Here is a 144,179-nt window from a genome sequence, read left to right on the forward strand (position 1 = left end):
TTTTATGCCAAAAGCTAGTTGAGAATCTTAGCGTCGGCTGAAACTGGGACCCTAAACTAAAATTATGGCTTCGACATTCCCTAGTTCTCAAAATTATCTTTCTTTCAACACAAAAATCATGAGAAAATCCGTCGAGTGGTTGATTCAGAATCGTGAAATAAAAAAACACTGTTTCGTTTTAATATTATAGACGAGCTGTTGGCCCGTCCTACGTACGGGAATCAAGTAGTCCATTAAAACTGTACAGTATATAGTGTGTCTATTGCTAATTCAGGCATAGTTTAAGCAGTACAAAATTGATAGTAAAGAAAAAGCTTCCAAGATGAATTAAAACATGTGATCATTGTTATTTCCCCAACCTTTCCTCAAAAAGTCGAATAGTAAAACAATTTTCATAAGCTTTCTTTTGAAGATTCGTGAGCTTCGATTCGTATACAGCAATGGTTATAGAATCTTACTTACTTCCTATAATCAATGACAAAATCTCAGAGTAAATAAACTAACATCATAGAATATTTTTTTAATCAACCAGCTGTTAGTTATAACAAAAATTATATTTTACTAAAACAAACTAAATATTTTAAAGGCTGCTCAAAAAAATAAATTAGAACATCTATTATTTTACTATGTATATTTAAATAAACTCTCACCATCTTACCGATTAAATAAACGTATCAATGGTTATAGCATTACACATAGTATTAATAAGTCAATTCTACGTATGTCATTTCATTTTCATCCAAAAGCTGAATTTGTGTCGAAAAACGCGGAATGTTTACAGCTGTTATTATACCAAAAGCTAGAGTAGAAATGTTAGCGTTGGCTGCTTGACTTTTTAAAAATTAAAACTTAATTTCTAAAAAAACTGGGGCCCTAAACTAAAATTATGGCTTCGACATTCCCTAGTTCTCAAAATTATCTTTCTTTCAACACAAAAATCATGAAAATCCGTCGAGTGGTTGATTCAGAATCGTGAAATAAAAAAAACACTGTTTCGTTTTAATATTACAGATTACTGTGCAAATAATAACAATCCATTGTAAAGTATTAAGTTTAAAAGTATTAAATTGTTTGTTCAAAAGATTTTATCTAATTTTCACTTTGTGTTGTACTTCACTATCAATTTTACAATAACAAAATTATGCACATTCAGGTGTGGTTATAATTTTTTTCAATTTATATAATCACAGCTGTGTTTACACAAAATAGAAAGACATAACATTAGATTCCCATGTTATTTAAATGTGAATTATTTTATTCCGTAACAACCTTTTGGTGTATAATTAAGAAAAATGAATAATTTTCCCCAAAACTTCATAACCAGACCTTTAAAATGAGACCCCTCCCAGCTTTCTACGCCCTCCCGTTCGCTCACAATTTCATTGTACAATTTTGGGCTTACGGAATTAGATATATAGATTGGATTAAAACTCAAAAAATGGAAATACTGGATACAGCACAAGGACCGACATTCGACGAGACTTTGTGGGAAAAGGAGTATCACACGCACAACCCCTACGCGTCGTCAAAATTGAATAATAATGATGAAATTAGAATTCCTATACAACAACAGGATATTTACACTCTTCCGTGCGGAAGTTATCTATATATTGAAGGAAGAGTAACAAAAAAAGATGGAACAGCTGGAACCACTGTTCCTTTTATCAATAATCCAATGGCATTTTTATTTGATGAAATTTGGAGTAACTGTGGATTCTACAAAGAAAGTAGGTTTAACAAGCATATTAAAAGGATTAGCATCTTTGACACAAAACGAGAAGAATTTGTTAAGAATTGGAGGATGGGTTGCACCCGATAAAGACACAATCACCCCTGATTCTGTAGGGAACTTTGATTTCTACATACCATTGAAATTATTTCTAGGCTTTGCTGAAGATTACAGAAGAGTAATAATAAATGTGAAACAGGAATTAGTGTTATTAAGATCATCAAATGATAAGGATACTATTTGCGCAGCAGCTGGAACCACTGATGCAAATTTAGACTGGAATTTAACTTTAGACAAAACCGTTTGGAGAGTACCACATGTGCGATTAAATGACGAACATAGAATAACACTGTTGAGACAACTGAAATCAGATAGAGATATTGTAATACCATTCAGAAGTTGGGAATTTCATGAATATCCAGTTTTACCTAAAACACAAAGACATACATGGACTGTAAAAACATCTACACATTTGGAAAAAGCAAGATATGTAATATTTGCACTACAAACCAAAAAAAGGAATATTATACTAGCTAATGCCAGTTTGAAGTTCATTGTTGGTGATGGTGAGTTAATGTTGTTCAAAGATTTATTGCGGACATTTTCCATCACGAATGTAAAAAAAAAAAACAATACACAACGTTTCGGGATCTGGAATCTGATCCCGTCCTCAGGTGAAAAAAACTTAACTAACACATTACAACTAACAATACACAAACGCCCAACCTAAGTTGGAATACACTACAGAAGGTAGCAGTCAAATAATATGCACTGTAAAAGCAGTCAAGTCATGATATAACATGCAAATAATAACCAATCACAAAACACTATAATCTATAAAAGGTGTAACTTAAAAAGCTCACGCAATGGAACACTAATAGCACCGTTCGCAACGACTCCACCAGCAGGACGAGTTGCTAAACGTTGGTTTAGTTTACAGAACTCTAGTTCTGTAAACTAAACCAACGTTTAGCAACTCGTCCTTTTAGCAGGCATAACTATTCAGTTGCATACAGAACTAGCAACAACCTTCAACGTAAGTTGTCAGCTCCACGACAAAGGGATACTACGCCTATACTAGAGAAGTCAGGCGTGTATAAGCTTAAATGCGGAGAATGTGATTCCTACTATATCGGACAGACTGGTAGATGTTTTAAGACCAGATATAAAGAACATATAAGTGCTATCAAGAAACCAAATCCTGTCTCAAATCATGCAGAACACATCCAACAGTATTGCCACGACTACTCTGAAATTATTAATAGTTTAGAAATACTCCACATTGGTAGCAAAGGTCACAAACTTAATTGTATTGAAAATTTCCACATTTACACCAGTACAGCTAAAGAACCGAACTTAATAATTAATTCCCAGACTAATTCAGCAGCCAATCCAATTTTTGAGAAAATAACACAAATCAAACAGGACAAGGTATAATTTGAGCAGCTATGTTGGTACACGTGTTATCAGCTGTTCCAGTCGTCCACCAAACCTTTGCAGTGATAAAGTTCGATCAGTCGGTCGTCAGTTTTTAGCCGTGCACGTGCCTTAATGTTTTCGTGTCGTGTTCTTGTTTTGTGTTGTATGTACTATTTATTAAACTTTGACGCAATGAAAATGAAGAAACCACGTAAAAAATGTAAATATGTAAATAGCTCAGATTAGTGTATAATGACTACGCACCCGACGATGGAGTTATCTCCGAAACGGCCGTAGTGCTCAATTAACAGGATTGCGAAGACTGTAAGTAACCTTTATATTTATTTTCACCATATTCAGTGGAACGAAGGATTGATAAGCTATAAGCACTTGAACAATATCATGTATCATTTTTCTAACAAGTTTTCCCATATTTATACAAGAGGATCGGAAAAAAGACAATGGATACAACGATACACATATCATGGTTTTCGACATAAGGATGGGCAAGGATCATCAAATTAATTATGGACCTATTTGTACTTTAACAGATCACTCTTATGTAACAGTAACACAATGTGCACTACAAAACGCATACCGATTAGCTAATTTTCTAGTTCTTCACTATTGGGATAAAAATAAATTCAAACAGCAACAGTGGAAGTATTACGAAGGAAATAGCAGTGGAGGGGGGGGACGTGTGCTATAAATACAGTGGACAGTCTCAGGATCATCATCAGTATTACTCCAGACATCGCAGAGGCAACATCTCACAGACGAAGACCTGCGAGGTATTCAACCAGGATCCCTCTATTTGGTATCACACGGAGTTTGCGGAAACAATTCCACTGAACTATCTCTACACATCACCCATCAATGTTAGTTTTAAGTTTTTTTTCTGTAAATAACCGTCTATGTACATATGTTTGTAACATGTTTATGTCATTGTAGAAAAATAAATAAATAAAAAATTAAAAGAGGAAACAACATATCAGAATATAATTAATTCTATATGCTGATATGTTGTTTCTTTTTTTTAAATTCAAACAAATGACCTTGAAATTTTTACTATAAATAACAGGTCTTACATGCAGTTGCTCTCAGTCTTGTTTCAACAATTCATCGAACATCATGTCACAGCGTAAATACAATTTACCTTTTGTTTACAAATCCAAATACGATTTGGATAACTATTGTTGTAATTTAAAATGTTTTAGAAAGCCTGAAAGTAAAGTTGATGGAAAAGCTTGTAAAAAATGTGAGTCTGTTGGCTATTGCATATGTAGGTGTAAAACATATCAAGACAAGCATCAAAATTACATACATGATCTAACACAAATAGTTAACCTACTCTGGAAAAATGTGGACTAAGATGTATAAGCATATATACTGCCAGTGCAACTCCTAGGATCTTGGATCGTGGATCAGATCGAAAAACCCCCCACCACCGCTCCGTGCCGATGGCGTGACGTCAACCATTACTGCAACGATACGGAGATGAGTCATGAGCCTGGTGGTGTAGTGGATAGCGTGCCGGCATTGACTATAAATCCTTAAGGATTTATAGTCAATGGTGCCGGGCTGATAATCCGAAAGTGCCGGGTTCGAATCCCGCTGGTTGCACTAACTTTTTGTCAACAATTTTTTTCATATCAGCAAGTTTGGTTGGTTTGGTTAGGTTATGACCGTTTAATTTTATAATTAAAAAATTATAAAATTGAATTTGAGACATTTTTAATTTTATTTTTAGAACAGAGCTATTTTTTTCGATTAGTAAACCTTCATTCGAGTTTATCATTATCAGCAAGTTTGGTTAGTTTGGTTAGGTTATGCTAGTTTAATTATATTTGATTTAAATTTAACCTACAAATTATACGCTTTGACAGCGACATTGATACAGATAACAATTTTCCGCGAACAGTTAGATAAGCTATGCTGATGCGCCGGTATGATTCGGAAGCGTACGACATGGTGCCGTGGTGCCACAGCGCCTCTCTGATCCACGATCCACGATCCTCGGAGTTGCACTGGCAGTCTAGACGCTAGTCTAAGATGTGGCGGATGCACGACAGCTGCAGGCTTTTACACTATAAATACAGGGGTGCCCATCCCCCCCCTAGACTCATGACGCACCCCCCTCCCCCCAATTGAGCAACATCCCCCCCCCAACCATAAATGATGTACACAACAAATGAGAAACATTATTCCCCCGCCCAGCACTATTTGTAAAACTATAAAAGAAGTTTTATAACTTTTTTTAGATATTTAAAATTCAAACCCAGTTAATCTATATAAATTAAGTTATAGTTATGCCTGTACATTGCTCAGAATTATACATATTTTGGGTTATTTATGTTTTATACATTGAAGAAGTTGAAACATGTCTTTTCTCAATTTATGTCCGTCTGGCACGGCCCAGAAGGCATTTTATGCAGCCTACTCTAAAGAAAACTAGAGTACCGATTATGATTCTAATGGTTTAATTGTATCCACAGGATTGGCGAGAGAGTTCTTATAGCCATTAAAATATGGCCTCACTATTTTGGAAATAAAATAACGGACGATCAAAAACCCAATTTTGTGTGATTTTTCTAGTTTATTTTCTCCATGTTTACTACATACGTCATTAATTTATGAAATACTAATAATCTGTTAAGAGAACACGTCATATATGAAATTACGAACAGCTGTTTTAATAAAGATTCCTTTTCCTAGCTGTCACTGATATGTTTACATAAATGTTGTTTACGAATACTGTGTAGGCCCTAACCATTTCCGATCACGTTTGTAAGCAAATCCAAAACCAAGTGAGATTAATAACCGTGTGGCTTTGGCTTACATAACGGGTTTGATTTATCACGGGTAGTAGTAACTGCAAATTAAATTAAATAACTAGCCATTATCCAGATCGGGAACCGGAGATTCTGTGTGTATCAAGTTGTACTTGAATTTTGATTACAGGGAAAAGACCGTGAATCAGTGTTCTACAGGACTGGAAAACTTATCTTTCTATTAAAAATAAAATTAGAGTTTTATAAGTCACCTTAATTTAAGGAATTTTTTATTGTTAGAATATCCATATAGCGTTCGTAACCTCTGCTTAACGAATTGTCAGCGTCTTTCTCGATATAACGATCCCCTCTCCCTCCCTTTAGAAACATCACAGCTCCTTTGATGAAAATGAAATGGAAACAACGCTTGCGACAACAGTCGTCTGCTCCGTTTTACACTTCTGTCTGCTGTGCGCTATGTTACAACAGATTTAAGATACAACAGCTGGGGAATGATGACGATATAATGCTTAGTAAACTGTGATTGAGTGATTAGTAGTTGAGTGATTGTTTTTTTGATGGTAACTTTAGTAAGACTGTGATTGGCCAATGAGTAGGCCTAAATATGGCGACTTGTTGAATTTGTGTATGAATTGAAGAGAAACCTATTAAAGAACAGAAGAACAAAGAAAAAGAATAACAAGATTGTTCTCGTTACATTCTTTTTTAAGAGTGTTTTAAATTATCTCTAAATATAATTTTACACTTTTTTATTACTTATGTATCAATTCCTATGCTTTGATCCAGCACCTATCGGTAGCCTATCCGTCTATCATGAACAGTACCTTATATAACACTTCCTAAAAGTTCCTTTTATATTTACGTTATTTATAGCAATGCAATGTATGGCTAGTAATTAGTTGAGTTTGAGTTAGCTACAATTTTAAACGTTGCCGTTTGTACAACTGAACCAAGATAAATGATTTGAAATTTACAATAATAACATTATTGCACAATAATAATGATTGTGCAACATTGAATTTCGTTTATAAAAATGCAAATCGTGACGTTAATGGCTGTTTACAGCGTTTTAATGAGTTTGCCATCTGTTTTTATACTATATTGGATTAACCGTATTTTTTATTACCCCCCCTCACCCTATTAACTCAGGTAATCGAGTATCTACACAATAGTGTAAAGTATTGTAGCCTATGCTACTTGATTGTATTTTAACGAGCTTTATGTCAACAAAGCGTTCTGTGCTAAGTCGCGGTGTAGCTGGACGTGTCTACCACGCGTTATCTTTATCTATCACAGCTCACAGCAGTTGAGCTATCCCGTGCGCTCCCTTAGATCTCACGTCTTGCTAATCTTAAATCATAACTTTCTACACGAATTCTAAACTACCCTAAAATCCAATTTTAACTAATTTAATTCAATAATATAACTATTGTCATTAATGAATCCACTTTCTATCTGGCGACTTCGTAATATATTTTGGATTGTCGTCACGTTGAACACTGTTGCAATTAGCTTTAGCCACCCCCCCCCATTTTAATTTTTTTAGCCCCCCCCCCAAGAATTTCAATGACGCAGTCTGCGTCACAGCCCCCCCTTGTGGGCACCCCTGTAATAAATAGCAGCTCACAACACATTGCTTTTCATTCTTGTTTAAAAATTCAGTCGAGCAACATCTCACAGTGTAATTCCAATTCATCTTTTGATCACAAATCTTTAAAATACTATTGATGTAAGATGTAATCTAAAGTGTTTTAAAACACCTGAATATCAAGTAGATGGAATGGCTTGTAAAAAATGTGAATCGTTCTCCTATTGCCAATGTAATTGTAAAACGTATCAAGGAAAACGGAAACATCCCTCACAAGACAAAGGACGTAGAATCAAACTACTTTTAAAACGTATGGAATGATACCCGCATAATGCTCTCCCCCACCTCTACTACTTTCCCCCACCACTACTGCTTTAGCTCCGACCACTTCGTCAGGGACCTGCACTTCTTTACACGCAACAGTCACTTCGCATCCAGCTCTTCACCAGTCAACTCAACCTTTCTCGTTTACTTTGCACAAGATGGCCAACCTACAACAACAACAGTGGACAAGCAATATTGAAGACTCTGACCTACACCAAGCATGCATCAAGGCAGAAGAGCAGGAGCGAAAACGCAAGGAAAAACTACTTCAACTGCTAGAGGAGGAGAAAGAGCTTCAGCACAAATTTGATCGTGTTTGGTGCACTCAGCCTCGAGACAACATTGAATGGGCCGAGCACAATGCAGACATGCCAAGATGGAAAGAACTCCATAATACAATAGAGGAGTTGAAAAAGTAAACATATTTTTTTTAATAAGAGTTATTATCATTACATATTCCTCTACTTGCTTTTCTTTAGTTTTCAACCCAATGTCAACTCTGTTTCTAATGTTTTCCATTATCTTACCACTCACACACACTGTTATTCACATATAAATTATTAATTGTAAATAGTATGTAAGTTATTGCCATTCCTCATGTTTTTTATACAAATAAACAATACACAAAACAAGGAAGCTATCCTACACTACAAGTGTAGAATAGCTTCCTTTTTTTAAAACAGAAACCTATGACCTTGAAAACCATATGATCACCCTCATACACCCCAATTATCACGTCACCTATTACGTCAGCTCAAATACGCCATAACTACGTCATTTCCGCCCCTATCACTAAATCATTCACAAATCTACAAAACAGATGTTGGTGATGTTATCATTTCTGACGCATTCTAGCCTTGTGTGGCTCAGGATTAGCAGAATATTGTTGCCGCAACCTAGCTCTGCGAGGTTCAGGATTATCACTGTACTGCACACGTTTTCTTAACCTCTCAGTTTCAATATTAGCTAGATAACGTTTTCTCGCTTTGGATTTTTCTCCTTTAGCATGTTCAAGGTACCAAGCTTTAAAAGTAGAACTCTTATTAGTGGATTGTATGCTAGCTTCTTCTGTTTTTCTTTTTTTTATAGCAGGGGCGTTATCTAAATACCATTCTTGTTTTCTTTTTCTTGCCAGTCTTTCTTTAGAAGGCATACTGATGATAGATTAGATTGATAGATGGATTAGAAAGAAAGTTTAATGCAATTAAAACATAGCCATGGTATCTTACCAAATGGTCCTAAGAAATGTTCTCAATGTTCTTAAACTAGATCTCTTCACTACACATAAACAATGCTGCTCTTTTTGTAAACATGAAAAAGACAACAAACACGTTTTATTTACAGCTGTTAAAATTATTAATACAATGTTAAAAGACTTAGTTAAATAATTTAGCTAGTATCCTAGTATATAATTATATAGAAACATATGTATAAAATGTGATTGCATCTGGTGGCCTACTTAGCACCAATTTATAGTTGACTTAAAATTCGGGGAGATGAATATATTTTATTCTTTGTACTTTATATTTCATTGCTAAGATTTAATTATGATTTAAATGCTTATTGTTGTGAGTTCAATTGTAAATAAAGGTGTTGAAAGTAATAGCCCTCTGTTTTAACGTTTTTAAAGCTTTTACCAACTTAAATAGAATTCAACCTAATATTGAAGTGAATTCCAACATTACTGGCAATGCGTTGGTGTTACATAAGTGTTCTGATAATTAAACCCGTATATCTAAAGACTAGTGTAAATTGAGCCCTTGGGTGACTTTCTACAGCCAGTTTTAACGTCTAGAACTGTGTGCAAAACCTCCCATTTCCCCATTTTTATTTGTCATGAATAAGTAGAAATTTTAATACTAACTATGACGATTGCATTCATAAAATCTCAAAACATATTGTAGGCTACGGCAATATTGTCCTAAAAGCTGTTTACTGACTTTCTAAAGCCATATTAATGTATATAATTGTGTCCAACTAACTAACTTTCAATTGCGTAATATTGTTTTATTTGCTGTGCTATTGTCCACAAAGTTGATCTATGTGGAACTTAATACTACTCCTGCTATCGCTTATTAATTAAGTTTAATAAAATCTACATTGATGTGTGTTTAAGACATTGCGTGTTTTAAGGACGAAATGTACGTTTAAATTTATTTTTCCAGGGTCCAAGGAGGGGGGGCTTTAGCCCCTGTAGCCCCCCCCCTTGGAACCGTCACGGGGGGAATATCTCTGCTCTAAGTAATTTTATATAGTAAGTAGTTCAAATCATTCGGTATACCTGAAAAAATACTTTATAAAAGTTTTAAAATAATTATCAGCTGTTCCTATAAATTTCTCTAACATTTAAATTTATTGATATTTAATCGCAGCTGGTCCTTCTTTTTATTACTTTCTCCCCCTATACCATAGTATATGGAGAAAGTATTGTTTTCGTCAAAATTTTCGAGTTTGAGTTTTGAGTGGATATATTCGTTTTGGGTCCCCCTGGACCCAAAAAAGTGGATTTCGAAGTGATGTCTGTGTGTGTGTGTGTGTGTGTGTCTGTGTGTCTGTGTGTCTGTGTGTCTGGATGTGTACAGAGCTAGAGACCACACCTGTGGTCCGATTTTGATGAAATTTGGTATGTAGGTTCTAATCCTTGGTATCTCCAGGCGTTTTTTTCATTTTTTTGAAGTTTTGATTTTTAATGGGGATTTTCCCATAAAAACCCATAAAAAACTGGAAAAATCGAATTTTCTCAAAAACGGCCCGAACGATTTTGATAAAAATTTAGTATGTTGTAGCCCTTTTAATTCTGAACAAAATGGTACAAATCCCATATCTGTAAAAATTATGGTTCAAAAGTTATGGTCAAATATGTTATTTTCCCATAAAAACCCCATAAAAAATGAAAAATAGGATTACAGAAAAAAATCCAGCTTTGATTTAACATTATATGTTATAGTCCTTACAGTTTTGATAGTCTTTTTTAATTTTTTTAGAAATTTTTATTTTTAATGGGGATTTTCCCATAAAACCCCATAAAATAACGGAAAAATATGATTTTCCCAAAAATGGCCCGAACGATTTTGATAAAAATTTAGTATGTTATAGTCCTTTATATTCTGAACAAAATGGTACAAATCCCATTTCTGTAAAAATTATGGTTCAAAAGTTATGGTCAAATATGTTATTTTCCCATAAAAACCCCATAAAAAATGAAAAATAGGATTACAGAAAAAAATCCAGCTTTGATTTAACATTATATGTTATAGTCCTTACAGTTTTTATAGTCTTTTTTAATTTTTTTAGAAATTTTTATTTTTAATGGGGATTTTCCCATAAAACCCCATAAAATAACGGAAAAATATGATTTTCCCAAAAATGGCCCGAACGATTTTGATAAAAATTTAGTATGTTATAGTCCTTTATATTCTGAACAAAATGGTACAAATCCCATTTCTGTAAAAATTATGGTTCAAAAGTTATTGTAAATTATGTCATTTTCCCATAAAACCCCCATAAAATAACAGAACAATCGGATTTCCCAAAAATGGCCCGAACGATTTTAATAAAATTTAGCATGTTATAGTCCTTTAAATTCTGAAGAAAATTGTACAAATCCCATTTCCGTATATTTACTCTCACCGCTTACACTTGATAAAGGTTGTTGACAAACTTATGGGAGAAAGTATGTGTCAGAATGCTGATACCATTTATTTTGATTTGTTTTGATTTTAATCCCATGTTATTTAAATGGGCCAAAATCGTACTTTGAGGGCTTGCCAAGGGTTTATGGGTCAACGTACCGACTTGAGACCCTCAAAAGGCACATCTACACGCTAAGGGCTTTCACACAACATAAAGAACATTAAAATTGAGCCAGTGGTTTGGGCTGTAGGTCCGTCAACATTTAAGGAGAAGAAGGAGAACACGGAAAATTTGTGAATTTTCAAACTAGTTTTTCTTTGCTCAAACACAACCGTTTTTTAAATTCTTTTTTAGCGAATTTCCCTATAGGGAAGTAGCTATTACCGTAGGTCTCATGGTAAGACTTAGGCCCGGGACCGATTTACTTTTTCATTTTGATGTCCCCAGAGGCCAAAAACACCATTCGTTCAAATTTTTATATATGTATATATATATATATATATATATATATATATATATATATGTGTCCGTGAACACGATAACTTGAGTAATTTTTATCCGATTTTGATGAAATTTGGTTTGAAGGTGTAAAGCGGGATAAACTTGAATGAGTTCGCGATCCAGCATGATCGGACCATGGGAACAGGGTTTTATGGGGGGTTTTATGGGGTAAAAATTGGTTTTTCTCACTTTTGACCCTCAAAACTCAAAATTTCCCAATTTTTCTATAAACCTTCTTAAAGAGCTTAAAAAAACAAACAATTCAGTATATCAAAGTGTTTTTGTACGGTTATTGGTTACGGAGAAAACTAAAAAAATGGTAAATTTAAAATTCCCATGTTATTCTTATGGAGAATATTGTAAAATGTTGTTGTTTGCTTGTTTATGGATATATTTTGATCAAACTTGGCAAATTTATTTATTTTATAGTAAGCTATCAATATTTTACTAAAAACACACTTTATTAGTTTCCTTGTAGCAGCAAACCTAGGTACTCGTTAAACCTAATGTTATTTAAATAGATCTATTGAAAATCAATTCAGCCAAATGGAAATTCGCTTAGACGGCAGGTTTGCTGCGGCGGGGGTATTTTATTTTGTTGAGAATGATTGCCCCTATCCAGTAGATGAACAATTATTTTAATAGCTTTTGTTTCTTCAGAGCTATAGACGAGTAAAAAAGCCACTTTGTCACGTCATGTATATATACACTGCAGCAGCTGTGTACCGCTGGGGGACTTGGCGGGGCGGAACGCTGCCGCGTTCCTTAATAAAGCATTTTTACTTTCTCCCCCTATACCATAGTATATGGAGAAAGTATTGTTTTCGTCAAAATTTTCGAGTTTGAGTTTTGAGTGGATATATTCGTTTTGGGTCCCCCTGGACCTAAAAAAGTAGTTTTCGAAGTGATGTCTGTCTGTGTGTGTGTGCGTGTGTGTGTGTCTGTGTGTCTGGATGTGTACAGAGCTAGAGACCACACCTGTGGTCCGATTTCGATGAAATTTGGTATGTAGGTTCTAATCCATGGTATCTCCATGCGTTTTTTTTCATTTTTTTTTAATTTTGATTTTTAATGGGAATTTTCCCATAAAAACCCATAAAAAACCGGAAAAAAAGGATTTTCTCGAAAATGGCCCGAACGATTTTCATAAAAATTTAGTATGTTGTAGCCCTTTAAATTCTGAATAAAATGGTACAAATCCTATATCTGTAAAAATTACGGTTCAAAAGTTATGGTCAAATATGTTATTTTCCCATAAAAACCCCATAAAATAACAAAAAATAGGATTTTAGAAAAACATCCGGTTTTGATTTAACATAGCATTTTAGGTACAGTTTTGATAGTTTTTTTTTAATTTTTTGGAAATTTTTATTTTAATGGGGATTTTTCCATAAAACCCCATAAAATAACGAAAAAATATGATTTTCCCAAAAATGGCCAGAACGATTTTGATAAAAATTTAGTATGTTATAGTCCTTTATATTCTGAACAAAATGGTACATATCACATTTCTGTAAAAATTACAGTTCAAAAGTTATTGTAAATTATATAATTTTACCATAAAACCCCCTTAAAATAACAGAAAAATCGGATTTTCCCAAAATTGTCCGAACGATTTTGATAAAAATTTAGCATGTTATAATCCTTTAAATTCTGAACAAAATTGTACAAATCTCATTTGCGTATACAGTTATTTACTCTCACAACTTACACATGATAAAAGTTTTTGACAAACTTATGGGAGAAAGTATGTGTCAGAATGCTGATACCGTTTATTTATAGTTTGATCATTGGATTTAACATATGGACCAACACGATCCGGGTGACATTTTATTGCGAAGCATTTGTTTTGGCTTGAACTGTTAGATACTGTATTTCGAAGGTTTATATAATAGCATTGACTATTGGAGTTGTATTAATAGTCAAAGATAATAGTTTTGCCAGCATATCTGAAAATATGCAAACCAACTGCTGTTCTTATAAGAAGGTTTCAACTGACTACGATAAGATCATCGTGCGTAGAACGGGCACACAGCTAGTGTGATAAAAAATGGATGAAAACTTGACATAAATCGCACAAATCTGCATTTTTGAAAGTCCGTAATTTTATTTACAAAGTAGTGAGGCCATATTTAAATGGCTAAAGACACTCTCGCCAATCCATTGTATACATTAAAATGACTTGGACATTGATAGGTACCTACTCTCGTTTTCCTGGAGAAGATAGCGTAAAATGCCATCTTGAGTGTTACAGACAGACAGAAATAGAGATAAGACTCGTTTCTGCTACTTTAATGTATAAAACGTAAAAATAACCTAAACATATATAATTCTGAGCAATGTACAGACAAAACTCTAATTTTATTTATATAGAAGGAGAATAAAACATACAGAACTGAAAACCGAAACAATATGAATGAAAAATCTATATCTGTATATCATAAGCGGAGTCAATATTGTCATAGTACAGTAACCAAATTTTCGTAAAAATACAAATAGGCCTACCATAAGCTGTTCCCAAACAAAACAGCTGTTACAACACCACTTGCGACGTTACCACTTCGAAGGCCACGGCCTGGAGTTAAAGGCGGCCGTGCATCAGCTCATTAATTCACACTTTATTGATTGAAATTTAAATTTATAAACATAAATTTATAAAAATATTGAAAATAAAACATACAGAATTGAAAACCGAAACAAGATGAATTAAAAATCTATATCTGTATATCTATATGGGAACTAGGCTTTTTAATCTTCTACCAAACAATCTAAAATCAATAACTGACACTAAAAGTTTTATTAAATCACTAAAAAAATATTTTGTTTGAGTTAAGCCTCCGAATCACTGATCAAAACGTGTACTGGTGAAATTACCTGCTGTCAAGTGATCCTTTTGACCTTGAAAGGCGACCGGTTTCGATCCTCACGGGATCATCTTCAGGCGGACGTCGTCATCGTCTTTTCGTTCTTGCGAACACGTCGTTTTTTAAAAAAACATTGAGGTAACCGTTTTTAACATTTAAAACACAAAAAACACAACACGAAAAATGGCCATTAACTATTATGGGACCGATCGGTGGAGCGGCGGGCGACACGGAAGTTGAGTCTAGACTGACCGCTGCAAGCCGGTGTCATTGTTTACTTGCCCCTCCCCTAATCTTTCTTATCAGGTGCACGCTTTTGTTTGTATCCATTTTCAACTATGTTTATTGCTGTGTCGAATATAATGTTAGATGCGAAAGAGAGCTTGTCGTTCAAAACATTTTGTGGGTCATGTTTTACGGCTTTGTATATTTCGAACTCCTCAATTGGCCCTTTATTGCATTTATGGAGTATTTCTAAATTATGTTCGATGTTACTGTAGCTGTGGTTGTAATCAATCAGATGGTTGGCATATGCTGAGTTTGATTTTTGTCTTGACTGTTTTGGCAAATGTTCCTTAAATCTGGTATTAAATGACCTTGCGGTCTGGCCTATGTAAAAACTAGGACAGTCGTTACATTTCAGTTTATATATTCCGGTTTGTTTGTTATTTTGAGGCTTATCTTTGAGAATACTGGCTAGTTTGTTGGATGTTTTGAAGGAGAGTGTGATGTTATTTTTGGACATTTCATTTTTAATTACATTATTTAGTGAGACTCCATATTCCATAGAAGCATATTTTTTCCGTTCATTGCCTGGTTTTGTACCCTCGTGTTTTGTGTGATGTCTCTGGATCATTTTGTCGAACATTTCGCTTTTATATCCGTTGGATACAGCTATAAACTTTATGATATTTATTTCATTTTGGTAGTCTTCTGGGCTTGTAGTGTTATATAGTCAATGCTACAAGCCGTATCGTTGCGGTAATGGTGTTCCCTCAGCCAATAGAATGCTCTCATTTTGACCGTATTAAAAATACTGCAGCTGAAGCTGAAATAAAAATTCTGCGACCGTGCGACCAGGCAGGACAAGACCTTACAGACCTAGTGGCAGCTGAAGTGTTATTTTAATTTTATTATTATTATTGATTAAAGGCCTACATACATTGAAACTAAGTTAATTTTAAATCTTAGAAAAGTTTATTTTGGTCATGTCATCTAATTTGAGAGCTGAAGATGTTTTTAGTCGAGTTAGAGATGAATTAAATAGAGATAAAATACAACTATGGTTAGATCCTTTTTATGATGAAAAAGATGGTGTTGGAATTAACCAGAAGCAAGCCCTCCAGGTAATATAAATATAGAGATTACAACTTTGTTTTCTATAGGCTTAGGCTATGGCATTTGTTGGTTAGATCTGATAGTAAACAAATCAGAAAAGTGTATTGCCAATACATAACAAATTATGTTAAGTTAGGTGTAGGCCATCAGTTACAATCGATAGGGAGCCTAGCTCCATAACTTAAGCCTAGCAAAGTGCTTGTCTTAATACGTTTGCTGCTGACGACGTCGATCGGAGTCATGCCTTACTGGCGCAGCGTGCGTATGACTCCAGTTAGAGTCACGGTGCAGTGTTATACAAGTTTTTCTACTGTGACCTTCACATTTATCGGGGATTAACTAAACTAGGGATGTCAGCATGTTGTACTGAACCTATACTTTAATTTGGTGTAGGGCCTAGTTTGGGTTAAGGTTGGTAGTAAAATTTCCCATTAAATCCCTTCTGGCAACGCTTTTTGTCCCGTTTTCAGGGATTTTCTCTCTTCGAGACACATTTCAATACCACTGGTTACTGATCCAGGCCGTGTTGCTATCTGTACGTTTTTCAATGAACAACGTGCACTCTCGGGGTAACACAGCACCATCACAGCCACTGTTTTGCCGCTGTCAACAAATAGCCTAGAAGTCTCTATCTTAAAAATTTGGATTCAATTCCATATCTGTTGGCACAAACAACCAAATGAGTAATATTGATTACCGTATTCGATTGTTTAATTCGACCCTATATCGTTTGGTTGGTTAGGTTAGGTTAACCAAACGATATTAAGTTTATCGAATAATCGATTATAGCCTATCGACCGATATTTTCATTTGGTTTTATGTGCCAACAGATATGGAAGTGTACCCACAGTTTTGATGACAGTAAAAGTATCCTAATATTATATCACAGATTAGCTTGATTTTAAAAAACTAACTTACAACCATATTTTTATTTAGGCTACTCTCTGTAAGAGCTCTTTGTTTGGGTACTGGTAGTTAATATAACTTATTTATGCTTTGGTTCACTAATTCATGCCACCGGTAATGAAAAATATGCATTCTTAAGTTATAACTAGGCTGTTTAAATAGATAGTGTAGCCTAGATACTTGTACGAAGCCTGAACAAAAAAGTACATTAAGGAATTAACTGCTTTCCTATATAAGAAAATGCGCTAAGAGTTACACAGTAAGCTTAATGGCAGGTTAAGCAAGTAACATTTTGTAATAGCTACGGTACCTAGCCTAGCGTTTTGTGTTTACATGATTTTCTTGTTGATTTAACTTAGTATGTTATCAGCCTACTCATTAAAACAGATGTTTAAGACTGTAGTTATATATATTCCAGGTCCTAAGTAAAAGAATCAGCGAAAAATTAAACATAGATGAAGGTCAGTGTTTACCTACACTGATGGAACTTCAAAATCATGCTCTTGACCGCCTTAAATCGAATCAAATCTTCAAAGAATCTGGAATTGCAAATCTCAGGGTGAAAGTATCCAGTGATGTATCGACAACTCTGTCAGTGGACATCTTGTTGACAGTAAACACTGACGCTCTAATTCAAGAAGTGGCAACAGCAACTCATTTGCCTCAAGAAAGGTAGGCAGACATATTTATTTAAATTTTATTTCAACTACAAAGGCTGTCTGAGGAATATGGTAAGTTATCCAACAAACTCCAGTAGCAGCTCAAATCATAAAAAAAAATGCCTTGTTTAATTCACTGACTACAATTCTAGACGGTTCCAACCCCCATGCGACGATTAGCCTAGTCTTGTCATAGTAGTCAATAATAATTTGAAATTTAAGGTAGGCCTATTCCAATATAAATACCCCCACTTAAACAACCCTAACTTATAGACTAAGCAAATTTCCATTTGCCTGTTGATTTAATTTTCACTAAAACATTTTATTAAAAATGTCGCATTGATTCCCTTTTTAAATAAGTTAAGTTAAAACTAGTGTACCTGTTGCTCCAATTCGAGTACGGTAATTGCTAAGTATTACCTAGGCGTTATTTTAGAATGAATAACAGTCATAGGCCTAATTTCCGATGACTTTAAAAGAGTCTAGTCAAAGATTATGGAAATACTCACAATGTACATAACACTTCAATATTTAATCAATATGTCTTGTAATGTTGTAAATACCTACCTATCTTATTATTCAAAAGCTGATCTTGTTTTTTAGTATTTTCTACAAATGTTTCTTACTCATAGCCGCATTAGGTTGTCCTTAGTAAAGATTATAAATTATTAAAAAAAAAACTATTATTTTTATATTTCTTCTACTTGGTGGTCTTCTATGACTTTCCTATGTTTCCATGGTTTTCAAATCAGCTCTTTCATTGCTCAAGAAATGCAGCAGAGTTAATTGAAGGGTTCAGGGATGAAGGGGTCAAGTAACAATTTTGTAAAAATTGAGTTAAATGTATGGATGAAGGGTACGTAAGTGATGTTCTATTTAGTACACTGACTCCCATAGTCCTAAGTATAATAACAGCTGAGTTATTTTTTAACTTAGGGGTTAAGTACAGGAAATGCGCGCAAATGGAGCGTATAAAGGTGGTAAGTGCTTCACTTGCCCCCTTCATCCACTTTAAGTTTCACTTACACCCTACATCCATACTCTCAGTGTGCTTCACTTGCCCTCTTTATCCACGTAAAGCTTCACTTACACCCTTCATCCATAACTCTTTGTGCTTTACTTGCCCACTTCATCCACTTTAAGTTTGTTTTCTTGTAAGGGGTATTATACCAGCAAAAATTGACAGGAAAATTGCAAAATTAAATAATCAGAATCATATGCAGTACTGTTTGTTTATTTAACCATTTCATCAGGATTACCACTGTCATATACTTAAGTTTGCTGTTTAGATCAACACTGTACTTTTCCTGTCAATTCATAAATGTTTTGCTCTGGAGAGGACGGATAATAGGCCTAATGGCTCGACTGGCAACCCTGTCCGTCTCAGCCTGCTGTAGTGAATACGTACATAGGAAACAACAGTCGTCTGAAGCGTGCTTTTATTACATTGAAGTTTTTTTTTTTTTTTTGCATGAATTGCAATTAAATATACTACTTAGATAGAGCCTAAAAAATATACTCATTCAGATTTTTTTTTAATTGGGCTATTATTATTTTATTAGCTTTATTGTTTTTGTGTATAGTTAAATGTTTTCATTTAGCCTAATTGTATAGCAGCTCTTGTAGTTTAAGCCTAGGATACAACTTACAACATCAGGTTATTACAACATCGGTAATAACCCGTTCCAATCTTTGATGACGTAAGATCCAGACATTATTACTAGCCTACATTTACTGCTAAGTTTATTAATTTTGTAATTTGTTTAGGCTTAATGCAAAACATCTGGTTACAGTATCATAAAAGACAACCCCCACAATCATGAAAACAATATCAAATCAATGTGTTACTAAACTTTCTAAAATTCATTTTCATAGCCCCAGGATTGCGTAATATGACATATAATGGTTAAAACATACCTCGTCAGACAATCCTTAACATGTAGTGTCGAAGTTGCTACATATGTTTCGGCGGTTATTTACTGATCTCCGCCATCGTCAGGCAAACAAAAGGATCCACTTGATGTGTCGTCAGAATAAATAAATAAAACACACATTTTACAAAACATTAAAACGAAAATGATAGGCCTAACAATTACACACACTGCCGTGGACATGGCAGGAAGCAGACTGAACATTATGTTGTGATGTGACTTGACTCCGGGCTGTCGTCTGCGTTATCAACAGCTGATATTGGTCTATTGTAGTGACGGAGGAGAGTATTGAAAATATAATGAGATTCATAGTTGAGTTTTTCATTCAAAATTTGTGTGCTGTCCTTGGTTTTTATGTCTTTATATATTTCAAATTCTTCCAGAGTGTTTAATAAATTTCCTTTCCCACAGTAATGAAGGATGTCAAGACCATCATTTATATCTAGCATATCATGTTCGTTGTCGATGATGTGTTGAGCGAATTTAGATTTCTGCATTTTTAATTTAGGGGCTGGTCGGTGTTCTTTATACCTGGTTTTAAAAGGCCTCCCGCTTTGTCCTACATAGGTGCTCGGGCAATCGGCGCATTTTATACGGTATACACCTGTCTTCTCATACTTATCACCTTGCGGGTGTTTACCTTTAGATACGTTTCGTAGCCGATTGGAAGTTTTAAAAGCCAGTTTGACACCATGTTTACTCAGATCTTTTTTCAGGTAGTTGTTTATTTGGTGGTTATACTCGACACAGCAATATTTTATTCTGTTATTATCATTATTTGTTGGCTGGTGACATGTATTGTTCTTTTTCTTTATAATGATTTTGTCCACCATATCGGATTTGTATCCATTGGCCACTTCAATGTGCTTGATTACATTCAGTTCTTTTGTGTAATTTTCTGGACTTAGTGGGACATTTAGAAGTCTGTAGATCATCGAGTTGTATGCGGCCAGTTTTTGTGAATATGGGTGATAAGATGTGCTATGAATGGTCTGGTCTGATGTTGTGGGTTTACGGTAAATACTATATACAAATTTATTGTTATGTTTCTCAACAGTGAGGTCCAGAAAATTTATTTTGTTGTCTACTTCCTTTTCCACAGTAAACTTAAGATTCGGTGACATGGAATTTAAATATTGGTGGAGTAAATCAAGTTGCCGGTTGCTGCCATCAAATATTACAAAAGTGTCATCTACATATCTAAAGTAATTCAGTATTCTATTTACATGTTTGTTTTTGTCTGAAAAGATAAGTTCATTTTCTATACTGTTTAAATAAATTTCTGACAGGATCCCTGAGAGAGGGGAGCCCATGGCAAGACTACAAATTAGTTTGGAGAGAAATTGCAAAGTTTCTTATTTTTAGAGTCAATAATGGGAAAACGCATTTCATCCCATAAAACCCCCTCAAAACAAAATAAACGGTAGGCCTAGTAGCAATCTGACATTTAGTTTTTTCAATTCACTTGTCAACAACCTTTATCATGGGTAAGTGATGGGAGTACCGGTAACTATGATATTTTATAGGGAAAAATCTCAAAATTTGCACAGTAATTTTTACAACAAGGGGGATTGCACTATTTTGTTTAGAATTACAAGGACTATAAAAGACTATCTTTAATCAGAACCGACTTTTTTTTTTAGAAAAATCAGATTTTCCCTTATTTTATAAATTAAGTTAGGCCTAGTTTTTTGTAGTAAACCCGCATACAGAACACAACGTTAACCTTTAACCCTCCGAGTGTCACGTGTTTTGGCCTTAATGTCAGCCTATTTTTTGCTCATTTGCAAGGTTTTATTAAAACTGATCTGAGAAGCTTAAAAACAATGTTAATTATACTGTTCTATATACCATTTCGTTTGGAAAATCTTGGGCTTCAATATTATATATAAAACATAAGGAAGATTTAAAAAAAAAAAATTTTTTTAGGTAAAAAAATGTATAATTTTGAAAATTTTCAAAAAAAAATAAGTTTGCGCTCAATGAAATTGTATAAATTATAGGCCTATAAATATTTGAAAATAGCCACTTTGTTCTAAATTTTATGAGGATTACAAATCTATAATAATACAAGGAAGTAGATTTGCAAATAAAAAAGTTATGGGCAAAAAACAGATTTCAGTACATAGCGTTTAGCTAAGAATGCATAGCCCAACCATAGCTAGGAATCTGGCTGATAATTTACATCAATATCACTACCTACTTCTTCAGGATCATCAACCAGCACTTCAAAACCACTTAAATCTTCTTATAATGCACCACGTATATCACTACTTTTGATTTTTAACACTAAAACAATGATAAACGTAATAAAACACATCAGACATCGGTCCGAGGGTAACCTAGCTGTTTACAAATACACGCACGTCAGCTCAGTCAGCTGTCTGCCACAATATTTTCGGAACTAAAATGAATAGTGCTTAGAGACAGACCTCTGGAGAAAGCTTAGAATATTACGGACAGAACGATACCTAACTCAATCCAGTACAGTCCGATTCAGTTAGTCATAGAGCCTTCGCCGTAAACAGTGTTCGCGAGTCGCTGCAGCGACGCACGACACTATACAAAGTGCGTTACGCGTCGCTGCAGCGACGCATGACACTCGGAGGGTTAATAACGATCTAATACTGTTCACTTGTTCAGTAAAAAAACATACACATATCGTTTTGGGTTAACACTGGTTATGAAAATCATAATCGGTTTGAGAGTCGCCTTATTTGATACCTAGAAGCATCCGTCCACCCATATGATATCATAGATCCAAACTCACTGTTTAATACAACTTTTTACTGTGGGTAAAGTGCAACCGATCGGGGATAGAAGCACCTACACATGAACTGTTGACTTCTAAGGCCGGAAACTAAACATTCAAGTTGAATCCTGTTGAAGGTCATCCGCCCGTGACAATATGACTCATCTTCCTGAGACCGGCCAGAAAATTCGCTGGCCGAACTAGAGGGAGTCTACTGTATGCGCTCAGATTTAAACATGCGAGAATCCATTTAGATTTGATGGTTAGTGTTTTTCTTGAAAAACCAAAAAAAAATGTTGAAAGCTGGAAAATGTAAGAATCAACAAACTGTTTTGCCATGGATAAGTACTGTTTGGTATTGTATTGAAGTAAAATGCCTATATGTATATAATTTTAATTTAAATAACTATGATTTAAAAAATATAGGTTTATTATCTCAATTGTTAAAAATTCAAAGTAATGATAGGTTTATTTACCTTTTTGTCTGTCTTTAGAATTTAATATAGCCAAGGGTGACTAATTTCGGTTCAATGACCCATTTTCAAACACACATCAAATTTGTTGGTTTATGAATCTGAGGGAAGTCTTCGTTATAATACATAGATAACACGTCGACACATAAAAGTTCACAATTTAACACAAAGAACAATGACGGTAGGCTGGCCACATTTATAGGAGGGACCAGTGCAAGTACTGTAGCACAGAATTGTCGAATTGTTGGGTCGAAACTAGTCACCCTTGACTATATTAAAGACTGAAGATGGACAAACAGGTACGTAACCTATCATATCATTCGTATATATCAGTATTGGTGGCAAAAATGTTAAAACTTAAAATTAATCAGTAAATAATGGAGGAGTTAAAAACAATGCTCTTATAAGTATAATTGTAATTTGCTGTTGTTAATTAAGTAAATCTTTAATATGCATTTTTCAAAATTAATGCGGCACATTGGGCTGCATGAGTAACCCTAACAATTTCTTATCAAAGCAATGTTTATTGAAGACAAATCACGATTGTATTTACTTAACAAAATCTAGGCCTACTCAATACTCATGTCATTAGACATATTGATGATGTTTTCTAACATTAGGTCAACAATAGATAGTAGAGATGAGACTTTCAGATCTCCTTAGTGGTCCCAATGAGTCAGTTTCGGTCAGTACCGTTCAACTGATCTGGTAGGTCAGTTGTTTCAGTTGGTTCGTTAGTTCACCAGGTTAGTTTAGAGCGTTCACGTACAGACGGACACTTGAGCTTGTCATACGCTTGTGTCAGTCATCCCTGGTTTTTGTGAAAACTTGTGATTTGATAGAGTGAAACACTGGCAGGATTTTGGTTAGTAAAAATGAAAATGATGAAAAATACACTTTAAAAAAACTAAAATATATCGACATGTTTAGTATTAATTATTATAGGCTATATTTTGTTCATATTTTTGTACCAAATTAAAAAAGTCCTACTCATTGATATTATTCTTGTGCTTGGGAATTACGTAGGATTTTAATCTTCGTGTAAATTATTTACTCTGTGATTAAGACATTTTGTACATTGATTTAATTAAAAACACAGATAGTTGGTGTTCAGTTCATCGTATCTCAATTGCTAAGACACCAAGTGCTCCAATTTTTTGTAAATATTTTACAATTTAATTAATTTTTATACAGTCCACTCACAAATTTCGAAGTGCCTTTTTAATTACCAATTTACCACAAAACAGTTGGTAATTCTGAGCAATTACTTGGTCAACCCCAATTTTTTTCATACTTTACTACGGTCATCAGGATGTTCTTAGAAAACAAGAAATATATAATTAAGCCCCGCAAGGTTAAGTTAGGTTAGGTTAGGTTAAGTTAGGTTATGAATTAACCTAACCTAACCTAACCAAACATAACGGTACTGTCGCAATTGGCTTTAGAGATGTATGTGAAACTAAAAAAAAAAAACATAATTCAGCCCCGGAAAGTTAATATATGTTATATACAAATAGAAATTACCTCAGTAATCGCCGGGTTCTTCGTCCTCATCCGACATCCGAGTCAGCTGCAACTGGATCAGTGTTCTGTTGCGAAGGTTCCCCGTTGTAAACTTCACCGATAGCCCAAAACAAATGGTGTGGACTCGATTATATTCCAACAGTTAAACATGTGTTTTTCTTCATTTAACGTCATCGACCCGCCACATTGTGGACACACTTTGGTACGTTGCAAAACGCTGTGTTCGTACAAAAAACGTGTTCACTTTTCCTGATCTTCACTTAAAACCGTGAAACTAAGTAACGTGTTTCACCCGTCACATAAAAAAGGATTATCGGAGGAACCACTAGCCATAGCCATAACGGTACTGTCACAACTGGCCTTCCGCGCGTCTCCCGCAAGCCACTGTTTTCGCTTGGAATTTGAAAGTTCTTATCACTCTGCAACCTGTACAATGGCCTTGCGGGGCTTAAATTACATGTTTCTTGTTTTATAAGAACATTCTGATGACCGTAGTAAAGTATGAAAAAAATGGGGTTGACCAAGTAATTGCTCAGAATTACCAGATAGTTTTTTGTTTGATACTTTTTTCTCAATGGAGTTGATATCAGAGTATGCTATATTAAAACAAACTCCTTTTGGTAGAGGCTTAAAGAAAAATGGTAGTACCTAATGCACAAACCAAACTAATTAGGTGCTTAACTTAAAACCAACGTTAGCATCTATGGTAAGAACATCAAATCTATCTTAGCCTATAAGATACATTCAATATTTGAAAAAAAACTACCCTAACATTGTTGGCTCATATGGATAACTTATAAATAATATCCAACTCAAGTACTATTAAGCTCATATATAATAGCCTGTGCGTGTGTTTGGTTACCTACAAACATTTTAACCCTTCCCGGACTATAGGCGGATATATCCGCTAGCATTTTGTGCATAGCGGACAGTAGGCGGATATATCCGCCTATCTATTGTGGCTCCGCGGACGGTAAGCGGATATATCCGCCGATTATTGTGACATCTATTGCTATAGCCTAGTTCATCTATATATATAATACGCTAAGCCGATTTTTGTAAACAGAACTCCTCCCTCATTTTTGGTCCGATTTTGATGATTAAAGTGTCAAAAAAATGGCCCTGATCTGTAGTTTTGCAAAGTGTTTTTGGTTTTTTGAAATCTTTATTAGTTTGAGCAGGATCTTCCATCAAAGTTGGGTTTTCTCCCATAGGATTAACATGGGGGATTCTAAATATTTAATTGGAAACTTTGTCTCCACTAATTTGAAAGAACGGCTGGGTGTAGAAACTTGGTAGAGGTGTCCAAAGAAAGGTCTTGGTCTGTAGATCATTTATCAAAAGAAAAACGAAGTAAATTCCTTTAGGGCTCTGCCCCAGAAGCCGTTAAAGATCCCTCCACAGATTTGTTTACATTTTGCCCATGTGGATAATACTTTTTAATGAAACAGCTGTTCATTTTTAAATTGTAATCCAAACAACACACATTTTTTGGGAGTTACTGAATTGTCCAAAATAAGTATTTGCAATGTTATTTTCAGATTTTAAAATTGATTTTCGTCTGTATCATGTCATGTTTTGCATTATAACGTTCCACTACGATATCAGTGGAAAATCCGTTTAAATTATTTCTTATTCAACTATCTTATATCCATTTTACGGGTTGGTGTCTGCCTTTTTCACCACTTTTGCCTATATTTTATCATATTATTCTAGACAGATTGTCATAGGTTCATGAGATTATTGTCATACATGTTACAAACATTTCAAAATATTTGTGTAGAAATCTGTGTTACGTCAATATTTACCTAACAGCCAATTAACATTTTTTGCTTTTTGGAAAAGCCAAATTGCTATGTTATTTACATTATTTGCTGCCAATGAAGCCGCACGACCATATAAACGAGGAGGCCCCAGTTCAAGAATAAAAGCCAACTTCACTTCAAGTATATTCCATTACACCTAACATTCCGTAGAGAGATTATATTGACAACTTTATGTAGGTGATTGATAAGGCTGAGACAACTAACTGACATCCCCCCTGTCAATGAATTATATTTTTTAACAGTAATCTCACAACCAATTTCTCAAAACTATGATAGAGGGTTGTTCGTTGGCACAAAAGTACGATATGAACTGACCCGACGTGACGAAGGAAAAATCAAACTTACACTGTAACGGATATACCTCCCTTTGAAGTTAGAACGTGTCTTCCCAACAAACAGATTTTTTTTTCAAATAAAATCGTAGATTAATCTGCATTACACTGATGAAATCGCGGAAGTGTTTAACTACAAAAGATCCACCAATACGATTTTAATACTATTTAAAGGTGGTATGGGAAATATTGTATTCGTTGAATGATCAACCATTTTTGGTAACTAACGCAATTAATGTCATTATTGTTTTTACACTAATTACTCTTTAAACAAAAACAATGCTAAGTGCTCAAAATATGTATAATTTCACTCAATTTATCGCAGTTAGATGAATTAGCGTAAGCCTTGAAAGTAACCGTCGATTTCGACGGGTTTCACCTAGTTATATGTATAACAACATTGATCTTTGTAAAAATGTCCTTTTGTTCAAATTATATCTTTAACCGATGTACAAGGAATGTTTTACTAGAAAATAAGAAACTTAATTTAAACAATTTTTAAAAATGTGAAAAAAATTAAAAAAGGATAAAAAAATTATTTTGGGCAAAAGTAATGCATAGGTTAACTATTTTCAACATTCCATAAATTATAGATAGAAAAAATATAGTTTTTAGTTTCTATCCAAATATAATAATTTTGCTGTCTGTTTAGATACTATAGGCCTTCCGGGAAGGGTTAAATCATACTTTACACATTTAAGAGGTGAAATATGCACTCATTGTTTAAAATCTAGTTGTTAACTTAAAAATAAAATTGTGGAGACTATGAACGGCTTAAACATTTACGCCAAGTTTCATTCGCTTCCGTTTTTATGTGGACGAGGTTCCAATTTAATCACATATCGAATACTCATTTATCTTCAACATTATAACTATTGGGTCAGTTGGTTCTTCACTCCTCAGTAAGTTCTAGTTATCTTGGTCTCCGGATCTTGTCGAAAAAATTGAGTAAAATGGCAGGCAGGAATGGATCTTTTGGGTCGGACTGATTGGAACCAGATCCCTTATTTACTTTTACTGAATCAAACAGGGCTTGATAAAACAACCTACCTTGAATACATAGTAACAGGTTCAGGATTTGAAAACATTTCCTTAAACATCCCACAAATCTTTAAGTTACGGTATATTATGAGAACAGTTTTAATATTGAAAATACCAAACAGCTGATCAGGTAAGGTTTAATAATCTAAGGGAAATGGAGTTGGAATTTAAAAAAAATCAAATAAAAACAACTGTTAGTTTTGACAGACTTGGTGAGATAAGTCAGTCCACTGTGTGCCACTTTTAATTTTAATGAGGATTCTGACTATTGGTAAATCGAATATTCTAGGGGTATCAATGTTTGTCAAGAATAATTCAAATATGCTTTCTTCCTGTCACAGAAAAAAAAATACATGATCATATGACTAGATTTAGGTTTAAGTTAGATCAACCAAGATTTAGGTTAACAACATTTCTAAATTATGTCAATTTAAGTGTAAAACTTTACAGTTGTTGAATTTTAATTTTAGATTTCAAACATTCTGTGATTTTTTGGTGATATAATGTTGCTCAATTTGATGTTGCAAATCTATCAATGTAAATAATAAATGATGTTATGTTGTCTCTTGCAAATTGTGTAATTATGCTGAATGACAAATAAATGTCTTATTTTGTATTATTAGAATAAATAATAGAAGAATGAGTTTAGAGAAACAACTAAGACAAAATAAATGTTAATCTGTATCCTTCTCTTTTCTAAATTTTGGTTCTAGAATACAATGTATGTGATGAACAAAGCATTAAAGATATAAATTCTGTACCTCGCTTTTTTTACTACTTACATAACAGGTTAAGGGGAGTTATTGCAAAAATACATTTGATAACAGTAGTTCTGTTACATGTTCTGCTCAGGATCAAGTTAATCTCTAGAGGGAGAGTATTGAAGAATTCTGAGACATTGGCAGACCAAGGCATCAAGAATGGAACTCAAATAATGGCTGTAATACTGGCTGTTGACAACAATAAACTTAAGGTTAGTTTTTTTAACGAATTTCCCCACAGGGAAGTAGTTATTATTGTAGGTGGCACGTTAAGAGTTAGGCCCGGGACCGATATAGGCCTACTTTTTCATTTTGATGTGCCTTGAGACCAAAAACAGTATTCGTTCAAATTTATATACAAGGCATGTTTTTTTAAGTAAGTGCCGTATTTAAATTTCTCTGTTCCAGCGCTGCAATTAGCATTTTGGATATTTTCGCTGTGTATGTGCATTCTATTGGCAAACCTGCACCGGAAATTTGGCAACAATCGGTTGTGTTTATATCCGGTTTCGATCATTAAATATGGTGCCACCAATTAAGACTTCCGCCGACTGTGAAGTGCACGCTGTAATTAGATTTTTAAGTGCTAAAGGTCTGAAAGCAATTTAAATTCATCGACAGATTAGTGTATGGCGAGAACATAATGAGTGACGGAATGGTACGCAAGTGGATAAGGGCATTTAAAGACGGCAGCACCAATGTTCATGATGAGCTACCTGCTGGGCGGCCATCTGTCATTACTGATGAATTGGTTCGTAAAGTCGATGAAAAAGTGAGAGAGAACAGACGGTTTACGATCTCAACATTATCTGATGAGTTTGCTTTAGTTTCGAGTAGTGTCCTTAATGAGATTGTGACTGAAAAATTTAAGTAGGCCTACCGAAAATTGTGCTCACGCTGGGTGCCAAAAATTTTGACTGAGGTGCACAAAACCAAGCGTCTAGGCAGTGCATTGACTTTTCTTGACGGCTACAAGGAGAAAGGAGATGATTTGTTAGGTCAAATTGTTACAGGTGATGAAACATGGGTGTCTTATGTTACGCCATAATAAAAAAACAATCCATGGAATGGCAGCATATACATTCGCCAAAGAAACTGGAGTTTAAGAAAACAACGAATTTTGCCTCGTGGTGACACAATTAACTCAATATCATAATGTGTAATGTGTATCATAATGTATGAACCTGGGAAAAATTGCACCGAGTTATCCAAAACAAGCGGCGTGGAATGTTGTCCAATGGGGTCATTTTGCTGCACGACAATGCCCGTCCACATGTGGCTAATCGAACGCAAGAACTAATCGAATCTCAATTCGCTGGGAACAGCTTGACCACCCTCCATATAGTCCGGATCTAGCGCCCACTGACAACCACCTTTTCCCATATTTAAAGCAACATCTTGGTGGTCAGCGCCTAGACACCGATGATGAGGTCAAAACGGCAGTGACACTGGCAGTGGTTATCCAATCAGGCGGCAGAATTCTTTGAGAAAGAAATGCAAAAGTTTGTAGAACGATATGATAAATTCCTTCATATTGATGGAAACTATGTCAAAAAGTAGATTAAGATACTGGCTTTCAAATAAAAATATAATTATTACAATAAGTATACTGGGTTGTTTAAAACTTAAAACAGTACTTAAACATGCCTCGTATATCCTATAATCTAATACGAGCTATCTCTATTTGTCTGTAATATATATCTCGAAATCCAGTGGCAGGATTTTGACTAATTTTTGGAATTAGGGACTTATAGCCCTAAAAACGTGATTAGTGACAGCCACTACCTCAGGAAAATTCGCATTTCGCTACACAACTCATTTGAAAATTAAAAAATTTAACATTGGCCTTATGGGCTGCTAAGTACCTAAGTTGGTTGAACAAAATAACAAGAAAAAAGTAAACAAAAGAATTGTCACTACTCACATGTGTTTATAACAAGCTATCCACAGTGTACTAGCAAATCACAAAATATAGTAAAAAGAGAAAAGCATCAGTTGTATCTGATAACTGCTTCAGTATCTGATAACTGCTTCAGTATCCGAAAGTCAATGGTGTTACCCGACTGACAAGTTCATATGTTGTAGATATTGAGGTGTCCAACAGACACGGCCAACTATATTGAGCAAAGATAAGACTGAAGATTACTCGATATAGAGGAAAATAGTTCCGATCAAATACTGATAATTATTTTACATAGCCCTCTCCCACTAAAACTTAATCCCTAAAGGACTGAGGCGTTCTTGAATTAATTACATCTGAGGGGTTTAATTGGCATAAAATATTACCCTCTGCTAATTTCCAATAAAAAAAACAGCCAGAATCTAAATTTTTTTTAAAAGTAGTATCGAAAAAGTGAAAAATTGTTGTCACAAGCTATTTTGAAACTAATGTGATTTTGTTTAATCATATTTTTATCTGCTCGTAAAAGTCGAACAACAGGTTTTAATGACTAGAGGGGGGAAAAATTCTGTACGAGTAGCACTTAAACATAAGCAAGATTCAAGGTACGTTCTGAAAGTAAGTTCCTGTAAACTTATGGTTTGGTTTTTAAACGTTTAAACTTGACGTTAAAAGTTAAAAATAAAAATGACACCTAAAGTGGATTAGCTCAGTAAACTCGCTTGGCAAATAGTGAGAATACTCAGAAAACTAATTGAACTGACACACTGTATGAGTTACTAAATTGTATTGCACTACTAACTCTAATCTACAAACCCTTTACGAAACACAAATATATATATAGGATGTTTCAGAATTCGTGTCGGACATTTTAGGGTATTGTTCCTGGGTTAGAAACAAATCCAAATATCATATTTAAATTTACCGGAAGTCCTTAGTTACTCACACAGCCGCCATTTGGTTTTTTTCGCTTATTAATTGTTTCCTAAAAATGGTAAGAGATACGGAATTGAAACTTTGCTAAAACATTTATGACAACATGTTGTTGATTCAAGAACGGGCAAACAGCTAGTCCGTATATAAATTCCAAAGTAACCATGAACTTTTGATGTTTAAAATGTTTGTCATGACGAGAAACCTTGTGCAAAACTATCCATTATTTCATAAATTTTGCCCTTTAAGGTCATAATACCTTTCTAAAGGGAACTTTCCATACACCTTTAATGTTAAAAATACCTCAGCTGTACTTATTGGTTTGTTATTCTTTCAATTTATTACCTTATTAAAATCAGGTCTGATTATTTGTTTGTATTACTGTATTCTGTTTTGTTTATTTCAGCTTAACTTAACCAACCAAGAGTTTTATTAATACTTATGAAGTCAAACGGGGTGAAGCCCATGGGTAACAGCTAATATCAATAAAATATCAATAATCTACCTCTTTGCCGTTTGGTCAAAGTTCATTTCACAAAACTTAAAAGGAGCAAATATGATCTTCTATGAAATCAATACACTTTTCAAACAAAGACTACAGTAGAACCTCTTTAATCCGAACTAATTGGGACCGGGGGTAGTTCCGATTATTGAATAGTTCTGATTACAGAACATATTGTTGTTTTTACATAACAATTGCTAGGGAAAAGTGAAAAATGCTTGTAAAATACAGTGTTTATTTAATACAGTAGTAAACATAGGGAATAAACAGTATGGTACATTACAATAGAAACAATTACGGTGCCTATACCAATAAATACAGTATACAATGAAGAACTACTGTTCTGTGTACGATCAATGAGGGGTTCAGATTAGTGGACGTTCGAATTACGGGGGTTCGGATTAAAGAGGTTCTACTGTATTAACATTTAGCAAACTACCAAAAAAACACGTTTGAAAATGAATTACTAAATGATAACTTACTTATATTAATTACAATATTATACAGGTTTAACCTTCAAGGCTTCTGTTGTTGTTTTTGTGTGACAGAAATTATTTATTTATTATTAAACCAAATTGTTTACTACTAAATATATTGTTTGTTTCCAAGAAATTATAAATTTGGTTATAAGCAATTTTTTCTAAAAATATTGGAAGAGAAGGTAAAAGTGATACAGGCCTATAATTGTCGGGATTATGCTGTTCACTTTTCTTAAAAAGTGGCTTGAGTTCTTCATATTTTAATATTTTAGGAAATATGTTTTTTTTTATGATTGGTTAATAATAATTGTGAGAGGTTCAGAAATAGAGTCTATAACTTTTTTAATGAGATCAACCGAAATTTCATCCCATCCCGCAGATATTTTATTTTTTAGTGATTTGATTACTTTGACTACTTTGAATCGAAATGAAATAGTTGTTTGTTAGTCATTAAGTTCCTTGTCATATTAAGTGCCTCAAATTCACATGGCGATGTTCCCATTTCCTTGGTTATATTGGTGAATTTTTTATTAAAGAGTTCAGCTATTTCTTTTACATCGATAATGGTTTTATTTCAGAGTTTAATATCAGGAAAACTATTCTTGACTTTTTTACAACCTAGCTCTGATTTAACAACACACCACGCAATTTAGTTTATAAATAAAATGACCGGTAGGAGTGAAACAATTTTAAGGCATTTTCAAAGAACCAACATTGTCTCTTGCATACTGACCCCGTTGCAAGGCAGGAGTACAGCCGCTAGTAATTAAAAAATATACAGTAAGTTCATAAGTTCAAATAAATAATATTCAAACATTGGTTTTCTTTCTTGTTATAATGTAACATTTTACTGTATTATTTTTTTTCTGAATGCCATTCATATATAGGCCTAATCAAATTTGTATATTTATCAATGGCTGTTTAACCTCATGTATATTTATGAATGGCTAAGTTAGATTTGTTCAACAGATATTTGAACTAAAATAATATATTTCATTATACCTGTAGGAGGATGAGAAACGTATCAAAACTTTGGAAAATACCAAGAAGGATGTTGAGCTTCTTGCAGGAAGGAGCAATAGTGCAAGCGGACATTACTTGCAGGTTAGTTGACCATTAGTTTTTTTTTTTAGTTTTGTTTAATCTAGTGCCTTATTATACAATCATTTCATAGTATGGCGTCAACCAAAGTGTAAGTGTTTAGAAACTGTATGTAAACTATGATTTGGAAACTACCACTAAATGTATCATAGTTAATTACTTTTTTTCCGCATTAATAATGGTTAATTACCCTTTGAACTAGTTGATTTGTTATAAATGTAAGCATGAATTTAACATGTAAATTGGTTAAATGTTTCAATAAGAAATGTGTATGTGAGTTCCATTTGGCATTACAGTTGTAGATGATTAATTCCAATAATTAACTTGAAAAACAAAACAAAAGAAACTTCTCATTAACTATGCTGTAAAGAGTTGATTATCCAAAACAATTGGGCATTTTGGTTGTTCAGATAACTTATTTTTCCGATTGTTGGTCATTGACAACAAAAATTGATTAGATACAATATTGAAATTTTGATTAATAACATCTATACACTTAATTCATTAAGGATTTTCTCTGTAACATCCATTTTTCAGCTGTTCTAATTTTTACGGTCGATGTGTCATTTTATAGATTATGATTTAATGGAGGGACAAACAGTAACTTAAAAGGTAATTCACTTCAAGACATTGCCCCCTTGTTTTTGATTTATTCATAGAGTCTGCTTTCAAAGATCTAGTGATGCAGACCAACTTTCTTTCCATCAGGTTAAATGTGAATTGTAATTTAACAGCTGATATTTTTCAGTTGAATTTTTAACCACAGTGAGATTGATAACAATACAATAACAAGAGTCGAAACAGTCATGATAGTGGTTTTTTTTTTATAACTGCAACCTCGGTAGGTAAATCATCCTTTATGGTGTGGATCTACAATCAGCAAATTTAATAAATTATAAATTAGTAGTTTTATTCACCTAATAACTTGAACAAACACAATCTTTGAAAGATAAAAGGGTACTGCATTGGATTCTTTTTTCCTTGGAAATATGTTTTGAACCCTAATAAAATGCTCATTCCACAGACGTTACCCCTAATTCATATTTATTTCATGCTTAAATTGTGCCCTCGATCGTAGCAACACCCATAAGCCTATCTTGCAGTCTCAGCGACACCGGTAATTTTCTCCTGCTAGCACGGAACACCCATGAGCATCAGTCACTCGTTCAACTTGTGATTTGCACAGACTTTAATTTAGATTATTTTATTTCTTTCTTCTTTTACTGTAGTTGAATGTAAGAGGATTATTTTAGTAACAATAAAAGTATTGATGAAATTAATAACAATTCATTAGTTGTAAATTTACAAATAAAATATACAAACAAATCTAACAGCCCACCCTCTCAGAGGCTATGTAACATTCTATGAACTACGATTGTTTGTGTACTCTACAATAGGCAATTTTGTATTCTTAGGAAGAAAAAAAATATGTTATAACATTTTCAGATTGAGAACCAATCTGGAGAAATAATGAACTTGCCATATCATGAACAGAAGGCCATAGTTACTGCCATGACTCTGCACGAAAAGGGACGTGCAGCTTTGAAGAAAAGGGACTTCTCACTCGCCTTGGTATTATTTCTAGAGGCTGACAAGAAGTACAGGTACATCACTAGAGTTAGTTTGTAAAGTTAGCTAATACAATGGCAGGTGCTATTTGTACCTAACAGTTAAAATTTACTTCAGATGATTTTTTTAACTAATTATAGTAAAAATGTACCTTGTCAAACAATTCTTGACATGTATAGTAGTGTCGAAATTTACTTGCTATGTGTTTTGAAAATTTATAATTCTCATACAGTATTATGATTGTAAAATATTTATCTATATCTTTTGAATAATAACAGTTATGCTGATGCAGTAAATTCATTTCAAATATAAAAAATAAGGTTTTTTTAAATTTCATTATATTGAATTTTAGCCTCCTGATCACATTTATATACTAAATAATTGGTGTAAATACATGCATTTATGTGATCAACTAATTGCTAAATTGAAACCGGTTTCAACTCACAAAGAATTCATCGTCGGGCCAGTACAGATGTCTTCTTGCTTCATTTGAAGGTTGTCAATTCATAATAAATAAATACATTTAACACGCATACGTACACGAATATAAAAACGAAGGTCAGTGATGATGTCGTGCCTGGATTTTCCGATCAGCTAATATCTTCATTCACAACTGTCCCTTGCGCTAGTATCTTGATTGCAGTGTCGTAAATGTAATTTGATTCAAATTACATTCTCTAATCAATTAATTAATTAATCTTGTTGTTGATGATGTTTTTGCTGTCAAATTTAATGGCCCTATAGATTTTGAATTCTTTCAAGGTGTTTCTATTGAATCGATCATTTGAGAGGTGTAGAATTTTCATGTTACCATCAATATTAGTGTAATAATGTAGTGTTTCTCACAACCACAATTACACTAATATTGATAGTAACATGAAAATCCTACACCTCCCAAATGACCGGTTCAATAGAAAGAAACACCTTGGAAGAATTTGAAATCTAAAGGGCCAATCAATTATTTAGTTTTTTTAATTGTTGGAATCCTTATATATATTAGGTGAAGGCCATTTCTACGAAACACTACTCCTCCGTTAATAATGGACGGATTTTTACAAACGATGTGCAATTTGTGTATTTATAATAAAAAGAGGAAAAGGTCGAGGTTTTGGTATAAAAGAGTATAATTTAATTAAGAGCAAAATGAATACGTGATGTTATGAGCGGTGATTCGATACGAATGAATGCAACAATGAAAATTGACATATGGTAATGTGATGGGAATTACAGATGGACTGTTAAAAACAAAGACACATAAAATTAATACAAAAAACAAAGGCAACTTGACTGAACATACCGCCCCCTTTGAACCAACAAGGTTCAACAAAAGAGAAATTGAAAAAATATAAAATGTTTATGAGAATAGACCAGAGTGGGTTGAAAAATTATTTAAAGAATGCAGCTTAATTGTATGAAGACACTTTGAATGATGGTCTTGAATGAGGATCAGCTGGTCTGTAGCTAGGAGGAGCTGGTGTGTTTTAGCAAACAGGGTCTACACATTGAGGTTTTCTTTCTTGAGGTTCCACTTGAAACAACGCTGATGAGGGGTCTTAAAATATTCTTGACTCCAACGGCAGCATAGACTTTGAGTGATGTCTTGAGGTATTTTATCAATAAGAGGTGAGATCTTTGTTGGGTCAGGAACAGTTGTCAGAGAAGATTTGATAAGAAAATGGCCAAGAGTTACAGCTGTCAGTTTAGAAGGTTTTGAATTTGCTATTGCTTCTTTTTGTTCTTGGTTGGAGTGATTTCTGTTATCAGCCATAGGCTTAGTAGGCTTCCAAAAATGAAGGAGTGTGTGATGAAGTTTCAAACAGGTCTTACAAGTATTAGTAGACTTGCAGCGTTTAGCAAAGTGATTACCAAGACAATTTGTGCAGTGTTTTAAGTCGCGGACAACTTTAAGTCTTTCTTGAGGGGTTTTACTATTAAAGACAGGGCAACTGTATATTTTGTGATTTTTATGGCAGAAAAAACATTTCAAATCATTTGAAGTACACATCAAAGCCATAGGAGGATGTTGAAACTGAAATGATTCATCAATTTGACGTGGAACTTGGTGAGGGTCGGATATTTGGAGAGGAGCTGCTTGCTGACTGTGACATAGAGATGCATCTTCACTGTTGTTACAAAAGTCTTAAGGAAATTTGATTATTTCACTTGCTTGAGGAAAATCAGAAGAATTTATGCGTTTTGATTCAAAAACTTGACAGAGGTTGGAGTTCATTTTTCGTAAGATCAACATACTTAATAGGTAGTTGTCTTCCATGACATTATAGTCAAGAACACTAAGAGCTTGTTCATTTTCATTGAACTCATTTAAAAATGATCTGAGGTTTTTGATATATTTGTCAGTTCTATTGGGCAAATCGACAATTTTACTGAGGTGGACAGAGATTAGCCTACGCTTCGAGTGGTATCTTTCCCGTAAAGCATTATAGGCTACTGTATAGTTGCCAGACGAGATCGGTAGGGATTTGATTAAGTGTAAGGCTTCGCCTTCAAGTGAACTTATCAAGTACTGGTGTTTTTCAACAAGGGATAAGCTACTATTGTTGTGGATAGTAGTATCAAAAAGGTTAATGTAGGATATCCATGTTTTAGTGTCACCATTGAAGGACTTCAGTTCTAGCTTAGGCAATTTTACAACGCTATGAGTAGGCCTAGAGGTTGGGTTTGATGTTACCGAGTTAATTGACAAGTGTTCATCATTAGAGTTCTGAATAAGAAGAGAAATTTTGGTTTGAATGTTAATTGATAGTTCTGTTATGTTGTTCTGGAGCTTTAAAATAGCTTCTTCATTGTCAGAAAAAACTTTAGTATCGTCATCAACGTCAAGAAGCTTATCTAGGTTAGATTCAAAATTGGCAGAAATGGTTTTAGCTTCGTGCAAATAAAGGTTAAGTTTAGCGGTTTGAGCTTCTGTTATTTCTGATGGACATGATTGAATATACTCACTGATCGTATTTAATTTATTTAATTGCAATTTGCATCTATTAGAAAATGTGGAAAATCTCATTTTGGAAATTAGGCCTAGATCGTTCAATGAGTTCAGTAAGTAGTCTAGATATTGTAAATGGATGGAGTAATTTGAGGATAAGGACGACTGAGGAATAAAATCAGGGTTTCTTTATTATTTTCATGTTGATATTGATTTATTTTGATAACTTACGATGAGATGCGGTGCGTTGTCTTCGAAGTACAAACAAACATAACCTTACTTCTCAATTTCTTGACGTTTGAAAGAAGTGAAGTTGTAGACGAAATGAAGTTGATGATGAATGCGAAGCGGAACTAGCAGAGCAATGACGATGTTGAACACTTGGAATGAGAAGAGTGTGGACTGTAGCGTGACGTAGACGTAAAGTTCAAAATGGCGATGCGGTGTCCTTGGCGGCTTCACGTTGGATGAAATACGTTCAACCGATATAATCCGCGGCTCGATAGGACCAAAAATGTGCGGTGTATTTATAATAAAAAGAGGAAAAGGTCGAGGTTTTGGTATAAAAGAGTATAATTTAATTAAGAGCAAAATGAATACGTTATGAGCGGTGATTCGATACGAATGAATGCAACAATGAAAATTGACATATGGCAATGTGATGGGAATTACAGATGGACTGTTTAAAACAAAGACACATAAAATTAATACAAAAAACAAAGGCAACTTGACTGAACAATGTGTCAAAATTAAGCATTTTTTGTGTAGACGCCCCCTTTCACCAATTCCTGTAATAAAAGTACTCGGGCTTTGCCCCACAGGCCATCAAAATCCCAATGTATTTCTTATGAAGAAAAGATTTTGTTTACTTAAACAGACGAATAGTTTGTATTAATTACAACTGTTTATAGTAAACACATGATACACCCAACAGCGTTCGTTTTCAGTTTCGATAACTGGAGTGGAGTGATTGATTACATTATCTTTAAGTTGACTATTTTAAGCCACCGGAAATTATAACTGTTATCTGTTTTGAAATAACGCCTGTAATAATTTGCAACTGCTCGGATTCGAGCAACAGGTGCACTAGTACTAATTATTTATTGCTTGAATATTTATTTTTATTCATACTGTATGACTTCTCAAATTTTTAGAAAGTGTTACCTTTTAATGATACAAAAAAGCTCAGCTCAATCAAAAATCTCATGCTCGCACACCTTTAAATACATTATGTTAAGTTTTAGCTTTGACTATTGATACAACTAGACATTCCATCCATCATGTTTGCCACTGACAGATTGTGCTGATCTAAATGTCTAGTTTCTGTCGAATACACAAACTTTTTTACTAAGTCAAACTAATGGAATGGCTTATTTTAAGCTGTATCAACTGTTTTGGCCCACCAACTCAGTCAGCAATAAAAATAAGGTAGTAAACAGAATTTTAGACACTATTGCATTTTATGACTGGATCTTTGACTGGAACTTATCACAACTAAGTTCTATTTTAATAAAAACTAGAGGTCGAAAACTCGACTAAAACTATGTAATGTACAGACTTCAAGGTTATCTTATAAAAAGATAGGGCATTTGCCAGGAATTATTAAGGTTCTACTTTTAATTTTGTGATGTTTTATGTGTCTCTATGGACTTATTTAAAGGTATTCCTTAATAATGTACAGACTTCTCTATTTTCACCCCACGTTGTAAATAAAATATGTGATAGGGATTTCTTTTGAAAGTGTCTTGAAAAAGGCATTTTGTATCAAGGACTGTAAAACAATTTTGCCTATGTGGCAACATGATGTGAATGCCGTCGTATCACGTTGTGTGGCTTGGGACTGAAAGTGTTTCCCATAGCAAAATCTGGATCCTAAGTTCATAAGTCCAATGTCTGAGCCACAAAACTCCCAAGGCATTTCTCTTACACACATTTAAAACTAAACTATCTATCAAATTTGGTATAATTACTAGATCTTGTTGATTAACTCTCATATTAGGCCTATAGAGACGGTTACGGTTTCTTCTTTCAACCCGGCCAGTCAATGTTCGCCATAGAGGCATTTCAGAATGATACTTGAAAGTCACTCAAGTTTATAATAAACAAATACAGTAAAATGATCGAGATTTCACTAAACAAAAAGTAAGTATATAATAATAATTATGTGATTGGAATTTCTTTCATTTGTTTTGATTTTCTGTTTATATTGCATTGTTATTTCGTCACCAGCATGACAACCCATAAGACCCATGTTAATTTTTTGAAATTTCTAATTCATTTTTGTGCTTATTTTTGAGCCTTTTTAAATTTATAAAGAGATTCTGCACATCTACAGGTAAATATCTTTCTAACAATATGCGTAGATTTTCTCTGTGATGCACATGAGTTGAGAAGAAAGGTTTTAAAAAAATATGCTTGCCTATTAATATACGGGGTGTCCCACGAAGGGGTTTAAACGTTTGATTTTATATTACGTACCCATTCATGCATCGAGCTTTTTTAAACTTTACACAGTTTAAGAAGTAGGATATAAAAATATTCTGGAAAAATTTCAAATCCCTAACCTTAGTAGAAACAAAATGGCGGCATATTGAAAAACGATGCTTTAAAAACATTAAAGAAGGTATTTTTGGTTTTATAAAATATTTTTATTGTTACTTTCCGGGGCAATATGACTTAAATAAAAAAAACTAGAACATAGCCTAATGGAAAACCTTAATGTCCAAAATTATTCAAACTGTAACCCATCCACAGCAACACACTGATAACAGCGCGTAAAAATTATTTGTAAGCTCTTACAAAGAAACCCTGCGGTATCCGGAGAAGTTCCTCTTCTATTGATTGTTTTAGTTCCTCGTCATTATTGAAACTATGGGAATAAACTTGTTCCTTCAAGAAACCCCATAAAAAGATGTCGCAAACAGTTAAATCAGGTGACCAATCTAAAAAATCATTTCCACGACCAATCCAACGGCCATGAAGGTTGCCATTTAGTAATTGCGTGACAGGATTTGCGAAATGAAGCGGTGCACCATCTTGTTGAAAGATTGCTTGATAATTTCTGGTACCGTCAAATGGGGCAAGACCTGTTCATTTAAAACTCATTTTACAATCAAACAGCTGTTCTTCAACAATGAGCGTTAGAACCGCAAAGTAGTAAACAAATCAGATAATAAATCATGAAAGTTGTTTTTATAGAAAGCAAATTGGTAAATTTTTCAATATACCGCCATTTTGTTTCTTTGTAATATAAAATCAAACGCTTAAACCCCTTCGTGGGACACCCTATATAGATTGGCAACAGCTGTCCATATGGATAGGATGTCTAGTCTACTTCAGTGTTCCATAGTCATTAGTTTTAGTATTGCTAAATGCAATCATAAAAGTAAATGTAAAACCTTCCCTTTTATTTACTTGATTAAAAGTGTAAATGTAGCCTATTACAAATAGCTTGCAATTGGGTGGCTTACTGCAAACAAACTTCCATTACATAAACATAAGATCTTTGAAATTTAATGATGCAAAGTTTTGAGGGTGGATTTTATTTCAACCCATAAAAGAAATGTCTAGGGCATGGCATGGGCATAGGCAAGGCCACTCTAAAAAAAAGGCCGTAATGCTCGTCAAGCATGACTTCACGATAGAAGACGGCAATGACGTAATGTTTGCCGTTTGTGATCAGCTGTTTGTTTGAATCTTTCCTTGGAAAATAAATAAATAAATACCTACGTTATTGCCGTCTTCTATCGTGACGTCATGCTTGACGAGCATTGCGGCCTGTTTTTTGTGGGGCCTTGGCATAGGGTAGGGCATCCCTTTAACTTTGTTCTAAATACGATCATTTAATTCCAGTTGTGTAAGTGGTCAAAAAGTTATCTACTTAGAAATCATGTTAATAAAGAAGATAAATAACTAGATACTTGCATTTTAAAGTGAATGCACATCTGAATTGCTGAAATCTGTTGACAATTACGCACTACTGCATTTGGACATAGCGTGGTGCTACCTGTGTTTACGGAACCCAGCTCAGATACCAGACGCAGACCAAAGACTGAGCATGTGTGAACAAAACTTTCATCGTACCTATGGACCTAATCTTGAACGCCTCATCATCATAAAAGGAACCACAGGTATTTTTCCCATTGAATAAAGTAAATTGAAACTTATTACTGTACACAGCTGTTACACTTAATGATGTGGGTTGGGTAAATACCCAGTAAGTAGAGTACGTATCCCAGTCCTGGGTAAATACCAAAATAAAAAGTATTTATAAAAAGTATTAACACAAGCAGTGTTATGCATAGCTTATCAGATTTGTTTTGATAAAATAAGTAGAACATTATGAGAAAAATGGTAATTGGTTTGCTAGAGGGTATAATTATTAGTGATATGGTGAATTCCAAAACACTTGTAAAAAATATCCTATCTCAAAAAAATTAAGGGATTTATGATTGTTTATTGTGATGTGTCAATACCGAATCTCAAATCTCAAAACCACCAAAACTTATGTCAACTCTCGGTTTTGAGATCTATGTTTTTTTTTTATATGTGTTAATATGTTTGAAGTTAGAGTTAACTCATTCATGTTTTTGCAGTCAGTTTCAGGTGTTTGTTTATTTCTGTGTTTAAATTTGAACTATGAAGAGTTTTGAATCATCAAGAGGTTTGATTTATCAGGAGAAAAATAAACCATTCAAATTACATAGAGTTCGTATTGTCGTAATCAATTTATACACAATTTACCCTTGGTAATATCATGGACTGTGTCAGTAATAAAATTCAATGACAAAACTAAGATTTACTCAACACAATAAAATGAGCTTGTTTTCTCCACAAAGCAAAACAACAAACTTAACTTGATTACATTTTTTTAAACAATTAAAACAAATGACTATAAATTTGAATACCAACGCCGCAGCAAACCTGCCGACTAAGCGAATTTCCATTTGTCTGAATCGATTTTCAATTAAATCTATTGAAATAGTATTAGGTTTAAAGAGTACCTAGGTTTGCTGCTACAAGAAAACTGATAAAGTGTGTTTCTTGGTAAAATATTAATAGTTTAGTTTAAAATAAATAAATTTGCCAAGTTTGATAAAAATATATCCATAAACAAGCAAACTACAACATTTTACAATATTCTCCATAAAAATAACATGGGAATTTTTAATTTACAATTTTTTAATTTTCTACGTTACCAATAACCGTACAAAAACACTTTGATATACTAAATTATTTGTTTTATCCAGCTCTTTAAAGAGGTTTAGAGAGAAATTGGGAAGTTTTATGTTTTTTAAGGGTCAAAAATTAGTAAAACCAATTTTTACCCCACAAAACCCCGATCCCATGGTCAGATAATGCTGGTTCACGAACTCATTCAAGTTTATCTCACCTTACATCGGACAAAAATTACTCAAGTTATCGTGTTCACGGACACACACAATATATATACAGGGTGTCCCAAGTAAGGTGTCTCAAATTGATTACGGAAAAACGGCTTAACGTACAAGGATGAAATAAAATTATTTCCCACTAAATCGACCCCAAGGATTAACGTAAAAATATTTTTAACTTTTTCCCGATACAGGGTGTGCCAAAAACTGAGGGTCACTAGTTTGAATCTCGGAATTTTCAAATGTAAGCATATGTCAATGTTATACATCATTTTAGAGGTATTTAGTAGACAAACAGTTTAGCCAAAACAGAAATCATTTATAATTTTCCGTTTCAAATAGCAGCAGTTTATTGGGAAAAATCAATATTTTTTAATACTCTGTGTTTCCTATACCAATGCACTTAGCCCTTCTCCGGTTGAATTTTCTTACTCGTTATGAAATTAGCTTTACTGTGATACCCTATCCTGCAAGTAAAGTTTTTTTTTTTATAATAAAAATCCCAAAAATTTTATTTTAGAAAATTTGAAAATGCCCATTTTTCAAAATGTTTAAATAGCAACATGTCACACCATACATACCACACATGAAATAGCACATCATTCTATGGGTTTTTAATTCTTAACAACTTTATGATTTAAACTTACTTCGTATCTCTTTTAGTTTTTGTGTAAACAACAAAAAAACCTAATTTTCCTATATGAAATGCATGTTATGTGGGTTTAACACTAAATTAAATCGGGCCATTAGTGGCGCAGAAATCTATGCTAGTAACCTAGTTACCGGGTCTGCTGGTTGTGGTAGCTCTACCAACTGGGTATTTCCTTTTACCCAGTAATAATATTTTACTAAATACCCCCGCCGCAGCAAACCTGCAGACTAAGCGAATTTCCATTTGACTGATTGGATTTACACTGAAATGTCTACTTAAAAATATAACATTTATTCCCTATTTAAATAGAATTAGTTTAACAAGTACTTAGGTTTGCTGCATCAGGGAGGGTAAAACAGTTTTTTTTGTAAAATGTTAAAATATAGTAAGAAATAAAAAAATTTCCTAATTTGATCAAAATATGTTCATAAGCAAGCAAACTACAACAGTTTACTTATTCTCCATAAGAATAACATGGAAATTTTAAATTTACAATTTTTTGGAATTTTCTCCGTAACCATTAGGCGCATAATAACGCTTCAATATACTAAATTATTTGTTTTTTTAAGCTCTACAAAATGGTTTGGAAAGAAATTGCTAAATTTTATGTTTTTTGGGTCAAAAATGGGAAAAACCTATTTTTACCCCATAAAACCCCCGGTAAACCCCCGTTCCCATGGTCCGATCATGCTGGATCGCGAACTCGTTCGAATAAACGTAGGTTTACACGTTTGTACCAAATTTCATCAAAATCGGATCATTTTTGCTCAAGTTATCGTGCTAACGGACACATATCTATCTAATATATAAAATTCTCGTGTCACAGTGTTTGTCTGCAAACTCCTCCGGAACGACTTCACCGATCGTTATGAAATTTGGTGTGTAAATTCTGTAGGTATGCGAATCGGACGTAAACTATTTCCCGTTTCGAAATTATTAAAAGGGCTCCGCCCCAGTGGCTCTGGAGTTTCCCATGTTAACCTTATGAGAAATGGAATTAATGAATCTTTAACAGCTGTTTCAATTAAACAAGTTGGTTCTGTTCTATGATGTTCAATAGCATTAAAGTTACAAGGATTACCAACAGGGTGCAGCACTATTATTTCTTTTACATTTATGACAACAGCTAATTTGCAACCAAAAGGTGAGTGAGCGTAGCGAACGAAATTCAACCTGGAGGCGAGTGAGCGTAGCGAACGAGCTCCAACCCAAAGGTGAGTGACCGTAGCGAACGAACTTCAACCAGGACGTGATTGAGCGATGCGAACGAGAGAGGCGAGTGAGCGTAGCGAACGAGCTAACCTGAAGGCAAGTGAGCGCAGCGAACGGGCTCCAACCTAAAGGTGAGTGAGCGTAGCGAACGAGCTCCAACCCAAAGGTGAGTGAGCGTAGCGAACGAACTTCAACCAGGGCGTGATTGAGCTATGCGAACGAGATCATCTTGAAAATTAAACGTAACGGTACTTTCTTTCCATCGGTCTGTCTTAGGGGAAACCTATAACTTAGGCGATACGAAGTTCGCCGGGTCAGCTAGTCCATATATATAAAAGGCAAAGCCCTCACTGACTCACTGACTGACTGACTCACTCACTCACTCATCACTAATTCTCCCACTTCCCATTTACCTAGGAGGCTGAAATTTGGTACACTGATTCTTTATGCATTAAATAGAAAAACTAAGTAGTTTTTATTCTGATCGGACTCTCGGGCTCCGCCCCAGTGGCTCTGGAGTTTCCCATGTTAACCTTATGATTCTTCATATTTAAAAGGAATTAATAAATCTTAACAGCTGTTTCAATTAAACAAGTTGGTTTTATTCTATGATGTTCAATAGCATTAAAGTTGCAAGGATTACCAACAGGATGCAGCACTATTATTTTTTAAATTTATGGCAACAGCTAATTTGCAACCAAAAGGTGAGTGAGCGTAGCGAACGAACTTCAACCTGGAGGCGGGTTAGCGTAGCGAACGAGCCAACCTGAAGGTAAGTGAGCGCAGCGAACGAGCTCCAACCTAAAGGTGAGTGAGCGTAGCGAACGAACTTCAACCAGGACGTGATTGAGCCATGCGATACTTATGAAGTTAAACGGGGCAAAGCCAGCTATACAGCTAGTATATATATATACAGCTAGTATATATATATGAATTTGAACGGATGGTGTTTTTGGCCTCTAGGGACCTCAAAACGAAAAAAAAAATCGGTCCCGCGTCCAGATCTTACCATGAGTACTACGGTAATAGCTTACTCCCTATATGGGAAATTCGCTAAAACACTTTATTTCCCTCCCTGTAGCAGCAAATCTAGATACTTGTTAAATCTAATGTTATTAAAATAGATTTAATTGAAAATTCCAATCAGGGAAATGAAAATTATCTTAGTGGTATTAATATTATCTGTAGGTTTTTTTAACACTAACCAAGTAAAAAAGTGTTGCATTTGGGTATTGATATTTGAGATTTGATTGTATAAGTTTGGGTTTCGGCATTGACTATTGGATGCAGAAGTAGACATCCCATCTATATGGACAAGCTGTTGCCAGTTTTTTATTAAAAAAGAACATAGTTGTGTGAGCCGGGCACAGAATGCGCTAGTGTCTGAATTTCTATTTTATACCTTATTTTTGGTTGCTGACCAGGTTGATGGGTCATAACAGTTGCTATAGCTCACCATAAGTCATTCCCTAAGGTTGACTTGGTAAAAAAGTTTGTGTATGCCACAGAATTTAGCAATTTAGATCAGCGCAATCTGTAGGTGGCTCATATCAACTGCAACAGTTTTGATAAAAAAAGCTGGCTACAAATTTAACTTGGGGATTAAATGTCTGTTTCGGTTTCAAGATTCAAAATTTCTAGTTTTTCATCAATTTCATCACTAACTTTTAGTACCGTAGTTAACCATCAGTTTTTGGATACTTTCTGGAGGACTTTAAAATAGTCAATTTGTCGAAGACTGCTCATGTATATGTTGTTCACAGGTAGTGAAGCAGCCTTGTTCATGAGACTACATCTGCTACAGGGAGTGGTGGCATTTCATCAAAACAAACGTTCCCAAGCACGAGCACTGCTTGAACGCGCTCAACATGAACTTAATGGACTGAAAGTGAATGATGAAAGTATATGCCTTCTACTTGAACTTGGTAATGATTACTCTGGACATCAGGAGTGGGGAATGTATGATTGATGTATGATTAGCTTACACACTAACACACTGGAACACATAGTTAAAGGTGGAAATAACGGGGTAGCGGATTTTTATCCCCCTGGAATTTTGCCCCCTGGGCAAACGTGACGTCACAAACCAGGGGGTAAGATTCCGGCCGCGAACTTTTGAGCTTCGCGACATCAGCTCGATGGATTAAACGCTGAATTAAACATATATTTTCACGGTTGTGAATTTAATCAGAACACATCAAATTATAAAAACCTAAAGTGTACGACACAGATTTTTACCCCCCGGAATTTTACCCCCTGGCCAGATATATAAATTAGTGAGAGTGATTAATTATCTTCATTCTGTTTTAATTTAAAGTAAACATTTTATTATTAAGTAGCCTACTGTATATTAATTTATTTGTAACATTAACTAATCGAACAAGTTTTTAATTTTAATTTAGAGATTCTAGTATTAGGATTCGATTTTTGAAGCCAACAGTTGGTTAATATGACGTATAAACAATCAACTTAATGATAATTGTTTCGAACATTATTACAAAATAAATAAATAAAGATAGGCTACTAAATAATGAAATGTTTACAATAAATTAAAAACAGAAATAAGAAAATAAAAAAAAATAAAAAAAAGAAAGGTTGGCCATATCCTAAGGAGAAAGGAGGAGAGTCTACTGAAGATAGCACTCAGAGGAAATCCGAGGGGAAGAAGACCAATAGGTAGACCGAAAGCCAGGTGGTGGGGTCAAGTACGAAAAGATTTGGAAAGGATGAGGCTTGTAGAGGAAGATGCATGGGACCGAGACTATTGGCGACAGCGTGTTGGCGAGGCCAAGTACCAGCTAGGGTACAAGTGGCCATGGCAGTAAGCAGTAAGTAATAAGAAAATCAATAATTAAATTTCTAAAATCGGCCAGGGGGTAAAATTCCAGGGGGTAAAATTCTGGGGGTAAAAATCCGGCCTGTACATCTTTAGTTGTCTAAACGCTAGTTATATGGACAGGGGGTAAAATTCCGGGGGGGTAAAATTCCGGGGGTAAAATTCTGGGGGTAAAAATCCGGCCTGTACATCTTTAGTTGTCTAAACGCTAGTTATATGGACAGGGGGTAAAATTCCGGTTTTTATCGCTAATCTAATTAATAAAGCTCTGGCTATTTTCATTAGACTTCCAAATCCGCGGGGGTAAAATTCCGGCCGCGAACAAACTTTTGGCCACTCAGGTTCCTACGTCATAGTGACGTCAGCTTTGCCCAGGGGGTAAAATTCCAGGGGGATAAAATTCCGGCGACCCGAGATAACCATAGACATAACTCCTTATTTATTTTTAGGGGTCTGGAGTACAGAAAATTTAAGGTTGGTACGGTTGGTTACAATACAATATTTTGTACTTCGGTTCTCAGTAAAAAATCGGTATGGTATACAGCTACCAGTACTTTTGCCGTTTTCTTCTCAGAATTGTATATAAACCATTATTTTAAATTTTAATACATTGACATTACTATGTAAATTGATGGTATCCTACATTTATGGTTTTCTTACAACAATTAATTACTGTACCACATATTAGATAAAGAAAGAAACACAGTTAAGATAAGGACTACCTATTTTACTACTAAGGCTACGGCCACACTTGGCGACTTTGAATAAAGTCAAAGTCGCGGCGACAATGAATGAAACTGCGTTGCATTAAATTAAATGGAGGTGGCCACACTAAGCAACTCGCGACCAGGACACACAGGCGACAGAAAAATAAATGAAACCGGGAGCGTTTTTTGGTCGCGGCGACAAATACGCTCCCCATGTTATATTACGACCCCAGCCACTCTAGGCGACAAGTCACTCGCTCACAAACCCATTACTTCTCATTTTTCATATCTATATTGTTGTTTGGATTTGCAATTGTTAAATATGGAAAATATCCCTTTGAGTGCCGCAGCGTCTCGCTCCGAGACGCACCATTGTCGTAGCTTGAGTGCCGAGCGTCTCGTAGATAGACGGTCGAGATTGCGTGAGAAATGCCGGCGTTTTATTGAAATCACTTCATACAGTACCTATCACATTTCAATAAAGCTGGCTGCAAATCACACAAAATGTGACAGAAGGAGGGTTGGCAACAACTATTTTGCTTTATTATTGTACAATTGAACTTAAAAATATGGTCAACCAATCAAAAACCATTACGCAATAGTAGACGGCTTTACACAGCTGTTTCGTCTGTGTTGTTCTGACTGTTCTAGTAAATGTTTGTATACGAGTTGTTTTGGTTATAGAATTGCAGTTTATGGTCATGAATCGTTGAAAAATAAATTTTAAACCTTTAAAAAGTTATAATACTGTTATGTATCTTGCCATCCTATATATTAAAACGAAACAGGATTTTTTTATTTCACAATTCTGTATCAACCACTAGACGGATTTTTATGATTTTTGTGTTGAAGTTGAAAGAAAGATAAATTTGAGAACTAGGGAATGTCGAAGCCATCATTTTAGTTTAGGGTTTCAGTTTTTTAGAAATTAAGTTTTAATTTTCAAAAAGTCTAGCAGCCGACGGACGAGTTTAAGTCGTTTTAGTGGTGGTTTAACTAACAGCTGGTTTCTAACTGTCATTGAAATGTTTATGTTACAAGTTGTTTGTATACAAAAATATTGATCGTCAGAGTTTGCCTACACACTATTTTACTTTAAAATGCAGTTTATTTTCTACCGTAAAAGATCTATGTTATCAGGAGATTGTGTAATTTTGAACTAAACATTTTAAACGTATAATCAAGTTTTGTCATAAATGCAATCCGTTTAAGTATAAGTGCTTAATCCTTTAAGATATAAGTGGTTTACGTGTTAATACATCTTTTTCTAGATGTTTGAATATAAGTATGACTGCACACAGTAAACATTTTATTCATAATGAAAATGTCAACCGGTGTATAGGTCTCCAGAAAACTGACCAGCAAGCTGCAGGGTGTCAGTAGAAACCAAAATCGATTCATACCATAGCATAACCATCCCAGTAGTACTGTATGATTCAGAAACTTGATAAAGGGGTACATTCCAAAAGTAGACCAAAAGGCTCGGATCTCGGATGGGCTGGGCAGGCTTTGCATGGCGGAGAGAAGATACTTCAACTTTTAAAATTGTATTACAAGGAGTACTACAAGGTAGATGACCACTTGGAAGACCAAGTAATAAAAGACATCTTCAGACTGGTATCTTCCTGTCTTCCTGTCATCCAGAAATGGCAGGGGATAGAAGAGAACGGGAGGCCAGGATCATTTAAGAGGTTTCAGTGGCCAAGTTGGTAAAATAAGGTACGGTAAGTGATAGTAGGCCTATGCAGTGAAAGGTGGTATGTAGCTACTGTACTCAAAGCCAGTGTGTGTGAATCGGCCACCAAGTTGTAAACTAGCTGTTCTGAATGAAATTCAGTTTAATTGACTACTCGATTCCCGTACGTAGGACGGGCCAACAGCTCGTAACTATAATAATTATTCATTGGGAAATGGGAGCTTGAAAATAAGATGCTCAGTCATTGGAGGCTAACATGAAAGAGGGTTTATTCCTGTTCTCTATGCTAGGACAAGTAGTAGGCTATTCATGACATAGAGTACAATATTGTAAGACACAATACAAATGTGTATATATATATATCTATATCTATCTATCTATATCTATCTATCTATACTATTATAAAGAAGAGGTGGTGTCTGTGTGTGTGTTTGTATGAGCTAATCTCAAAAACTACTGGTCGGATCGGGCTGAAATTTGGCATGATGATAGCTCACATTCCCGATTAACATATAGGCATATTTTTATCCCAAAAAATCCTTCGGGGCTCCGCCCCAGTGGCTCTGGAGTTTCCCATGTTAACCTTATGAGAAATGGAATTAATGAATCTTAACAGCTGTTTCAATTAAACAAGTTGGTTATGTTCTATGATGTTCAATAGCATTAAAAGTTACAAGGATTACCAACAGGGTGCAGCACTAGCACTATTATTTCTTTTACATTTATGACAACAGCAAAAGGTGAGTGAGCGTAGCGAACGAACTTCAACCTGGAGGCGAGTGAGCGTAGCGAACGAGCTAACCTGAAGGCAAGTGAGCGTAGCGAACGAGCTAACCTGAAGGAAAGTGAGCGCAGCGAACGAGCTCCAACCTAAAGGTGAGTGAGCGTAGCGAACGAACTTCAAAAAGAACCGAAATTTCTTAAACCATCTCCTCACTCATAACTGCTATAAGCATTTGATACTTATATGCCAACCCCGTACGAAGGACGGGTACTCTGCTAGTATATATATATAACATTACTCTCTCCTAAAAAGAAAAACCATTACTTTTATAGAACAAATAATTCCTCCCTCTAAAACAAAAATTATTACAAACTTTAAAATTACATAAAAAGAACAATTTCACTTGAATTTAAACAGTACAGAGAATAAAAGTTGTCTTTAGAACTAACCCAGCCTAATTTAAAAAAGCCTCAACATTTTAAAAACATTTACACTTTTTTTTGTGAACATTTTTTTTACAAATTAAAATTTACATTTCTTACAACCCTTTAATTCAACAAACTAAGAAATTGTACCCAAAATGGAAAGTAAATTAAAATAACAGTATAGGCATAAACACAGTAACTTAAGGCTAACATAAAAAATAAATAGGCCTAGTTTAACTAGGCATTTAACTATTAGACATTTTAAATGTCATAAAAAAAATGAAATATCATTGGACAAACAAAACATAGGTAGGTGAACATTGGGTTTGTTTACAAATCAAAAGGTTTCTTAGGCACTCTTGTTCTCAAGGGATACTGTATCGCCTTTTGGGAGTAGAACTTAAAGGACTACTATCGCTGGAAATTATAGGTGGCAGATTGGTTAGGACTGACAGCACGATTGAACATAGGACTTTTTGGACTGGCGCAAACAGGAGTGTTTGGTTTAGGCGAGGAAGGGCTTAGCATCAGACTTCGCCTATATACAGGTCTACTCACATCTTCACTTGGAAACTAGGCCTCAGGCCTAACAGACTCCTTTGACCTTGAAGTCACAACATCATTTGACACTTGGTTTTTAAGTGGCAACATTTGATTGCAATGTCGTTTCCAGGCTACATCAGAATTACATAACTTAACTAAATAAGAAACAGGACTAAGACACTTGACAATTTTTGAACTTTTGCCTTTACCCAATTTGAGGACTGAGAAGTGCGGTAGTCTTTTACCAACACAACTTGATTTGATTTTCAACAAACAGAATATTTCTACCTTTAACATTTTCAGAAAACCCTGATGAGTTTCTTTGAACAAATCTATCAGGTCGCAACAAATAAAACCTGGTCCTCAACTTCCTACCAAACATAAGTTCTGCTGGTGACTTACAAGTTGAACAATGGGTTGAGTTTCTATAGTCAAACAAAAATTTTAAAATAGCCAAGTTAACATCATTACCTTGCTTTAAAGCAATCTTTCCACTTTTCTTTATAGTTCGGACTGCACGTTACGCTGCTCCATTTGTCGCAGGGTGGAACAGTGCTGTAAGACAATGATTAACTCCATTCAGTTTGAGAAAAGAGGCAAACTCGTGAGAAGTCCACGTAGGACCGTTATCTGTTACAGCAGAGTGCGGTAAACCGTATCATGCAAAAATCTGTCTCAACTGATAGATGACAGAAACAGCAGTGATTGAGCGCATGGGAACGACTTCAATAAATTTGGAATAAGCGTCAATCACTATCAAATACATCTGATTATTAATAGGTCCAAAGAAAGCCATTTGGATACGCTCCCATGGACCATGAGGAACGTTCCAGTTACACACCGTCATTTTTGGGGGGGTCCTTTTTTTGATCTAAGCATAACTCGCTCGAGTTTGCGATTTCTTCAATACACTCATCTAACTTAGGCCACCAAAAGGTTGACCTGGCAACAGACTTCATTTTAACCATTCCTAGATGAGTAGTACAATGCAATTCACTTAACAAACTTATTCTCAGACTGGTAGGTATTACCACACGGTAACCCCAAAGCACACAATTAATTGTTTTCAACGTTCAATTCTGATCTTTTCAAAAAGAAAGGTCTTAGATCACTAGACATACCTGAATCATTTGGCCACCCATGAAGTGTATAATCCAACACTTTACTTAACACAGGATCCTTTGCTGTTTCCTTATTAACAACTTTAGAGGATATAGGAAAACAGGTAGTTTGTATAAACTTAAAAAAATCTAAATGATCAACAATTTCATCATTGTTAGAACACTTGATTGGCAACCTAGACAGAAAATCAGCATTATAATGTTTAGATGATTTTACATATTCAATATCAAAATCAAAAGCACTCAAAAAATGAGCCCATCTTTACAGCCTATTTGCTTTGCTGCCATCTGAGGGATGCCTTTCTTTTTACCAAAAATGGTCAACAAGGGCCATGGGGGGGGGGGGTGATCAGTCAACAAAGTGAAATGACGTGAATAAAGATACGCTAAGACGATTGCCAAAGACTCTTTCTGTATCTGGGAATAACCTATCTCACTCTTGGAAAGCACACGAGAAGCATATGCTATCGGTCGCTCTGAACCATCAGGAAAAACACTTGAGAGAACACACCCAAGACCATAGCTTGACGCATCACAAGCTAACCGTAAAGGCAAACTTGAATCGTAATGTGCCAAACATGGGGCTCGAATGCATCATTGCACTCTCTTGACCAACACCATTTGACATCTTTTGGTCAAACTGGTCCCGCAAGGTAATGTCCCGATTTTCAAAATCACAATCAACTGCTGCTCGTTTTAAACATAGGACAAAATAAGAGATACTTTGAGAACCACCTTAAGTTATTTTATGAAACTTGTAGCGTTCTGAGAGAACTGATGGTTTAAGGTTTAAATGATTTTTTATTAAGGCAACAAGTTCAGAATACGATTTAGAATCTGGTTTATCGTGTTGACACATGTTTCTGAGCATATCACAGCACTTTTGTCCGATAAACATAAGTAAAAAATGTTTCTTCTTAGCATCAATATCATTAATTACAAAAAATTGCTCTATACGTTCAATATAACTTTCCCAAGATGTTTCTTCTTCGTTAAAAGGTTTAATTGAGCCTAAATACGGTGCCCTGAAGGTACTTACGGCGGCTTGCGTACCTGAAGATCCACCTCCATTACCTCCTTTTCCTTCATTTCCCGTCATATTTCAATCACTTTACAAACAATTACTGCACTGTGCATTATTTTAAAACGTTAAAAGCAACCTCCTCGCCATTTCTGTTATGTATCTTGCCATAACTATAATAATTATTCATTGGGAAATGGGAGCTTGAAAATAAGATGCTCAGTCATTGGAGGCTAACATGAAAGAAGGTTTATTCCTGTTCTCTATGCTAGGACAAGTAGTACATAACATAGGACAAGTAGTAGGCTATTCATGAGATAGAGTACAATATTCTAAGACATAATACAAATGTGTATATATAACAAATACCACAACTTATTTGTGTGATTTGGTGATAGTTTGTGGCTAACCACATAAAGTGTACCCCTAACTGGACTTGGTAACTTAGGCCTATAGGTGCATGATTTTATTTTGACCATTTGTATATTTTGTTTATGGCTTCTAATTGTAATTTGAATTATAAACATAATAATAACAACATAAAATACAGTCAAATGTAAAATGATATAGTTTGATTGAATGATATAGAACATGATTTAGGTTGTTTGTTGGTAGGGCCTAGAATTTTTCAAGACCTCTTGGTGGTAAATGTTACATATTTTTTTAGACATCTATATATTTAATACGCTAGGCATATTTTTGTCATATTGTTTTGGAATGGTGGTGCTACCGATAACCATGTCCATGTCAAGTTAGAAAGATCGTCGATACGACTCCGCGGTCACGGCGCGATTGTCGAAATGACTTCGCCTCCTGCGTTCGCGGAACTATCGTGAACATCTCTCATGTTAGCGGCGTCATCGTCACTCGCGAAGCGGCAAAATCGCCGACAATCAGATCAAATCCTGTCCTGAAAATCGGGAATATTTTTTCCCTGAAAATTTCCCGAAATTTCGGGACCTGTCCATCCCTAGTTTATCAAGATAAAAACACTGAAGTATCCCATAAATACAATACAAGGTGGAAAAATCTTACTGTAAAAAGTCATCATCGGCTGAAACTTACAAAAATGAAGCCTTCGTATATCGGCAATTTATTCATAAGAAGTTTGCCTGCCTTACTAAAAAAAAAGATCAAAACAAACCCAATTTTTTTAAGAAATTAAAATCATTCTTAATTAATCTGGCTCTCTATAGTCTAGATGAGTTTCTAAATCAAAAATAAATTAGCTATCCATTCTAAAATAATTGTCAAATTGTATGGTTAAGTGTTTTAGATTAAATTGTATAACCAATTTTGTACGCTTTGACACTATTCATGCATGTAAAATGTATAAAGTGAATAAAGATAATTTATTTGATTTGATTTACAATGTAAATAAGTCCAACAATTGATTGTCTATCAGGTTATTCAAGTTCTGAAGCTTTCATCGCATTAAGGTCAACACAGGGTAACGTAGAACTGGCTGAAGAGTTCATCAATCAGAGGCGCACTGAGAGGAAGAATGCTCGAGAGAGAAACCGCTTGAAACTCCAAAATGAAAGGTCAGTTACTGTTTAGTGAGGGGTTTTCAACTGTTCAATTTAAAACTAAGAACATTAGTAAATAATAACTAACCCACAATGAGTGTACATTTAGCCCTTTTTGACTTATTGAAAGGTTGGATGTAAAAATTCTGTAATGTATTGTTATTTAACTCATTTATGCCAAATAAAATAAACGTACAAAATGTATCTTAGTTATGAATAAGAAAATGAACTCCACATTGTCAAAGACTAAATAAATTACATGCCCCCAAAAAATTCACAATCATATAGCATTGAATTCTTTTAACAGGGCAAGTACCTACATTGTAACTAAGGGTCTCAATCCCAGGATCCCGGTCGGTTTTCGATACCCACAAATCCTGTGATTAGAATCTTAATCCCGGGCTATTTCATCGAACAGCAATATTTGTGGTAGGAAGATTAGGTTTATGAATTCTTGAGCTATGAATTATCTTTAGTTCTAAACCGCGTTAACCCTAAAGCATAACATTCTAATTAGTTTTCATTAAAACAACAATCATTACTTTAAAACTACATTACATTACTCACAATTTAAGACCAAAATGGTGATTATAGGCCTAACACATTGATATTAAATTTTGTCAAGTTTTATAAAAGAACCATAATAAGAAATAAAGTAATTTATTTCATCTCAAGAACAGATTGTGTTATACACCTTCTTTTATGGAAATAAATCTACAGTATCTATCTACATAAACACACACGTACATTGTTACAATAAATGGTTCTCGGGGATAGAACACAGGCCTGTGACGAACGGTATTTATTTCATTTTATTGCCGCGGGAGCCGGTTGGAGTAAACTTAGGCTTAGGGCGACTGTGTCTGTGATTAGATGATCCTTGTACCTTTGGACATGGACTCGTCCTGTGGAGGCATCAGTTGATGATTGACTTGTATGACTACTTGAAACGTTTGCATGTGTGAACTGTAATTTAGTTTTTCATTCAATTGAGGTAAGGGTAATGGTGAAAATCAATGTGTGAAGAAGTGCTTTAATTCTTCATCCGATTGCTTCAGAACGCATAGCCTGTGAAACAGTGTGACGGGGTCAATAGTCACCTTTATATTGCCAACAGTCATGGTATTAACATCAGAAGAAAGAGATACTACTTTATTCTTCCTTGTGTATCTGATTTATTCATATTTTTCTCATAAAACTCTCAACATCACTTCTTTGCCAATATATCTAGCCATATGACAGTTGACAGTTTCCTTCCAACAAGTCAACTGCTTAAGAACATTATAACATCAGTATTAGGGAATGGAGGGTGACGAAGTAACCAGTCACACAGCTTCCCTGTATTCGCTTCAACTCGAGTGACTCGTGAGGGTCTCATTTCTACATGCTACTCAGTTGTATGTGCCTTAACATTACAGTAGGCCTACTCCTCAACCTCAGCACTTAAATTCTACAGATAAATTATATCATTCCTACTGTCCATCAGGTGAGCACGGTGTCAGTTATACCACGGTCCCGAGTCAAACCTACATAGCTTTTCATTAGGCAAATAAACACCTGCTCTATAGTCATGTCCGTCCAAACACCCGTCTAGAACTTTTCAGAACGCACAATGGCGATAAAGAACCCGTTGGTGGTAAATAACTGGTGTTTATTGAAATCCATCTTGTTTCCTAATTTAAACATATCCTGCAGGTACAGATGCGAAAACTTGGCATAAAAGAAGTAATATATAGCATGGCAGAACGACAGCAAAGTTAAAACTTGTTTTCACTGTTGCCTCTTCATTCTTTATATCAATTCCTCTTGATAGTATAAACATTTTAATTACAATAGATTTCTTCCATACAAAAATAGAAAAAAACGTATAATATGTTGTTGAAATGAAATAAATTTGTTTATATTCTTATTATGGTTCTTATATAAAATTTGACCAAATTGGATAACTTGAATCTTAAAGTACAAACCTTTATGGAAGGTTTTATAAACCTTGAAGAGGCATATCTCTCAATGTGTTAGGCTTATAATCACTATTTTGGTCTTAAATTGTGAGTAATTTAATGTAGTTTTAAAGTAATTATGGTTGTTTTAATGAAAAATAATAATAAAGTTATGCTTTAAAGCCAAACTTTAAACAAATTCAAAATTTGGTCATTTTAGCCGTTGTTTGCGGAGTCATATCTTGAAAACTATTAGGCCTGTAATAGCCATTTAGGTCTTAAATGATAGGTAATTTATAGCTATTTACCTTACAAGTGTAGTAAGAGCGTTTTTACATCACGCAGGTGAAGGTTGTGCAACGAGCGGAAGCGAGTCGCATAATTTACCTAAGTGATGTAAACACGCTCTTGCGTAACGTGTAACGTACAAGATTTTACCTGACCCGACAATATACAGGAGGTTACGAACAATATTAATCATCATCCATTTCGACCATTTCACTCATCTTCTAACAGTAAACGTTCATTTACAAACAAAAGCTAGGTTAGGAAAATTCTTCAAAACATAACAATAAAATTCAAGAGCACAGCTGATTTCTAGCGTTGAACGTCGTTGGCTCCATAGAGGAATTTTTTAAGTTAATCACTCAATGTTATTTAAATGGGTTTCATTACATCACCGAGTGAGTTTTTGATACTTTACATCACTCGAGAAGTAAGGAAGTTGTATACATCACGCTTGGGATAGGGAAGTTTAACATGGCGGGTTAGGTAAATGTACTTTAAAAATGGTTGTGGTTGTTCTTTATGAAAAAGTGATGCTTCAGGGTCAAAACCGGACAAACGTTTTTTGGAGGTGATCCGGAAGGTCTCCGAGGTGGAAAATTTGGATTTAGCATCTCGGTACTATTATTAACAACATAAAAAAGAAACCCACTACCCCATTTCATGCAAGGTAGACCCTGATTTTTATAACAAGGTTACTGGGTTATATGTCAGTCAGTGACAAGCCATGTGGTAATTAATATGCCTTGTTTAGTTTTATTATGTACTCTTTATTGTTGGGGTCTCTTAGTGCACTTTATCTCTCCTTTGACAAATTTTAAAACTCATTATTTTTGTTTTAAAGTTTTAACTGACTTTTAACATTGATACTTTTTTTTATTGTAAAATGTAAATTATTAAAAACTATTATTATGTATGTTATGGCTAAGTTGTAACTGGACAACTGATAACCAGTTAAAAATGTTGATTTGTTTCTTGAAGGGAGCGCATAGCCCTCGGATTATGTGCCGACCAGAAGCAGTACTGTGAACCGGAGTTGGTAAAACAACTTGTAGCAATGGGGTTCGACCGTCGGAGGTCCATCTCAGCTCTAAAGCTGGCCAACAATGTATTAAGTGCAGCCATTGACATTCTGCAGTACCAGCCCCATCTTCTGCCCTCCTGCTCCACAACTGTCCCTGAGGAACTGGTAGCTCAGGTGGTCAGCTTAGGAGTACCAGCTGATAAGGCTCGAGAAGCTCTATTGAAAATGCCCCAACTGGAAGAAGCCATCAGAAAATTAAACAGTTTGATCAGAGGTGTGTTTTTCTGCTTTACAAAAATATTCAAATAAGGAGCTCAAGTTGATTTGTTTCTTATCTTAATCATCAAAACATGTGTCCTATCAGTAAAAAGTTATTCTTTTTTAAACAGGAACTGCAATAATTAGAGTTTTAGTATGATATCAAGACACCCTAAAATAATGTGAAAAACACATTTTTGGCTCACTCTAATAGCCTCCAATAGGTTACTTAATAAATAATAATCATATAAAACAGTTGAATCATATAAAGCAGTTGTATGCCGTTATCTAAAGTTGTCACCTAACAATATGAAGCCCCGACAATAATTACTCATTATTGCTGTTGATTAGAGATCAAATATCAAATAGTGTTTCAAGTTCACCTTAAGTTTCTGCATCCTTGGAATGAAACTTTGCATGTGCCTGGTCCTGGTTGGTACATGTCTTAGGATATTGTTCGATCTTGACATTGATTAAATGTATTAGGGAAGAACTGTCTTGAGAACAGTTTCCAATGATTATCACTGCTCTTTCTCATAATGGTGTTTGTACGTAGTGTTCTTTACACTGACCTTATTAATTATTCTACGGACTGAAAGTAGTTGTATTTCAACCATTTGCCACATACAATTCAAGCTTTATTGACTTATGAGGCTGTTTTTTCTGTGTATGAAATCAGCTAAAGTAAAAAAAAAATTAAACTATAACGAATTTGCATTCATAAATTTTAAAACATAAGCCTATGTAAAGAAAAAATAAAAAGAGATGCTCTTCTACTTTTATATATTTAAATAATATATTTAAATATATTTACTCCTTGCAATGCTCTCAAAGTGAATTCTTTACAAATCTTGGTTGCCCCTAGGTTGGAAGAACTTGGAAAATAATAATATAAGACAGAGCTTTGGCAGTGGAAGCTTGGCGTTAAAAAATATTTAAGTGGGCCCTGTAAAATAAATATTATCCCCAGAAGTCCTTATAAGACGTCCCTGGTACTGTTTGAAGTTCTTCCTGATTGAAATACCTTTAATATGAAGCTTAATAAACAATCTTAATCTACACTGAATTTAATCTGCTCACTTCCACACAAGTATTTAGTGTTGCACTTAAAAGGTGAATCTTTTGTAGTGGCCTATGATTTACTGAATTATACCTTTATTGCACTGGTAAATAATATTGCTAATAATGAATTACCAAGGTTATTGAGAACTAAAACGTGAGTAACAATTTGATTTATTACACAATACTTATGAATGATACATTTGATTTTGTATTGACAATTACTTATTTTGTTTGTGTGATACTGAATGACTTTGAGTGCTACAATCAATTTGAAGTCTTTTGTTTAAGAATGTAAAATGGACCTGTCAAAAGGGAAGTTACGGCGCGGTTACACACTGATCACGAACGTGTCAACAGAGGGGTGATATTTAATTTAACGTTTGAGATGACCAGTACCAAGCAAATCCTATTCGTTGGCCAACGAATTAAAAAATGAAGGTCGAGTCTCGTAGTCCAACTGATCAAACAATGTTGCGTTTAATCGTAGTAGTATGTAATAGAATATTGCTTATTATTTTATGGCTAATTAGGTACTTTGGCGGTTCATCTATTAACAAACTGTTACAACCTCCAATAACACTTCCGCATCTAGTCGAACCAGCTACCTACTCCCACTTTTGATATTATTTAAATTTTCCCCAAATAAAATACTGACTGTGGCACTCTTAAATTACCTCTGTTTGATACTTAGGCAAAATTAAACAATGACTGTTACTAATCTGTATAAGTAGAATAATTTGCAATTTACATTCACTATGAGTACAAAACCCTATACAATTTAATTTATCCTATATATTTAGAGAGTCACAATATAATAAACGATGCAGATTGATTTACAGTACAATAAATGGATATTAAAAATACTGATGGAAGCTGCAACCTGAGAACATGTGCTAGTATAACAGGAAATGACAAACTATAACAAGAAAATTGTACACATGTGCGACTCACTGAAACCTAATATATAACAATAAATAACACAAATTACTTACAAATTTCGGACGTCCACAAAAAACACTGACATAGATACAGGGATAGGAATGGGGAACTGTAACTAGACGGTTTTCCGAAAAACACGATCGATTTGATTTCGTGTGACGAACGTGAAATTTTCAAATGGCGGCTCGTGTTGGTCGGTAAAAACAAACTTTTGACACTTGTTTCGCAAAAAAACTGATTTTATTTTCCACTCGCGTTGCAATTATATCCCTTCGGGATATAGGCTAAACGATATTTATTCGACCAACACCGCGAAATGAATTTAATTTGCATGATACATGTTGTGAATAACTGAACCTTTTTAGAAAATAAGGCTTTAATAAACTTAAATTCTTACATAGCTGGAAAGGTAAACAAATCTCTAATACAAACAAGTAAATAAATACTTCAGCTGATTACTAGAGACAGGAATTCATAACATTCTCCCCCTCAAAATTTAAACAATGTAATCAGCGAGGTAACTTGGTGGTTTTCTTGATCTTTTCGGCCTTTCTATAGGTTGGTTTTCTTCAGAGTCTTGTTCAGGAATGAAGTTTGGTTGATTATCATCATTTGGATAATCATCATGGTCTTGAATATCAAATGGAGTGACATTCTGTTCTGGGTTCACATTTGGTTCTGGATTGATGTTCGGCTCTGGAATGACATGTGGTTGTGATTCATCTGTCACCAGTTGAGGATTATCTTTTAGCGTTGGAAGGCCTTGGTTTTCTAGTAGACTTACATCCCCCCTTGGAGATAGGTGCTTGAGGGATACAGTTGACTTTCTTCCATCATTGTGTTTAACCAAGGCATAATGAGGATTAGCATCCAACAGCTCGACTTCCTCAACTAAAGGATCAAATTTTGATGGTCGAACATTTCTTTTTAAGAATATCGGTCCTGGTTTCATGAGCCAAGCTGGTAGTGAGGTGCCATTGAGGGATCGCCGAGGATGAATGAAAAACCTTTCATGTGGTGTACTGTTAGTCGAAGTGCACAAAAGAGATCTTATGGAGTGCAATGCATCATTGAGTACAACTTCCCATTGTTCTACCTTTAGTGACCTGGACTTCAGAGCTAACAAGATTGCTTTCCACAATGTTCCATTGAACTTTTCAACTTGGCCATTTCCTGCTGGATTATATGGAGTTGTTTGACTGGTGGCTATTCCTCTTTCATGAAGGTAGTCTCTGAGTTCTTTTGAAAGAAAAGATGTCCCTCTGTCTGAATGAATGTAGTTTGGCATTCCAAATATTGAAAATAGATTTTCTAAACAGCGAACTACTGTGTTTGAGGACATATCACTGCATGGATATGCAAAAGGGAAGCGTGAATATTCATCGATTATTGTCAATAGATATCGATTTTGTGTGCAAGATGGCAAAGGACCCTTAAAATCTACATTAAGTCGCTCAAAAGGTTTTGTGGCCTTGATAAGGTGAGCATTTGTAGTTTTATAGAAACGAGGTTTAATCTCTGCACACATTGGGCATTTGTTTGTCATTGTTTTAACATCCTCAACCGAGTAAGGAAGGCTTTTACTTTTTACCCAGTGGTACATCCTAGTGATTCCAGGGTGGCAAAGTGACTGGTGAAGTGCAAAAAGCTTGTTATCACAATTTATGTTTGTGACAGCTCCACAAACGCGTGAAAATGCATCTGCGGTAACGTTTTCTTTACCTGGTCTGTACTGTATGTCAAAAGAATAAGGTGACAACTCAAGACGCCATCTAGTGATTTTCTCATTCTTTATTTTACTGCCGACTGTTGAACACAAACGACAAAGCCTGCTGATCGGTGATTAATAGAAAATGTCGCCCAATGAGGAAATGTCTCCACTTCTTTAGAGATTCGACTATGGCTAGGGCTTCCTTCTCAATAGACGAATGATGTTTTTCACAATCTGTCAATGTTTTTGAAAAGAAAGCGACAGGTCTACCCTTTTGACTTAACGTGGCAGCGATAGCGAAGTCTGATGCATCTGTTTCCACAACTAATGGAGAATTATCATCAATCAGAGGGACATCTTTTCCAAAATCTAGGTTCACTGAAGAATGCAGTTTTATTAAATCATGACCAACCAATATGTCAGTGCACAGATTGTCAATAACAAACAGTTGTACTCTCTCATAGTTATGGTCAGAGAACTCTAAGTTCACAGAAACATAACCTTTGATAGGTGACTTAAGGTTAGTGGAAGCCATAGATACCTGTTTCCGTTCTGGAATTACATGAAAACCATTTTCAATTACCACAGCTCGGTTTATAAAACTATCGGTACTTCCAGTATCAACCAAAACTTCAACAGGAATTTTATTCGCATAACCCCGCACAACTGCTTTTGACAGTCCATTGGAGGCAGCTGCACATGAAAGTGTGGTTACTACCAAAGAAGAGGCATTAAAGGTCTTACCTTGAGCTTTCATCAACCTGCATACCTTCACTAAATGTCCCCTTTTCTTACAACCAGAGCAAGTAGCATCTTTGGCAGGACAGTCGTTTCGAGTAAAATGACGCCGGCCACCGCAGTAGAAACACTTCTGTTTAAAGTTTTTCGCTACAGCTGCTGAAGTAGGAGACTCTTCAGGATCTATATTTTCATCCAGTTGATCTGGTAGTGTTGACGAAGTGTTGCAGTATGTAACTTCAATTTGGTTTGGAGATCTATATGCTTCACAGCTCTTCTGTGCAGACTCAAGTGAACGTGAAATGTCCTCAGCTTCTTTTAATGTCAAGGACGGGTTTTCTAGTAGTCTTTGTCGAATTTGGGGGTTCATAATTCCACTTATAAAGGCATCTCTAACGGCTTCATCTCGATAAGTATTTCCATCTATGGCACGAAAATTGCAATCCTTACTTAGAAGTTTAAGCTCTTGTAGATACTTGTCTATGTTTTCTTCTTTCTTCTGCTTACGGTTTGCTAGCATGTGTCGAGCATAAATTTCATTCTTCTTAGGATTATAAATAGTTTGCAAAATTTCAACTGCTGACTTAAACGTGGAACATTCAGAAATATACTCGTAGACATTGTAAGAAAGAAAATTAATCAACACGTTAAGTTTCCTCTCTTCAGTAACTTCTGAGTCAGATATGAAATTTTTAAGTGTCCTGAACCAATGTTTGAATGCTCTACTTGCAGAAGGATTTTCAGGATTAATATCAAACCTGTCTGGTTTTAAAAGTCTTTCCATTTTGATTTTGATTATTTAATTATCTTGATAAGTTTAAGTTTATTAAATTTGTTGTGAATAACTGAACCTTTTTAGAAAATAAGGCTTTAATAAACTTAAATTCTTACATAGCTGGAAAGGTAAACAAATCTCTAATACAAACAAGTAAATAAATACTTCAGCTGATTACTAGAGACAGGAATTCATAACAATACAAAACTTTTCCCGACTAGCTACAAGGAAGACAAAGGACAGACAGACTCGTTGCTGGCGGCTGGGGCCCTACCCCTTCCACTTGTGTGGTTAGATAGCATTGTGGGTACCTTATTGTCTGATCAGCTGACTGTTTGTAGCGTCTGCTACATTACTTCGTTGTATTATACGACGAATCGGTACAAAATGCCCCCTAGCAGAAAAAAAATGATCCGCGCGGCCTAAAAGGACAATTTGACTAACATTTCATCTCGGAGCATTTTTGACCCAGCCAAGAGATCACAACGATAACACATAACACATAACACAATTACAATTAACAGCAATGACAACAATATTTGGTAACAACAGTATAAATTATGGCAATATCAATATAACAATGGATGTTTGGAGTGGACTATTATGTACGAAGGCCAGTGTTCAACATACTTCAACATCACACAACGGCGTCCCGCGCACAGAACTACACTTTGATGTACCACCTAGGTGATAATCAGCAGAGCATGATGTCGGAAGTGTCAGACAGCTGGGCTCGTAGTAGTCCATTGTTGTGGTGAGTGGCACTGGTGTAGTGGGTCAGCGGCGTAGTGGGCCAACAGCTGATGGCAGGCGAGGCGGGGAAGGGTGGGGTGGGGAGCGCTCAACAATGGTAGACAGAGAGCGGCGATAACATTGTTGTGGTCAGTCCAAACGTCGCACGGCCTCCCTGATCACATCACCAGACACAACACTCGTTGATTCACTTCACTGATTTTTCCCTCCAAACTTATTTCTAATTACAATTTTTTTACAAGTTACCACATTTAAATATTTAAACACGCCTACTGCTGATAATATTTTTTCAACTGACACACGTGAACTACTCGATTTATACTGGGATCCTCGACTAATTCAATTCTGACATTGACTGGACTTAATACATTTGTTACAATGTAAGGACCTTTCCATGTTTGAGTCAATTTGTGCGATATTTCGTTGGCTTTATTACTTGGTACGAACCTTTTATATAACACTAAATCGTTCTCTTTGAACGACGAAGGATTCCTATTTTTATTATATCTGGCGCTACTTTTACGATGGGCTAACTTAATATTTTCGACGATTTTCGCGATACAATCCTCTGTGACGTCAGTATCGTTTTCCTGATCAATGTCCCATTGCAATTGTAATGGATGATTGATCTCTCGTCCCAGGAAAATTCGCGCAGGCGTCGCTTTGGTTGTTTCGTGGACGGCTGAATTTAAACCCATATTTAAATATGCGATATTTTCATCCCATCGCTTTTGTGTTTGGGAATGGAATATTTTTAACGCTATTTTCAAATTGCGATTGACTCTTTCTGACTGGTTTGAATTTGGCCTAGCTACTGAAGTATTTATATGTTTTATTCCCAAGCTGAACAAAAAACTTTTAAACATTTCTGACTTAAAAATAGATGCGTTGTCTGATACTATTATTTCTGGGAAACCATGTTGGGTGAAAATTTTTTCCCTTAGCGCCGCTATAATCGTTTTGGTATTTGCCTTCTTTAATGGAATAATCCAACTGAACTTGGAAAATGTATCAACACAAACCAATGCATACATATTTCCGTTGGCGGTTCGTATCAATGGACCAAACAAGTCGATGTGCAGTCTCTCAAAACATCTTTTGGGAGGTTTAGAATTCATCAGGCCAATATTTAACGCTTGAGCTGGTTTAGACAGCTGACAAAGGTTACATGATCTGACAAATTGCTTAACCTCGTCAAAAATTTTATCCCATGTGAATTCGCGTGTGATTCAAGCTATAGTCTTTTTTATTCCCAAGTGAGCAGATATTGAAATGTCGTGAAAATATTTCATTAACATTTTCCTCATTTGCTAAAATCTGGGGTTTTTTTGATATCGTAGTATACCCTTTTTTATAAAATAATTCGGTACGTCGATTCCATCTTCAATGCTATTTATAATATTAAGAAGTTGTGGGTCTTCGCGCTGTTTTGAACTCAATGACTCAAAGGTTTCGGGGAAGTGTTGTAAAAAGAATACTTGTTCGGGGGCAACATCATTTTGTGGTACGGGAGTTTTAGTCTGTTGTGGTTCATTGACTTCAAACATCCGGCTTAGAGCGTCGCTTACTATGAAATGAAATATTCCTTTATTGTCACAATACATTTCAAGTTTTTCAGCAATGCTGATGAAACAGGTGACATTGTCCATTATTAAAACTAGATTTACAATTCATTCCTATAAATTAAATAAATATGTAATAGAAAAATGTTTAACTGTTATTTAAATATTTCATATATAACTATATTCTGCGTGCCTCGACAATGCTCGATTTTTTCGCATGGAAATTGTGAAAACCTTAGCTTCCAACGCGCTAACATACCAGTAGTCTTGTCTGAGCCCATAACATATGTTACAGCCATACAATCTGTTTTGAGGATGAATTGATTATCAGTGAGATAATCTTTAAACTTTTCCAGGCCGAACAGTACAGCTGCGAATTCCTTTAAATACATGCTGTATTTTAATTGAGCACCTGAGAACGTTTTGCTGGCAAAAGCGATTGGAACATTATTGTCGTTAATTACCTGTTCCAAGACCACTCCGGCGGCGCTTTCGCTTGCATCACATGAGAGAATGAATTTTTTGGACCAGTCTGGGAGATGGAGTACGACGGGCAAGGACAATGTTTGTTTTATTTTATCGAAGCTGGATTGTTGATCCGGACCCCACCTGAATCTTACGCCTTTCTTCTTTAAGTAGTTCAGTGGTCTACTGATTTCAGAGAAATTGGGTATGAACTTCGCGTAATAGGCAGCCATGCCGATAAATCTTTGTACACCTTTCAAATTGCGAGGTCGTGGGAAATTACTGATGACCTCGGCCTTAGTATCGTCTACGTACAGTTTGCCATCCTTTACGATGTGTGACAAGAAACGCATACCTCTTTTTGCTAAGGTGACCTTACTAGGCTTAATAGTAAGTCCGGCGGCTCTCAGACATTCCAAAACCATTTTTAGATCATTATAATGGTCCTGTGGGTTCGCGCTATAGATACAAAGATCGTCGTCAAAATTTATTACACATTTGAATTTTAAATCTCCTAGCATTTCGTCGACTATACGTCCTAGCACCTAGCTACCGATTTTTATCCCCTGTGGACAAGTTCGAGGCTGATATAGGGCATAACCCACGTTAAAAGCTGTGTACTTCCTACTGTCAGGGTGTAAGAGGCATTGGTAATAACTATTGTTCAGATCAAGTGTAGTGAAATAACGTGCATCTTTAAAATATGGAAAAATTTTATCTACTTCTGGTTGTAGGAAACTATCCATTTCAATGAATTTATTTAATTCTTTATAGTTAACTACTAGTCAAAATTTCCCAGGTTCCTTTTTTGGCCTTAGGAAAGCGCTAGAACTTAACTCTGAAACGATTTTCTCTATCACCCCTTCATCTAACAATTGTTGCACTGTTTCTCGCATTATCCTCATCTTGTCTGGTGGAACGTGGTAAGGTCTTTGTCGGAATGGCACAATATCCTTACTAAAACGAATTTTGTATGGCTCAGTCTTTGCTAAACCGATTCTATCTGTGACAACGTCCCTGAATTGTCGAAGCAGATTGTCGAATTTATTTCGTTCGCTGTCTGTGAGCGGTGAATCACCTAAATCGGGTTTATCACAAGTTGGGATCTCTCCTTCTCCTATCAAACAATATGATCTATTACTCTCCCCAAACTTAAACTCCGCCGTTGAATCACCTAAATTCACTGACATTCGCGCAAACTTCATAAAATCGTACCCCAATATTAACTGTATAGGAAGTTGATTAACTACCCAGAAGGTGTAGTCCCATGACAGATTATCTATCTTAAAATGAACCTTGACCTCCGTTCGTACAGTTATTTTCTGACGATTTGCGACTTCCACAGATTGATTAATTTTATTCGACTGTTTGATCAAATTCGCACACTTTAACTTGTTAAAAAGTGTTTTACTGATAAGTGATCTACTGCTGCCAGTGTCTATCAGCGATAGGCAATCTATATTTTTGCCAAACAATACATTAATAAGCGGTAGTTTTGCGGATACATCTGTTGCTTGCATGCTTTTACTGGGCAATAATTTCACAGTTTGACGTTGTGTGCCCGTAACAACGTCGGAATCTAGTTTAAAGAAACCCTACAGTTCCTAGCGATATGACCTTCATTTTGACAACGATAACACTTTAAGATCCTTTCCCTGGGCCTATTGCGTAAATCGTTTGATGACGTTGTTGGATTATGTCGAGTTTGATTCACAACCCTAGACGACGAATTGATCAATGGCCGTCGATTTGCATCACCAAAATATCTCTCTTCGGCTCGCATTGAACTAGTGATTCGATTGGCGAATGATTTCAGCTCGAATAGGCTTTGTGGCATCTGACCAAACGAAAAATGGCTTCGAACAATCGGATTACATTTTGTCAAAGCAATCTCAATCACCTCGCCTTCTGACATTGACGATTTTAATGCAAATGCGATGGATATGATATGATCGACGTATTCTGAAAAAGTTTCATTAGGTTGTTGTGGTCGATCCAATTCAAACAATGCAATCTCTCGTTGCCTAATTGACGGAATAATTCTGTGTAATATTTCGTCATGTAAGTCATTCCAACGTACGTCACCTGATACGGCTTCTAAAAATAATTGGAACATTTGACCTTTGACCTTAGGGATGATGAGTTTAATGATCTCTGTGTGACAATTTGGAGAAATATCAAATATTGGCTTAATATTTTTGAGGAATGAAATTAATTCAAGTTCATCTGTGCCGTCTACTGTATTTAATTTGTTTATTAATTCAATTACTACGATCTGATCTGTTTTAGTGAGAGTCTGATTAATATTATGTGAATGAGCATGAGCATGTATGTGGGTATCATGTGCATGTTGCGTATATGTTCGAGTGTCAGGTTGTGTGAAGGTGCGAGCGTGTGGTATATGTGAAAGGTCAGTGATGGTGTGGTGGTGTACAGTGCAGAGCATATTTTAAGGGATTTCCACTGGGCGACAGTGGCGCCAGACTTACTGGGGGTATGGAATATTCCCCATCAAAAAGGGGGGTCTGGGGAAATTTGTGCATAAATTAAAGTGAAAATCACACATTTCTACGTATCTTTTAATGAATTTTTCGATTATATTTGCTTTTAAATAGTCCTTATAATCTCACTTAATTAAGTATTCTAGAACGTTGTAACAGGCCAAGAATCCCTTCACAATCTCTTGGGCCAAAAATTATAGCTCAATACTCTAAAATATTTACAAGATGTATTTTTTTAAATACTTTGTAAATTCCGATAGATTTAAAATGAGTATCAATAAACAAAATGTGCCGGCACCACCTATAGCCACTGGGCGACAAAATCTCAGCACTGGGCGACACTTGTGTCACCTAGTTAACATGTTATTTTATGCCATGTACAGTGGCACGGTTGTTACTAGGCAACGCACCAGCCGCTGCCAGAAACGACATGCACTGTGGAGCCACTATCTCCATCTCTCTCACATGCTCGTTCGAAGGTTGAATGTCTACATACGATGAGCTATTTGCATGACTGTTTTGATTTGTATTCGACGTACTAGATAATATTTCTGTCAATTCGTGGTTGTCTAACTGGCGATGGTTCGTCATCGTTTACAATCGGTAAACGACAATCGGGATTTTGTCTACCTAAATTAATTCCATTGTCATTTGGTGGAATTCGTTCATTGTTTTGGTTGATCGTTGCATTTAAGTCGATTAATTCCTCTAAATTTCTCCTCGACATACGGTCAAGTCGGTCATTCGCGGTCGTATTATACCCAGGCCCAAATTTTCGGTGCATTTCTTCGCCAGGAAAAATAATTCAATTGACGATAATATACCTCTGTTTGACAAAAAACCGAATATTTCACGACGACATACAACGATTACCAACGATTCACAGCACAATACACAATGACAATAACAATAACAATAGAATTTCTTATAATTTAAACAATTTCAGTGAATCGCACAGACACAAACAATACCAGGAAATCACGCGATGATATCATTTATTTGTAAAGAAAAAATAAAAAGAGATGCTCTTCTACTTTTATATATTTAAATAATATATTTAAATATATTTACTCCTTGCAATGCTCTCAAAGTGAATTCTTTAAAAATCTTGGTTGCCCCTAGGTTGGAAGAACTTGGAAAATAATAATATAAGACAGAGCTTTGGCAGTGGAAGCTTGGAAGCTACAATCAATTTGAAGTCTTTTGTTTAAGAATCTCAAATGGACCTGTCAAAAGGGAAGTTACGGCGCGGTTACACACTGATCACGAACGTGTCAACAGAGGGGTGATATTTAATTTAACGTTTGAGATGACCAGTAACAAGCAAATCCTGTTCGTTGGCCAACGAATTAAAAAATGAAGGTCGAGTCTCGTAGTCCAACTGATCAAACAATGTTGCGTTTAATCGTAGTAGTATGTATTAGAATATTGCTTATTATTTTATGGCTAATTAGGTACTTTGACGGTTCATCTATTAACAAACTGTCACAACCTCCAATAACACTTCCGCATCTAGTCGAACCAGCTACCTACTCCCACTTTTGATATTATTTAAATTTTCCCCAAATAAAATACTGACTGTGGCACTCTTAAATTACCTCTGTTTGATACTTCAGCAAAATTAAACAATGACTGTTACTAATCTGTATAAGTAGAATAATTTGCAATTTACATTCACTATGAGTGCAAAACCCTATACAATTTAATTTATCCTATATATTTAGAGAGTCACAATATAATAAACGATGCAGATTGATTTACAATAAATGGATATTAAAAATACTGATGGAAACTGCAACCTGAGAACATGTGCTAGTATAACAGGAAATGACAAACTATAACAAGAAAATTTTACACATGTGCGACTCACTGAAACCTAATATATAACAATAAATAACACAAATTACTTACAAATTTCGGACGTCCACAAAAAAACACTGACATAAATACAGGGATAGGAATGGGGAACTGTAACTAGACGGTTTTCCGAAAAACGCGATCGATTTGATTTCGTGTGACGAACGTGAAATTTTCAAATGGCGGCTCGTGTTGGTCGGTAAAAACAAACTTTTGACACTTGTTTCGCAAAAAAACTGATTTTATTTTCCACTCGCGTTGCAATTATATCCCTTTGGGATATAGGCTAAACGATATTAAGAAAATAAAGATTCTATTCGACCAACACCGCGAAATGAATTTAATTTGCATGATACGAAACTTTTCCCGACTAGCTACAAGGAAGGCAAAGGACAGACAGACTCGTTGCTGGCGGCTGGGGCCCTACCCCTTCCACTTGTGTGGTTAGATAGCATTGTGGGTACCTTATTGTCTGATCAGCTGACTATTTGTAGCGTCTGCTACATTAATTCGTTGTATTATACGACGAATCGGTACACCTACTGTAGACTACGAAGCCATACCTCCTAAAAGCAGTTTGGTGACTTTATAAAGCCATTTTTAATGTCTAGAACTGTGTCCAGTTGTCCTGAGACCTCCCATTTCACCTGTTATATGTCATGCAAGCAAGTAGGACATGTTTTTTAACCTTACGTTTTTCTCCATTCCATAGATCTGTCACAATGTGTATAGTATCAAATTCAGTCATAGCATTGACTATATAAACTTAAACACTAATGTTTATATAGTCAATGGTAATAGGCTACTGGTGCTACCGCTGATGGCTGATGCCTGTGTAAGTTAGTAGATCTAGCAGATAATTTGACCGCCTTTGCCCTAGCATGTCAACGGCTGACTGTTGTAAAAATTGGATGATGGGTACAACTTTCCATAGCGTAATATTGTTTTATTCGTTGTGCTATTGCCCCACAAAGTTTATTAATGTGGAACTTAATACTACTCCAGCCATCGCTTATTTAGTTTAATAAAAACTACATTGATGTCTGTTTTATAACATCTCGTGTTTTAAGGACGAAATGTATGTACAGATATCCATTATAAGTATATGTTCTAAAGGCTGTCAAAGTTTCATGACGATTAGATTTAGTTTTTTTGTTATAAAATTTTAAAGTCGCCCTTTGTTAGAAAAGTGCCGTAAAACGTGTACTATTTTCATTCAACCCGCAGAAAGGATGGGTTGAAACTGCATAAAAAATTGTTATCCTGGTAGGAATAAATTTGTAAAATTATTTGATGTAATTTGTATTTTTCTAAGTCAACTGGTTACGTTGCAATAAAAGCTCAAACTCAAGTATCTATACTTTTTGACCCGACTGTAGCACCTTCGTTTGGATTAGTACTCTTCCCAAATTTAGTATAATTTTTTTAACAATGCAATGCTTTATGACGATGTTTGTGGCATCGATAACATATCACGTCAGAACGTTTAGTGTTCTGTTTTGTTGCCACGCATTTCCATTTAAACTGTTATGACCAGGACTGACATTCTTTAAATTATCTTGGAGTAATTTTTTAAATAATGCAATGCTTTATGACGATGTTTGTGGCATCGATAACATAGAACGTCAGAACGTTTAGTGTTCTGTTTTGTAGCTACGCATTTCCATTTAAACTGTTATGACCAGGACTGACATCCTTTAAATTATCTTGGAGTAATTTTTTAAACAATGCAATGCTTTATGACGATGTTTGTGGCATCGATAACATATCACGTCAGAACGTTTAGTGTTCTGTTTTCTAGCTATGCATTTCCATTTAAACTGTTATGACCAGAACTGACATCCTTTAAATTATCTTGGAGTAATTTAGACTTGACTTGTTCAGCTGTTAGTTCGGCTCCCAAATTTTCTAATACAATAACCATGATCATAATGACTAGAATGAGTAGTTCATAATGACTGGGTAAGTCCTTCAACATTACTACAGCAAGAAATTCATCCTCAATGGGCTTACTTATGTCTGCTATTTGTTGTGAAACAGACATAACACATAAGCGCCCATTAAACCAAATTCAGAAAGCTTAGTATTGAATAAAGCTCTCAAAAAACTTAGTCGTCTAACTAAACCCCTTATCCTTAAAACATTTTGAAGATTGTCCGAAGCCTCTTTTGCAGTTTTTGCATTTCTTACGTGAGGATAACACAGTGACGTAGGACAACAACAAATAGGAGGAAAAAAGTGATGTTGAAAATACCCTACTTTTAAGATTTACAATGACATAATTTACATTGACAATTTTAATTTCCAACACCTGCTACTACTGATTAATTCTACTTTTGAATTAAAATTTACTTATTTTTCTATTTCAGGTGAAGGTACGAATGAAGCTCTAGCTGAGGCAAATTCCTCAATTGAAAAAATTCTTGGGGAGTTTTGGAGTAAACGCAAAAGGAAACAGGAAGAAGAGCAACAAGCCTTTGACAGAGTTTCGGAAGATTTGATTGGAAATGATCTGACTGACGATCATTTGAACCTGAGTCTTGCTGAGGAAGAACAATTTCTCATTGAATATCTTTCTCTTCTTAATTCTTAGTTTTACAAGATTCCGAGGCATTTGTACATTTCTTTTAGAGAAGTTACTTTGAAAAAATAAATATTTGTTTTCAAAGTTTTTGTTAAGTATTTTACATAACCACCTTGTTTTTTTACTAAGATCAAACAATAATACCCGCTGCAGCAAACCTGCAGACTAAGCGAATTTCCATTTACCCGATTGGATTTTCAATTAAATCTATATAATTTTTAAATAGCATACCTAGATTTGCTGCTACAGGGAGGGTAAAAAAGTGTGTTTTTTTAGTAAAAGTGAAAAGCTTAGCTTAAAATTAATAAATTTGCCAAGATTGATCGACAAGCCATAAACAAGCTTAAACAAGCATAAACAAGCTTTTGAGCGAATTTGACAAGCCATAAACAGTTTACTTATTCTCCATAAGATAACATGGGAATTTTAAAATTACAATTTATTGTAAACTAGCTGTTACCCACGGGCTCCACCCCGTTTTACTACATTAGTATTAATAAAACTATTGATTGGTTAAGTTAAGATGAAATAAACAAAACAGATTACAGTAATGGTAATGCAAACAAATAATAACAGCTGAGGTATTTTTAACATTAGGTAAATGGAAAGTTCCCTTTGGAAAGCAATTACGACCTTATAGGGCAATTTATGAAATAATGGAAAATTTTGCGCAAGGTTTCTCGTCATGACGAACATTTTAAGTATATGGTTTATGGGGGTGTGACTTGTAGTTTTCTCAAAAGTTCATGGGTACTTTTGGCTTTATATATAGACTAGCTGTACCCGCGGGCTTTGCCCCGTTTAACTTCATATGTGAGCTCGTTCGCATGGCTCAATCACGTCCTGGTTGAAGATCGTTCGCTACGCTCACTCACCTTTAGGTTGGAGCTCGTTCGCTGCACTCACATGTCCTGGTTGAAGTTCGTTCGCTACGCTCACTCACCTTTACGGTTGGAGCTCGTTCGCTGTGCTCACTTGCCTTCAGGTTAGCTCGTTCGCTACGCTACCTCGCCTCCGGGTTAAAGTTCGTTCGCTACGCTCACTCGCCTTTTGGTTTTAAATTAGCTTAATAGTGCTGCACTCTGTTGGTAATCCTTGTAACTTTAATGCTATTGAACATCATAGAACAGAACAAACTTGTTTAATTGAAACAGCTGTTATGATTCATTAATTCCATTTAAATATGAGTTCTCATTAGGTTACTCCAGAGCCACTGGGGTGGAGCCCGAGAGTCCGATCAGAATAAAAACCACTTAGTTTTCCTATTTAATGCCTAAAGAATCAGTGTACCAAATTTCAGCCTCCTAGGTAAGTGGGAAGTGGGAGAATTAGTGATGAGTGAGTGAGTGAGTCAGTCAGTCAGTCAGTCAGTCAGTGAGGGCTTTGCCTTTTATATATAGTACCTGGGGACCGAGCTTTGCTCGGGGAAATCATTAGTTTACTCTAAAAGCAGTCTTAGTATTGCAGATACATAATCCATTCCCAAACTCCACACTGCTTGTCTTTACTTATTCCTTCGCCACCCCTACGTCGTGGACCTGTTTTTCTCTCTTCCCATTGCATGTTAGGATTGCAGATACATTAATGTAATTGCCACAGACAGTTCCCACACTCTGCACTGCTAGCCTTACTATTTCCTTCACCACTTCCTACGAAGCGGAGCTGTTTTCCTCCATTCTCATTGCATTTATAAAGATTGCAGATACCTTAATCTAATCAGTTATAACAGGTCATAAACAGTTCCTCACTCCGGACAGCTCGACTTGACTACTTCCTTCACCACTTCCTACGTCACAAACCTGTTTCCCTCCCTTCCCATAGCATTTTAGGATTTGAAATACCTAAATCTAATCGTCATAAACAGTTCCCACACTCCGGATAGCTTGCCGTGACTACTTCCTTCACCACTTCCTACGTCGCGGACCTGTTTTCTTCCCTCCCCATAGCATTTTAGGATTTGAAATACCTTAATCTAATCGTCATAAACAGTTCCCACACTCCGGACAGCTCACCTTGACTACTTCCTTCACCACTTCCTACTTCGCAGACCTGTTTTCTTCCCTTTCCATAGCATTTTAGGATTGCAAATACCTTAATCCAATCGTCATAAACAGTTCCCACATTCCAGACAGCTCGCCTTGACTACTTCCTTCAGCACTTCCTACATCACGGACCTGTTTCCCTCCCTTCCCTTAGCACTTTATGATTGCAAGTACCTTAATATAATTGTCATAAACAGATCCAACACTCCGGACAACTTTCCTTTACTACTTCCTTCACCACTTCCTACGTCGCAGACCTGTTTCCTTCCCTTCCTATAGCATTTTAGGATTGCAGATAACCTTAATCTAATCGTCATAAACAGATCCCGCACTTTGTACTGCTTGCCTTTTTTAGGCCTTCAATGTATTGAGCAATCTTCAGTATAATCTTTGCTCAATAGTAACAAGTGATGCTTTACCTTTTGTACTGTATTTGTAATTTGCTAGTATACTGTGGGTAGTTGGCTTATTATGAACACATGCTACAACTTCAAGTCTTTTGTTTACTTTTTCCTTGTTATTTAATTCAACCAACATGGTTGCTTAGCAACCCATAAGACTAATGTTTAAAAAATGTTACTTTCAGTTTCGTTTTTCTACGTAATTAGATTTTTGTTGGCAGTTTTAACTGCATGAAACTCGTTTTTTGGCCAAAAAATAACTATTTACAAGATTTGAAGAAAATCGTCGGAGCCGTTTTCGAGATCTTTCTGCAAGCAAGCAAGCATACATACAAGCAAACATTGCTCGTATTAGAGTATAGGATAGATTTATTGTAGTTTTTACAATAACCGTAAAATTTACTTCAATATACTACATTATTTGTTTTTGTTTTTTTTTGCTTCTTTTTTTAAGGTTTGATGATAAATTGAAAATTTTTATGTTTTGAGGATCAAAAATAAGAAAACCAATTTTTTCCCTATAAAAGCCCCCATAACACCACGTTCCCATGGTCCAATCATGCTGGTTCATGAACTTATTCAAGTTTATCCTGCCCTGCACCTTCAAGCCAAATTTAATCAAAATTGGACAAAAATTACTCAAGTTATCGCGTTTGCGGACGTGTATATATATATATATATATATATATATATATATATATATATATATATACACTAGCTGTGTGGCATAGCCCTAAGGTAGGCCTATAATTGATAGTTACTTTCCACAATGGTTAAAAGTATTTATGGTACTACCTCAACCTCACAATTTAACACTTTATTCGGGTTGACATTTTCATTATAAAGGTGCTCTTGTCCTTTCCGTGAAACACTGAGAAATAAGGACATTAGTGCGTTACCAACAGACATACACACAAAAATACAGAACCTAATTAGGGAATTTGCTACATTTTAAGCATAACAAAAAAGTACATATAAAATTAGTATTTGAAATCTTTGTTAATGTCATCAAATTTTATCATAACAATTTATATTTGTTTGGACCGAAGATGACCCGAAATGCTGTTGAAATGACGGCTTACTATATCAAATGAAGTACTATAGACGATTTAGATTGGTAATATATAAAAATAACCAAAATAGGCCACGAAATATTGATACATAAACAACGTAAAACGTTTAAACAATTCATGATTGTTTGCTGAATAAATGTTTTACTAAAATGCATTAGGCCTATTGTTTTCTTAGCATAAACTAACATTCAGGAATCCAGACAGAAAAAGCAAAATTTATACAGTTAAGACATCAATTAAATTGAATACGCCTGTAATAAATAAGGTACAACATAAACGATAACTAATTTGTAAATTACAGTGATGTGTTGGTACGTAAAAATGATTCTTGCTGCTACCAACGGTTCTAAGGAAAAGAACCAGTACCAAAAACCAACGTTTATAGTTAAGAACTATAGTACATCCGACCAATTATATGCGTTAATCAAGTCCCAAGGTTATTGATCTCTTGGTTTTGGAATTTCTCGTAAAAAGTTATCGGCAATCAAAGTTATTTCCCATTAATTGCTTTATTTATAAACATTTTAATGGAAACTTATTGGTGTCAGTAGGAAAAAAACAACCTTATACAAACAACTTTTTGTTATTTAATAGATTTAGTATTCTGAAATGAAATTAAATGAAATCAACATTGAACATTCTACATTCTACAATCAACATTCTAGAACAAATTCATTTGCGTCGTTATTTTTATGAGCTCTGTAGATTTCATATTCTTCTAACGTGTCAAATTTTCTGCCTTTTGCACAAATGTGGAGTATTTCTAGACTGTCTTCTATTGTTTCTGAATGAGTGGTTGTTGTCGATTATATGTTGGCTGAATGCTGACTTCTGTTAGTTCGTCCTAGGATTTGGTCTGTGTTCTTTAAATCGTGTGTTAAACCCGCGACCAGTTTGGCCTATAGTAACCTTTTAGCAAGTAGTCAGTTTGGCTTTAGGCCCAAACACAGCACTGTCCAAGCAACCCAGGCACTGATATCAAATTGCTTTCAAAGTTTAGAGGCCAAAAGTGGTATAGTGTTCAGATCGTACGACATGTCTAAGGCCTTTGACACAGTGGCTCATGATCTCCTTGTGAATAAGCTTTCTTGCTATAACCTTGATGCTGTTTTGGTTAAGGTTTTTTCAATCTTATCTTAGTGACAGATGGCAAAAAGTCTATCTAAATGGCACTTATTCTAGCCCTGTTCGAGTGCCCCACGGAGTGCCCCAAGGCTCTATATTGGGCCCTACCCTGTTTATACTGTATATAAATGACTTACCTTGTAATATTAATGACTTATCTGTAAAAAGCTTTCTTTTTGATGATGACTTGGCCTTGTGTGTACGGGGTAACTCTTTGAATGATGTTACAGACACATTGGACACAAAATCTGCTGTTATTAACGACTGGTGTAATGCAAACAAGTTATGTCTTAATGCTGATAAGACTCAGGACCTGACTATTAGTCTAAGCAGTAACGGTAATGATGTAAACACTCTGAAGTTGTAACGTGCCTATTTTGAGGGGGGGTCAAACTAGCCTACTCCTATGTCTAGCCTATCCCTAGGCATAGCCTACCATCCCTAACTAAGGTTATAGGTTAGAAGGCTAACCTTAGTTATAACATCACTAGTAACTATAGGCATGATACACTGTTGTGTTTGGTAATAAATAAGTGTAGAACGAGAGTTATTAATACTGTATGAGCGTGGCATAAACCTTATACAGTGTTTTATAGCTTATTGACTCACCAGCGATGTGTTTCGCAAGCTAGGTCTCAACCCGGCTTGGTACTTCGAAGAAACTTTCTACACTTAGTAAACCCGCAGATCATAAACCAGCGGTGACCATGGCGGGTGGAGTAAACCCAACGATGTAAAGAACTACTGGATTGCGCTCTCAGTAGCACTGCGGCCGGTGTTTGCGGTCTCGCTCCCCCCACCATCTACTGGCAGTAGCCGACGCAGCCCATACACTCACCATTGTAAAACGCACTTTTTAAGTTGCTGCTCTGTTGAAATATATAGATATAAAATATTGCTAATGTATGCCAAACCCTTTTTACTATTCTTAAACTTAATGTCATCTTCTTTTCTTGCAGAAAATAACATATTTGAACTCTTAAAAACCCGACTACATCTGTCCATTTTTTACCGCAGATCTATGCTTGACATTAACGTGAAAGGCCTACTTTTTTCTTTCTTTTTTGTGACCCATTTTGTAAGATACATTGTTGTTACACATTGAAAGAAAAAATATCTTGTTTACGTCAAACGTAACGTTACGTCTGAGGCTAAAACTTAGCAAAATTATACTAATTGTTTATGTACATTTTTTCTTTCATAAAATAGGATTTCAATTATAAATATTGCACTTTCTATTTCTTCTTTGTAATCACTTATTATTTTACCATGTAAAATATGGAATTAGCAATATCAGTTGTCTAAAAACATTTAAAAATCGGGTTTAGTGAATTTGTAGCTTTTAAAGAATTCAGATGGGCTATTTTCTGCAAGAAACAAAACAGATATAAAGGTTTAGATAGTAAAAAGAGTTTGACAAGCGTTAGCAATACTTTATCCCTATATATTTCAACACAGCAGCAACTAAAAATGCGCGTTTTATAATTGCGAGTGTATGGGCTGCGTCGGCTTCTGCCAGTAGATGGTGGGGGAAGCTAGACCGCGCGGCCAACACTGAGCCAGCGATCCATGAGTTGTTTATATCGTTGAGTAAACCCCGTTGTACGCTGTGTGGATGAGAGGCCCTTCGTCGTCGTTAATCTCCTGGGAGAACACCTCAGAGCCTTGGTAGATACGGGAGCTGTAGTAAACCTGATAGGGGATCAGGTGATCGCTCTACTGCAGAGACACCGAGTTTACCCGGAACGAAGACCGGTAGAATTGCGGATGGCCGACGGCTCCAGTTGTATGGTGGATAAACTGTACAGACTGAAGGGAATGGTCGCAGGAAGGCCCCACGAATGGTATGCCTTAGCAGTACCCGGACTGACGACGGATATGGTGCTGGGTATGAAGTGTATAGAAGACTTAAATATACTTCGATTCCACGTTCCATTGGTAAACCGCCCCGCTGGTGATGAACCAGCCGGAGCTGCGGTGAATGCCCTCAAGAGCCTGTCCAGCCAAGAGGACAGTGCGTTAGAGGAGTTCTTGGGATTGGAACTGCCGAAGTTCGACGCGGTAGAAGGCCGTACGACTCTAGCGGAACACGTGATCCGGCTGAAGGATGACGCGGCCCCCATAAAGCAACGGTATTACCCGAGGAACCCTGCCATGCAAGAGATTATAAACCGGGAAGTGGCATCGATGCTGCAGGAAGGAGTGATTGAACCCTCCCGTAGCCCGTGGAGTTCCCCGGTGGTTCTCATCAAAAAGGGTGATGGTAAATATCGGTTTTGCATCGACATGAGAAAGGTCAATGAGAGTTCCATCCCAGACGCCTATCCTCTGCCAAGGATCAATGCCATCCTGGAAAAACTGCGTCCCACCCACTACATCAGCACCCTCGATCTGAAGAGTGGCTACTGGCAGGTCCCGTTGGCCAAGGAGAGCCGACCTGTCACAGCCTTCACTGTACCAGGTCTGGGGCTATACCAGTTCACGGTAATGCCGTTCGGGCTGCACTCCGCCGGAGCCACCTTCCAGCGTCTTCTGGACAAGATCATTGGCCCGGAGCTAGAGCCCAGAGCGTTTGCTTATCTCGACGACCTGGTAATAGTGTCGCAGACGTTTGACGAACACTTGCAGCTTCTCCGAGAGGTGTTCAGGCGCTTGCGAGAAGCAGGCCTGAAACTTAACCCCGAGAAGTGCCATTTCTGCAAGCGGGAGCTGAAGTACTTGGGCCACGTAGTAAGCGACGGAGGCATCGCAACTGATCCAGAGAGGATACGAGCTGTGCAGGATTTCCCCGTTCCCCGAAACGCCAGAGCACTCCGGAGTTTCTTGGGTCTAGCGTCGTGGTACAGACGCTTCATCGACCGATTCGCTGACGCGACGGCTCCACTGCGACTTCTGCTGAAGAAGGACGCAAAATGGTCTTGGGGACCAAAGCAGGACGCCGCCTTCGCAGACATGAAACGTCGGTTAGCCTCCGCCCCAGTGTTAGCTTGCCCCGATTTTACGAAGACGTTTGTGCTGCAGGTTGACGCATCGAACATGGGGCTAGGAGCGGCGTTGACGCAAAAACATGACGGAAAGGAGGTCGTCATTGCGTACGCTAGCCGGCTGTTGACGGACCCAGAGAGAAACTACTCCACGACGGAGAAGGAGTGTTTAGCCCTGGTGTGGTCCACTCGAAAGTTCAAGCCGTATCTGGAGGGGTACCACTTCGTAGCGATCACCGACCACGTCGCACTGAAGTGGCTTATGAGGTTACATGAGCCTAGTGGACGTCTAGCCCGGTGGATCATGGAACTCCAACAGTATGACTTCGAAATCCAGTACCGCAAAGGAGCGTTGAACCGGGTTGCGGACGCATTGTCAAGGCAGCCGGTGGAATCCCCTAGTGAACCCGAGAGTGAGCGAGGTGATCCTCCTCTCGAGGTGGCGGTACTGACGAGAGCCCAAAGGAGGGAACGGGAGGCGCATCGGAGGGAAACGCTGGATCAACCGACCGCCGATGATCCTAGCACAGCGAGGCAAGACGAGCGAGCTGCCAGAGAGGACGAAAGCGAGGTGACTCAACCTCCTTTAACCGAAGGCCCAGCAGTCGAAGCTGCACCCGAAAACGACGATACGATACCCGAGGAGCGTTCAGCCCCGGAGCCCCAAGACTGGTACAGCAGGATGTTACGAGCCGTAACTCAGAGACCTCAGACGTATCCCCGGTTTAGAGTTGTGGAGGAACAACTTTATCGTAGTCCCAGACGCAGGAGTGGTAGTAACCCCGTCTGGAAGACCTGTGTTAAGTCTGACCAGGTAAAGGACGTCCTTCGGGAAAACCATGACGCGGCAACAGCTGGACACCTAGGTGTGAAGAAAACCCTAGCGAGAGTCGGTGCCAGCTACTATTGGCCAAACTGGAGGAGAGAGGTCAAAGAGTACGTGCGTTCCTGCGATGTGTGCCAACGCTATAAGGTGGAGCAGGTCAAACCGGCGGGAAAGATGTACCTACGTAGTCCGAAGGGCCCGTGGTGCACTGTCTCTGCTGACTTGGTGGGCCCGTTGCCCCGGTCAGGCAGGGGGCATCGTTTCCTGTTAGTGCTGCAAGACACCTTTAGCAAGTGGGTCGAGTTGTGCCCGATTGGAGCTGCCACTGCCAGGAGTGTAGTTACAAAGACTAAGGATGTCATACTGCGGTACGGGGCACCCGAGACCCTGATCTGCGATAATGGGACGCAGTTCGTTTCGGGACTGTTCAAAACCCTGGCGGCAGACTGGAACATCAAGTACACGAATACGGCTCCCTACAGTCCCCAGTCGAACCCGGTGGAGAGAGCTAACCGGGTGGTAAAGACCATGATTTCACAATTCGTGAAAAATAATCATCGGTCCTGGGATGTGCACATGGGCGAATTCCAGTTTGCCATGAATTCGGCAGTCCATGACTCGACGGGGCACACTCCGGCGATGCTGTTCTTCGGCCGTGAGTTGAGAGCGCCTAACACCGTGCGAGGCCCTCCACTTCAAGAGACAACCGAGGAGCGTGAGCCGGCGTTAGACGAAGTTCACCGCAACCGACAGCAAGAGTTTAGCCGAATTTACCAGCTGACTCGTGAAAACCTGAAGGCGGCCTACGAGAGACAAGCCAGGTACTATAACCTCCGGAGACGGGAGGTGGACTACAAGCCTGGTGACCTCGTGTTAAGACGTCTGAGGGTCCTTTCATCGGCGGCCGACGCGGTCGTAGGCAAGCTCGCGCCGAAGTTCGGTGGACCCGTGGAGGTAGTCAAGAGACGTGGAGCGAACCTTTACGAGATTCGGGACCCTGACAAGCTGGAAGTCCAAGTCTGCCACGTCAAAGACCTGAAGCCCTATCATGTCCGGAGTAATCCGTAAACCTGTTGGGAGGTGCTAATGGTACGGAGACCAATTAACCCCCAGGCAGAGTGGGATGTTGGCGAAACGTCACCAGGACAGTGTGGAGCATCGAAGGGTGGCAGGGTGTGTGAAACCCCTAATCCACTGAAGTCACGAAGAGCTCACTCTTCAGTTTTGTTTTTTCGTTTAGGCAGGAGCCTTTATTTTCCGTTTGTTTATTTTTCGCCAGGAGGCGTTTTTGTTTTGTTTTCCTTTTCTTTTAGGCTGGTCAGGAGGACTGACAGCCCGCTGGGCAGCAAGCAGCTGCCAGTGACGATTACGGGGGCGGCAACTAACGGATGGAAGGCCGCCACGAGATCACTGCGGTGGAAGGGGCAGTGACACCGGGCAGGGACTGTGCGCTAAGCCCAAGCCAACCTGACCCGAGGGTATGATGAGCGATAAGCCGTCTAGTCCCAAAAAGAATGCGTCTCAACGAACGAGAAGAGGATAGGATTCCTCCAAAAGAACCGTCGTTGAAATGACGAGTGTTATAGAACACGTAAAAAACGAACGAGATGGCAGGGTGTGTGATAAACCATCCTTGGCCCAGAAGACGAAGAGCAAGCACGAGAAGACCGTCAGAGGTAACGGGCAGGATGTGCGATGAGCCAACCTGACCCTGGAGTTACAGTCGTTTTTTTTTGCTGTTTTTTTTTGCACCCGAAGTTGGTAGGGAGTGTAACGTGCCTATTTTGAGGGGGGGTCAAACTAGCCTACTCCTATGTCTAGCCTATCCCTAGGCATAGCCTACCATCCCTAACTAAGGTTATAGGTTAGAAGGCTAACCTTAGTTATAACATCACTAGTAACTATAGGCATGATACACTGTTGTGTTTGGTAATAAATAAGTGTAGAACGAGAGTTATTAATACTGTATGAGCGTGGCATAAACCTTATACAGTGTTTTATAGCTTATTGACTCACCAGCGATGTGTTTCGCAAGCTAGGTCTCAACCCGGCTTGGTACTTCGAAGAAACTTTCTACACTTAGTAAACCCGCAGATCATGGCCTTAGGCCAATAATCCGTCTCAAAGACGTGAGGAAATGCGGTGTGAGTAATATAAACCGACAACTTGAAGTTAAAACTCATTGTCGTGTGAAACAAACACAACATAACCTACAGTCAACAACAATAACAAGCTCGAGCGACCGACGATTTAGCGGCTGCAGACGACGGCGGCCGGCTAGCTTTTTTTCGGGTTAGCAAACAGCAAGCAAACGTTCCGGATCAGCTGAGCCCCCTACTTTGCTAGAGAGGGGAGCGAGAGGGATGAACCGAGGAACCCTCAGACCAGTGTTTCCATTCGCGGGATTATTATCCCGAAAACGGGATTTTTAGACCTTGAGCGGGATTAAAACGGGATGCGGGATAAAACGGGATTTTCGGCTGTGACGACTATTTTTATTTTTTTTCTACTCAATTTTAGAGAAAAACTAACTCAAATTGTTTAAATACTGAAACAAAATATAATAGTGATGTTTAAACAACTTATAAAAATGATACATAAAGTTTAATACTAGGAATTGTACCAAAAAAATCATGCGGGATAAAACGGGATTTTTCACCGATTTAAAAGCGGGATAAAACGGGATTTTTCAACCCTGTAAGCGGGATTATTTTTTTGGTCGTGTGGAAACACTGCCTCAGACGGCAAGCAGGAAAGTTAGTTCCTCACCAGCCACGGGACGGGATAGGAAAGTTCCTCACCAGCCACGGGACGGGATAGGAAAGTTCCTCACCAGCTACTACGACGAATAGTTCGAGAGGTCTTCAAGTGCCGACATAGTTTAGTTGGTGAAGCATAATTAACTCGTGTGACACTCCAATACAACTTGTAAGTCTTATATTGCATTAGATATAAGGTAAACCGAGTTAATTATTGCCAGGGTGTTAAATACTAGTATTTAAAATCAGTTTTACTAGATTTTATATTTTCACTCCTGTTAAACCAATGGACTTAGGCTACTTTGACTTGATTACGACGGTGTGTTAAACCCATAACGTAACGAATACAATATTACGAGGCCAGTGTATTTTTAATCCATTTTTAGTAAGCCCAAAACAATTTAATCTCATCATACGAATTGATTAGTAGTAGTCAGTGACTACTAAGATTAGTTGTGCTAGTTTAGCACGTCCCGATCGGCACGCATGGCGTGTTGGTAGTAGTGGCCTTGGGCCTTGTGTTACGATGTTTTATGGTTTCAAACAACGTGTTTGCCATAACGAATTTAGAGATTAATGGAAACCAGAAGGTGGATAATTCGTTTCGGCCTTGGTTACTTATTTTAATTTTCGTTTTAAGTAACAAGGCATTTTATATTCAGTCTGTCTGGTGATATAATCTCTGTTTAACGATGTATGGATGGTTAGGGTCATGTGAGATAATCCGTGACTAACCCTTTGAGTATTATTTCATGATTAACGTTTTATCTGTGTTTTAATATTTTGTGTTAGGAGTTTACGACAGGTGATGAGATTGTTTTGGTGCGAATTGGATAACGTTGGCCTATGGTCTGGGACTGGCGAGTCGGCGTGGACTCAGCGTGTCTTCGGCAGCTGTGGTAGCGTGTTGAACCTACCTTTGGTGACGACCATGGAGTTCATCGACGCTTCAGCAGCTGCGGTAGCGTGTTAAACCTACCTGGAGTGACGAGCAACTCACGACACTGGAACCAGCGACTCGTTAGCGGACGGAAGATTGACGTAGAGCAGTCAGCTAGCTTACTATGATTCTCGAACGGCTGGGGTTGTGTGATAAACCAACCAGAGGAACTCACATCACGCTGTTGGCCAGCTTCGGTGTTCTTCGATTGATTATCCAGCGGCAGTGGTTGCGTGATAAACCAACCATTGCAACGGAGAACAACGGTCAGCGAGACAACCGGGGCTTGGTCAACGTGTACCCAACGAGTGTTGAACCGTTGTGGTGGATCTTGGCGTGGTGTAAACCCAAGGACTATTCACATCGGGGGTGGCACTCAACAACGACGAACGGACGGCCATCACGGGACTCACTGCGGCGGACGGGGCAGTGACAGGGGTCCGTGCGGTGAGCCGGATTCCCATACGACGACGACAACGACAGGGGTCCGTGCGATGAGCCGGATCCCCACGATACGACAACATCGACGAAGTGTCCCTGCAACGAGCAAGACACTCATACGACGACAACAACGACAGGGGTCCGTGCGATGAGCCGGATTCCCATACGACGACAAGCACGAGCGACGGGTAGGGGACCAATGCCCCCACGTAGTACGTCACATTTATGGCGCCCGAACGAACGACGGCAACGAGAGGTATTCCTGCAACGAGCAGGATACCTTTTACGACGGCAGAGACAGGGGTCCGTGCGATGAGCCGGATTCCCAGGCGGCAGCACCGGCAGGTATCTGTGTGAGAAACCAGATGCCCAGACGACAGCGGCGACGGATGGGAAGTATGACTCGACTCTGCAGTAGCACCGACGGTGGCCACAACAGACCCAGCCTTCAACGACGGCTAGGTGAGGCCGGATGAGCCCCAGCCTACTACGACGAGTGGGGGGGCGGAATGAGCCTCAGCCTGTGGCTGTGACGACAGGAGGGCGACAGTGGACCCCAGGCTACAACGGCAGCCGGAGTCAACCCATACTTGGTGTGCAGAACCCAAGTGCATGGCTGGATGTCGTGTGCTGAACACGAAAACGATTTCGGGGGTGGCGACTAGCTTCCATGGAAGGCCACCACGTCTCACTGCGGTGGAAGGGGCAGTGACCGGTCCGTGAGGATTAATCCGGACTACGGCGACATCTGTGTGATGAACCAGATGGTCGAGATCTCCGACGCGGTAAACCTCAGCCAAAGCGACGGCACGGCTGAGCGTGAAAGTAACATCCTGACGCGAACCCCGGAAGGCCAACCCAAATCTCCGTACTGATGCCTATCCGGAAACTAAATGTGCTGTATAGCACGTGGTACTTAAACCTGGCATGTAAACTAGTGTTATATGTTTCAGTGTGGGAAAAGTACGTCACAAAGTTTTTGGGTTTTCATTTGCAGTCAAACTTGAAGTGGTTTTAACATGTAGATTTTGTAGCATCTAAAATTGTAAAAGGCATATTTATGATAAGAGCACTTAGGTCCATTGTTTCAGATGATGTCCTTATTTGTATATATTATGGCCACATTCATAGCTATTTGTCCTATGGTACCTCACTGTGGGCCAACAGTTTTTATGCTAACAGGTTGCTTTTTACTTTACAAAAGAAGGCGGTGTGGTTAATTTGTAGTGTGAATAGAAGAACACATTGTAAGCCCCTTTTCGTGGGTCTTAACATTCTCTCATTTCCATCCTTGTATGTTTTGGCAAGTTTGTTGTATGTAAAAGAAAACATTTTTCACTTTGAAAAGATATCTGATGTTCACAACTATTGTACTAGATCTAAAGATAATCTGTCTACACTAATAAGTATACAGCCACTCAAAATAGTTTTGAGTACCAAGGTGTTAAAATGTACAATTTCTTGCCTGCATCCATCAAAAACCTGTGTGTTTCAAAATTTAAACATGTTTTAAAAACTACTCTAACCCAGGCTTGCCTGTATAAACATGAATCAACATGAAGAGTACTTTGGTTTAGAGTTTTAGTTTTAGTTGCCATCTTGATTGTTTTCTTTTTCTTTTGACGATTGTCATGAACTTTGTACTCAGTTTTAACGACAATAAAGCATTTCATTTCATTTCATTTCAAACTCAAGTGTGCTGACTGCCCAAGCATATATAGTTTGTTAGTAATGGATTGAATATTCAACAGGAGGATGTTTAGTTTTTTAGCTGACCTAGATAGTATTTTATTAGACGACTGCTGTAAGCAAATGTTAGAGAAGTTCCTAATCGCTTTGTTATGCGTTGAGAGTTGTGTGTCAGAATTATCTGTCACTTCAGACTCTACGTTAAATTTACAGAGTTGGGGGGAGTTTCTAAAAAATTCTCCTGACACTGAGCAGTGCTTGTTGCTTTTTTAGCAAACCTGAAGGCATTTATATATGCCCCAGTAGGCCAGAATTCAAGCAAATATATTTTGTCCCACAAGTGAGCAGGAACCCCTCCCTACCTTAAATGTCCGATAGCCTGGGAACCTGTTCCTCATTTGTGTGACTTTGTAATCACCACTAATTTCATCACTTATATGTTTATTAACTGTATCACAGTCAACGTCTGTAGCCAGCCTTGAGATGAATAAATACCTGTATTTGTTGACAGTTTTTAATTTATTGCTAGTGTTGGCAGAACCTGTGATCGAATTGTCGTTATTAAAATGTTGTTTTCCAGAGATTTGTATTTGTTTATTCACCTTAAGTTTATAGACAGTAGACACCAGTTTTGTTATTAGTACTCATTTTTGCATTTGGCGTTTTGTAATTCAGCAAGTTTTTTTGTTTTATTCTTCGTGTTGAAGACTAGGCTTAAGTTGTTATCCCTCATAGATTTTTTCAATGTGTGTTGTATGGTGTGACTGTATTCAATACATACATATTTAGCCTTATTTTCACGGTTTAGTTGAAAAGTTTCAATGTTAGTTTCTCGTTTGTTCTTGAGTGAAAATTTAAAAACGTACGTTTTCAGGAAAAGCACTTTGCAAATTTTTCCCCCTTTTTTCAAAACTTTTATTAATTTTTTTATTTCATTAACATTTGAAGTTTCATAAAATGTCTATGGTAACGCAATATCTTTGGTAGTTTTTTTAAAAAAGAGCATCTTTAGTTGAAAAACACAAAATCCCGTCACGACCATAACGGACGTTTCCCTCCAAGTGTCCATAGTTTAGGCCTTAACGGACGTTTAAATGAATATTAAAAATAGTTAATATTATTTTTATAACTATGTTTTGCTATAAACTAATTTACTTTTATGACCATTATACAATAAAAAGGTCACTGAGCTTTTGGTATATTTGGTCTTTGTAGAAAAAAATAAAAAAACTCAAAAAATTGAAAAAAGCCAATAGAATCTTTTTAAGTTTGTACAACTCCGAAAAAACTTACCTGAGACCCGAAAAATCGTTATGTTTGTATAGAGGTGTGCTTCATTTGTGTATAAAACATTGAAACATGACGATATTTTAATTTTTGAAATTTTTATGATAGAAATCATAAATGTGATGGTCAGGGACAAGCGGTACGGTCGTGAATTGTCTAGAATAATCTAAATCTTTCTTAACAATCCTTTAATTATACTGTTAGTTATAATAAAAATATGTGTTTCAATTGAACTAAACTGTTGAATTTACAATTATATTAAAGTCATTGTCACGACCAAACACACTATAATCCATAAGGCTGGATTGGTCGTGAAAAAACCCGCGATGGTCGTGAAATTACGTGTTATTTGGCTCTGTTCTGGCGGTAGCCCTGCACCTCATGTTCAAGGATACAAAGTGGACTTCTAGGTTAATCTAGCAATTGAAATATCTTATAAACAAAAATTAACACCATGTCTACTTCATCGAATGACTACGTACGGTCATGGACACACCAAAATTACAAAAAACACAATCTTTCCTTTATTAATCTTGTAATTCCTCCTTTCAATTTGAAACGACCGGCACTACAATCCTGACGTACACCCCGAACTAGTAAAACCAACTGACTCCATCGACGCCAGGCTTGCCACTGTCGTGCTCCAAAGTTGAAAATTTTTCCCAAATGGTCGTGATGCCAAATCGAGGGACAGACTTATTTTGTCGTGGTAGTCAGTTTGCAATGACAATAAAATTATAATATGCTCCTTTTTTGTAAGTTTAATAACCATAGATGACATAAAAATATGGCTTTATATATTTCGGCATGAATAATTAGTCTAAAAACAGCGTGAAAGTTGGAGAATGTACCCTAGGGACACGTCATGGTCGTGAATTTTGAGACTTTAAAAATACGAAAAAAATACCTAGAACCTATTTAAAACCAAATAAATGTGTGTAACATGTTGCCCCCGTCCCAAAAAATATTAAAACACATAATAATAAACTACAAATCCAGTATCTACGAAGTAAAAGGCCAGGGACATGAAAACGTACGTTTTTAAATTTTCACTCAGTTAAGACCTTTCTCTAATATGTCCATTTCATCATGGCCAAACACTATGCTAGTAAAATCGGTTGTTCTGGTCTAAAATTTAAAATCGAATAATAGGATTTCTTCTTTGGATTTTTGTTTATTTATCAATAGATTGAGTTTTTTCCTCATAGTTGCTTTCTTGTTCCTTATTATTCTAGATACAGAGCTGTTAATGTTGTCTATGAAACATTGATATTGTGCTGGGTGTGTTGAGTTAGCTAATTCCAAATTTTTTTTTTTATAGTAATGAGTTAAGAAGGTTTGTTTTAGAGTATAGAAATTTTATTTCATTACGGATCCATGATTTTTGATTTCTCTGCTGCGATCTTTGCTTTTTTGGCTGCAATTGATTGGTTGTTTATTTTTATGTGCACATAGTTGGGTTTGATGTTGTGTCGTAAACATGTTTTGTTGAACTTGATATTTTGGATTGTGTTATTCAATTTCAACTTCACATTCTTGTACTGATTGGCTAAGATTGCTTGACTAGCTTGATTATTTAAATTCATTGTCAAGCCCCTGATCTGTAGATATTATTGTAAGAATACGCCAATAGCTCATTGAATCGTGAATTTCACTTCATGTTGTCATAATCAGCTGAGTACTAAACTAGTGAAGTTTTTATTCACCATATGGCTTCGTCATTGTTCAATTAAATAAACACGTAACACGAATACGTCACGACACAGAACATATACATTTACTACAACTACAACACGTAAAGCTTTAGACATGCAGGCCTGCTCGAACAAAACACACGGTCACGCCGCGGGTCGGGGACAGACTGACTATTTGTTTATCCAGGCTTATCATTGTTATCTCGGAGGCAGTGGACAGCTGTTTCTTTGGTAGGAATGATAGAATTGAATATCGAGTTGGAGCTGAAATTTAGTTTTTCGTTTAGAACTAATTCATTTGCGTCGTTATTTTTATGAGCTCTGTAGATTTCATATTCTTCTAACGTGTCCAATTTTATGCCTTTTTCACAAATGTGGAGTATTTCTAGACTGTCTTCTATTGTTCCGAATGAGTGGTTGTTGTCGATTATATGTTGGCTGAATGTGTTACTAGACCTCGACGTTCTGTACCCACGGACACCTCTGCTTCCACATGCAAAGAAGGCCTTGGAACAGTTCCTGGGATTTTTTTGTCCTAGGACGCTAGGCACGAGCCTGGGATTGTTTTTCATATTACTTCAGGCTAGACCTATAGTCCAAGCAAACTAAATAACTGACACAGGGATCATTAAAAAAATTGCAAGAAAACGTTTTATGGTTTTACTTTGTAGTGTTGGGTTTGCTACATACTAAAAGTTGCCAAAAATCTGTGCACGAGAAACCTACTAAAATCACAATTTAAAATGGCGGCTTTTCCCAACATTGGAAAAATTCTGAAAAAATATACCACATGCATTTTGTATGAAGATTTTTTTTAGAAATTGACTTGGGACCACCGCCGATATTTATTGGGTCGTTAGTACTTCATTTTGATAGGGAACGCGTTTTTGACCGCCATCTTGGATCCACCATATTGGACATAGATATATTTTTTTAAAACGTAATGATAGTGTTGTGACACATCATTTCAAACTACGGGTTTACACTAATTTCAATGCCGAAATCGGTTTTTAAATATATTTTTTTTCGTTTAGAAGATATGTTCAAACGAAAACTCTCCCCCATACATTTCTTATGGACGTTTCGTAGTTTGATATATAAACAAATATTTTTCTTATATCTCCAGTTCTTATTAACGGTTGCAGTTAGTTCTAGCCTTAAAATATTCAGTAAACTAAGGGCTTCCTTTGAGCTCTTGAGCATTAAAATCATACGAGTTAAAGACCAGCTACGAACCTCAGAACAATATCAATTTTAACTTTTTAGAAATATATTTTTATTAAAAGATTTATTACTCGGGTTGTTTACGTCACCAAGTTCTTCCTGGTCTTAAATTACTCTGTAAATGTTTTTCTTTAATTTTATTAATCACTAAATGATTGGGTCTGATGAGGATTGGAGTGTCCAATCAAAATCGATCACCACTTACCATCTTTTTTGTATATTTACCGTCTTGTGAGTAACAGTATAAGCGTAAATATATGTTTTAAGTGTTATAAGACGTTTCTTTTATTTACTTTCCGTAAATTTAATAACACGTACAATGCTGATCAAGAAGTTATTCTTTAAGTCACAAACGCGATCTCAATGTAATTCTAGAGAACATGATATCGAAGTCTACTGAGGCAATTAAAGTTCTTGGTCTCACAATTGACATGGAGTTAAAGTTTCCAAAACAAGTAAAATCAATCGTCCAAAAGGTCATGACTTTGCTCAAGGTGTTCAATAGATTTAGGAAAATACTGACAGAAGATGTAAAACTACAAAAATAGTGAAGTCTTTGGTAATGCCTGTCATTAATTATGCTTTGCCTGCCTTTAGTTTCAGCCTGTCAATTGAACATACTAATTTGATCAATCGTCTGCAAAACAGTGCTTTAAGATTTGTGTATGATTTGAGAACATTTGACCAGATATCTTCCTTCAGAAAGCAAAGTGGGATGTTGCCTGTACAGACAGAAAGCCCCGTTCACACGGGGCGAGTTTACAAGCTACAAGCCGGATTTTTTACACGCAGCTAGTAAAATATCTCAGTGTGAACGACGTACTCGCTCAAAAGCTGCTTGTAAAAAAGCTCTGGAAAAAGTTGACGCTGCCGCTACTTTACACGCCAACTCGCCAGCTTTTGAGCGAGTAGGCGTGTAAAGTAGCCCAGTGTGAACACAGTTGCTTGTGCTTGTGCGCTTATTACTCAAAGATGTTGGAAGATTTGGTTCAAGCCAGCTACTGAGCGAGTGGAAAAAGCATCGTGTGAACGACTACAAGCGCATTCGCCGACTCGCCGGCGTCTTTTCTACACACGTCGGCGAGTTGGCAAGTGGGCAAGCTCCGTGTGAACGAATACAAGCACACTCGCCAACTCACCGGCTTCTTACACGCTGGCGAATAGCTTGTAAACGCGCACCGTGTGAACGAGACTTAACAGACCCACTTATTTTCCTTTAATTCAATTTATTGATTTTATTTGATTTTCCTTAAAATCAAGGAAAGATGTGGGAGAGAGGAGTACAAGACAGGATGGCCTGCTGCATTTGCCTCGCGTCCAGTTAGAATATGGTAAAAAGGGGTTTCTTTTTTTGCTCCTCAGAAATACAACCAACTGCCAGAAAAAGTTAAAAAAAAAATTGTTATAAAGCTTTTCGACTGAACTCCAAAAAAATGTCTTTTGTAAATATAAGTTAAAGTATTGTTGGTTAATAAGTCAATTATTGCTATTGTAATATTACTTTTGTATTGACTTGAGTAGTTTTGAAAAACAATATTGTTACTGAAAACCGCTTGAAATAAAAGACGTTTTATTATTATTAGATACAATCCATTGGTGACTTGGCGGGAATCGAACCCGGGACCTCAGGGACTGGAGTACCGCGCTCTAACCACTACGTCAGCTCGCTCCCAACAGTTCCTGGGATAACAGCTATTTGTTTAATAGCTTCACTGTTTAACTTTCTTGGGCCAGGTTAGATAGTGTAGTTTCTTTCAACAGTTGCAGTTGCGAACTCCTGCATTAGTGCATTGTGAAAGTGTTTCGGTGTCTGTTTGTTTACTTTCGACTTGAGCTGCTTGAAAGAAAAGTCAAGTGTTATTATTTTATTATTATGAAAATGAAAGTGCTGAAATTGAAGTGATTTGTTATTAAGTATTGACAAATAAATGTTGTGCATGTATGAATTATTTATATGAAGTTTTAAATGTTCCACTTAACCTATTTTTTCGGATTCATCAAGAATGAGTGATTGTTAATAAAGGCCTATTATAAAATAAACCCAATCTATAGGTTAGGTTAGGTTGTGTGTGAATTAGTTAGATTACACAGCATGTTTTTTTTGTTTTATCTATGATAACAGTTTTGGTAGGTCTAGGTTTATTTGATAGGAGTGAGAGGTGTGGGCCCAGCCATGAGTTAGACTTGAGGGTGCCTCTACCTCAGCTCGGAAATCTCAGTTCGGGCTTCAGTTGCAACGTTGCACCATTGGACAGTGCCGCGAGAAGCGCTTGCAGAGGTTTCCAAGATTACTGTTTTAGAATTAACCAATAATGATAGCTACGCACTCTAAACGGCTTATAGTAATGCAAATACCAATCTATAGTTCTGCGTTTTTCAAATTTTCAAATCACGTTTTTTCAATAAGTTAGGGCTAGTTGAAAAGACAAAAGACCTTTTTTCTTGTCCTACAAATCAAGTTTACAAGGTGTGTATTAAAAATAAATGAAATAATGAAACGCAGAACTATAGAAAATTTCATCCTCTTTAATATGAGACCTTAACTTTGATTCTACCTTCAATGTAGCAGGTGAAAACAGTAATCTTGCAAACCCTTGCATTCGGTTGCGCGTCAGGGGTAGAGCGCACCCTTAAACAGTTCCTTGTCAGTTGTGATGGGTTGGGGATGGGTTATTGGGGTTTTATAGGATAAAAATGAGTTTTCCCCATTTTCACACTAAAAACAAAGTTTTGCAATTTCCAGGTCATTCTGTAGATTAGTTTTAAAATTTTCTTGTAATTCTTATGGAGAATAAAATATACTGGTGTAGCTTGCTTGTCTACATAAGTTATTTTAATGACATTTGGCAAAATTGTATTTTTCATACTAAGCTATCAATAAACACACCTTAGTATTAAAAACTAGCATAACTATAATAATAGGTACCTTAATTTTATTATGGAAAGATAAATAATAAGTTTATTTTATTTTAATAAGATTTTAAAGATCAAATCAAATCAAATCATTTTATTGAGCCAAATTAACAATGATACAGTTTTGCATTAGCCAGGTCAATACATATACTATACTATACATCAATTACTAATTCTAATATTTACAATAATAATTACAAATTAGAGCTTTCAAAACATTTCAGGAATTCTTGGACACTATAACAGGTTATACTGTACTTAGCAATTGATGTTTTAATTGTTTTTTTTGCATTTTGAAAGGCTTGGTTCCAACAGGGATAATGGAAGTGAGTTGAAAAGCTTTAAATGCTAATGTACAATGTGTGTGTTTTTTTTTTAAGAAGTTTTGTGTTTAGGAATTGGCAAGTTTAATGAATTGTGTATTGATTTTTAGTAGAGAAGTCAAATTCAGGAAAGTTTTGTTTCAAAAAGGTCAAAGTTTCTAAAATGTAGATGGAGGGAAAAGTCAAGATTTTTGAATTGAAAAAGTACTCTCTGCAGGATTGACGCTTACGCAAGGAGAAAATAGTTCTCTCAGCCATCTTTTGGATTTTGAAAGTAAATTTGGTTTGTTTGCTCTCAAATCCCCAAATTGCAACAGCATATGCCAGATGAGGATAAATGAGACCATAATAAGCCGTCAGCAGCACATTGAGATTTTCATTGTTTCTGAGATTGCATAAAACAAAAATTCCAGAACTGAGTTTACTTGAAATGTGTTTGGCATGGCTGCAAAAACTAAGTCTCTCGTCCAAGATCAACCCTAAAAAATTTACATTTGCAGTTGGGTGGACCTCAGTCTCGTCCAGGAGGAGACTATAAACCTAACATCTCGGCTCTTATTTAAATGGAAATTATAAGCTGAGTTTTTTCAGTGGTTATTTTATTAACCCTTGCCGTCAGACCGCCACCGCCCACCACTGCTCGAGCGAACACCATTACCGCAACGATACGTTGAACAGCCGGAGGTCTCGTTGGTGTAGTGGATAGCGCACCGGGCTGGTAGTACGGAGGTAGCAGGTTCGAAACCTACCGGAGGCATTAACTCTTTGACTCGATTTTTTCATTATCAGCAAGTTTGGTTGGTTTGGTAAGGTTATGATAGTTTAATTTTATAGGCCTAATTAAAAAATATATAATTGATTTTGAGAAATTTATAATTTTATTTTATGAACAGAACTATTTTTGTTATTGAACCTTCATTCAAAATTTTCATTATCAGCAAGTTTGGTTAATTTGGTTAGGTTATGACAGTTAAATTAATTTAAATTTAACCTACAAACGACACGTTTTGACAGCGACAGTGATAGAGATAACAATTTCCCGGTATTTACTCAGGGGAGGTATAGAAGAGCCTACGATGACAGCTGTGGACTTCTTATTAGCTGAAGGAACGCCATTACCGTAACAATACGGTCTGTGGCCATCGGCCTCGGTGGTCATCGTGGTCATCGTGCCGGGCAGGTATGCTGAAGGTCCCGGGTTCGAATCCCGCTGGTAGCATTAACTTTTTGTCCAAGATTTTTTCATTATCAGCAAGTTTGGTTGGTTTGGTTCGGCGTTCGGTTATGACAATGTAATAATTTTATTATTAAGTCAATATCAAATTTTAATTGAGCAATTTCTAGTTTTATTTAATAAACAGATTTATTTTTTATTACTAAATTTTTGTTATATTATTTCATTATCAGCAAGTTTGGTTAGTTCGGTTAGGTTATGATAATTTAATTTTATAATAAAAAAATTATAAAATTGAATTTGAGACATTTATAATGTTATTTTATGAACAGAACTATTTTTGCGATTAGTAAACCTTCTTTGCTAAAGTGCTCTCTACTACAGCGCTGTTCACGGAGGAATTTTGAACTATAATGCCTCATTCGTACCTCCCCTAAGTCAGACCCCAATTTCCCACGAACAGTTCGGCTATGAACGGTATGATGCGTTCTGCACGGCGCGGTGGTGGGCGGTGGCGGTCTGACGGCAAGGTCTCGTGTAATTTTTAGTAAGTTGTCTAAGTTGTCGTCAAACCATCGAATTAAATTATTTGCTTCAGAAAAAGATAATTGTTCCAGATTGTACAAAGTGGAGCTAGATATGGAAAGGGAGGTATCGTCAGCAAATAGTGATTATTTTGAGGATGTGGTGCAGGAGGGGACAATAAATTATTAATTTAATTACCTTAATTAATGCCCGAGTAATGAATTAATTATTTAAATACTTTTCAAGAAAACAAACACTTTGGTGTAAAAAATGATTTCTAATATAAAACATCCTACATATTCAGAAATATATTTCCTATTTTTATTTTTCCCTTTTCGTAGGTTAAAATGTCCAGTCCGAGTCCAAGTTTTTTTATCACAATTTTATATACAATCTGTTCATTTTTAGAACATTCAGCAAATACAATAACAACTATTAATAAAACGTTAGTTAATCTCTGTCCATTGACAGATCTAATTTAAAAATATTTCAATAAAAAAAAAGTAAATAAACAAGGGAAAATTAAATTGTTCAAACAAAACGTGGAGCATAGGTCCAAAACATGAATCCTTTTCAGCCTGTATATACTGGTACTGTTGTCCAAAAGGTTTAGAGCCAGGTGATTAGGGTGATTTTCAAGCTTCTTTAGATATTTTGTACTAAATTTGGTTATTTCCTCTTCAACCGTCGGAATTCCACTGTCCTTGTATATTGTTGTTAACATACCACGGGGCTTGCAGGATGAACCTTAAAACTGTTGACTGAAATCGTTGGATGATGTTTATGTTCGACATACTGGATGTTCCCCACAGTTGGATTCCATAAGTCCAAATTGGCTTCAGGATTACTTTGTATAGTAATGATTTATTTGCAATGGTCAATTTTGATTCACTATTTAGGAGCCAGGAAAGATTTTGAAATTTTAAATTTAGATTCATTCTTTTGTGCCTGTGGTTTTTCCATGTCAATCGTCATGCCGAGATATTTTACTTCGTGGGATTGAGGTATTTGGACATTAAGGTTACAGGAGGACAAGTTGAATTTATTATTTAAATCCCATCACGTACTTCAAATCGTGGGGTCCCAGTTTATCGACATCCCAAAAGATCGACACTGAAATAGTCCCATAATGTCGACAACTCAAAATGTCGACTGTGTCGGTAATATGGGATGTCTGTAAAGTGGGATGTTGGTTATGTGGGATGTCTGTTATGTGGGACGGTTGTGTAAATTTTCCCACTTTATCGACACGCAAAATGTCGACAAGCAAAACAGATCGACAAAGAGCGGGAGATTCAAATTGAAGGTGAACAGCTCTTGCTGAACAGATCGGTTGAGTATAATGAGAGTCGTTCTTTTTTAAACTCCGAACGACTTCTATTCACGGCGCTTGCAGTCTCCTTCAAATTTGTCAATGCTATCTCAACTATCTTGTGTATATAATAAAGCCGCGTTTACACCGGAGTTTCAAACAAAAAGTTGCAAACTTTTATTGCAAACAGCAGTTGCAAACAGTAGTTTCAAATAAAAGTTTGCAATTTTTATTTCATGGTTTTGTTTCCATGTTTCATGAAAATGTTTGAAATAATTTCGACCTTGATTGAAACACCATTGATTGAAAAAAAAACTTCCACTTGGTTTTCACATCGTCGACCCCCGATCCAGACTTATTGCCCTTTTTAGATTCTCTGTTAAAATAAATTATGAGGTTCCTCAGCTCATTTTGGACCTCTGCCTTGCTTATAAGTTAATTTCCCGTGAAATGTCATTCCACGCCTAGTTTTTCTTGTTTTTGTTTTTATAGTCAGAAATAGTTTGATTTTAAAGCTCTTCATGTTCTCTGTACAATCTAATTAACTTAATATTATCATCTCTTCACTCCATCTCACTCAGTCTCCATCTCCATCTCCATCTCTCAGTCAGTCCATCTTCACTCACAACACGCATGATACGAGATAAGTCACAACAAACATGAGGTAGCAGTCCAGACAGGGTACACTGAGTAGAGACAGGGTGGTGCGAGTGATCACGTGAGTGAGAGGTGGTAGCGTAGGGGATGGGATGGCGGAGAAATGTTTCTGTTTCGTGTTTCAACGGCTCATAGTGACCGAAACTAGTGTTGCAAACAAAGAGTTTGCAACTCCCTTTGATCTTTACCGACTTCAAGTGGAAACTAAAATTTCTGTTGCAAACACTGAAAAACTGTTTGCAACAGCGAAAAGTTTCATCTGAAAATTGGGCGTTTTTAGAGATGTTTGCAATTTCTGTTTGCAACTCGTGTTTCAAACTCCGGTGTAAACGCGGCTTAAGTGTTCTGCCGTTTGAAGGCTTAGAATAATTTGACATTTGTTGCACTTGTATTATGATTTATTGACTGTTTTTTTCGTGTAAGAAGGTAGTTAAAACGTGCTACCTAGGCCAAACTTTGATAGAGGATGATTATGGTATCCATCCAAGTTTTTTCAATCATACATTTATTTGAAATTATAATGATATAGTACATAGTTTTTTCATTTAACTTGCTAGCTTAGTGTTAAAACAGATTAACCCAAATAACAATTTTACGTTGTTCATTGTTACACTTTGAAATATTAAATGAGTTGTAGTACATTTGTATCAGCAACTTACACCGGAAATGAGGAAATGAAAAAACTGCGTTAATTTGCCTCTGCAGATGCTTTGATTCTTTTGTTAACCTTTCCATTGCCAATATGGCGATCCATAAAAGCATTGAAAACATAAAATTTTGCAATAATTTCTTTCCAAACTATTTTGTAGAGCATAAAAACAAATTATTTAGTACATTGAAGCATTATTATGCGCAAACAGTTGCCTAATGGTTACGGAGAAAACTCAAACAGTTTTAAATTTAAAATCCCTATGTTATTCTTATGGAGAATAAGTAAACTGTTGTAGTTAGCTTGTTTATGAACATCTTTTGATCAAAATTTGAAAATGCATTTATTTCATACTAAACTACCTACATGTAATAATATTAAAAAAACAACTTTAAAACCCTCCCTGTTACAACATACCTAAGTACTTGTTAAACTAATGCAATATTGAAATAGGAAATAATTTTGTGACTTTTTAAGGAGATAGTGTAAATCCAATCAAGCAAATGGAAATTCGTTTAGTCTGCAGGTTTGCTGCGGGGGGGTATTTAAAATAAATCATAGAGTTGTTGCAGTATTTAGAAACACACATCAGAACCACCTGTAAACTGTAATGGCTGCTTAAGAAACTTAAACACCTTATCTAAATGCAGTAGGTATAAAGAAAATAATAGTATATGCCTACAACTGTATTACGTTACTAGCCCGGTAAGCGGTAAGGTGTTTTATCGAAGGCGTAGCCGAGTACGGGATTTTCGTGCGACACAGTTTATTTAGGACAGAACATAAATTAGATTTTTTTTTCTGAAAATAAAATAGGCCGCTGAAATTAGCTGTTTATCTCAACAGCTGACTAAGTACACGGTAATAGTATATTACGTTACTAGTGCTGAAAATAAGTGTGTTTACCGGAAGAGTGTGGTCGTTCCCGTGCGAGACGAAGTCGAGTACGGGATTACCATACGAGTCCGGTACACACATTTTGGACGAGTTACGTACGATAGTTTACGTGATATTTTAAAGGAGACATTTTAGTGTAAATTAATAAGTTGGAGTTTGGAGTGAAATTAATAAGTTGAAAAATGTATCTAACTTACCAGCTGCAATGTGTATTGATGGTGAGGAGGTGGAGGGGGGAGAGCAGATCGCGGAAAGCTTTGCTAAATATTTTAGTTCTGTTTATGATCCTTATCAGTTGGACGGCTCGGAGTTGTGCAGCCGTGCGCCCGCTCCCCGGTGTTGCCAGGGGTCCCGACCATGACACTCGTAGGAATCACTCGCTCTGAGGTGCAATCAGCTCTTCGCAAATTAAAGCCAAAACGTTCTGTAGGACCAGATGGTATTCCTCCTTACATTTTCAAAGCATGTGCGGAACACTTTGTCGCTCCTTTGTTGTAAATTTTTAATCTTTCTATTTACAACTCTTACTTTCCTACATTTTGGAAACGTGCTAAGGTTGTCCCTATTTTCAAAAAGGGTCAGAAGTCAGTGATAAAAAATTATCGGCCAGTGGCAATTCTTAGCTCACCTGTCAAGGTATTCGAGACCATAATACATTCAAGGTTATGTTCATGTAAAGAGTTTCATCAGCCCACACCAACATGGTTTCTTTCCTGGTAGATCGATCACGTCCAACTTGATTAATTTTTCTGAATATTGTTTGTCGGCAATGGATTCTGGTGATCAGGTGGACGTAATTTACACAGATTTCGAAAAGGCATTTGACAAGGTCAACCATTTGACACTGCTTTCAAAACTAAATTATTTTGGACTTTCTAGTCCTCTTGTTAAATTGTTTTCTTCATATCTTCATGATAGAGTTCAATATGTTAGCTATGGCGGATTTTCATCTTCGGAATTCCGTGCATATTCAGGGGTACCTCAGGGTTCAAATTTAGGCCCACTGCTGTTCACAATATTCATAAACGACATATCTGATTGCATCCGAAACTGTGAATATTTGTTATATGCTGATGATTTGAAAATGTTTCGTAAAGTTACTTGTGTGTCAGATTTTTTGAAAGTGCAGGAAGATATAGATCGTCTTTTATCGTGGAGCGATAACCACTTGAAATTTCATGTAGATAAATGTTTTGTAATGTCTTTTACAAGAAAATCTGAAGTGAATAAAATAGTCTTCAATTATTTAATGAGAGGTAGAATTGTTTCTGTCAAATCAATTATTAAGGATCTGGGAATCACTTTTGACTCAAAACTCTCTTTCATTCACCATATTACTTCCATTTGTAAATCCGCTTTTTCTATTCTGGGGTTCATACGTAGGTCGAGTAATTTCTTGAGAAATACTGGTGTAATAAGGTTACTGTATTGCTCGTTTGTAAGATCAAAGTTGGAGTTTGGGTCAGTTGTATGGAACCCTCATCAGCGCTATCTGTCTGATACTATTGAAAAGGTTCAGACAAAATTTCTCAGGTTTTTGTATTACAAAGAGTTTGGCCACTATACTACTAGTGTTCCCTATTCTGAGCTGTTATCATTGTTTGAACTAGATTCCCTTGATAAGCGGCGGCGAGTGTCTGTGTTGGTATGCCTGCATAATCTGGTGAGCGGTAAGCTGGATAGCGGGGCCTTGTTGTCCAAAGTCCAGTTTAATGTGCCTCGGCACAATTCTCGTTGTCGCTTCCTGTTCTCCCCTCACTACTCTCGAACAAATCTTGGAGCAAATTCGCCTGTAAATGTAATGACAAAACTGTATAACTCTGTTTCGGCGTGTGTTGATATTGATTTGTTTGGCTGCTCTTTGAGTTTATTCCGCGGGCGTGTGCTGGGGGTGCTGGCTGATTGAGTGATTGTACTGTGTTGTGTTTTTACACGGCACTGTGCCGTATTGGTCGGCCGGCGCGTTTGGTGCACGCTTGCGGGGTGGACTTGGCGAGCTGGCCTGCGAATTGGTGTTGGCATACGTCCCAACCGGTTGCTTCTGCGCAGAAAACTATATAATATTATTTTAACCGTTCTCTGAGAGTTTTGTTTTCGTTACTTTATTTATTGATATGTCTATTTATTGTTTTTATGAAATGTTATTATTATTATTTATTGGTTGTTATCTTGTCTTAGTAGTTAAATATTATGTAAGTTGTGATGTTGTGTGTACCTACCAAGAAGACTGCATGGACTTTCTATAATGGACTTAAAGATTAATGCTGCATTGTAATTGGGCTCTATGCCTGTAATGTAGTATTGTTATCTAAATAAATAAATAAATAAAATAAATAAATAAATAAATCCAGTTAGGCAAATGGGAATTCGCTTAGTATGCAGGTTTGCTGCGGCGGGGGTATTTTACTCTAAAGTCATAAGTGATTTATCTAACCAGATTTACGTAAGTTATGCATTGGTTACGTCAATTACAGAAATACATAAAATATATACAAAATTCCTTCTGCATGCTATACATAAGCTATTTACAATTGGTTAACATTTTAAATTTTGTTTGGAAATTCACTCATTATGCCCATGTAAAAATCTTTACCTTATTCTTATTACCCTCATAAACTCATTTTCGCGTATTCCAATTGTGTTGGTTCTTGGACTCATTCGTTGTAGGTTTACACGACACGTTTGTACAAATTTCATCAGGATCGTATTATTTTTGCCATGAGAGATTTTTTCGCTAATGGTAATAGCGTATTCGGCTATATGGAACATTCACCAAAATGTTTTTACCTACTACCGTTTTAAAAACGACAGTTTTTTAAAGTAGCCATTTCAGTTCAGTTCTTAGAATTGAACAGTTTCACTTAACAGCTCTTTACTTTCATAACAGCATAGTTTCATTTCACAACAGCATAGTTTTTCTCATAACAACACAGGCAACGGACCAATGAGGTTCAAGGATTGAGAGAAAAGAAGTAAAATTGGAATGCTTCGAACGTCAACTAATCAGCTGATCAGTTGACAATTTTAATTGTTGATCCAACTTTTTCCTGTTAATTCTTCCTGTTAATGTGCGAACACAGAATAAAAAATTGCATCCACATTCCATAAAGACCATAAAATGCACAGCTTTCCACTTTTCAAGTTTGTCGCCATTTTGGAATTAATATTTTTAACTAATTTTATGGTCTTTTTGGAATGTGGATGCAATTTTAAGATTTATTTGACTTATTTCACAGAAAACGTACTACTCTCTTCGCATTCTCGCTATAAGCCTACTTGTTTAGGAGCTACATGATGTGAAATGTACACCGGAAGTCTCTTTTCCATAGGCTGTAACTCCTAAACGAGTGGGGTTATCGAAAAAATTTCAAGAATAAACAAGTTTTTAAATTGCATGTTCTACACGAAAACATGAAAGGGTGTTCCAAAAGAAATTTCAAAGTTGGCCGCCATTTTCAAAATATAAACTCATATTTTGAACTGCCACAAAAAATAAAGGAATGTTCCTTATTTAATATCCCAATGGTGACCTCCTTGAGTTGATCACCCTGTATATAATGTATCCGTTAGCGCGATAACTCGAGCAAAAATGATCCCATTTTGATGAAATTTTGTAAAAACGTGTAAACCTACGTTTATTCGAACGAGTTCGCGAACCAGCATAATCGGACCATGGGAACAGGGGTTTACGGGGGGTTTTATGGGGGTAAAAATGGGGGTTTTCAATTTTTTCCCCTAAAACAAAAAGTTTGCAATTTATTTTTAAACCGTTTTGTAGAGCTTAAAAAAGAATGTATTTATAAATTAAAATAGGTTCAAAAATAAGCACAAAATGGATTTAAAATCTATATAATTAATAAGCTACATGAAACTTTGTCGTCGCAATTTCTTAACCGATTTTATCCATTGACGTCTCATTGGAAAGAGCGTGTCACGTAGATTTGCAAACTGGCCTTACATTTTTGAAATAGTCTCTTGGGCTCTGCCGGATGCATTGCACGACGTCCAAGTGCCACGACGTCCAATAATATTTATTCAGTGCCACGACGTCCAAAACATAATTTTTTAGTTGTTGCACGACGTCCAAGTGCCACGACGTCCAAAAGTACAGTAACTGCCAAAAATATAGTCTTTCTACAAGCTTTGGACGTCGTGGCACTTGGACGTCGTGAAACAGCGCACTATAGAATTGTAAAAAAGTAACATTTGCACGACATCCAAAGTCTCTGCCAGTTGCACGACGTCCAAGTGCCACGACGTCCAATAAATATTTGACTGTTGCACGACGTCCAATATAGCTCAGCGCTGTTGCACGACGTCCAAGCTCCTTCATGATGACCGGTTACGATTACCGGCTACTTGCCGAACAGTGTTCTCTCGTGTAAAGTGCTTATGGAACGTTTATTAGTTATATATACATGGGTATATGTTCTTGTTCAGAAATATATATATACTATGAATATTTGAACCATTAATTGAAACATCCTTAAGTAAAAAAAAGCATAAAAAGAAAAAAATAAACAAGGCAACAGTTGGAAAACTATAAGGTTTACATGGTTTGAAAAATGATGACATTTTGTTAACAACCGATAAACTTCATTATGTTTGGAGTAAGCTTTTAAATACTTATTTTTTCAAGACTAGATGAATGTACATTGATCAACACATGATCTTTGAAAACTATTTATTATACCCTCATTTTCATTTTTACTAGTATAAAGAATAGAATGCCTTTTTCAAACTGTTTTTTAGGCTTCAATTAAATGTTCTTATGTCGCAAATATGTTTATTAATAGTATTCACTTAACATTGACTTAATTTTATTTCAATATATTTTGTGTTTGTGTTTTGCTACACCACTTATTAAATTGCAACCAATGAGAATATCATATAAATAAGTTGTACACAGGGTTCTTTTGTTTCCCTAACTCTAAAATACAACGCACATGAATTGAAAATGTTATAGGTTTAATAGTACTGTAGCGAATCGAATATCAATAAAGTTAACGTATAACAATAAATTTACATATTCCTAGATTATAATTGAATGTGAGTAGTCCATTATTAGGGTTTCTCCGCCATCAGCTGTTTTGAAGATAGGGGCGGAAATGGCGTAGTTATAGCGGATTTCCGGTGGTACGTCACTTGTGACGTATGTGGGTAGTGACGTAGGTTGTTGAGATCATTTGTGGGTGTTTAAAAGAATGGGAAACTACTTTACACTTATAAGTGTAGGATAGCTTCTTTCTTTTGTTTATTGGTTATTTATAGAAAACACAGAACCTTGCAGGAAAAAGTATCAAAGATACGATTTGGATTAGTTTCTCGTAATACACTGTAGTAGTAGAAAAGGATTATGCAAGACTTGTAACATATAAACTTTGGTGAGATTGTAATTACAAGTCAAAACTGCAGACTTTGAATGTATGCTCAACCCAGTGCAGTCCAACAGCAGTGAAGAGGAGCATACAGGAAAATAAGATTTCGATTAGTTTCTTGTGATTTTGTTGTCAGCTCATGACGACAAAAGATTCGTAATGGAGAACGAGGTTAAGTTTGACTAAACTCGAGTGTAAATGGAATAAGTCAGAAATAGAGACTTGAGTGTAAGATTGGAAATAGCTGAAAAATTGATTGCCAAACCAAACTTTATAGATCGAACAGTGTACAATGAGATCTTGGGAAGGTCATCTTTTCTTTTTTTTACAGAACAACTGGCAGCTGTACATATGAGTAAGAGCAAACTTCTATATATTAGATTTGAGCAAAGTACGAATGCATGACTTTTACTACGATATTATAAAGCCTCACGGTTGGTGTTTATTGTTGTTTATATATAAAATTTGGTACTTTTAAACAATTTCCCAGTTGAAATTACCCCCATTAGCTTATTTGCTACGTACCGTACAGAGTATAATTGACCACCTGCCTGTATGATGTACAAAAAGGTTGTATTCAGTAGAGCAGTACACTACTGTTGAATGCAAAAACTGGAACCCGCATTAATCGTTCTGTTGGTGGACACACACACACACACCTGCGGGCGGTGTCGGTAAAGCAGTACAGTACTTGGAATGTGAACTATCCAAGTCGGTAATATAGTATTGTGCTAGCAGCTGTGTGGAGAAATTTTTCCAGCTCTAAACATCCATGATCACAGTTTAGTATTTTACTTTTAATTCTGTAGGTTAATTCTGCTCTGTATGCGGTAGTTGTTTAATACCCGAGATCTGGAAATACAATGACGGAGACAATATTCACTAAAAGAAGCCCCTCGTTGCCCCCCTCCCTCCCTCCTTGTATCGTAGTGGGAGTAGCGTGAGTCGTTGATCTAAGAGGTTTGCGGGTTCGATCCTTACCAATCACAAAAAATTAAATTTTTTTTATTTCATTTTATACATATCTACTTGCTGTAGTACATAACAAATGCAAAACAAATGATAATTCATGTATCCAATGTTAAAAACAACTGAAAGAAGGCTTAAGTGTAACTTTACCGTTGAGTATAAAAAAAATGGCCTTTGTAAAGGCCACCAAAGTGTTGGATGTTAAATTTACATTTCATAGATGTTATGTACTCTTGGGATGATGGGTGGTCTGAATTTATGTTTCTTCCTAGTAGTTGACTGTGTATGAGACTGTGTATGAGCCAGAAGTTCACGGGTTTGATCCTTACCAATCACCAAAACGTTTAATTTACAGTTGGAGTAATATGTTGATTTTTTGTATGATATTGTATCGTAGTGGGAGTAGCGTGAGTCGTTGATCTAAGAGGTTTGCGGGTTCGATCCTTACCAATCACAAAAAAAATTATATTTTTTTTTCTTTTATTTTATACATATCTACTTGCTGTAGTCCATAACAAATGCAAACAAATGATAATTCATGTATCCAATGTTAAAAACAACTGAAAGAAGGCTTAAGTGGAACTTTACAGTTGGATATAAAAAATGGCCTTTGTAAAGGCCACCAATGTTCGATGTTAAATTTACATTTCGTAGGTGTTATGTACTCTTGGGATGATGGGTGGTCTTTCCAAGTCCAAGTGTATATGATTGTGGCGACTAGCGCCACGTCTGGGGGAAGTGCCTGCTCGCTGGGAGCATATACTTCCGGTCTGCTGTGGGTCCAAGCCCTGGTAGCTCAGCTACCTGTAGACGTCAACGTCGTTCTGGGAGTTAGTCGTCGATCCGGGGGCACAAGCTGGCGTCCTCCCCTCTACCCGGCTCGATCTACAGGATCATCAAGAGCTACCTGACCGCTCGCCGCTTCAGGGTCTCCGTTGGACGGGCGACCTCCACACCACGGTTAGTCTCTTCGGGTGTGCCACAGGGGTCGGTTCTCGGGCCGATACTCTACCTGTGGTACACCAATGACATACCCCTGGCGCCAAGAGTGCAGCTATCGCTCTACGCAGATGATGCGCTCTTCACTGCCACCTCCGCCAACCTGAGGATGTCCAGGGTGTATGTCCAGCGACAGCTGGACCTGTTGCTGCCGTGGCTGACGAAGTGGCGAGTCAAAGTCAACGCTGACAAGAGTGAGGCCATCTCCTTCACGAGGTCGAGGAGGCAGGACGATGGTCAACACCTCCACCTAGACGGGGCCGACATCCCATGGAAGCGCCGGGTGAAGTACCTCGGCGTCCTGTTGGATCAGCGACTCACCCTGACTCCCCACGTCGAGAGGGTCTGCGACCTCGCCAGGAAAGGTCTTGGCGCCATCCGCCCGCTGCTCAGGTCACGGAAGTTGTCAACGGCTGCAAGAGTCCGACTCTACACGGCCCTGCTTCGGCCTGTCCTCACGTACGCAGCCCCTGCATGGTACCACCTCACCTGCAGAACCGCTAGACGGAGGCTGCTCGTCGTCCAGAGCAAGGCTCTTCGGCAGGCGACAGATTCACCCTGGTACGTGAGGAACTCCGTCATCAGGGACTCCACAGCAGTGACAACTCTCCGAGACTTCGTCGACGGCCTTCGAGCGAGACTTGAAGAGACGGCGGATGACTCTCCGTGGGAACACATCAGGGACCTGGTCGCTGAGGATGTTCCCCAGCTTCGCCCCCGGATCGACGACTAACTCCCAGAACGACGTTGACGTCTACAGGTAGCTGAGCTACCAGGGCTTGGACCCACAGCAGACGAGAAGTATATGCTCCTAGCGAGCAGGAGCTTCCCAAGACGTGGCGCTAGTCGCCACAGCCATATACACCTGGACCTGGACCTGATCCGGGGGCGAAGCTGGGGAACATCCTCAGCGACCAGGTCCCTGATGTGTTCCCACGGAGAGTCATCCGCCGTCTCTTCAAGTCTCGCTCGAAGGCCGTCGACGAAGTCTCGGAGAGTTGTCACTGCTGTGGAGTCCCTGATGACGGAGTTCCTCACGTACCAGGGTGAATCTGTCGCCTGCCGAAGAGCCTTGCTCTGGACGACGAGCAGCCTCCGTCTAGCGGTTCTGCAGGTGAGGTGGTACCATGCAGGGGCTGCGTACGTGAGGACAGGCCGAAGCAGGGCCGTGTAGAGTCGGACTCTTGCAGCCGTCGACAACTTCCGTGACCTGAGCAGCGGGCGGATGGCGCCAAGACCTTTTCTGGCGAGGTCGCAGACCCTCTCGACGTGGGGAGTCAGGGTGAGTCGCTGATCCAGCAGGACGCCGAGGTACTTCACCCGGCGCTTCCATGGGATGTCGGCCCCGTCTAGGTGGAGGTGTTGACCATCGTCCTGCCTCCTCGACCTCGTGAAGGAGATGGCCTCACTCTTGTCAGCGTTGACTTTAGTAGATATAATACCAGAATATGACCCCACTTTCGGCGTTTTAGAGGCACTTTTAGGGCACTTTTTATAGGGGAAAAATGAGAAAAAAATGGAAGAGCTTTTTTTGGCCACTTTTTTTAAAGACCCAGCTCTCGACCTATACACCCCTATATAAATTTTATACTTTTGTTAATACTAAAAATCACGTCTGGAATATGGCTCATTTTTTTGGCCACCCGGCTCTCGTCCAATACAAGCCTATATAAATGTTCAAACTCCATTAAAATTTCAAATCCACATCCATTCCCATGTATATTTTCAAAATCATGTGAGGTTTGTGCGTGAACTCGGGCATGCTCCCGGCTCATGATGTGCTCCCTTGGACATCCTTAGTGGAAATCCATGAGTTCTGGCTACTTGGGAACCCAAGCCATTTGACATACAACGAATCACCCTTTCTCCTAATTATCTTCTCTACCAAATACATGTCCTTATACTTTGTCTTTAACAACTCCTCTGTATAGAAGCCTCCCCTGATTATATTGCCATTTTCATCTTTCAAGATATAAGTCACAGGCTTTGTATTCTTAACTTCTGCTATTGTAAATAGTTCCCCTGTCCAATTTGGAGTATAACCTTTACTAAAAACATGTTTATACTTGGAAATCCTTACGCTATCACCTACCTTATATCTTGGCTTTTTAACTTGCTCTACTTTAGAAGTCAACCTCTCATGTACATATTTACTATTCTTAACATTTACTTGGTTAGGCTTCATTCCTATAGATCTATGCACTTTATTATTATATTTTCGAATTAACTTTGGAAGTAAATCCAACCATTTATAACTCCCCTGAGCACTAAATTCCCTATATAACCAATTCTTTAAAGTTCTCTGAAACCTCTCCACAATTGCAGCCTTAGTTGTAGAAAATGTGTGATAGTGATTAATATTTAATTTTTTCATTAGTTTTCTAAAATATTGATTAAAAAATTCTTTTCCATTGTCAGATTGAATGTTTTTAACCCCCTTTGGTAGAATGGTTTTAATGGCTTCTGTAACCACTAACCCTGTCTTATTCTTTAGTGGAGCAGCATAAGCTTTTTTAGAAAATGTATCTATTAAAGTTAAAATATATTTATTGCCAGAATTTTCTCTAGCATAGTTTTGCATATCAATTAAATCTATTTGTACGGTTTCATTTATACCTAATACTTTGAAAGACCTTCTAATGAAATTCTTTCTTGCAGGTTTATGAAGCTCGTATGCAATTTCATTCATTTTTTATAACATCATCCTTTCCTGTAACTCTAAATACATCACCATTAGCCCCAATCAATAGATTATCTTCCATTCTTTTAAATACATAGTTTTCTGGTATATATGGTCTATTATCTATATACTTAAATCCACTCAAAGATGTGGGGTCAGCAACTAATAAATCAGGATTATATTCCATCAAATTAAAATTTTTTTCTCCATATACAAATTTTGATCCATCGTAATGCATAGATTGTGACATTAGACAAATATCATCCAAATGTTCCCCCTCTGGTAGATTTCTTATAAATTGTTTTTTGGCATCCCAACATTTTTCTTTTTTATCAAAAGTTATAGTCTGTTCTTTTATAACACAGTCAGTGTCATCAATGGCAGGTTTAACACGTACTAACCTTTTACTATTAAAACTCCAATAGCCTGCTTCCATTTTTGGAACTTGTGAAACATTCACAGCATCTTTACTATCTGTACCTTCCATCAAATTACTAATTTTCTGTTTCTTTGCATTCCAAACACCATTCTCTGATTCTAAAAATTCATAATTATTATCGTCTTGTACAAATTTACCATCTTCTTTTCGTATTAAAGTCTGTTGTAAAGTGGGCACATCATCTAAACTTTCACCCTTTTCTACATTAGTAATTTTCCGTTTCTTAGCATTCCAAATACCATTCTCTGATTCTAAAAATTCATAATTATTATTGTCTTGTACAAATGTACCACCATCTGTTCGTATTAAAGTCTGTTGTAAAGTGGGCACATCATCTAAACTTTCACCCTTTTCCACATTAGTAATTTTCTGTTTTTTAGCATTCCAATTTTTATTCTTAGATTCTAAAAACACATATTTAGTTCTACCTTGTAAGAAGACATCACCTTTTCTAGTTAATGTCTGTCCCAAAGTTGATACATCATCTACAAACTCCCCATCTTTAACGTTACCAATTTTACGGTTTAAACCATTCCAACTATCGTCTTGTAAATTTAAAGTAGGTTCACTACTAGCCCTGGGTTCTGCAGGCTTATTATATGGATTATATAAACGATAAAATTTATCTATAAACATATTTTTATTTAGTAAATAATTCCACTTTCTCTCAATTCCTCAATAATGGAATCTATTTCATTATCCACTCCTGAGTTACCGGCTTGGCGACTTAGCCAAAGAAGTCTTAACCTATCTACAAGCTCATTAGGATCATCCCAATAAATATAGTCTATTTTATTACCAGTCACTTGTCTCAAACCTTCACCAACAGACTTAAATAGAGGTTTAATTATATTAAGATATTTAGTATGTCTATTACTTGAAATTGGTGCACCATCTTTGTAACTCTTTAAATGTCCATTTGTAGCTTCCAAAATTTCTTTATAATTTTGCAAATCAGCCGGAGTATAATCCTCAGGTTCTTTTAAAGTTAACAATTGCCACAAACCTTTTGTCCCCTTGTAGGTTTTATTTGCAATTGTAACATCATCATTGGCAATGTCAACTTCCTTATTTCCAATAAAAAATTTATTTGCTTCTCGTCTAATACCATATGTAGTGTCTGTCATACTACTTTTACTGAGGTAATTTCCTAAATAGTCTGATGCTAAAAGACCAAAATCTAATTTCTGTGGGGTGGATTGCTGTAATGGTTGTAATCTTGGTATTATTGGTATTCTAGATGGAGTCATTGGGAGAATCTCCATTCGAGGCCTCTCTGTTTTGGCGATTTTTTTTAATTCTTGTAATGGCTCTATTAAAGGTTGGAATGTTTGAAACCTCTCTTCAGCCTCTAGAAACTTGCCACGTTTTAAAGCTCTATATTTCTCTCGTATTTGATTTGCAGAGTCAACCAATTCTTGTTGAATGTTTTTCATCTTTTATTTACATTTTATTTATCTCATTTGACAAAGGATTGTACTCAAACACTTTATCATGTATTATTAAACAATATGCAGATGTATTTGCTGGTACATTTTCTGCAGTTTCAATCTCTAATTTAATATCAACAATTCCTTCCTTCACTGTTTCGTTCTGTCTAGAACAGTCTATTACAATTAGTGGATATTTCTTCATAAACTCAGCCCTACTAATCATAGGATCTGGGATAGTATTATAGTAAGTCTCTCTAAACCTCATAAACATCTCATAAGCTTTAGAGACATCTCCATTTTCAAAGTCTAAATTTAAATCACTATAAGGATAATATTCAGAGTTTAGAAATACTTTGAGATTTTTTAATTTACAGTGATCAAATTCATCAGTTCTTTTTCGTGCACTATTATCCCTAGCTGTTTGGAAACCAAATATAATATACCTAGGCTTCTCCAAACTGGAAGATGTCTTTACTGACCATGTATGTCTTGTAGTATTGGGATATGATGGAAGTTCATGCAACTCTAAACTTCTAAATGCAATTTGCAAATTTTTATTTTGCAATAACATCTTTTGTAATTGTAACTTTTCCCCATCTGATGGTATCACGTGTGGCATCACCCATTGAATTGAGTTAAGTGTAATTTTAGGAATCGTATCAGCAGTGCCACTGGCTGGAGCACTAGCGGTTGTTAATATACAATTCAAATCATTTTTGGATCTTTTCAACACCAATTCTTGTTTGACATTTACTAATACCTTATTAAAGTCCTCGAATACACCCATTAACAGCTCTAATGGCAAACATGTACTAAACTTGCCACCTTTATGGAACTCTTTTAAATTTGTGTCAGAATCAAATGCTACATTTGACAATTTAGTAGTTTTATTGTAAGAGCTCAATATTTTCATAAGACTAGAAATTCCTGGGTTTCTTACAATGTCTATTTCTTTACCTGCAACTTCATATCTAATTTCATCAAATAAGAACGCAAATGCATTATTTATAAGATGACCTTTATCATGATTCTCAATTTCTCCCTTAATATACAGATAACTCCTACATGGGAGAGTTAGCAAATCTTGATTATTAATACATATTCGAATTTCATCAGAATTATTTATTGCCAAAGTGTTGTGGGGAACATAGGAGTGATTTGTAATTTTAACCACACTATCGTCGAATTGGGATTTCCCTGTAACGTCTAGAAAATCTTCCATTTTTATTAATAGAAAATTTTAACTTTAGTCCTATTGATCGTAGGAACCTAGCATTTTGTATACTTATAGATAAATTCTTATAAATTCTCATATCTTTTTTATATGACAAGTAATTGTAGTTTCTTCTCCATTAAAGTCAATTGCCTTGTCATGCTGATCGGCAAATGTAATACTGACAACATCTAAACTTCTCTTATTTACAGGAAAATATATAATATTTCTTGGAACTTCAATAATTTTGTAGCCAGGAGGAGCTTCTGGATAAAAGCTATGTATGGTGTGTGATTTGTTTCCATTTAAATAGGACCCGTTTGCAATATTACATTTTACTCTAATCACATTTACATTATTAATGTTTATTTTATTTGTAGATTCAAACTGTACACCAGGAGTAGAAACACCTTTAAATCCCAATAAAACAGACCCTAAACATGGTTTTGTAAAATCAAACACGTGGCTAGAAAGTAATGTCGCTTTCATAGTTTTATTATTAGCTGTAAGGAAAAAGTCTGGGATTTGCTTTTGAATTTCCTTTGCAAGCTCAACCACCTCATATGTTCCTTCAGAAATTTCTATTGTAACTGGAGCTTTGTGGTCATAATAGAAAACATCATCACCTTCTCCAATGGTTAATTTGTTGCCTTTAAGTTTATTTAATTTTGGAATAAGCCCTTTGAATAAAAGTTTGACTTTAGTATTAATTAATGCTTCTCCATTTTTATGTATTATAACTTTAAGTTTACCATCTAATAACTGGTTTAAATCATCAACTAAGATCTCTCCCTTTGGTAATGTTTTTTTCTCTACTTTGTAATATGTTAAAGTATTAAGTGGTTTTTTTACATTAAATATAGAATTATAACTTTGAAAATCTACTAATCCAATTACATAATCATCATTTAATTCTATGGGAGGAAAGAACACTGACTTTAGCTCTGGCTCTGTACCCGAAAATGTTATAGTAAATGAATCCATTTTTATAAACAAAAATTTTTTATGAATGATAAACATAAAATTCCACAAATAGAACTATTTAAATCTTGTATTTGATCGGTTGTATAGAATATTTTATGTCCCTCAAAATATTTAATTACTTCTTTTGGAGGTTGGATTCCAAATGGGTCAAAATAAATTACAATATCTTTATTTTTACGATATGCTGTCCAATGTGTGCCAGATGAACTGTCTAAATTAACTATTCCGCACTCTTTTACTTTTGGTGTTAGATTTTTTAGCTCGTTTTTTAGGTACACCCCCCGGAAGTGAGGCACGTCTTTTGCGGCCTCTAACAGCTGGTAGTTGTCCATCTTTTTTATTAAATTTTAATCCCATTCCCATTTTTGCTTTTGCCTTCATCAAATTTGTCACCGCATAAGCTGCAGCTCTTTCAGCAAGATTTGCGTCATTTGCCGTTACTCTAGTCCAAGCTAAGTCTGCTAATCTCATGTCTGCTTTGTTCCGAGCAGCGGTATCGGGATTATTCATGTAGAATATGTCATGCTCTTTACAATAAGAGTCTAGCTTATTTTTTGGAGGTACATTTTTGGCTAAATTTTGACGTATATTCGTTCCAGGTCCACAGTACCGATATGATGGTATGTGAAGTGGAAATGGAAGATTATTTATAAGAGTATTCAATAACCCTCGACCCCTGTAAGGCTTTAAGAATAAACCTTTGCCCTTTTTACATGTTTTCTTATTATTTTTCACCATTTTTATTATATAAAAAATGTCTTTTATTCAACAAAAACATAAATTTAAAATAGTACATACTAAGGAAAATATACCAAAGAAGTTGGGTCTATTTCCTACCAATATTCGATGTGTTATTTGTGGTCCAAGTGGAAGTGGGAAGACGGTTGTAATTTACAATTTAATTGTGAAAAAGGAAGGATTAAAATTTACAAACTTATATTTAATATCTAAATCTTTAGAACAAGAAAAATATAAAAAAATAATTGAAATATTTAGTTTGTGTGACGAAGTGAAATTACACACGTTTACTGACTGTGAAATCACACCAAATGATGTAAAATCACAGTCAGTTGTTGTATTTGATGACATAAATAGTCAAAATATTACACAATTTTTTTCAATGGGTCGACATAAAAATATTAACTGTTTTTACTTGTGTCAATCTTACAGCAAAGTACATAAACATTTACGTGATAATGTAAATTTCCTAATATTATTTAAACAAGATGATTTAAATTTAAAACATGTATATAACAATCATGTTGGTAATGATTTTTCATTTAACCAATTTAGAAATCTCTGTCATCAATGTTGGGATAAAACTAAATATGGCTTTTTTGTAATAGACAAAGAAAGGTTAAAGAATAATGGCAAATATAGATTTATGTTTGATCAATTTTATAATGACCAAGTGCAAGAGTATTGATACCATCTTCCAGAATAAACCTCTTGTCATCGTCAAACGATAGTACTTTCTTATTCATAGTTAAGGTTTGAAGATGATGATTTGTAGATTTAATTCTTGTCACATTCTCATAGTAATCTTGCCCAGTTGCAAGGCAGTTCAAATAATGTTGATGTCTGAGGAGATGTTTAACAGTGGCACCATCAGCTCCTTTAGCTTTCTTCACCTCTAAAGCTTGCTTGTCTTCTTCATATAACCATTTTAGAGGAATGTAAGAATATAACTTTGGTCTTAAACCACAATATTCACTTTCTTGATTGGGATCATAATGTTCGCCCATATATCTATTATTAGCTTTAGCGTAACGTGTGGAAATCATACTGACTCCTCCTCTGATTGCACTTTCTATGAACAAATGCATGTCAATATCTTGAAATAATTGTAATTTTATACCAGTCATTCTAAGACAGGCTTCCCATGTTAGTCCTGGAAGTGAATACATATGTACGGGGTCAAGTTTGTAATCTTTTAAACACAGGTCTCTAAATGTCTCAAACACATCAGCCAGTAGCAATACATCTGTTTTAAGATATAAATCATGATATTCTTGTAAATTGTTTATATTAAAATAGGTCCAGACATGTTTTGCATGTTCATATTCGATGGGAGAGATATGTTCTTTAGTTAAAGTACTGTAAAAATTTTCAATTGGAGGTAGAGACTCTGCAAACTTATCTGGTCCTGTCATGTATTCATAAGGAAATACGCCTTTACGTTGTAGTAGTGGATTGTCTATGAATCTAAATGTATTTAAATTGGAAGCTAATTTGTATAATGGAAGGGACAGAAAGTTATAGGAATCTAAAAATACTAAATCATCAACAGAGAATGAAATGTACTTTTCCATATCTTTGGCTATGCAATTTAATTTACGATTATATTTTCCCAAGTGTTGCATTATTAAATGTCCATCGTAATTTTTCAAGTTATGGAAGAATACTGGTATTTTCTTTGTTACTTTATAGTTTAAATTACAATCATTGTGGGCAGCTCCACGGTATTGGCCATTTGAATGACAATGTTCTCGTACCCTATCAAAATATAGGGGCTTTTCGCAAATGTGACAATGTGTTGAGTTTTGGAAAGATGCCTCTTGCTCAGGAGTCATTACAAGGGGAATATATATCGCCATTTGACTTTTAATAAAATCATAAGTCTCAAATAATCTTTCGAAAAACACATCCATAACATTTGCACCACTATATAACACTTCAGAAATAATCTTAGAATCTTTTACTACTACAAATGCAAATCCCGATGGAATATGTATATTGGAGTTTATAAAGCACTCAAAATCTGCATAAATCACAAATGGGGCTTTAAGTTGATATTTATAGTTTTTAAATTGTAATGTATCTTGTTTAGACATTTCCACTCTTTGTGCATCAAAGTTTTTACAATATGTTATATGATGTTCTAATTTATCTTTGGTGTAAAAATGTTGTAAACAAAACTTGCAAAAATACTTCTTATTGTTATGTTTTGTAGAGTAAAACATTAACCTATCAAAATCACGAATTAAACAGTAATGTGATTTACGACCTTCTTGTAATAATAATAAATCTATATGAGTATTACTATTTAGTTTGGTGGTTTTTAATGGATATATAAATTGTTGGTCTTCAACTCCAAATACATTAACACTTATATTATTCTTTTTTTCAAATTGATCTATGTCAGATATTTTTACGGGATATTTTATGTTTGTCATATTTAACTGATTTTCATAGGGTGCATATTTCGATACCCTTTCAGCATTTTTTGCATTCCTTGGATATAAAGCTGCTAAAATTGACCAAAGGAAGCATTTATTGTCAGAATTCTTTATATTTAAAACTGCATGTTTTGATTGAATACTTTTTGGTGTGGGGATATATGACGTTGGAGTTAGGGGCTTGTACTTGTAAACGTGCAACTGCCAATATTTAGTGTGGTCATATATCCATCCACTACCTTCCGCTTGATATTTGTGCATGGAAGCGTCAATCTTTAAAAGAGCATTTTCAATTTGAGGCTTTAAATCTCTTTTCTCAATAATTAAGGTAGTAAGACTTCTAAAATCTGCAATACATTCTTTCTCATTAACTAATTTTCCATTTTGATCTATTGTATATTTTATAAATTTGATTCTCCTTACTAAAGTCCATTTTATCGGTAGAGGACAAGACTGAAGAGTACTTTTAAGTTCAGTTTTAATCGATTCACCAACAAATTTAATCATTGTATATGGACATTTGTTACAAGAATTTACATGTCTTTTAAAATGGCCAACAACATTTCTTTTACAGAAATTACAAGTCTTGTGACTTTGTAATATATGAGATTTTAGAGCCACATTATTATCACAGATTAAATCACACAGTTTACATACCTTCATTTGATGTTTTAAATTGTAGTGGCGAATAAGGTTGCTTTTTTTGGAGAGGGATGCGAAACAATGTTGACATGTAGTCTTCATTTTTATATATGTAACTAAAAAACTAGGTTGGCATCTTCTATACAGTAGAAATTATATTTTGACAATTTCAATTAATGAGAAATAATAATTTGAATCAGAATTTTATATTTTAATATTCAAAACATTCTCATACAATAAGATTTGGCAATTGTAATTTTCTAAATCAAAACTAAATCCAAAATCTTAAATAAAAAATACTTTTTAGCAATTCAGATTGCTGAGTCTACATATATACAGAGTGAGTAATACCTATTTTAAAGGGGACTTGACAAAATTATATAGTGAGTATAATTCGGCTAAGTTTTTAAATAATAACTTGTATGTACATTTTTGACTCAAAGTCCCCCCCGTGAGTGAATTTGGATAAGTTTTTAAATAATAACTTATGCACACTATTGACTCAAAGTCCCCCGGTGAGTAAATTTGGCTAAGTTTAAAAAAATAACATGTACACACTTTTGATTTGAAGTCCCCCCCGTGAGTGAATTTGGCTAAGTTTTTAAATAATAACTTGTGCACACTATTGACTCAAAGTCCCCCCGTGAGTGAATTTGGCTAAGTTTTTAAATAATAACTTGTGCACACTATTGACTCAAAGTCCCCCGGTGAGTGAATTTGGCTAAGTTTTTAAATAATAACTTGTATATATTTTTGACTCGCTTAAAAATAGTAATAACAAAATAAGTTACTTTTTTGGATAGAGAAGCAGCACACAGTTGACATGTAACTAAAAAAACAATTGGTGGAAATTACATTTTAGACAATTTCAATTATTGGGAAATAATAATTTAAATCAGAATTTTAAATTTTAATATTCAAAACAATTTCGTACAATAAGATTTGGCAATTATAATTTTCTAAATCAAAACTAAATCCAAAATCTTAAATAAAAATACTTTTTAGCAATTCAGATTGCTGAGTCTACATATATACAGAGTGAGTGTTAGTTATAGAGAAGACTATGTTACCTATGTTAAAAGGGACTTGACAAAATTATATAGTGAGTTTAATTCGGCTAAGTTTTTAAATAATAACTTGTACACATTTTGAATCAAAGTCCTCCGGTGAGTGAAGTTTGGCTAAGTTTTGAAATAATAACTTGTGCAAACTTTTGACTCAAAGTCCCCCCGTGAGTGAATTTGGCTAAGTTTTTAAAAATAGACTTATATACATTTTAAGTTCCTTAGTGACTGTTCAAAATACTCTAAGTGTTTAAAAATAGATTTATATACATTTTAAGTTCCTTGGTGACTGTTCAAAATACTCTAAGTGTTTAAAAATAGACTTATATACATTTTTTACAAGTTCCTTAGTGACTCAATTCGGCTAAGTTTTTAAAAATGGACTCGGGAAATTAGCTACACTCCTAAGTTAAAAGAAATACAGAGTACGAGTACAAGCATCAATTACGTCACCAATTGATCCCATGACCCGACACGCGACAACATATTACAATAGTCTAGCTTAGATGTCAAAGACTTACCAAAACAAGAAGATCCAGGTGGAAGAGTGAGTGATGATTCCATAGAATGCCCCCCTTATATACCACAAAATTGTCTAAATTAATTTAGAACTTAACAATGGAAATTGAACAAACTGAAATTGAACAATTGAATAATTGAGGTCAATCAATCAAACATATTTGGTAATTGTCTAAACCTGCCCCAGACAGACTGGCGCCAGACAGACAGAGAATGTTGACAATTGGTTTTGATTGGGGTCATTAGGTTACACTCACAGTCATTCATTTGAGTCGGGCATAGTTTACGCATAGCCATAAGCGTGCCCGAGTTCACACACAAACCTCGCATGATTTTGAGAATATACATAGGAATGGATGTGGATTTGAAATTTTAATGGAGTTTGAACATTTGTATGGGCTTGTATTGGACGAGAGCCGGGTCTTTAAAAAAGTGGCCAAAAAAATGAGCCATATTCCAGACGTGTTTTTTAGTATTAAAAAAGTAGAAAATTTATATAGGGGTGTATAGGTCAAGAGCTGGGTCTTTAAAAAAGTGGCCAAAAAAATGAGCCACTAATTTTTCTCATTTTTCCCCTATAAAAAGTGCCCTAAAAGTGCCTCTAAAACGCCGAAAGTGAGGTAAAACCATCATATTATATCTACTGACTTTGACTCGCCACTTCGTCAGCCACGGCAGCAACAGGTCCAGCTGTCGCTGGACATACACCCTGGACATCCTCAGGTTGGCGGAGGTGGCAGTGAAGAGCGCATCATCTGCATAGAGCGAGAGTTGCACTCTCGGCGCCAGGGGCATGTCGTTGGTGTACCACAGGTAGAGTATCGGCCCGAGAACCGACCCCTGTGGCACACCCGAAGAGACTGGCCGTGGTGTGGAAGTCGCCCGTCCAACGGAGACCTTGAAGCGGCGAGCGGTCAGGTAGCTCTTGACGAGCCTGTAGATCGAGCCGGGTAGAGGGGAGGACGCCAGCTTGTAGAGAAGCCCCTCGTGCCAGACCCGGTCGAAGGCTTTGCTCACGTCGATCAGGACTGAGGTCGAGTGGTGCTTCCGTTCGAATTTATGTTTCTTCCTAGTAGTTGGCTGTGTATGAGACTGTGTATGAGCCAGAAGTTCACGGGTTCGATCCTTACTAATCACCAATCGTTTAATTTACAGTTGGAGTAATATGTTGATTTTTGGTATGATATTGTATCGTAGTGGGAGTAGCGTGAGTCGTTGATCTAAGAGGTTTGCGGGTTCGATCCTTACCAATCACAAAAAAAAATTATATTTTTTTTATACATATCTACTTGCTGTAGTCCATAACAAATGCAAAACAAATGATAATTCATGTATCCAATGTTAAAAACAACTGAAAGAAGGCTTAAGTGGAACTTTACCGTCGAGCATAAAAAATGGCCTTTGTAAAGGCCACCAAATGTTGGTAGTTAAATTTACATTTCGTAGATGTTATGTACTCTTGGGATGATGACTGGTCTGAATTTATGTTTCTTCCTAGTAGTTGGCTGTGGATGAGACTGTGTATGAGCCAGAAGTTCATGGGTTCGATCCTTACCAATCACCAAAACGTTTAATTTACAGTTGGAGTAATATGTTGATTTTTGGTATGATATTGTTATCGTAGTGGGAGTAGCGTGAGTCTATGATCTAAGAGGTTTGCGGGTTTGATCCTTACCAATCACAAAAAAAAATTATATTTTTTATTTTATTTTATACATATCTACTTGCTGTAGTCCATAACATAATAATTCTTGTATCCAATGTTAAAAACAACCGACGAGAATTATTTAAAGGCACGGCAAATTTTTTTACTAATTTTACTGGTCTAAGTGGTCAGCAAACTGGTTTTTAGTGGACGGTAAACACTAAAACAAATGCATTTCGCTAATGCAAGTGTTTCATACTAGCACAAGATGCTAACCTTGAGTTAATGAGCTTTCATCTCATCCCACCATTCCTAACTGTCCAAATAGTATTAAAAAAAACAGCAGGGCTAATAACTGGTCACTGCTTTTAAAGATGTAGATGGTGTTATGATGCTTAATCGTTAGTATGATTTCAAAACTCCAAGATGGTTTAACTATAGTGAGTATCCAATATGTTGTAAGATTACCTTAAAAATACACTATTGAAACTGTACTATTATAATATTACTAGTACTGATGCCCACCTAGCGGTGTAAGCAAAGAGAAATGTATTGTTTAAGGGCAATGTTGGACCATTGTGGAATATTTAAAATTAAGGTAAGCTGAAATCAGAAACAAAAGTAGATACAGTTGTCAAGTTAATATGCTGCTCCTGTTTGAATCAAAAGTATTTCAACATCATTCCAGCTCATCAATTTCCGGTTCTAGTCTGAAAAACAGAAAGGTTTGTTTGTATTGTGAAAATTTGACACCCATATGAGACAATGCATCTTTGAGCTACCAGATGTTTACGTCGAGGTTCACACAAGGCCACACTCAAATTTCTTCCCTGGAGTGCTCAGAGGGAGCCGAGAAAAAAATCCAGAGGACGATACGAAGTTGCCATGGCTTTGACTGATCAATTTATTAAAATTTAAGCGAAGATTCAGAGCTCTAGAAGCGCTCAGGAAATCCTGCAGACGCTCACCTTCTTCAAAGTGTTTTGGATCATTTTGCCTAACTTTTGAATGGCTCTGTAGGGTCGACTAGTATTCAATCTTAAGTCAATGTGATATGGATACCCGTATTAAACCTTAAAATAATTAACTAAAAGCTCTAGTAAAATTAATAAAAATTCCACGATCGAATGAACAAAATCTAGAATAAAATTCCTACAGAGTTGTCGGGGTCTAATTAATATAATCGAACGGAGAATTTATCGCGATATGGTTTAAAACCAATTTTATATTAATATTCGTAGCTGATTGTTCGAATCAACCTACTCTTAAGACTTGGTACTTTCACCCGCCAAAAAAAAAACAAAAAAACAACGGGGTTTAGAACTCAGATGACGAGTCTCGGGGTATTAAAACAACGAATTAACTCAAATAAACGTACGTAACAATTATTCGTTAAGCGAACGGAACAAATGTACTTTCGTAGCTAATTGATCCAAACAAACCGAAATATATCCACCGCTATTTCACTGGCAGGTAGGAACTGGTGGGGATTTATACGAGTCGGCGAAACTAAGTTACTAAAATCTAGATATTGAAAATCTAATTTGGAGCGGGTAACATAAGTGGCAGATGAGTATGCGTAAGTTATAACGGAAAATAAACGTAGCTAACCTTCGTAATAAAATCGTAGCGTTATGTTGCGCGTCGTCGTATACTTCGTGTGAGAGGCTTGTTCGGAGCTAGTCGGCGGTCTGGATGAAAGTATGTGTCAGATTGCTGTTTATTTGAATTTTGTTAACAATATTATTTTTGAGACGGTTAAGGAAGTGGTATTTAACATGTCGCGTGACTAATTGATTATGTTGATTACTTGATTACTTGACTACGCTATTAAAGTTGGGAAAAGCCCTGTGGCCAGATTTTTACTATTACTGATTTATACCTTTCCAATATCTGCGCTTAATTTCGTGCAGATTGCTCCAACCGTTCAAGAGGAGTATTGTAAAACTCTGGATGAAAGTATGTGTCAGATTGCTGTTTATTTGAATTTTGTTAACAATATTATTTTTGAGACGGTTAAGGAAGTGGCATTTAACATGTCGCGTGACTAATTGATTATGTTGATTACTTGATTACTATGATACTTACTTACCGTTACTTTGATTACTATTAAAGTTGGGAAAAGCCCTGTGGCCCGATTTTTACTATTACTGATTTATACCTTTCCAATATCTGCGCTTAATTTCGTGCAAATTGCTCCAACCGTTCAAGAGGAGTATTGTAAAACTAAACCAGAAGTGTAGTATAAGAGCTTTGTTCCGCTCAAAAATAATAAATATACAGGACCACACACCTGGACCTTACAAATATAAACGCCGGCAGCAACAGTGGTTGACCGGGCTATAGTGCTGGAGTTGTGAGGGCCCGTGGGACGGATTCCTGAGAGATTTTTTTTATAACACCATATTGACGTTAAATAAAAACACGGGATGCCAACATGGCGTTTTTTAACGCTATGTTGGAACTCACCGATATGGTCTTTACCACCATGCAAAATTTGTAAACGATTGCTTCAGCCGTTTAGGAGGAGTTTGCGTATTACGAAATGCATAAGAGTATAAGAGCTTCGCTCGCTCTGCTCAATAATTTGCTATTGCAACTGAGCTCTAGTTTCAGTTTTGAGGTTGTACCATGTTTTGAGTTTGTTTCATGTGTTTACCTTTGCAGAAATAGGTGGGCAGAGTACACGGCGTTGTAGAGTAGACTTTGGTTTTTACGTACATATTTAACCTTGACTGGACGACATCATGTGCTCGATCAGAACGTTTAAACTAAGCGCCAGTTAAACGAAAAGTGATTTCCGTCAACTGATATTACATGTTGATATTACATGTTCTTACACCATAGAACTCTTAAATTTAGGATATACACCGTGACGTTTCCTCCTAATCTTTGCAAGATTAACAAATTAAGGAGATATCTTTTAAAATAAAGAAAATTGTTATAGAAATCACATTATAAATATAAAAAGTCAAATAATTAGATGTAAATACAGTATTGCATTAATTTTGTGTTTCTTATTTTCAATAGTACAGGTATAAACAGTAATAATCAGTACAGTATGAATACAAAATAAACATGTGGATTGTTCTTCAAAATCTATATATATAATACGCTAAGCCGATTTTTGTAAACAGAACTCCTCCCTCATTTTTGGACCGATTTTAATTATTAAAGTGTCAAAAAAATTGCCCTGATCTGTAGTTTTGCAAAGTGTTTTTAGTTTTTTTGATATCTTTATTAGTTTGAGCAGGATCTTCCATCAAAGTTGGGGTTTCTCCCATAAGATTAACATGGGAAAATCTAAATGTTTAATTGGAAACTTTGTCTCCACTAATTTGAGAGAACGGTTGGGTAGAAACTTGGTAGAGGTGTCCAAAGAAAGGTCTTGGTCTGTAGATGAGCTATCAAAAGAAAAACGAAGTAAATTTGCGTAGGGCTCTGCCCCAGAAGCCTTTAAAGATCCCTTTACAGATTTGTTTACATTTGGCCATGTTGATAATACTTTTTAATGAAACAGCTGTTGATTTTAAAATTGTATTTTAAACAACACACATTTATAGAGATCGATGATTGGGAGTTACTAATATTGTCCAAAAGAAGTATTTGCAATGTTATTTTCTGATTTTAAAATTGGTTTTCTTCTGTATCATGTCATGTTTTGCAATACAACGTGTCTTCTCAACAAACAGATATTTTTTCTCAAATAAGATCATAGATTAATCTTTATTACACTGATGAAATCGTGGAAGTCTTTAACTACAAAAGATCCACCATACGATTTTAATACTATTTAAAGGTTCTTCCAAAAGAAGAGATACCAGTTAACATACTAATAATGACTCCGATGAGGAAATATTTTATTCGTATGGGAAATATTTTATTCATTGTATGACTAAACATATTTGGTAACTAACGCAATTAATATCATTATTGTTTTTAAACTTATTACTCTTTAAACAATGCTAATGCTCAAAAAATGTATAATTTCACTCAATTTATCGCATTTATATGAATTAGCCTAAGCTTTGAAAGTAGAATAGAATAGAATAGAATAGAATATATATTTATTTTCTCAAAGAACTTACAATACATTGTACATCTTTCACAATTATTGTACATTAATTTTCACTTGGAGTAAAACAAAAAAACAACTTGGTTATAATAAAAATAGACTTGAAATGAAATAAAAAGTCCGTTGTTCTCACCAGGCTGACAAAAGACAAGTTACAGTAATCTGAAGCACAAAAACAACCATACTGTATGTACAATAAAAGTGACCTTTAAAATTTGAATTTGAGAAAATAATTAGGGCCTCATTAGGCAAAGCCTGTGGTTGAGGTTCCTTTACTTGCAAAATTTAATGTATACACAGAGCGATCAGATAGATATAAAAACAATACTAGTAAAAAACACAAAGGTCTCATTCGAAATCTTAACCTAAAAACAATAAATGAGAAAGACAAATGATTATTCAAAACACCTGCCACATATGTTTGATTCTTATCTATCGTGTTTGTTATCTCTGGTTTGATAACTCGAAACCACGCACTGCACTAGTGCCACCAGGCGGCTGATAGCCCCAACCCAAGGGCCGTCATAGCACATTACATACAATGTATAGACCCTGAGTGGCATAGCCCGCCAAAGTGCGTCCTTAACTGCTAAAAATACAAAATAAGATTCTCATTTAAGATTCTAATTTAATAATATAAATAATTCATCAATATCTTCAAATTGTGAAAGCCATTTCTTTACCTTATTTAAAAACACTTTTTTGTTGTTTATTAACATTTGTACATTTTCAGGGAGTTTCTTAAACAATTTTAGCACTATAAAACCAAATGTTTTTGTAAAAAAGGTGTTGTTGGGCTTGGAAACTAAAAACTGGTTAGGATTTCTAAGCTTAAGTATATATTCATTTTCATTCCTGGGTATTTTTTTGTAAACTGAACAAAAGAGATTCAAAGCTTTAAAAACATACAAATATTTTAAAGGAAAGATTTTGTGCTGAATGAAAAGAGGTTTTGAAGGTTCAAATCTATTTTTATATGAAATTAATCTCAAAGCATGTTTCTGTTGAATAAATAATGGTTTTGTATAAGAGTCATAAGTATTACCCCAGAAAACCAAGCCGTATTCTAGCCTACTTTGAATCAAAGCAAAATATAACATACGCAAAATTTGAGTATTACTTAGATTTCTTAAAAAATAAAAATATCTTATTGAATTGTTGACTTTGTCTTTGAGCTTTTTGATATGAATTTTCCAGCAAAGTTCTGCATCTACATGAAGTCCCAAATACTTAATACTATCAGTCTGATCTACAGTAGCACAGTTTAACATGCAGGTTGTCTGTCTACTCAAGCAAAGTGTACATTTAAATGTAATAGGATCTGTAAAATTAAAGGGTTTTATGAGGCTAAAATTAATGTATTTGGTTTTCTCAGCACTCAGTAAAAGACGATTGACAGTGAACCACCATTTCAGTGCCTCAAGGTCTCCATTCATCGCATGTTGAACTGACTGCCAATCGCGTTCAGAGTAACATAAAGCTGTATCATCAGCAAAAGAGGTTAGCTTACCATTAAATTTACCTTCACAAAGATCATTAATAAATATAATAAATAATGTTGCCCCTAATACAGATCCTTGAGGCACCCCACTCTTAATAGTTCCCATTTCACTAAGAATAGAATTAATTCGAACACATTGTTTCCTGTCAGAAAGATAACTTTTAAACCACTCATGGGAAACACCTCTAACACCAATATTAAACAGCTTGTCCAGCAGAATGGTGTGGTCAACTGTGTCAAACGCTTTTTTTATGTCGAGGAAAAGCCCACTCACTTTTTTCCCCTCATTTACACCTTCATTAACATTTGTCATAAAATTTAGCAAAGCATGTTCAGTGTTCATAGCAGCTCTAAATCCAAATTGATTTCCACTAAAAAAATTTGTTTTATCTAAAAATACTAATAATTTGTTCTTCATAACTTTTTCATATATCTTTGAGAAACATGACAACAAAGATATCGGACGATAGTTACTACATTTCGACTTTGATCCACTCTTAAAAATTGGTATTATTACTGCATTTTTTAAATTTGTTGGAAAAACTCCAGTTGTTAAACTAAAATTAATGACAAATAAAAGAACATTAGTAATTTCCGGAAAAATTTCCTTTATCAAGCTTGCATTTATGCCATCAATTCCAGGAGATGTAGTATTTTTTAATGTGTTAATTACAGCTAAAAGATCTGCAGGGAAAACAGGGTCAATGAACATTGTTTTGACTTGAAAAGAACTGGGGAACTTGTTTCTATACTCTAATAAACGTAGATCAACCTGAGATGTATGATCGTTCATTTTCAGATTTTCAACAATTTCTAAAAAATAGTTATTAAATTCATTCGCAACTGCCAATGAATCATCAGTCAGTACACCATTTATTTCTAATCTAAGAGCGTCATCTTTTTTCTTTGACTGACCTGTTAACTCATTTACTATTTTCCACGTTTCCCTCGAATTACCACTGCATTTTTCAAACCTTTTTTTGTAGTAATCCTCTTTTAAATTCCTTATTTTATTTTGAAGAGAATTCCTATATTTTTTGTAAAATCTTTTTAGATTTTCATTGTTTGGATGACACTTCATAAGCTTAAAAATATGATTTCTTTTTTTGATCTTAGAACATATAAAATCATTCATCCAAGGTTTTACTTTATTAAAAACTTGTTTGTTTGAATTTATTTCAACTTTACTTTGATCTAAAAAACTCTGTAACAAAACAAAAAAAATTCTCAAACGCTATTGAAGCATTTATAGCTTCGTATACAGTAGTCCAATCGGCGTCAGCTAACAGCTGTTTCAGTCTCAAGTAGTCAGTACTCCAGCGTGGCCCGGGGGAGGGAGGGGAACCTCCACTGCCCTCACCCGCCACACTGACCACAACTCTTATCAGACAGTGATCGCTGATATCAGCTTGGTCAACTGATGCTTCTACCAATACTTTGCTCTTTTCCTTAACTCTGGCAAAAACGTGATCTATACATGTTTCAGATTGTTCTGTGATACGTGTTGGCTCATTTACCAGACTTTCAAAACCATTACCTGCTAAAAATGTTTTATAAATATCAGTATTTCTACAATCGTCGAGTAAATTAATATTTAAGTCCCCTACTAAAAAGAAATTATTAAATGTATTAAAAACGTTATCCTTGTTACTGAAAATCATCCTAAGTTCATTATTAAATAAATCAATAGGATAAAAACTAAATCTGTATAAAGCTAATAAATAAAAATGTTGATCAAATATCCTGAAAGATACAAGCACAGCATCAGAAGTTTGTGATTCAAATTGATGATTATTAATATCCACTAACGAGTCTTTTAAATATACAACAATTCCTCCAGCACGGTAATCATCACTACATTTCACATACATTTTATAATTTGATATTTCATAAAGACCAGTTTCACTTGAATTTATCCATATCTCTGATAGAACAATTACATCTGGGGTATATGTGTGCGTTGATAATTCAGCTATAAACATATCAAAATTTTTTCTGAGACTCCTAATATTCTGGTGAATAAAGACTATTTTATTATTTGAAATTATTTCTTTAAAAAACTATATAACAATGAAATACTGAGCTTAACAACTTTTTTAATAATACATGAAGCAAACTAAAACATTTATAAAAAGCGGTCAGTTTAGTGAAAAATACAATACTTTATAGATTGACTAGTTATAATGTTGGACATAACATTATAATCGGTTGCAAGTAAGAAAAACTATGTATAGTAAAGTTAAGAAGTGCTTCAAACAATTTTATCTAGGTCAGCCTGGCAAGTCACCTGTATAACAGTCGATCCTTCGTCCTTGCGCAGAAATATTTTCCCGCCACGAACCCATAGGTGTCGAAAGTTCTTATCTTTCCTCACTTGCCTCGCCGCCCCTAGAAGTCGCCGCCTCGCCGGTGTCAGAGCTTCGTTGACGTACACTGCCTGGTCCATTGGCATATCCATGTGTCTTGTAGAGAGATTCCTCTTCACACGTCGTTTTCTTAGGAACTCCTCTTTGTCCATTCGCCGCACAAACTTGACTATAATCCCGGGTGGAGTGTTGTTAGGTCCAGGTTTGTTGCCCAAACGATGACAGGCGTCAATCATTGTATCATTCACCTCCATATCCAGGGCTCGACCGACTGCCTTCACAACTCCTATGACATCCTCATTAGGCTGCTGCGGAACACCGTGTATTTCTACTGCGTTAATTCTCGAGTATTGCTCCATTTCATCAACACGTTTTTCTAGATCAATAACCTTTTTGTTTAGTTGTTGATTCTCTGCTACGAGCATATCTATAGTTTGTAAACACTTATCTAATGACATCTTCTGTTCCTTAACATATTTAGTGTTCTCGTCAATTTTTTCACTTAGGAGTTCATTAGATTTATTTACATTTTGTTCGATAGATTTTTGATTTTCACCTATCTCAATAATCTTTTTCATAATGTCCTCAAGAGAAAGCTTACCTTCCTGGGCATCAGATTCAAATCTTAGACTCTTCCTTCTTGTATCTCCACATGGTTGACATCTCCAAACCATTCCTTCGGACGTGATACAGTCTACATCAGCCTTGCTCATCTTCAGACAGCTGCCGTGGAACTCACTCCCACAATCACAACACTGTAGCTTAATCACGTTCGCTTTTATCACTTTTAAACAAATATTACAGTTAACCATTTTAAAGAATCGCACAGTCTAGACACGCACAACGAAAAAGACGTGAAAGACGTGAAAAAGACGTGTTTTTTTTATCTTCGTGGAAAGTAACCGTCGATTTCGACGGGTTTCACCTAGTATGACAATAAAACATTATCTGACAGTTCTGTAACTTTCTTACCTACGCGCCAAGAGGAAGAAAGTTCGTATGTTCGTTCATACTTCTTTCTTGGTTTTTATAGGTAACAAATTTAATGAAACATGTTTTCAGTTTCTACTATTTATGGTCTACCATTATATTCACAATTACTTTCACTGAGTTCATTATTTTTTTAAACATGTTAGGCCCACTTATAATACATCTTTCAGGTTGTGTTCAAACCAAGCGTTGAACGAAAATTAACATAAACTATAAACACGAAATGACAGGTTAAATCGTAGGTATGATAGTCAATCAGCTGATCCTAGTATTATTATCTTTAAGTGTTGCCAACCTATTTTCGAAGCGTACACGGATTACGTGCATAACAAAACCATGCTGTTTTATGTTGTTTGGTCGGAATCCTGATGTGCGCCAAAGTATAAACCGTACAAAAAAGTTTAAACCGTACGACAAAGTATAAATAAATATGCAGCAATTAGCAGCTTTCTGTACAATTAACAGTACAAGAAAGCCAACTTTGTCAGGTGACTGTAGGAAAATACTATTTTATTGAATTGTAACAAGTTTCAAACGAGCAATAAGAGTATCTTTATTAGATCCTATTTTTTGACAACCCTTACATTGATGTACTGTTGTTATTGTTAGGTATGATTAATTTGATATTGAGAGTGTTAAAATAACACATTCAGTGTTTGAAGCACACACTTATAGGACACACTTATTACGAAAAACCACAACAAACAATACTTATAATCCTGACACGATTAAATATTTGCTATTGAAGCTAAACTTTAGTGTCAACGTTTAATCTTGCAATTATTGTTGATTGGTCGAATAACCATTGTATCATTGTAAAAAAATATCGTAGTTTTTGCAATAAGATACTTATTCATGTTTCAACATGAAAATACAGCTGTGATTTACATAACCTGGACATTGTGAACATTGAAGTCTATGATTATCAGTACCCACAGTCGATTACTCAAAATAACTAGATTTTTACTGATTATAGCTAATTATACTTTGTCATTCTTAATTACTACACATTACTGCAAAAACTAAGATTACGCAGCTATTGATAAACTAATTACTAGTTAGTTATTATTAGTTACTAAGACGTAGCCAGTATTGTTGAAAGCCATTCTGAGTCTTAAAGTAGATAGTCACATTGACTTTGAGATGGAAATGTATATTATTTGAAACAACACCACGTCTTAAGCATCAATAGCTTTTAAGTTTTTAATTAAATGTTCATCATATGTAGCTAACTCTAAACGTACCGGTAACGTTCAATCAGGCAATGACGTTTCAATGTCCAAGCGTTTAAGGTAATCGGAAATCCTATAGAAACATTTCAATGCTTCAAAAAATTTTTACAATCAAGCAAAATTTCCGATTTACCGTTGTAACATATTAACACTTGATTACCAAGCCTATTTCATTTTAATAAATAACATACAAACCAAGATTTTACACACAGCATAACTTTCATATGTAATTGTACATTGTTTTTCAAAGGATTATTATAAGTGTGTTATTTTTACCGTATAAACAAATTTGCACCTCTCTTAACCCAAAAAGTAGGTTTTGCAGTGATGTACGTGTTTTTGAAGGCTGTTGTACGTGTGTGTTGATGTATACAGAGCTAAAGACCACACCGTTTTGTAGTTTGATTATCGTAGTTACTCCCACTGCGATATAGGTTGTTCACAAGCTAATAGGTGGAATTATGTGTCAGATTGCTGTTTATTTGAATTTTGTTAACAATTTTATTTTAAGACAGTTAAGGAAGTGGTATTTAACATGCCCATGACTAATTAATTACTTTGATTACTTGACTCTATTAATGTTTGGGAAAACCCTGTGGCCTGATTTGTACTATTACAGTATTACCTTACCATGGTTGGTTATTATGACTGTGCTTAATTTATTGCAGATTGCAACAGCCGTTCAGGAGGAGTATTGTAAAACAAAACCAGAAGAGGTTAGTATAAGAACTTTGCTCCGCTCAAAAATAGGAAATTAACAGCATCAAAAAATCTTAAGTAGTCCAAACCGCATACCTCGGGCTTACAGATATACACCGGCAGCAACAGTGGTTGACCGGACTACGGTGCCTGAGTTGGAGTAAATTTCGGCTTGCACAACACATATAGCGCGAAATCCATTGTGTGTTGGGAGCAACATGCAGTCGCTTTGCCAGCCCCTCTAACACTGATATAGTGACAGTCACATTGGTCTGTGCCGTGGTCGTGGCACACACGACGTCTAGTTACAACGGATATCCGTACAAACGATTTCACCGCTCCATGCGTCCTCTGACTTTCATCAAGGCCGTGCCGGTCCCATATTTTGTGGAGGGGATTATAAAGTTGTTTTGCATTTGTGATATGTAATTGGCTCTCACCTGCCTCTACCAGGCAGGTGGGCACTGTGCAGCTGTAAAGCTGTGAATAATTTCTTTCCCGTGATGGCGGGAAAAATAGTTTAATTACTAAAATGTCAAAAATAGATATCTTTACTTATTTAATATGCAAGCAGGTTTTTGTGACGATTACTACTCCGAAACTACTGGACCGATTGACATGTTTTAGACCCCGTTTATGCACCAAGAGCGGGAGCGATTTCTAACACCATTGAGTAAAATGGGGCTGTTTATGCACCAAGAGCGATAGCGATAGCGGTTGACCTCCCGCTGCGGTTTCTAATTCGCCCGCTGTGTAGTTAGAAATCGCAGTGGTTGCTTGGAATAGAGCAGTTTTCAACTTTAGGTGTCACTGGAAAGAGAATAAAGGCGGTGACACACTATCAATCTTCTCCCCGATCAAGGCCTCGAACCCGAGCAGGGAGAAGGGAGAAGGGAGATAAATATCAGCAAAATTTCACTCCGAACATTACCCCGAACAAGACCAAGACCAGACAAATTCTACCAAACGTGGCAAAAGGGAGTTTAGAGAGAGATGGAGAGTGTGTGCGAGTGAGAGCGCGTTAAAAGTCACTTTTTAAAAACTTGTCGCAAAAATAAAATATTCTAGAAAGGATGCTTAGTTATATGTATTGATTTTTATTGGTTTTATTCATTGAAATAACGTTACAGAATGGTAATTTTAATTGACTTTAATAATATTAATGTTTATATTAATTTTAACGGTTTCTACATTTTCAACCTTGACCAAACAAACCACAACATAACATCTTAAATGGTAATAATATATAACGGCAACATATTACCCAACCTTTATTTATTTTACCAATTAAAGGGTCTAATTGCCATAATAAATTATAACTCAACACAGTCGGCCGCTCGGTGCGGCGCTCGCGACGGCGCGGCGTACGGGGCAAAAATGTACCGTGACACACTATCGTACTTCACTCCGTACATCGGACCGATCTTTTCTTTGATCTTTCGCCAAAAAGCCGCCTCCAGAGCGCTCGTCTCCCTGCTCGGCCTGATGTCTTGTTCACCGTCTGGATCGGTGTACGGACCAACGGACCCCTGACACACTATCGAACATGCTCCCTTTGACCTCCCTTCTCACTGCTCGGTTCGGGGTCTTGTTCGGGGAAAAGATCGATAGTGTGTCACCGTCTTAACGTGAAGTTGTGCATGAACCTTCTTTTTAGGAAAATAACTAGAGAGCGAGGGCCTGGGAAGCCTTTTAAAGTTTCAAACTTTTCCACAAGATTAACATGGGAAACACAAATTGTTATAAAACTGCAGTTGTTGTCAAAAATTAAAAGTGAGAAGAAGAACATATGTTAATTGTTAACAGACAATAAATATGCTAATTTTAACAGTTTTCTACAAACATTTACCGACTTGGTTGAAATGAAATATTTACTTTTTGAATTTGGGTTGACGTAAATACTACAATGAATAAACGCGAGAAAGAGCCTCTATAATTTGTAATATGTACTAAACAGAAAACTGAATTATCACTGTGCTGCATTTCTTAGTTATCATTGAAAAGAACCGATTTGCAAACTATGGAAACATAGGAAAGTCATAGAACATCACGAAGGAGAAGAAATAGAAATAATGTTTTTTATTTATTTATAATTGTTATTGACACATAAACAAAGGCATAAGATCAGCTGGTGATTTTTGAATAAAGTAGATCAAGCAATTTTAATAGCTGATAGAATTTTTTCCACGGATATTAGAACAGGAACGGTATAGATGATAAATAATATAATCAAATTGCGACACTAGCCTGAATCGTATACTAAACGCCTTAACATCTTGTTTTGGACGTTATTGACAGTTCCATTTTGAATAATAAAACAAACATGTTTTGCTTTGAGTCCATCGAACTAAATTCTCAGTTGTATTTGGAGGCTTGTTCTAGGCTTACTTGAGAGAAACCTTATGCAATATTTTTGAGTAACCCCTATATTAGGGATGAATTGGTTTGTGAATTAGTTTATGATTTAAACAATTTGGATATTCTTTTCCGAGTTTGTTTGACTCTTCTACCCGACCGATTTTCATGGTTAGAATGAGGTCTCAAATTGAAAGTATGCACTCACAGATTTCACATCAAGTATCGGTAGATGTTTATCTACTGTATTACTCGAGTAAAACACATAAATTTAATTTATTTTCGAATTCTTACTTTAATTAAGATGTATTTCGCCAATTATAAATTATACAATCCTATATATTTTTGTGTAAGAACCTTCAGTGAAAAAACGGCTTTTATTTAAGCTATTAGTTAATCAATTTGCACAAGTTTTAAGCAAACGCAAGGTAAAGAATCAACAATACTTTAATTTGAGCTCATGATCGTTTGATTTAGCTATGTTCAAGATTCTGTATTTCTCAATCAAAAAATCATAAAATTAATTATTTCTCAGATATGGTATTCATTTTAACGCTGCAGAGCAGCGTGGGTTCTTTAGTTAATATATGAATTTTGTGAGGTTTATAATAACAAAACCACGTGTTTTAATGCGAACAAAGTTTATTTATTTACATGGTAAAACATACAGCTTTGTAAAATAATAGTGTCTTTGTTGATATTGTTTATGTGATTAGCTTACTTGAGAAAAACAGAATTTTTAATATTAGCTTTTATAAAAAAATGATGCATAAGTTTGAATGTAAACCATACACATTAACAAAATTTACATATCAATAGATTCCTTGAATAATTGTGGATTTCATGATGTGTTCGAAATGCTGCTACGTAGCACATAGTTCGATTTTGTCAAGATCAACAAGGACGACTAAGAAGCAAAGCAATTTTTGGCCAAAACTCGGCGGCTTCTTCGTCTTCGATCACCTTCTGATTGATTATACAAATTATTAACGTGTAATATTGGTTACATAGGTTATGGTTTAAACGGTTGAATCAACGCAAATGTGAAAATAACTTTTGTAACAATAATAATTATTTTTTACCTACAATTATTGTAGGTAAAAATAATTATGAAGATCAGTAACAATATATATATGTATGGAACCCTGATGACTCCGCTCAATTTTGTGGATGCCTCTGCGAACGCCACCTAGTTATAGTATCATTTGTTGCAATTTTGGTTCATTCTAGTCGTGTGTTATTTACTTCTATTACTGAATATTTTTTGTCCAAAATTCACAAGATGTGAGATCAAGTAAATAATAAGTACCTATATATGTTGCTATCAACCACTATTTTGTACTCTCTTTGCCTTAGACTTTACAAAATGCTATGTAGAGAAATATGACCCAAAGATGTAATATACTCATCATTCACGACGTTTTCGATTTAATGTTGGAAACTCACACAAAGTTGGCTAACTTCTTTTATATCTCCATACTTCTGAGTAGAACGTCATCATCGGTCACTGAAACGTCAAAGTCTAGACGTTTTTATTGCAATGACGCAGTTTTTATTGCTAATTAGAACGATTTCCTCCTGTTATTTATCAACTGTTCCACCTCGAGTAGTGTAAAATGTCTTGTGGTAGGCTGGATGACATCTGATGAAAGGAACCTTATTATGTACAGTGAACCACCTCTAGAAGTCATAAACATCATTAAAAATACCAGTCTCATATGGCAGTTCTATAAATTTTTACCAGTGTTTTGAAGTAAAAACTAATTTTAATATATCACTCATAAAGATTTAATATGTTATGGTAAATATGACATTATAATTTTTAAACTACTAACACTATCATTCAATTCAAGGTGCAGCTGGTCATCTTAAAAGTAGAGCTAAATAATCTTTGTACTTATTGACCATTATGAACACCATGCTAAATATTGAATCGTCTAAGTAGTATAAGAATTTTATATGTTAACACCTAATCGTTCTAGCATTAAAAATGGTATTCAAGTAAGATGTAATGTCAAGCCAATGTTTGGGAACCAGTTTGCTTCCCACCTCTGTTCCCCTGATACGGGCAAACCAGACACATTGTGATTTCGAGCATATTCCTATCATGAAATTATCACAACCAAAAATAATTTATTCTAAAAAACTCAAGATGTTCAGCTACAACAGCAAATATCAAATTAAAATTTTGAAAACTCAGTTTGCAAAAAAACCTTGGATTTCCCTAAAACCTAAGGACTGTTAGGATATGAGTCTTTAGCGTTAGAAATACTACATACTTTGACAAAGTAGTTCAAAAACCGGAATACATCATGCTATTCTTTGGTACATTTTCCAATATAACACCAGTTATTACGTATTAACTGTTTTAAGCGTTGTGATGAACTATAATAATGTTGAAATACTTGTGATTAAAAAGGAGCAGTAATGCACCTCACTTTAATTTTTAAATACAGCCCTAGCCTCCATCAGAACTAGTAATACTATGGTAATAATAGAGTTTCAATGAAGCTTTTAAGTTAATACTGATTTACAACATATTGGATTGATCGTGATATTGTACCTAGGTAACTCATTTGGAGTTTTGAAATCACACTAACAATTAAACATCATAACACCATCTACCTCTGTATAAGCGTTAACCAGTTATTAGCCCTATCGTTTTAACACTATTTAAACACTTAGGAATTGTAGGTTGAGATGAAAGCTCATTAGCTCAAGGTTGGCATCTTGTGCTGACAACAAAAACTACTGGACGAGACACTCGGATTAGCGAAATGAACTTGGCTTAGTGTTTGCCGCCCAGCCCAGCGGCCCTGCCCGGCAGCCCAGCAGCCCAGCCCCGCAGCCCAGCAGCCCAGCCCCGCAGCCCAGCAGCCCTGCCCCGCAGCCCAGCCGCCCTGCCCAGCCTATCGAGCCGGCCTCAACCCCGGCCCAGTCGTCCAAGAGCCCGTCGCAGCAGTCTGAGCTGGCTCAACTCATCTCCACGCTGAGGAGCATGTTGGTAGTCGTCGAGCGACTTGTTGACCAGTTGACCCAACATCATGCGTAGACTTCGCATCCTCACGTGGAACGCCGACGGGCTTGCCGACAGACGCCATGAGCTGACACAACTCCTCACTGACATGGACGTTGACGTTGCCCTCATCCAGGAGACGCATCTGCGCGGTGGGGACAGGTTCAACGTCCGAAACTACTACACTCACCGGACAGACAGGCCTCTGCAACAACGTGCCAGTGGTGGCTCGGCGATACTGGTTCATCGTCGGGTCACCCACAGACCGATCGTCAGGAACCTCCCGCCTGGCATCGAGGTGACGACCATCGCCCTCCAGCACGACGGTGCAGAGCTGGAAATCTCCTCTGCCTACAACCCCCCAGGGAGACGCCTTGATCCCGGACTCCTGGGCTTGCTGCTGCCCCCCGACACCCCGGCGCTTCTGGCAGGCGACCTCAATGCCAAACACCTGGACTGGGGTTGCAGGAGAGGAAACTTCACTGGAGCTGCTCTCAGGCGCTACCTCACCGCCCACCCTCACATCAACGTGGTTGCCCCGGCCGACCCCACACACTACTCCCGTGCTGGACACCCTCCCGACATCCTGGACATCGGACTGGCTGGCTCGTTCGATGGCCCAATTGAAGTCTTCGTCGTCTCCGACCTCTCTTCTGACCACGTCCCGGTGATCTTCGATCTGCCGCAGGGAGGAGTCCCCGACCGCCCTCCGGTCCGCAGGAAGAGGGTGAACTGGGCGAAGTTCGCAAACCTCCTGGCCAACGCCCCTCGACCGCCTCCCCCGCCACCTGAGACGGCGGAGGAGCTCGACCAGCAAGTCCTGGACCTGTCAACGCTGCTGCAGGACACTGTGGTTGCCGCCAGCTCTGACGTTGACCCGAGGGCCCCCCCACCACTTCCCCAGGGGCTGCGGGAGGAGATCGCCCTGCGTCGTCGCCTGAGGAGGGCGTACCAACAGTCCCGCTGCCCTCGAGCGAAGGCGGACTTCAACCGGCAGGCCAGGAGGTGCTCCCGACTGCTGGCTGAGCATCGGTCCCAGGAGTGGGAGGACTTCGTCGAGGGACAGGCTGACACCAACGACGGGATCTGGAAGATCGCCAAGGCTCTGCGCGGCACGAAGACCCACAACAGGCCGCTGCATGGGGGACGCGGGCTCGTCTACTCGCCCGAAGACCGTGCAGAGACCTTCGCAGACTCGCTGGAAGACCAGTTTTCCCCACACCCGGACGTCTACGACGAGGACTTCTGCGAGGTTGTTGACGACTTCGTAGAGACCTACGAGCCGGACTCCGACGACGAGGACATCCCCCACGTGACCGTCAGCGAGGTGAAGGGCCACATCGCTCGACTCCGTCCAAAGAAGGCCCCTGGACCGGACTCCCTCGGGACTCCAGCACTGAAGAACCTGCCGGCTTGGGTGATTGTTGTGATCACCTGTCTCTTCAACTCCTGCATGAGGCTGGCCCACTTCCCTGACACCTGGAAGTTGGCGAACGTCATCCTCATCCCCAAGCCCGGCAAGGACCACATCTTCCCCGAGAACCACAGGCCGATCTCCCTCCTGCCTGTGCTCTCCAAGATGCTGGAGCGGATCATCCTGGCGAGATTCCCCGAGGAGTTCTTCTCTTCGATCAGGACTGAGCAGTACGGCTTCAGGCGGGGCCACTCCACCACCCTCCAGCTGCGGCGGGTCCTCAACACCATCGCTGGAGCGATGGAACGGAAGCACCACTCGACCTCAGTCCTGATCGACGTGAGCAAAGCCTTCGACCGGGTCTGGCACGAGGGGCTTCTCTACAAGCTGGCGTCCTCCCCTCTACCCGGCTCGATCTACAGGCTCGTCAAGAGCTACCTGACCGCTCGCCGCTTCAAGGTCTCCGTTGGACGGGCGACTTCCACACCACGGCCAGTCTCTTCGGGTGTGCCACAGGGGTCGGTTCTCGGGCCGATACTCTACCTGTGGTACACCAACGACATGCCCCTGGCGCCGAGAGTGCAACTCTCGCTCTATGCAGATGATGCGCTCTTCACTGCCACCTCCGCCAACCTGAGGATGTCCAGGGTGTATGTCCAGCGACAGCTGGACCTGTTGCTGCCGTGGCTGACGAAGTGGCGAGTCAAAGTCAACGCTGACAAGAGTGAGGCCATCTCCTTCACGAGGTCGAGAAGGCAGGACGATGGTCAACACCTCCACCTAGACGGGGCCGACATCCCATGGAAGCGCCGGGTGAAGTACCTCGGCGTCCTGCTGGATCAGCGACTCACCCTGACTCCCCACGTCGAGAGGGTCTGCGACCTCGCCAGAAAAGGTCTTGGCGCCATCCGCCCGCTGCTCAGGTCACGGAAGTTGTCGACGGCTGCAAGAGTCCGACTCTACACGGCCCTGCTTCGGCCTGTCCTCACGTACGCAGCCCCTGCATGGTACCACCTCACCTGCAGAACCGCTAGACGGAGGCTGCTCGTCGTCCAGAGCAAGGCTCTTCGGCAGGCGACAGATTCACCCTGGTACGTGAGGAACTCCGTCATCAGGGACTCCACAGCAGTGACAACTCTCCGAGACTTCGTCGACGGCCTTCGAGCGAGACTTGAAGAGACGGCGGATGACTCTCCGTGGGAACACATCAGGGACCTGGTCGCTGAGGATGTTCCCCAGCTTCGCCCCCGGATCGACGACTAACTCCCAGAACGACGTTGACGTCTACAGGTAGCTGAGCTACCAGAGCTTGGACCCACAGCAGACCGGAAGTATATGCTCCCAGCGAGCAGGCACTTCCCCCAGACGTGGCGCTAGTCGCCACAATCATATACACTTGGACTTGGAAAGACCACCCATCATCCCAAGAGTACATAACACCTACGAAATGTAAATTTAACATCGAACATTGGTGGCCTTTACAAAGGCCATTTTTTATATCCAACTGTAAAGTTCCACTTAAGCCTTCTTTCAGTTGTTTTTAACATTGGATACATGAATTATCATTTGTTTGCATTTGTTATGGACTACAGCAAGTAGATATGTATAAAATAAAAGAAAAAAAATATAATTTTTTTGTGATTGGTAAGGATCGAACCCGCAAACCTCTTAGATCAACGACTCACGCTACTCCCACTACGATACAATATCATACAAAAAATCAACATATTACTCCAACTGTAAATTAAACGTTTTGGTGATTGGTAAGGATCAAACCCGTGAACTTCTGGCTCATACACAGTCTCATACACAGTCAACTACTAGGAAGAAACATAAATTCAGACCACCCATCATCCCAAGAGTACATAACATCTATGAAATGTAAATTTAACATCCAACACTTTGGTGGCCTTTACAAAGGCCATTTTTTTTATACTCAACGGTAAAGTTACACTTAAGCCTTCTTTCAGTTGTTTTTAACATTGGATACATGAATTATCATTTGTTTTGCATTTGTTATGTACTACAGCAAGTAGATATGTATAAAATGAAATAAAAAAAAATTTAATTTTTTGTGATTGGTAAGGATCGAACCCGCAAACCTCTTAGATCAACGACTCACGCTACTCCCACTACGATACAAGGAGGGAGGGAGGGGGGCAACGAGGGGCTTCTTTTAGTGAATATTGTCTCCGTCATTGTATTTCCAGATCTCGGGTATTAAACAACTACCGCATACAGAGCAGAATTAACCTACAGAATTAAAAGTAAAATACTAAACTGTGATCATGGATGTTTAGAGCTGGAAAAATTTCTCCACACAGCTGCTAGCACAATACTATATTACCGACTTGGATAGTTCACATTCCAAGTACTGTACTGCTTTACCGACACCGCCCGCAGGTGTGTGTGTGTGTGTCCACCAACAGAACGATTAATGCGGGTTCCAGTTTTTGCATTCAACAGTAGTGTACTGCTCTACTGAATACAACCTTTTTGTACATCATACAGGCAGGTGGTCAATTATACTCTGTACGGTACGTAGCAAATAAGCTAATGGGGGTAATTTCAACTGGGAAATTGTTTAAAAGTACCAAATTTTATATATAAACAACAATAAACACCAACCGTGAGGCTTTATAATATCGTAGTAAAAGTCATGCATTCGTACTTTGCTCAAATCTAATATATAGAAGTTTGCTCTTACTCATATGTACAGCTGCCAGTTGTTCTGTAAAAAAAAGAAAAGATGACCTTCCCAAGATCTCATTGTACACTGTTCGATCTATAAAGTTTGGTTTGGCAATCAATTTTTCAGCTATTTCCAATCTTACACTCAAGTCTCTATTTCTGACTTATTCCATTTACACTCGAGTTTAGTCAAACTTAACCTCGTTCTCCATTACGAATCTTTTGTCGTCATGAGCTGACAACAAAATCACAAGAAACTAATCGAAATCTTATTTTCCTGTATGCTCCTCTTCACTGCTGTTGGACTGCACTGGGTTGAGCATACATTCAAAGTCTGCAGTTTTGACTTGTAATTACAATCTCACCAAAGTTTATATGTTACAAGTCTTGCATAATCCTTTTCTACTACTACAGTGTATTACGAGAAACTAATCCAAATCGTATCTTTGATACTTTTTCCTGCAAGGTTCTGTGTTTTCTATAAATAACCAATAAACAAAAGAAAGAAGCTATCCTACACTTATAAGTGTAAAGTAGTTTCCCATTCTTTTAAACACCCACAAATGATCTCAACAACCTACGTCACTACCCACATACGTCACAAGTGACGTACCACCGGAAATCCGCTATAACTACGCCATTTCCGCCCCTATCTTCAAAACAGCTGATGGCGGAGAAACCCTAATAATGGACTACTAATGTGCTTACGAAGGAACACCACAACCTCAAAATTCAACATTACAGTATATTTACTCAAGATGTATTGTTTTCATATCGCACAGTTCATGTTGCCGACTAGCGTGGGAGCGGAAGTCCTGATAAAGGCTGGTTCTCGGAAAAGTAATAAACTTGTAGTTTGAATGAAACATTTTTTTATTTTGTACAGGATTCATGGGATCCTCAGCATCAAGTACAAACTGCAAAATAAGTGTCGAAGGTCTGATTAGATCTTCAGCGACTGATCCGTGTTTTACTTTCCTATTTCCTTTACTATTTTGTAGAAAACATGGACTTCACTTTATGATGATTGGCAAAGGAAACCCCTCTAAGTCTGAATTAAACTGGTACGGCAAGGACAGCATTAATCATTAAATATAGTATATCTTACTAATATTATAAACTAGGTGAAACCCGTCGAAATCGACGGTTACTTTCAAGGCTTACGCTAATTTATCTAACTTAACTGCGAAAAATTGAGTGAAATTATACATATTTCGAGCATTTAGCATTGTTTAAAGATTAGTAAGTGTAAAAACAATAATGATATTAATTGCGTTAGATATCAATTATGGTTGATCATTCAATGAATAAATTATTTCCCATACATTACGTCATCGGAGTTGTTATTAAGCTATCTGGTATCTCTTCCTTTGGAAGAACGTTTAAACAGTATTAAAATCGTATTGGCGAATCTTTTCTTTTCAAACACTTCCGTGATTTCAGTGTAATGCAGATTAATCTATGATTTTATTTGAAAAAATATCTGTTTGTTGGGAAGACACTTTCTAACTCCAAAGGGAGGTATATCCGTTACAGTGTAAGTTTGATTTTTCCTTTGTCACGTCGCGTCAGTTCATATATTGTGTACTTCTGTGCCAATGAATAACTCTAGCACAGTTTTGAGAAA

The 144,179-nt window shown here is 36.6% G+C and overlaps 2 protein-coding genes across 3 annotated transcripts; one reads left to right on the top strand and one right to left on the bottom strand.

Annotated features, from left to right (window-relative positions):
- The first annotated feature begins 15,729 nt into the window (after positions 1 to 15,729).
- Positions 15,730 to 74,221, top strand: LOC128985346 (NEDD8 ultimate buster 1-like). Of its 2 annotated transcripts, XM_054404763.1 has the most exons (10): positions 15,730 to 16,196; positions 17,513 to 17,766; positions 28,485 to 28,605; positions 33,216 to 33,311; positions 34,755 to 34,912; positions 41,755 to 41,951; positions 46,842 to 47,003; positions 55,557 to 55,695; positions 58,887 to 59,203; positions 73,920 to 74,221. In XM_054404763.1, the coding sequence occupies exons 1-10, from the start codon at positions 16,059 to 16,061 to the stop codon at positions 74,141 to 74,143; spliced, it is 1,806 nt and encodes a 601-aa protein (XP_054260738.1). In that variant the 5' UTR covers positions 15,730 to 16,058; the 3' UTR covers positions 74,144 to 74,221. The 2 variants fall into 2 exon arrangements, with proteins under 2 accessions (XP_054260738.1, XP_054260739.1); XM_054404764.1 differs by lacking the exon at positions 17,513 to 17,766 and having other exon boundaries at positions 16,089 to 16,196.
- A 55,819-nt stretch (positions 74,222 to 130,040) lies between these two features.
- Positions 130,041 to 130,868, bottom strand: LOC128984047 (uncharacterized). Its single transcript, XM_054403331.1, has one exon. The coding sequence runs from the start codon at positions 130,866 to 130,868 to the stop codon at positions 130,041 to 130,043; it is 828 nt and encodes a 275-aa protein (XP_054259306.1).
- Between the last annotated feature and the right edge of the window lie 13,311 nt (positions 130,869 to 144,179).

This window comes from Macrosteles quadrilineatus, unplaced genomic scaffold (assembly GCF_028750875.1).
Source record: "Macrosteles quadrilineatus isolate MER2022 unplaced genomic scaffold, UCM_ALF_1.0 Scaffold_2__2_contigs__length_208266976, whole genome shotgun sequence".
NCBI lineage: Eukaryota > Metazoa > Arthropoda > Insecta > Hemiptera > Cicadellidae > Macrosteles > Macrosteles quadrilineatus.

What these genes read in the sequence shown, in the direction of transcription:
- LOC128984047 (XM_054403331.1), bottom strand. Translation starts at nt 130,868, where the DNA reads ATGAGCAAGGCTGATGTAGACTGTATCACGTCCGAAGGAATGGTTTGG.
- LOC128985346 (XM_054404763.1), top strand. Translation starts at nt 16,059, where the DNA reads ATGTCATCTAATTTGAGAGCTGAAGATGTTTTTAGTCGAGTTAGAGAT. An exon ending in ACCAGAAGCAAGCCCTCCAG is followed by an intron (nt 16,197 to 17,512) that starts GTAATATAAATA and finishes TATATATTCCAG; the next exon opens with GTCCTAAGTAAAAGAATCAG. An exon ending in CATCATAAAAGGAACCACAG is followed by an intron (nt 41,952 to 46,841) that starts GTATTTTTCCCA and finishes TGTTGTTCACAG; the next exon opens with GTAGTGAAGCAGCCTTGTTC.